Source organism: Apteryx mantelli, chromosome 6, assembly GCF_036417845.1.
Source record: "Apteryx mantelli isolate bAptMan1 chromosome 6, bAptMan1.hap1, whole genome shotgun sequence".
Classification (NCBI taxonomy): domain Eukaryota; kingdom Metazoa; phylum Chordata; class Aves; order Apterygiformes; family Apterygidae; genus Apteryx; species Apteryx mantelli.
The window spans coordinates 24,819,739-24,963,917 of NC_089983.1; the positions used below are offsets into that span (position 1 = coordinate 24,819,739).

At 37.3% G+C, this 144,179-nt stretch overlaps 2 protein-coding genes and 1 long non-coding RNA gene across 18 annotated transcripts; 2 read left to right on the forward strand and 1 right to left on the reverse strand.

Moving 5' to 3' along the window:
- Positions 1-14,551: 14,551 nt before the first annotated feature.
- On the forward strand, positions 14,552-42,335 carry NFE2L2 (NFE2 like bZIP transcription factor 2). 5 transcript variants are annotated; one of them, XM_067299001.1, is made up of 6 exons: positions 14,666-14,683; positions 24,392-24,502; positions 36,547-36,816; positions 36,983-37,078; positions 37,692-37,871; positions 39,944-42,335. In XM_067299001.1, exons 3-6 carry the CDS (start codon positions 36,550-36,552, stop codon positions 41,150-41,152), a joined length of 1,752 nt encoding a protein of 583 aa, XP_067155102.1. In that variant the 5' UTR covers positions 14,666-14,683; positions 24,392-24,502; positions 36,547-36,549; the 3' UTR covers positions 41,153-42,335. The 5 variants fall into 5 exon arrangements, with proteins under 5 accessions (XP_067155099.1, XP_067155102.1, XP_013816170.1 ...); XM_013960716.2 differs by lacking the exon at positions 14,666-14,683 and adding an exon at positions 23,987-24,085; XM_067298998.1 differs by lacking the exon at positions 24,392-24,502 and having other exon boundaries at positions 14,552-14,683.
- Positions 42,336-47,606: 5,271 nt separating this feature from the next.
- On the reverse strand, positions 47,607-65,981 carry HNRNPA3 (heterogeneous nuclear ribonucleoprotein A3). Of its 11 annotated transcripts, XR_010884557.1 has the most exons (14): positions 65,882-65,971; positions 63,868-64,039; positions 61,763-61,874; positions 57,451-57,573; positions 57,218-57,364; positions 56,925-57,135; positions 56,595-56,684; positions 56,426-56,518; positions 56,235-56,315; positions 55,000-55,146; positions 53,143-53,268; positions 52,992-53,062; positions 49,821-49,893; positions 47,607-47,905 (listed from the first exon to the last, which is right to left on the reverse strand). XR_010884557.1 is itself a non-coding variant. In XM_067299004.1 (13 exons), exons 2-12 carry the CDS (start codon positions 63,873-63,875, stop codon positions 53,010-53,012), a joined length of 1,191 nt encoding a protein of 396 aa, XP_067155105.1. In that variant the 5' UTR covers positions 63,876-63,960; positions 65,882-65,970; the 3' UTR covers positions 50,447-52,905; positions 52,992-53,009. The 11 variants fall into 11 exon arrangements, 10 of the variants coding, with proteins under 10 accessions (XP_067155105.1, XP_013816057.1, XP_067155103.1 ...); XM_067299004.1 differs by lacking the exons at positions 47,607-47,905; positions 49,821-49,893 and adding an exon at positions 50,447-52,905 and having other exon boundaries at positions 63,868-63,960; positions 65,882-65,970; XM_013960603.2 differs by lacking the exons at positions 47,607-47,905; positions 49,821-49,893 and adding an exon at positions 50,447-52,905 and having other exon boundaries at positions 65,882-65,970.
- A 727-nt stretch (positions 65,982-66,708) lies between these two features.
- On the forward strand, positions 66,709-103,933 carry LOC106499156 (uncharacterized). 2 transcript variants are annotated; one of them, XR_010884558.1, is made up of 3 exons: positions 66,709-66,982; positions 70,493-70,542; positions 103,035-103,933. It is a non-coding gene; the product is annotated as an uncharacterized lncRNA (long non-coding RNA). The 2 variants fall into 2 exon arrangements; XR_001295104.1 differs by lacking the exon at positions 103,035-103,933 and adding an exon at positions 72,138-72,166.
- The last annotated feature ends 40,246 nt before the right edge of the window (positions 103,934-144,179 follow it).

Below are 144,179 nucleotides of genomic sequence, written 5' to 3' on the forward strand. Positions count from 1 at the left end.
CAAGATGGCAGTGTACATTGTACTGAATTCAGGCTTCTAGCCTCCTCTTACTCAAACACAGCATATAACATTTTATTCTGTTATATATTAATCTGGTCATGTAATTGTGGTATTAGAAATAAACCTAAAAGTATTTGTCAACAGCAGAAACAAGTGCAATTTGCCAGTGAATGAATATTGCATGAACAAGTGTTAGGTAAAGCTTAATTCAAGATTTTATCATACGTAACAACACTCAGGAGACATTAAAAGGCTCTTATGGAACTCCTCAATTGCAATAACAAGAGGGTATCCCTTTATGAAGGAACAGAAGTTGGCTCAGTCATAAGATTTTAGAACAAAATTGGCTGCTGGGGAAAAGAACATAAGAGAGCTGGCAGCCTAAAATGTGTCAAAAGCTCAGGGCTCTCAGAGGAGTAGTGCAGACCACTGAAGTGGAACAGACTAAGCAGTATCTAAAATAGAACAGGTGCCTTTTTATGAAAAAAATAACAAAGTGGACAACTGTTTGGCATGACAATTTAGAGAACAAAAGTCCCACTGAGAAGCCTCAGATTAGAGGATAGGTCTCTGGCTGAGGACAAAATTGCTTAAACAGAAACAAGGAATCGGACCTTTATGTGCATAACTTCAGAAAATGCTCATTCAAAGTCTTTCTGGGTACAAGTAGCCTAATAGAACTGCAATTACAAACTTTCTATATAACTACTCCCCAATCTCTTTTTTTCTGAGTTGAGTTGAATGTTGGCATAAGTAGGTACAGCTAAAAAAGATGTCTTGCCTGTCTTTCTGAACTGAACTGCTAGCATGTGGTTATACAAATATAACCTGCTTACAAAGGTTTGTGACCTAGTAAAGAATGCCTAAGAAAAATAGTAATATTTCAGAGTATAAAATCATCCTGGAAAACATAATCCCCATGGGATATGTAATGCTGACAAAACTCTAGGAAGTCCTGCTTTCTCTCTAGGTGATGTTCAGGTTGCATTACTTCCCTGAATTTGAAATCAAGACACTAACAGACAAATCAAACTGAGCCAAAAGACCAGAACTCAACACCAAGGTTCATTATTTCAGGATAAAGCTCTTAATGTAGCATAGTTATTTTGAAAGAGATTATGATAATGTATAATTATAATGTATAATGTATAAATGCAACATCATTATTTTCTATTCTTCTCTCCAGAATGGGAAATTTTGTCTTCTTCTACTGTACTGGACAATAAAGAATCTCAAAGCACTGTGAGTGAGCATGGCACAGAGAACATAAAGGTGGAAGTGAGAATGCTGGTCTCCAGGACTTCTTTTCTTGTAGTCATTAACCATGTATCAAAATATCGCCCCTGTTCCCAATCCCACAACCACAGTAGCTCCAATGAAAAGCTGTTGGATTTTTCATGGTGGTCCATTCTTGTCATTACTTTGATTGCTGCTTGTTATTGCCTTATGTTCCCACACATAAATCACTGGTTTTATTCCAAGATTTTCTTTTCTCTCTCTTTCTGAGTTTGCATAGGATTGAATTTGGCATTGATTCAAATCAAATAATTCAAATGTCATTTTTGCCTGGTATTTAAACTAAGTCTGGGTGTGGGCTAAAATAAAGTGTCTTACCTAGCAGTTTCAGTCATTTGGTCTATTTGCCACAGTAGATTACAGAAAGTGCAATATGCACAGAATTATGCATGCACTTTTCACCCATATAAAATGGAGGATGAATTGAACATGTCATGGTTCTAGGCCAGTAATTTATATTCAGTACAAGCTGGGAATGGTCTTGAGCCAAAACCTCAGATCTAAACTAACTTGTGTTCCAGGGAAATTTTAATCTGAATAAAAAATTCATAGCTGCTTATTATATAATTAAGTGAACCAACAAAAGATGATCTCTCAGCATTCCCAAACTGAAGAATTTACATGAAGATTTAAATTTTGTGGCTCGGTTCACAGATACCTTATTTTGACCCTGATCACAGAAGTTCTTTGTGCGTAATTATTGCTTCTTGAATTCTGCTGTCTGAGGAAACCACTCTGAATATCTCTGCTGGCTTTGAATATATCCCCAGTCTGTGTAAATGAACTTCTTTCTTTGGCCTAATAATATTTCCTCACAGAGTGTATGTTCTGAGGAGTCACACATTCAAGGTTTCCCTGACTTCTCCATATGTGGGTTATTGAAGTCAGTCTCATGGCCTCCCTTTCATTACAGGTGCTTAGTCAGGGTTGATTTGCAAGGGTACATCTGCCCTTAGGCAACCCTGGGATCTGCCCACCTTTCAGGTTTCTATGAAAGCAGATACTGTTAATATCCAGTTTGGGGAGGAGACAGGAAATCATTGTCTTGCTGCTTTTGTATGCTCTTCCCTACAGACATCTTCATTTGCTTCCAGTCAAAACCAGTCCACTTTTTTATGTCAGTAAAATGACCACATATACATACATTCAAATTCCTTCCTTAGGTAAAATAATTTTTTCTTACTTTTCTATTCAAAGTCAATCCTAATCCAACCTTATTTTACCAGATATAATCATTTTTAATCATTTTTCCAATATAATCAAAGATAATCTACCCCCCTCAAATAAAATTTAGCTATAATAGCTCCCCCTAAGATTAATTCCTCCCTTCCCAATCAGTCTTTCACAAAACAACCTCTTTAACCCTACACAAATGAAAATTAATTTCTTCTGGGTAGTCCAAAACAATCTCTTCCCCTCTAAAATAAACTCTTCTCTTAACATTAAATTCTAATGACACTCACAAGTTCAGGAAGTTGTGGTGCAGTAGAATGATAATTGTCCTTGAGGCGGTTTAACCTTTTCACTTACTGAAAGCATCATCTCTCTGCCATTCATCAATCCATAATGTAAAAGACTAGGTCTGGCCTATGAGAGGACGGAGCAGAAAATGTCAGTTTGCAGTAGGTTGGTACCTTCCAGGCCAGCAGGGACACCCAGACTCGGACCTGGGAGTTGCTCAGGTCAGGGAATGACTATGGAAAAGGAGGTTGGGGGTTATTGCTGATACACTTACAAATAAATACCGGTCATAATAATAAAAGGAAAAGGCAATGTATTTAAAACTGACAAAAGTAATATGCTTGTGAAACATGCCGACACATGGTATCATTGAGGCCAAGTGCTTAGTGAGATTTAGTAAAAGGTTATGCATACATATTCATACATTTATGTGGGGAATTAGATTGGACCCGATAAAAATTCATAACGGATATAAATGTTCACAGTTCAGGACATAAATCAGCCACCAGCCTGAGGTTAGAAAATAACTTCCCCTATGGTCAGGTTGTTACATAATTATCCATTATACTTGTGGAGGGGTGGAAAAGAGATTGAAGAATTGGGCAATTTCCTCAGAGACATCTGGGAATTACTATTGTCAGACAACTAATTTAGATTTGGTCTGGTATGGAAGTTCTTATTACATCAAATAATGTAATTTAGAATTAAAGAATATGATGTATTTTGTATTTCTTACTCTTTATGTAATCAAGTTTATGCCTGAGGGTAACTACAAGCCCTTCCCTTATAAGCAGGCTAAAGTCAGTGAAATTCAGTCTTCTGTGTTTTCTCACAGAACCTCCTTAAAACAGCTTCAAATTTTCCGAGGAAGTCAGGCAGAGTCCCAGGAATTTAATTCGTTGAAATGCTAGCCAACTATTTGGCTATGCTAGCAGAGCAAAATTTCTGTGCATGAACTGCAATAAAAATCTCATATTCTGAACAGTTCTTATTCTTTTTAATTTTGCATAATAACCTAACTCCTGAACATCAGAAATTATAGTACTTATGCTATGACAAGCCTGCTTTGTTCTGCTCACTTTTGTCAGCTCACCTAAGCAAAACATAAGCCTTCCAATGGACTTGTTTTCCTCAAGCAACCTATCTGCAGCTCTCCTGTTGCATTTACAAACAGTGTGAAAGCTAACATGATACAACACACACCGCACTCCTGTAAAACAGCCTTTGTGACCTTGAAAGCAGATAGCTTGATTGAAAACAGCTTGATTAAGAATCCATAAACAAACACAGGAAACAATTTACATTTTGTGCATCGGTCAAGGGATACTGGCTGCATTCTGGTAGTTTCTAGAATGAATGTGATCCAGTCATAATTATGCTATAAAATAGGACCATAATAAATGTGGGAAACCAAGGAACATTTAGTAACCAAACATCTCACCAATTTTGAGAAGAAAAAGGAATGATACTTGCCATCGGTCTCTTTTAAGCATAATTTTTTCTCCTAGTAAATAATACTACGAACATTGCAAAGCAGTCACTCAACAGCTGGGAGGTTCTAGGACCACAAGCAACAAACACTGTGGATTTATGAAAAATAAATCTTGTTGTACGAACTCGAGTGATCTGTTTGGACAGATTTGTAAAAGGAGTGGCTGAAGTGAAGGCAGCAGATGTAATAGACTAGATTTTTGTAAAGGTTCAAACCATATTCCATAAAAACCTTGCTTGAAAATTTAATTGCAGCTGGCTTTGATAAGTAAGCTGTAACTTCTCGTGCTGTTATGGAACACCTGTCCCTGAATGTGGGCTAACAGATATCTCTTGTCACCTGGGGCTGACCCCAGCTCGGGGCCAAGCGCTGTAGGTGTGCCAAGCACGAGGCTTTGCAAGCTCCAGTTATCAGGGTGTCCTCATTAACACACAGGCTCTGCAGAAGTAATCGGACAACTTTACAGCTTTCTTGGAACAAATAGGGCAACTCCCTTAAGCACAATTATTCTGACAGTGGCAACATAATCAGCCCTGCAGTTGAAACTCAAATGAGGGTTGTGATAGTATGGGGTGGGCCTTGTTGGGACCATTTGACACCAGTCTTCTGCCAATCACATATGCAGTTTTGTTGTGTCTCCTGACTCCTTATGTCCTCCTGCTGCTCCTAATGACACCCTGCCAGCAGCAAGCTATTTCCCTGTGAAGCTCCCATGCTGCTTACAACCCAGCTGCCTCACTTTGCCAGCTACCAAACTGCTGCTCCTGCTCTCATGTAGGCTTTTCCTTCTTGAACATCATTCACAGTATACTGGAAACCCCAATATATACCGGGAACTTCAATATAGTGTCCAAAGGTGTAAACAAAAGGTAGTTCATGTAGTGAACTGTGAGATTTTTTGGGGTGGGATGGATATTTGTGTGAGGTCTGATTTTTTTAACATCTTCATCAGGAAAATAAAGTAATCTTCAGCATGATACTGACATTTACAATTGTACATTACAGAGAGCTGCACATGCCAATGAAGAGAGAATTATAAATGAGATGTAAAGAAATTAGACACCCAGAAAGTAATAGTTTTGATCTAGAATCAGCCAAATTGACAAATATTGTACAGATAATCCAAATAATTTTCAGTTGAAGAAATAGCCAGAAAAGCATGGATTGGAAAAGCAAATGATGGGAAACTCTTCTTCCTCTCCACAGGCAACTAGATATGAGTTTGCAGTAGAATATAGCAAGACAAAAATCAATATAATTTTGGGCTCCATATGAAGAACTGTAACAGCATCAGGTTAAGTCATTTTCTTTATGATTCTGGCCTTAAGTACTCAGTTCCATCCATAATACTATCAAAAAGACAAAGACAAATGAGAAGGAGTTCTGAAAAAAGCCAGAAAATTAATCAGTGGCTGGAGGGCCAGATTTATTTGGAAATAAGTCTTTTATGTTTAACTTGTCCAAACCTCTAAGGGTGATTAAGGGGAACCCATAATGGACTTGTTCTTCTGGAACAAAGTATTTAGAAACAAAAAGCAAAAAAAAGGTCAGCAGGTCATGGACTGACAGAGATCCCAATACTGTTTTGGAGATGGCATTTCTGAGCAGCTGCCAGATTACTCTAGCAGCAAACCCAAAAGAGAGTATAAAAATAAGGGTTGCATTTGCATTCTGAGAATCAAGCTTAGTTTGTGTCTCCTCAGAAACTCACTTTCAGAGACAAACTCCCTGTTTCTACCATATGCTCAAACAATAAAGTAGGCACACAGTCCAGTATGCTGCTGAGGATCACACTGATTGCATGATATTACTTGATATTCAAAACACAGTTCATGCTTAAGCCTGTGTATTACACTTTCCCTATAGCACACAAACAGAGCTATGATTAGGAGTGAGGCCAATGGGTGGGAATGCCATGACATATTTAGGACAGGACAAAGTGATGCAAGTCAGAAGCTGAAGTTAAACTAAAAAAAGGAAAAAAAAAAAAGAACCAGACAAAAAAAAACAACAAAAACTTGACAGCAGACTCCACGGTTTCTGCATTTCTGACTGTTTCCTTCTCACCAAGGCATAGAGGACACATCTACATTGGGAGCAAACCTATGCAACTTGTTCTGGTTATTACCTATGCTGCCCAGTAAGCAGTGAGCCTGTAAGAGCTTTCTCATGCAGAACTGGAGTCTGTCCACCTGGATCTTCACAAATCTGAGCACATTTGGGAGTTAGCACTCCACCAGATACATCAAAGCGGGCTTGCACTGACAGTCGCAGATAGTTTACAGACTGTCTGCGTAATAGCCCTGTGGACAAGAAGCAGAGCATCCTGTGTGTATGGCTGCTCCAAGAGCAGGTCTTTCAGAGCAGCGTGAATAGAGTCAGCAGGCTGTGTATATTTTAAACACAGTAAGAGAGCACTGCTTGCTGGGTTAGCAGAATATATGGGCATGACAGGAGGCTGAAGGAGGAAATAACATATTATACTCCCACATCATATGACTATCAAGAAGAAAATCTCAAAAAAGAAAAAAGGTGGCAATAAAGCAGCCAGATCCTCCTTTCCTCTTTGAAAATCAGAGCAGGAAATAACTCGGTTTTCCCCTAATTAGCAAACTCTTTCATTGTAGCAGAGAACAAACAGAATGTTGAGTTAGAGGATAAAGGTCTTTCCTAGAAAGGGATTATGAATATAATATAGTTTATTAACTATTTGAGTTATTAATTCTATTTCTACAGATACCACTAATATCCTAAAATTCTTTGACAGAGCAGATATTCTACCAGATGCTTGTCTTGTCTTTTGTATCAGAACCTTGACATTGTTCTTGCTTTCACACACTCTATATTTGGGGGTGGGTGCAATAAAAAATCCAAGAACAATTACAGTGTGTGTTCTGGAAATGTCCAAGCTCTCTGAGCTCCTGTGAACACTTGGCAATTTAAAGGGAAAAGCAGGCAGATAGGAGCTTGGTCAGCACACCTATGACACCTACAACATAAATGGATTCCAATACTTAAAGGATAGTGGTGAGTTCAGCAGCATATCAGATATGGAGTTCTGACTACCAAACACATGCTGTACTTTAAACTCTTTGTAATATGTTTATTTATATAATAACATACTTACATACTTCAGCTACATGCTTCAGTAGTTGAAGTCGCACACTAAGTCTTTTAAAACTGTTTCCAATATACTGAGTGGAATTCAGGTTGCAAACTTTTCAATTTATGGAAGTTAAACTGAATTTTAAATTGCAAGAGATACGGGGTCATTAATTCTGGAATAAGCTGCTTGGTCTATTTTAGCTTAATTCAATATGTAATTCTGGAACAGTTATCCCATTTTAGAATTACTCCAGAATTGTTTTGGCTCCAGAAGGTCATAAAAATATCTTTCATCGGACATACCTATATTCTAGTATGCCTGGGTAAAAGAAGAATTAGTATTCTACTCAGGCAAGGAGTCCAGATCACATCATTTATTATCTACAGATTCCAGGACATTAAAACTTTCAATTGTTTTCTCACCAAATGGAATGAGGAAGTTTGTTAATAATTACCTCTGTATGACTGGAATCTAAATGATCTAAATGATGGCTTGGGGTTTGAATATTACTTTAAATAATTTCATTTTTATTAAGCTATTTTGTTGTACATGGTATCACCAAATAGTTTATTCATTTTCCTGCTGACTGTGATTTGAGTTTATTCCTTTCTTTGAGAAAGAAAGAACGCATTTTCAACCATTCTAATTTTCTGGTGTGTACTTTGCATTGCTTTTAATTATTTAGGCTGATAGAAGTTAACACTATATGTCCATAGTCCACAGGGAGTGAAACATGAGAAAACAGCTTGGTGGATTGTAACTGACCCAGAAGGAGGAGTGGGCATCAGAGTTCTTTGGCAAGGTCCTCATAGGAAAACAGGGATTTGAGGTAGGCACAGCAAAGAACTTCAGATTAGTATCGTGAGGGAGCTCTCCTGCTCCTTTTAGAGGTGTGTCTCTAATCACTACCTGTCACTTCTTTTGGAAAGAAGTAGTTTTAGGGTGTTTGGGCAGGTAGTAGTGAGGAACGCCTCAGACTACTTACTCTGCCACACTGGGTCTTGTATGAAAGCCTCACTGGCTTGTTTTCCTTCTCCTACGAGCACATAGTTCCAGACGAAAGGAGCTTGTGGCTCTGCAGATTTTCCAGAATCTGTAAAGGATTTAGATGGCAATGTAACAGAGCTGTTATCACACAGAGCTGAAAATTTTCTAGCCTGAATAGGAATACAAAAGTATTCCTGAAAGTAAATTAAAACAATTGTTTAACCGATACTTCCAAAAAGTCATCATGACTTTTCACTGTGTGGAAGACATAAGCTCAACAACCAAGAAATGTCCTCTATTTTGTTTTTTATAGAGCTTACTTAGTAGGAGGTGAATTCTTATTGTGTAACACTGGTAAAGTGTGCACCCGGAACTGCCTGTGCAAAAGCATTATAAACAACTCTTCAGAAAAGTGTTATAAGTATAGATCAGCCTGCTGTTGCAAATGTAAACAGAGCAGAGTGCTGTAAGCACAGCTTTCACATTCACTGTGAATGAACAGGAGGAGTAATACCGAGTTCCTCCAAAGGCTTCGAAAATACTGCCATGAAGTGGTTAAATTACCCTTACAAGCTCTTTTATTTATTTCAAACACATTGTTCTCAGGAATTTCTCAACTTGAAAGGATTTTAATTTCTAAGTTTAAGTCATAAAATCATAAAAAAACAGAAACTCTGACAGTCATGCATTCAAAATATTTCAATGTCACTTTACTCTATAGGATGAGACAAGTACCAGCAGAAGATAAACCATTCCTGATTCCTCTGAGCCAAATTTAAATTTGAACTTTCCTCAGGAAGAATGAGTAAAGGTCTATACTCTACTTGTTCATACTTATATACAAAGACCTACAACTTCTTTTATTTCCATGGTTCCAGGTAATGAAATCATAACTGGTTTTGGACAAAGCAAAAGGTTATAGGTGTAGGGTTACTCTTCCGCCAGTACTAGAGATAGGGTCTTCTCTGAGAAGTAAAGAAAGAACCAGCTACTGTACTTTAGGCAGCACATTAACTTCACCTAACTTTTAGATGGTAGGGATTAGGGAAGATGATTTCCAACCCTCATACCTGAGGACATACCATCTCATTATGCCAGCAACCAAGCACCTATCCATGGTCTGTCTTATAACTTTGCTATGTAAGAAGGGGATAGAGTTTGTGCCATATATGATGCTGATTCCAGTGTCCTTGGTTTACATCTCATGCAGAGCTTTCCACAAAATAGAGAATATCTCCTCATCACTGAGTTAAAGATAAATTTAGTTTCACTCAGTCTTGTCATCAGTGTTTTTTCTAGTGTCATCACTTAGACTAATTTTAAAGCAAAAGTCCTTATTAAAAATATAACATCAAAAAAAGTTCCAGCACAAAATCACAGATCCTGAGAGTCACTACTCATTAGGGTCCCAGTCAACACAGTCACTGACTCAATGTTCAGAAATTCAGTGTGACTGAAATCCAGTCAGCATATTGAGACTTGTCTCCAACATCTTTCAGTAGTTTGAAATATTTTATTCCAACAGTTATTTTCCTCCATTGCCCTTTCTTTGAAGATATTCAAAAGTAGCAAGGTTTTATAATGTATTTTTTCAGCAATAGGTGGCACCAGTAGTTTCTATCTTTGTATTATTCCAGTATAAAGCAATATAAAATTTTATACAGATATGTCAGACAGAACTTCACCAAAGTGTTGCTAATAGTCCATTAGCTAAAAGTATGGCCAAATCTTTCCTTTGTCCTATCATTTTAAAAAGCATGAAAATATCTTAGAATATATTCTGATAATAAAATACATGCTTTTCTGAATATTAAGATTGATGAAAACTCTAATGCAAGAATAGAAATAATGAAAATGACAAATACAAAAATAGCCAATTGGTAAAATTTAAAATGATATGTGTAATTAAAAATCCTTTATACTCCTTGTTACTCTTCAGTAAAGTATCATCAAGGGTTCCTTTTGAATATATAAGTTAACTCTTGTACTCAGCTACTTCAGATCTCCTGGAAAGTATATCTCTCTTGTTATAAGCTAAAGTATCCAAAGAATGGGTGAACAGCTTTAAGAGTAAGGTCAACATATACAGACTACATATGTAAGTTTTACAAGGCAGATGCACATATATGAACAGAAATATGGCAAATAATAGAAAAGGATTTGAATTTTTCTGTGTTTGAACAAAAGTTCATATTTACAAGTGGAGACTAAAGCATTACATTTGGGCCCAAATTCCTCTACATACACCATACGGAGATGTTACTATATCCCAAAGAAACTGAATGTTCCTCATTGGCTGCCTCCAGGATTAAAAAGATACAATGTTAATTGGAAACATTTTCTTCAAAACTTTATTTTACGAAAAGCTATAAGGCAAGTAAAAAATAAACCCGTGGTTCCAAGTATTTCAAATTGTCTAGTCAAATGAAGATAAGAATATTGCAAAATTATAGTTCACACTGATTCAGAAAGCTCCTAATGCACTTCTTCAAGTGGTGTATGGTGAGAATGTTGTGGTGAGATATAGTATTTTCATTAAGCTGAGCTTTGGATGGCTGGATGGCTGCATTACTCATAAGAAATGAAGCATTGGTCTGCCTGGCATCAAGGTGTGAAGATAAGGAAAAGAGAAAAGAAATTAAGCAAGGAACACGAATGAAATATATAGTCAATGCTCCTTTATCTGCCCTGGCCAGAAAGTGTCCTTCCCTTTTTTTTTTTTTTTTAATCCTTGTCCACATGGTCCAAGCAAGCTGCTAAGCTAAGCTTTGCATAGTACTTCTGCACTCTGATACAATCTATACCAACCCATAAGACTCCCATTTGCTTTTCTTTTGCTTTTTTATTAATGAAGCATATAGAAAAGACACCTTTATAGTGTCAGGGCAATTTTTCATGAAGTGACATTGTATATTACTCATATTCTGCTACTGTGTTGTGTCTTCTGCTTGCTATTTCTTTTTTAGTACTGAAAAAGTCAAAAGATGGTAATTAATAAAACCATCATTTGCAAGGAATCTTGAAATGGGAGCAGCTATAATCAAAAGGTTCTTTAAACTGTGACAGCCCATTTCTGTTTCAGAGCTCTGTTTCTTCACAGTCTCCAACATACAGTCTCATTTTCGTTGAATTCAGTTGGATTCACTTTTAGACTGGTACTATAAAAATGATACACAGGAATCTACCTAAAATTTTGCTGCTGGTTCTCCATCACAACTTATTTATTGTTGCCATGCATTATCCCTCCATGGGATCAAGGACATAGCATCATAAGGGCTACTTCAGTATCCTTAGTTCATTAGTGATGCAGCATGTACTGCTTAGACCTCCATAATGTATTTAGTGGCACTATGGATGCGTTTTAACTAAACTTTCATTGCAGAGCAAGTGCTTCCACTGTACCTAGTACAGTTACCAGACAGGCTTATAATAAATCTACTTAGATTAAAGGTTTTTCCTCCTTCAAATGGATATATCAATTTCATATAGTTACAGGAAGCACCTTCTATATTTTTGGATAGACAGAGATCTGCAACATGATTGTGTAAAGATTTTTTAAAATTATTTCAAATTTATCAAAATTATTCACTTCTGCTATTTTGTAATTTATACAGTTAAACTCTTGTACCTTGTAGGGCAAATGCAAAAACTAGATCTTCATACTAGCCATGTTTTACATGGGTAAGTTGAACTAATATAGCTGAACCATTACGAATACCCAATACAGGCATAATGCACCAATCTGAGAAAAGACCATAGCAACATTCTGGCTTCAAGCCACAGAAGTTAAATCAGAACAAGACTTTTCTGCATGTTGTGGAACCTATGTCAGGATTTTCCATAATAGCAAATACCCATACAGCCCCAGAATATAAAGTCTTAGAACTTTGGAAAATAAAATCACTGAATTTGTTACATATGATTGTTCACATGTGTGTGTCTGTGGATATATATATATGTCAGTGCTATATATCTCAGTGCTAACTGAGAACTGGCCCTTCTGTTAGAATTTATGAGTTTCTTCAATATATTACTCCAGGCACCTGTTTTCTACTTTGTTTTCTCTACATTTGACTTGAAGTGACCAAGTATTTCTTCCATAGAGACTGAATTCCAGTAGGCAAGTGCAATTCCAGTCATGCAACTCAATCCAATTTACTTTAAATTAGGATTTCAAATGTGGAAGAGATTCATTTTCATGTTCAGACTAACTTATGATTGATTTTGATATAATAATCCCAAAACATAGAAAATGTAATGGGCAAAGACCTTACTTTGGGTAGTGATACGTAGTTACCACTCTAGATAACATAGATGAAACTTCTTGTAGTAAAATGGATTGGTTGATCATTACTGTAGACACAAAGCTATGCATAAATACGGTGGTAGGTTACTTTGTTTTCATGATTAGCCTACAATAGAATAGTTTGATTAGTATCTCTTAGGGATAGTAAGAGCATACTAATTCAGTGTTATTTTGTTATAGTAGATCATTGAAAGGAGCCTCAAAAAAGGGCTAAAATGATGACCAAAGGATCATTTGAAAGACATACATTGTCATATATGGACAGCTAGTCTACACAGTGGCAGCAGTCACACCCTTTTCAAAGCCATCTCCAGTGCACTAAATTAAGTACTTGACTGCTACCTGAATTTCCAGGTGGAATCCAGCCTGTTCTCTGATAAATGCCGTTTATCAAATACTGACAAGTGCTTTAAGATGAGACACTCAAATAATTTGGTAATTATGACACAGTAGGGATACAGGTATAAATTCCCAATGATCATTGTGTACTAAAACCCACATTTCCTTATCTCTGTTTTGGATAGTTTGTAAGTTTGGTCATTTGTTTGGTACTCTTCTGCTTTGGGGAAGTTGATATGCAAGCAGGTCTGCAATGCTGTTATGGTGTTGTTCCATCTTTCTTTTATTTCTAATAAAACTCCACATGGTTGTCCATTAGTGCTGTAGGTTATGCTTGCATTCCATGAGGTTTTTGCCACGACTTCCATCTTTCTTCTGCCAGTGCTGAATTCACTGTTTAACTACACGTAACCTAAATTTACCAAGTGCTATGTCAGCATGAAATATTTAGATACGTAAGCAGCTGTGTTAAGACTGAAGAGAGAACTGGCAAATAAAAGACTAAATAAAGAACATGGCGATACAGTTTTCTTTTAATCTGATCCCATGACCCCATAACATCTTTGACTGATAAAGGAAATCCTGAAATTTTAATCTTATGAGCATTTCCATTATATCTGTCTAAAAAATATTATGTGAGATTCAAGTGTACAAGTCAACCCATCCCGATCATGATCAAACAATGTATGTCAATACCTGTAGCATCAACTGGGGCTACAACACAAGTAATAAAATAGATGTAAGGGAATTATGGCAGTTTTGGAGAAAGTATTACCTTGGTATATTGGAAAAGTACATATAGAGGCTTCAGAAGGGATGTATTAGTTCAGCAAAGACTCAGCTAGAAATAGTCTAGAAAATGTATTTTTAGAAGCCTTCTAAATTTAGCAAACTATTTTGATGAGGAGACGTAAATGGAAAGAGGACAGCATATGCCTGCACAAAGCAGCTGGAGGTGAACTAGCTGGCTTATTCTGATGGACTGCTAACGGTCTCATTATGAATTTGTATTTCCTACGCAGAAACATGGAAACGTGGAAAAATCACTGACTTTCTGGAGAGTGTATCATTACTGTACCCCGGTGGCGTACGCCCCAGGCTAGGCTGCAAACCTTGAATCTGAAACTCAACCGCTTGGTGTGCGTCTACCCAGCCCTGCGGTACGCGGAAAATGACAAACCGGCAGAGACTCCTGCCGCGCTTTCACACGCCAAAACGCCCCCAAGGGGCCCGGGGGAGGCGGCGCCGGCAGGGCGCAGCCGCCTCCCGCCCTGCCAGGCCAGGCCAGGCCAGGCCAGGCCGAGGGGCTCCGAGGGCGCCCCCGGCCGCGGCGGGCCGCCAGGGGGCGCGGCGCGGCTCGGCGCTGCGGCGGGGCCGCCCAGCACCAGGCGCGGGCAGGAGCTTCCCGGCACGGCCACGGCCACGGCCGCCGCCGCCGCCGCCGCCGCTGCCGGGAAAGAGCCGCCCGCGCGGCTGCCGCAGCGCCTGAGTGGCTGCGCCGCGGCGGGGCGGGGCGCGGGGGCGGAGCGCGGGGGCGGCCCGCTGGCCCGGCCCGGCCCGGGCCGCCGCCGTCCCCCAAACAGCGCTGGAGCAAGCGCGCAGGCGGTGCCGGGCAAGCCGAGAGCCGCGCCGCAGCGGCGTCCCCGTCGCCGCCGGGCCCGGGACGATGGCGATCGAGGTGCCCCCCGCCGCGCAGGTGAGAGCGGCCGGCCCCAGGGCGGCGGCGGATGGGGGGCTGCCGCCGCCCCCGCCCTCCCCCCGCCGCGCCGCGCCTCGCCTCGCCTCGCCTCGCCGCGCCGCGCAGGGCCGGGGGCGGGGCGGCGCGCAGTCACGAGGCCGGCGGGGAGCACGTGGCGTGACTCCGCCCCTGCGTCCGCGCTGAGTCACGGGGGCGGAGCGGCGTTGCCGGGGCAGCGGGCGGGGCGGTTGGAGCCGTTGGGCGCGCGGGGGCGGCCCGCCTTCTCCCCCCGAGGGCGGGCCGTGCTTGAGGCCGGGAGCCCTGGCAACGGCGCGGCGCGGCGGAGTAGCCGGGCCTCGGCAGCCGGACGGGCCGCCGCCTGCTTCGCTGCCGAGTACTGTCCGCCTTGCGCATCCCTCATTTCCCTCCCTCCGCCCCAGGGTTAGGGAGAAAGCGAGGAGGGAACGTAATGGCTTTCGGTCGAGGTGGTTTCAGCCCCGTCGCCGCAGGCGAGGAGGCCGGTGCCTAGCGCGGGAGGGCCGGCCGGCCCCCCGGCAGCCCTCCCTCTCCCCAGGAGCTCTCCCGCCTGCTGGGCAGCTTCGGGCGAGGGCGCTCAGCGGCGCGGAGGCTCCGAGCCGGGCAGGTAACGTCGTACCTGAGCACGGGCAGCTTGGGCGAGGGAAGGGAGAGAGAGTGTTTCGGAGGACCCTGCTGCCGGAGGAGCTTCAGTCCGACCTCCTAACTTGTCTGCGGACGGCCGGCTCAGCTGAGGGACACGTCACCACAGACTCATAAATCTGTTTTGGTTTAGCTTTGGGGTATTATTTTAACTGTATCCCTTCCTCCCCGTTTTTTGAGGTAGACATTAATGTCTGACAGCTCTCCCAGCGAGTTTTTCTCTGTCCTTTCAATTTGTGAGAGGTTTAGGAGAGCTTGCTCATGTAGGAAGGAATGCCTGGCTGATCGTGGGCAGTGGTGTAGGAAACCCTAGGAATCCATACAAAATTAAATCCATGTAAAACAGCCCTTGTGTCACTGCACGTAAGAGTTCATATGACCTTGTGCCTCCTAGTCCTTATTTGGGTGAATTATCTTGGGTTTCCTTTTATTTTAGCAAAGCTTGACAGTTGATTGTCACAGTTTCCCTAAAAGGGCCTTTTCTGTTCTGTAGCATGCAACCTTTAGTGGTCTGAGCCAGGAACCAGTTGGAGCTGTTGCACAATCATTTTTTTTCCCTAGGGTGGTTTTGTTTTTTGATTTAGTCTTTCAAATGCAATGTAAAAAACCAGGATAACCTTGGCAACAGTATACAGTACAGTATAAATGAGAGGTTAGAGGTTATAATCTATGGTGTTATCCTCATGTATAAATAATCCCCAAATTCTAAAAAGGCTTAAAGAAGTATTACTTGAAACTTAATGTGGAGTTGTTTTATTTTTTTTAATTTTAGTAGTACAAATTTAAAACTGAAGAGTTTTGATGCTTTTTCAGGGTTTGTCTGTACAGTATATATACTACATAAGAGAGTTTTGTAACACAAAAGAAACACTTTTAAAAATATCCTTTGTCTTTCCTTTAGGATATGTAAGTGGATGCTTTCTACAAGTAATGTCTTAACAGTATTGCATAACTCTTCTGCTCCCTGACATCTCTCAGTTCATTGAAGACTGTTCCTTTTCTGTCTGTTTAGACTGCTAATAGTTCCACTAATTCTCAGTAGTGCGGCCTTGACCTCTACCTTCCCTCCTCAGTTTCTTGGAATATGCTGCAAAAAAATCAGACTCCTGGCCTGCTCTGTGTAAATTCCCTTTGAATTTCTTCTTGCCCATGGTATCTAACTACAGCATTTTCATTCTTATTTCTGAGAGAATCTTGACAACACTGACTTCTGGGCACCTGGTTTTGTACTTTTTTGCCCAGTCCACCATGACTAGTCTGCTAGCAAACCTAGATTTTGTTATTTGTTTGCCCACTTCTGTCAAACCCTTTCTACCAAGTCACCTGTTACAATTTTCCTAGCTGGGCTTCAGAGCTGCCATTTTCTTCTCCTGCAGATATATCCTGAAAAGGTGCTGTATTTTTGAGGTAGCCAAATGGATTATGTATTATCTTCTTTTAAATATGATTTTAAATGTATTTACTAAGTGGAAAATTCAGATATCCTTTCCTAAAATGTTCACGCATGATGAGAGACAGGGAATACAGTCTTCGTTTCTCCCCTTGGATTTTGCAAACCAGTGGATGGGAAGGGTGTGCACTAGTACAAATACTGTACAAGCCGTTGGTCTTGTATGTGCCTGGCAGCAGTTGTCTTAGCAGTAAAGGTGAATATGAAGAAGTGGATTTGATCCAGCTCCTTAACCAGAATGTAAAATCACTACTTTCTGCTACATGCCTCAGTGGGAGTAGCAGTGTGCACTGTGTGCACCACTGTGTGCAATAGTCTTGAAAAAAATATTCTGTTGTTGTAGCTCTCTTCCTAGGAATAGGGTGCAGTTCCATCTATGTCTGCAGAGGTGAAATGGGATGTTTTTGCCTATGATACACTAATAATATAGGAGTCAAAACACCTAAGAATGCAGTTAAATAAGTGTCAAGATGTTTGAAATCAGGTTTGCAAAAGCAAGATATTCCTATAGTAGCTATTCTCTTCAGTAACTCTGAAATTATTAAAATGATTGCGTCTGTTGTGTGTAACTTGGTAAGAAAACTCAACAAATTTAACAGTTACCATTAAGTTTAAAGCCTCGTGACAAGAAGAGAGCGAAAAGAATTTGCTTTTCAACACAAAGAATGAAGCTGTGAGTTGCACTTAAAAGAGCTTAGACTGAAATAAGACCAACTGTAACAACTGGCAAAAACAAATGAGGAAATAATCAGGTGTTTGCTTAAGTGTATCTGTTGGTATTTTTCTACCCAGAAAACTGTCCCGAAGAGTCTGTAGTTCAATTAGCATGCTCTCTTTAGTCTAAAAGGTTTTAAGAAGGGTCTATACCAACTTTTTGTGACACTCGGTATTAAATTGCCAAGTGAATGGGTTTATCTTTGATTCCCTCATGGCTGATCTTTTCCACATGACATAAAGACTGCAGGCAAAGACAAACAAATATAGCACTCAGGCCTGACAAATGACTCCCTAGGTTTTTTGTTTCTTGATATTTAGGTTCAATAACTGGTCAACAGGAAACACTGTTGATAGATAAATAGATATCTCTATAGATATCTTGATTTATATGTGTATGTAGGTAAATTTCAATATAAGAAACTTCCACATTTCTGAGCATAATGATAACATCATCATGTATCTCTTAAAATTGCAGACAAAAGTGGAGGAAGTACATGAAAGAATGTCACTATCTGTATCTTAAGTAGGAGTCCATTTATTTAAAGACTCACAATTCTTATGTGCTCACTTTGATGTCAAGCTGCACTGAAAAAGTTTTTTTTCCTTCAAAATACACAAATGAAAATATTTCAGTTAAACTGGTGGTACATACAGTGCAATGTAATATGTTTAGCTGAAATGAATGTAGATTAATAGGAACTGACAATGCTAGTCCTTTCAGGAGAGCAACTATTTGGACATTTTTGTTGTAATAAATACGACAATGTCCTGTATTTTGTCTTTAGAATGTGCTAAGAATTTACAATTACATTGGAATCTGGTGGAAGTACAAGGGGTTAGTTTCCTCTGAAAATCACACTTGCAGAAACTCATAGTTAGAACCTGCAGTTGGAGAAGACTTTGGCTATAAAAGTTTGTTTGAAAAATATTTGAAAGAGACCAAACTGGAACAAAAAAGAACGTTCAGTATAAGCAAAGAGCAGCTGGATGGTCTTGTGTGCATTAAAGAACTTGAGACATTTTTATAGCACTGTGTGGGTGGTTAGGAAGGTTTGTGTACATTTCCCAGCAATGTTCACGGACAAGCATAAACTTTGGCTCTCTGACCCTCACTTTTTTACTTTCTTAATTGGAAAAATGGAAAAGGTATAACTTTTTCCTAAATAAGAATGCAGCAGGTTGTCTATAACCCTGAAGACCCAAGGGTATTGTTAAAAGTGCATAGGACTAATATATGTCTATTGTTGCTCCCAAATACTCTCTTGATTTCTTTTAGATTCTTTTCATCAAGTTGTTTGTTTAAACTTGCAAAACAGAATAATATCTGTTTGATAGGTAGTGTTATTTTCATGATCCCAGCTGAAATAAAGGTAGCGATAGTATGATAAGAGTATTTATTTCCTTAAAGTTTTGGTGTGTCTGTCTTTGTGGAGTACAAAGGGCCTTGTGAGATGATGAGGGACACTGGAAGTGGAAGGAACTAAATGAAATATTTGTTCATTAATTTTCTCAGTAAAATTAATTCACACTATTTAAAAAAATTTACGTTTTTCCTATACATAGGTGTCAAATATTGTTAGCTATGTTCCTTCAAAAAACAAACACAAACCAAAACCAAGAAGCCTCCACCCCAAAACAGTAACACCTGTCAGAGTTTTTCTGAGTCACTGAAAGGTTATTGGAATGCATTCATTTTTTATGAAAAAGAGGCAATTGCAGGTCCAGAAATGGGTAGACTTGCATAGGGTTGAAGAAAAGAATTCCAAATGATGGGTAAATGACATTCAGTATGCACATGCTTGTCAACACTGGACATGTTGTTCACTGAAGGAAGGAATTTTTTTTTTTTTATCTAGAATATTATTTCTTTCCTTTTTTTCCTTGAAATTAAGAAAGACAAGCTTTAAAATGACTAAACCATTCAGTAAAATTAGGTCAATTTGTGAAAGTGTGATATATTTACAGTAATTGTGTTGGCTGAGGTTAATGCAGTACAAGTCTAGGCAGTAACCTGTCAGCATGAATTAAATATTAATCCCCTGCTGCAGTGTCTGAATTGCAGCCAGCAAAAAGTCCTCTAAAGTCTCCAGGTTAATCACCTAGTTAAAGTTTGTTTTGGCCTCCATCTTATTACAACCCTAAGTAACCTATTATTTTAATATAGCACATTCTTAGAGAACTTGAAACATTTTGAAGTCTGTTCCATTTTCTGATACAGTGTATTATATCAAAATGGACTTTGTGCTACAGAGTACAGGCTTAGGTAAAGGGAAGGTAATTCAATACATTGTTCAGATTAGTTCTTTCTCTGTAATAGCCTAGTTTAACTGGTTTTGGAAACACTTTTTTTGCCACTTATGCAAGTTTTTATTATTTATTTATTTATTTATTTTTTACATAGACCAATGAAAAGCCAGGTAAGAGTAGTTGAAACTCATGACTTTAAAGATGTGTTATCCAAAGATGACTGATTTACAGTGACCTGCAATCCTGTTCAGGATTGCTCAACTGTAATAGCTTTATGGCATATTTGTTTTATTAAGGTAAACAATTAAACCAGTGAGTAAGAAGTGAAGCCAACAAAACTATCTGTAGTGTATAAAATTGCATTAAAACATGAAAGGCATATCTGAAACAAACATAGGCAAATAAATTTCGAGTAAAGGTAGTCATTGTGTACTTTAATCTTTCTACTCTGTCTGCTTTCTGTACAGGAAAAGCAATACTAGTGACAGTCACATCTTAATTGGCAGTAGCAAGAAGCTAATTAATTGTGTTGTGCTGAAGCTTTTCTAAAGTTTGAAAACAGTATTATTACTCTGTGCAGCTACAGTACTGAAGTAAGCACAGGGACAGTTTTATCTCAGGATTTCTTTGTTTCAATGATTTGTGTATATATATATAATTATTATTTTTCTTTACCACCTTTTAAAAGAAAGAACAAAATAAAAAGAAAAAATACATTCCTCAGCAGAGTACATTGTTTTACATAAACTTGTTTTTTACCTTGACATATGTAGTCCAGCAGTGCCTGAGATAAAGTCTCTCAAAACCAAAATTGGCATGATATATTTGAATTAAATAATAAATTGGTTAACCAAGAAATCTGTAACATCATCAAGTAGGAATAAAAATGCTCAGTTATTTGACTCCTTTGGAGAATTAGGTTTGTCTTCATGTTATGAAGCATGTTCTGTTTTCTGTCTTCAGCCATTTTGAATTCTTGCTAAAATGTTTGCTCAGATTTCTTTAACTGACACTTGATTGTGGCTTTTGCATAGATGTATTATGTGTTTATATGTGGGCTTCATGTTTGACTCCTAAGTTCTACTTTAATATTGATTTTAAAAGAATTAATTAAAATATTATGGTACATTCATCATTGGAGATGCCAGAAAGCTAATAGGAGTTAATAAGGGTGTTACTAACTCATAAAGTTAAGTTAGCATTTTTTTAGCAGCAGGATGTAAGAGCTGCTCAGCACAAATACTAACTGGTGAGTCTTTAATAGAATGAGTAAAACTTAGAAATAATACTTATGTGGGTGTAATTTATATACTACAGATCTGGCTGAGAGTTTTCATATCACTTTAGATTTCTAATTTTGGTCTGATTAGCTGCAGTTTTAATACTGTGAAAAAGGAATATACTATACTGTTGATTTTTAGGTAAGTTATTGTGAAAATCCTGTAAATGACTTCTAATGTTTCCTGTCTTTACAGTTAAACTAAACAATTTCCAGAATTATGTTTTCGTTTGTTTATTGTTGATGCTATTGCAGTACTGAGAAAGTTGAGACCACCCAACTATGCTGTCTTGCAGATATATTGTCTTATGACTTTTAGACCAGCTTGTACAGTATTATTATGAGCAAGGAAATTAAAAATGAGGAGAAAGGAAAATAAATTTCCTTTAAGTTTAACATTGCAGCAACAAGTTATGCAAGATCTGCTTGAAAACAATTTTCAAACCTTTTAAGGAAGTATCTTCTGTATGACTATGAAACTTAAAGACATTGAATTCTCCTCCTCTCTCCCTACATCTCTGTCCTGCACTTTTAAAGTTTTATTGCTGTTTACTGTATTGGTATTACATGCTGTCTCTTGTAAGTAAGAAAAAATCTGCTCATGGAGATTGCTTGCAAAACAAAGTTTGCATACTTGAGAAATTGACTCAGAGGAGCTTGGTTGATAGCATGCTTTTAAGAGATTTGTTTTGTGATTAAGGGTGTGCCTATTTGCTGTGTTTGAAATTAATGCCTGTTATATGTTGAAGCAGTGACTTTTCTGCAGCTGAGTTATGTGAGAAGTTGCTATGACTTTGCTTCCAGCTCTGATTATTACTACTGTTTGGCCATAAAGAGCTAAGATAGAAAAATCTTGGGATTTTTTGTTTGTATGAACTCTTGTGGTAAAATTAACACCTCCCTACTTATTGCTATAATTAGAGTGGAACAATTCCTGTATTGCTTGGACTGTTTGAAGATCCTTATTCAGAATTCACAAGCAGCATGCAGTTGATGCAGGTCTGTCATCCTGAATGCTGTCAGAACCCCTGCAGGCCAGTCTTTCTGTCTGCTCTGTAGCTGGCATTTGCAATTTGTGTTCCCTGGACTTGGACACTTGATCATTTTTCCTTTCTGTCTTCAGGAACTGTTTCCGTGAGTTATGTTCTGCAGGGTAAGAAGGTTGAATTCTATCCAAACAGGGTATTTCCAGTTAGATTTGTCTGAAGTTGTTATATAACCAGATACATGTTCCAAAGTCAGCTTGGTAATAAAATGATGGCCAAACAGGTGACAAAAGAGAGAGTATATGTAAGGGCCTCTGAAGGTTGATGCAGCTCAATTTTAGACAGATAACAATTTTTCAGAAGCCTTATCCCTGTGATGAGAACACAAAGTTTAGCCGCAGAGGTCACCCAGGATTTGTCAGTGAGAGTGTTCCATCATAGCTTATTGCACTAATGGCTGCCTTCACCGATGTTGCAGAAGTAGTGACTGAGGCACTTATACAAATGAAGATATTGTAGTCTTTAGATGTCCTTGGAGCAAGTGTATTGTAGAAGCTGGTGTGATCTTCTGTGAACTATATGACCTGAGGTGTGTGGATATATTTCTTAAAACTATTTTGTAACATTGAGTTATATTTGCACTTATTATTTTTTCTAGTGTAGAGAGGCATTAAGCAGGACCATGTGTCAGCTGAGGAACTTTTGGAAGATTATCCCACTGATATTTGTAAAATAAATAAAATAAAAACCCAACTTTTGAAATGAATAGGATTAAGAAATTAAGGATGAAAACAGAAGTATTTTAATAGCAAAACCTGTACTATTAAAATAGTATAATATATAAAACAGAGCTTACATCTGAAACTAAGTCATACCAACTTCTGTCAGCTGGTTTTTCAAATTATTTAAGCTGAATTCTTTGGCTATAGAAATACATACCATGTTTAGGTGTCTTATACTTGTATAGGCCCTAGCTCCAGTACAGTGGCTTTTGATATTGTGATTTGTAATTCAGTTTGGGTATATGAACTAGAGTGTTATAGGATTATTGTGTCAATTTTTCAGCTAGTATAAATTGTTGTGACTTGGTGGAATTTTGTAGTTCTGCTGAACATTCTCCAGCTAGAGCTGTGATCCTTTATCATCTGCCACTTTAGGAATCTAGTCTGTGCAAACCACTCTTTGGAGTCCTTGCTCATCTGATAACCAGTGCGGACATCTCTCATCATGTCTCAAAGTTTCTTTTGCTGGCAAAATGAAGAATGGCAGCCATTTAAATAATGAAACTGTAATGGAGCTATAACAAATCACTGAAGTACTTTAGATTGTTCTGAAAATTTCTGTGTTACTAAGGTCAGAGCCATAGAATTATTTTAAATGCAAAATGGAGTGAACCTTGGGATGAGTGTTTTTAATAAATCGTGTGTGTGTATGTGGCAGACATGATGAACAAGGTATTATAAAATGCAAATAGTAATGACAGATGAACACTTAATATCTGACTGAGTAATGATTTACCTAACAAGATATCAGTGTCTCATTATGTGGCTTAACTGCTATAGAAAAGTTTTGGAGTTTTGTGATTTTTACTGACAACTTGCTTTAATCTGATTTTCCAAGTATTTACTGAGGCATAAGGAAATAAAGTGGTCAGAGATGGAAAACTGTTCAGCCAGGATCCAAACCTGAAATTCTGTTTGCATTCTGCATTAACTGTAGTTTTTAAGTGGTCTTCTACCGATTATTTTTATTCCTTTTGCTCAACAAATTGATTCTAATTCCATCTGGAAAGCAATTAAATCTTCTGTTTTGTCTTCTACCGGAAAAATCAGCAGTAAATGCTAATATTAGAAACAGTCTGCTGAATAAATTTATTTTGTCGAATTCGGGGATTCAGCACACAAACTTTAATTTGGCAGCAGATATTCAGGACAGTTACACTTACTTTCTATTTCATACATCAGCAAATTGCTGTCCTTCAGCTGCTGATAGATACGCCTGCAGTGTGCTGGGATGTTTCATCCTGCCTTTAGAGATTAGACACTTTCTTCAGAGGCAGCAAGGTAAGTCTGTTTCTTCTCAACCCTTTCTGCTCTTGAAACGGGATCTTTGTAAAGGATTTCCTTTTCACTTTGTCATGCCATTTAGGGTAACTTTTAAAGAAAACACCCATGTCTTCCTCAAATGGCAGTTAATATAGCTCTCCTCAAAGCCCAGCTGTAAAAGTTGGCATGCAGAAACTTAGAGGAAAAAGGGTAAGATACCTCCTTCAATCCCCAGATATAAGGAAGAATGTGCTTTTTTCGCAAAGGAAGCAAAAAAAGAAGGGACAAACTGAATGAATTAAAAACTTTGACCATTGTTGCTAGGGTTATTCTACCATTGGAAAGATTCTGCCTTGACTCAACTCCACCACCTCTTTCCTTACTGAACTGGGAATATCGTGATGGCAGAGAAGAGGAACAGAGAACAGAGAAAAGGTATCTTTGGCTCACATGACAAGCAGCATTGAAGAATTCACAAGAGCAATTAATCAAATGTTCTTCAACAAAATTTATTGTGATGATATAGGCACAGGAGAAAGCTTGCTTCTTACTCCAAACTATGTTCTAAGCTGAGAAGATAAAAACAATTCCTGTTTTCAAATATTATTTGCTTTTACTCCAGGGTGAATGATGATTTGCTGTGCTGTTTCACTGAATACAGAATAATTAAATGTCCAGTACTTTCTGAAGGAAGAAGGAAGTTCTTTGCTTAATTCTCTTGGCAACCTGTATTCTTTATCACAGTCCAACATTCTCCTTTCAGAAGCTACAGCGGAATGCCTTATCAAACTGCAGCTGGTGGTCATGGGAGATAAAATTTGCAGCTCTAGAAAATATCTAAAATGCTCTGAATTGCCCTCTTAAACTGTTTGTATGGAGCACTCAACCAGCATGTGTCTAAGGTTTTAACTTAACTAAGTTAACATTTATTGTGTAAATACATTGCTTTATAAATGTCCAAGAGATCAGTTCATTTTTCAGATAACAGACCCAGTTATTAACTAAAAATAAATGTTTAACAGACTGCACTGAGTTGCTTTGGACTCAGTTTCTTGATTTTCTGTAATACATTTTCAAACTGGATAGGCTTCTCTTCTTCCCCTCCTCCCCCACCCCCAAATATTGAATGTTTGTTAAGCATCTTGACATGCATGCAACATTTTTACTGTTTGTAGATGGAAGAGGTGTATTGACATGTTTATTATTCATGAAAAACAGTCTTATTTTGGTTATCATAGCTGCTAGTAAAGTGTGTGAGGGGACAAACATCAGGAATTGGCTTCTACCTTGATTTCCTAGGTACATCTGTCCATTTAATCAGAAGGCTGAAAGAGGCAGCTTTGTCATAACCAACTGTTTTATGGTAGCAGAAAAGCCAGATAGCTGGTCCAGGAAGATCCAGGAGGTAGTGAGACTCCTGTCTACTCAAGACAGACGTGGAAGCCCCAAGCAAAGTGGTAGGAAGTAGAAGCTGTTGATTTGTGTGGAAGGAGCAAATTATTGATGGTTGAGTTTGGGAGAGTGTGTTGTTCTTTTGAGGGTATCAGAATTATTGCATTTACCTAATTTGGTAAGAAGTATAAAACAGTTTACTTACTCTCAATTAGCTCCTTTTGTTTTCAATTTATAAATTGAATAATGCACAGGGCTTTAAAAAGTAAGGGTTGGATTGCACAACACAGAAACAAAGCTTTATTTTCTAATACAGTGTTACTCAGTTCCTAGGTAGGTTTGCCTTTTCTTTATGCAAATGTTGTCATTGTGTACAAAAATGATAAATTGGTACTTGGACACCTGACATGTTGACCTTTCTTGACCTTTCTGGTTTAATTGTTTTAACCATTCCGGGCCTCTAAGTGTAAAAGCTTTCTAAAAATCTAGTGGAAGGGGTTGATAATTTTTTACAGAATTGTTCTTTACTGAGAGATATGTGAACTTCAGTGTTTAAGAAAATGAGCAAAGAAAATCTGACCTTTCCTTATTATAGAGAAAAACAGCTCCCATCATGTATTTTGGTATGGCTGAAGAAAGCAGGGAGGGTGGGCAAACTCATTTCATACAAATTTAGTAAGGATTTCTATGCTGTTCTTGTAAATTTAGGAAGATTATTTTTGGTTATTTCAGTAGTGCACAGTTGAACAATGTAGTTATTTAATAATGCTTATCTCAAACTGAAGCATGTCACTAATGAAGGCTGTGCATAGTGTCAAATAAACCATTTAATCATGAATTATTTGTTTGAAAGATGAACTGTCACCATAGCAAAAATTTGCCACACAGGGAACTCCATTTCTCAAATCTCTTAAGGTCCTGTAGTATCTGATGGTGAGCAGTTGAATAGCAGTGTATTTTTGGCTTTTTTTTCTGTTTTTTATTCCTCCACAGAAATGGAACAACCTGTCTAACTTGTATTTGAAGTTAAACACTCAAAAAAAGGGAAAAGGAGCTGTGCTGAACTTTTCCCTTCATCATATGCTTAAGGGCAATCAGAAATACGTAGCTGCCATTATTTTCTCTAATATGGTTTTACATTGGACGCTATTTCTGTATGCAAAATTGTGCACTGGCACTAAATTCTCAGCATTCTATATCTATAAAAATCATGTATGTGAAAAGTGTGCATTAATTGCAAGATTCTGATCCACAAAGGTATTTAAACACCTGTGCCCCACAGATTGTAGCAGCGGGTAGGCACAAATTACCCTGCCAGATCTGGGCTGAAGTGTATGGAACATGTCACAGCTGACCACCTCTGGAGCAAACTGTATTCCATGCAAAGTTACTATGTAGTTACTGTGTGTGTTAGTTTGTGCTGTGTGTGGTAACTATGTGCATTACTGATTGGCCCATTTCCTGGGATTGTACCTTAAAAGTAGAGGCAGAAGAAAGAGGAGGAGAATGTAGAGCTTTTGGCTGAGAAGATAATGCAGAGTGGATGTAATCAGACATGAGTGTCATTGGCAAATTCTATTGTCCAAATTGAATTTGGGATCATAGAAAACATTACAGTGCTGCATTTAGAAATAGCATAACTTCTAAAGCAGTGAATTTAGTTCAAAGTTACTAATCTCAAGAGAATGGCAACAGTTGTCACTTGTGTCCATGTCCATGTATTGCAGGCTGTTCTGAGGACCAGGATGACGGTCCGGTTTTGTCTCAGAAATAAAGAGGGTACTGGTGCTTATGACTTATGGCAGTTTTCTTTCGGTCCACTTTTTCTATTGCCCAGTTAGAGTGCTTAAAAGTGTGCATACTTTATTAATGTTCTCTTAGTGGAGTATTTTTAATATAAAACAATGACTCTGCTCTTTTTTCCCCTTTAAACTCCTTTCAATTATTAATCTTTTGATTCTTAAGCTTTTATTCTTAAGATAGTACTTCTAGGCTGGTGAAGTGTTTGTGTGATGAGTTCTCTTAGTTTAAAAGCATGCTTTTCTTTCTTTGTCAGCTCAGTTTGGAAGTATGGAAGAATTTCCTTGGTTCAGCCTTATGGAGTAAAAATCTGTGTTGCTGAATGAGGGCTGAGGGATGTGTGCTGGCACTACAGTTAGTGAACCTCAATGCTTTTCTAATGCACACTGATATTCCAGTTGCTTGCCATTCTTGTTTGGCCCATGAACAAGAACAATAGAAGTAAGGTGCTTGTGAGATCAGTGAAGTGAAGCTTGGTGGGACATGCTTCTTGTAACACTGGAACACACTGTTTCCCCACCCAGGCTGTAGTTTAGTTGTAATAACCCATCTGGTGCCTGTCCCCATAACCTGCCCAGCCAGCAGCAAAATGACAGCTAAAAATAGGGGCTTTATAGTAAGAAGTCCTGGAGCAGTGGAAATGTGTAGTTCAACTAAGATTCTAAATAATCCTAGAAAATATTTTGACCTAAGAACAGATGCACACTGTTCTCATGTTTGGCCTGAAATATCCTTTTCCAAAAAGTGGATAATCCTAGTGAAATGAAAATAGTGGCAATGAGGTTATAACCTGAGGTTAATATAACCTAATAAATAGGTTATATGCAGTTTTATTAGATTCCTTTCTCTGTTTCTGTGTTCATCTTTTTTTACTTCCTGATGTTTCACTGGCTGTAAGAGCACGCTGTTGTTTGACTGGATCATGTTTCCCAGATGACTGAGCCATTATTATAAACACATCCTCTCCTAGATAAACTAATGAATAGCCTGTGGCAATGTCTGCACACAGTACATGCCTGGCAGGGTACAGCAGGATAGCTTGAAGATAATCATTTAACAGGTAATTGTTTTCCAGGTACCATGGGTTCAATATATAAAATGGATTGGGATGCAAAGGCTTATGTGTTCCTGTGGTTAAAAGGTCAGCAGTATTTTTAGATGCTGGTTAAATTCAAGCATATATATTTTTTTATATCGTTTGTTTACATGTAGGGCCAGGGTTTTTTACTGTAAACATAACTGGCATTTATTGATTTTGGTTTTGTTATGGTGCAGTTTTGAGTTTAACTTGGGAGGGGGAAAAAAAAACGAATAAATCAAAGCTATTAAGAGCAACTTTTCCTGAAATGAAGTAGATTTCTATCTGAGATGGCTGCTATTTGAATACCTTTCAAAATGGAGTTACCTGGTCCAATACATGATGATTGTACAGCAGCTTTCTAGTAAGCCACAATAGAATCAGTTTACTTGCTGGGGCAGTAGGGTAGATTTTGTTGATGCATCAAGCATGTAAAAACAATATGCAGGCTAACCCACTCTTTTCTAAAACAATCCCATCTTTTTGCCAGAGCATCCCAATTTCATTATGCAACTTGTGTAATGGATTGTAATATACATATTAACTTTGTGTGCATAAGTGCAACTTAATCATTTTGTAATCCTGCTGATGACAGTAAAGAAGTAGCAACTAAATGTCTCTATTAAGCTGAAAGAGGGATTCAGAATGTGAGTAGAAGCTTTTATCTAAACCTAAAATTGTTTAAAAGACATTTAACTAAGGACATATCTAACTAAGAGGACTGGACTCAGTACATTGATGTGTTCAGTTTTAATAAAGTGATAGTGTTACTTCACTAATCTATTTCATCATGAAAGTTGAGACTAGATAAGGTCACAACCAGAACTGGGATTGGAACCACACACTTTTATACTAGCCAAATAAACTGTGGAAAAGTAAAATTTAAATTAGACTTTTCAAACAACGCATTTTTTTAAGATATTGAGGGAGGATCAATCTTGGAACCATTCAGCCCCTGGAAGGCGCATACTCTGTATTAAAATTGTGTTATTTTAAAGCTGTCTGCTAAAATACACATTGATTAAACAATTTAGGACAACATGGCTACTTTTGGAGTGTATGAGATAGAATGCCAAACAATCTTCTGCAAAGAGAGCTGCAATACTGAGCAAGAGTGCCCTGATCTAGCTGTTGCATCAGAAGTGGTCAGTCAGCTAAAGGCAGACCAAATGTGATGGGAAAAGGAAATACGTATGTATTTCTGGCTCTAGAGATTAATGAGCCAGAGAGGAGAATGTCACTCCTGCTGCTGCACCCCAGGCTAAACGAGAGTGCTGTGAGACTCCAGCATGCTTTCAGTATTTTAAGGAGTGGCACAGAGGTGGAGACTGATTTTGCAGAGAAAGAGAAAACTATTGTGAAAGTGGAGAAATGAGCCACCCTTTTGTGTCCCTTCTTTTTCTTCTCTTTGCTGTCTTTGTGATGAGGGTGTTTTCCTTTACTTGCTGTGGTCTTGTTCTGTTGTTGACATTAGGATTTTGCAGCTTTTGGAGTAGGAATGAGTTTAAACCCATACGTTTATGACTATAAACATCCTAAAACAACTTTTCTTTATTGCAGTTACATTCTCACTCATTTTACACTCTTCAGGCTTAAAGAAACCTGTTTTTTCACTATTACTGGAGAATATATGAAGTATATCTTGTTCCTTGCAGTTTGGTCAGCTTGCTCACCATAGGTTGTATGATATGGGAAGAGCTATAAGCAGAACCAGACCTTACAGTTGTAGCCTTTGTTGATACCATTCCTGGAAGATGACACTTCAGATGAAATATATAAATCATTTACTTCTCAGAGAAGTTATTTCTGGAGTGAGGGTTGTGGGGGGATGGTTTCCAGAATAGCACCTGTAGGGGAAGACTGTCCTTCCAGCCAGTCAGAGCCTCTCGCTTTCATTGTTAGCACAATCCAAAGATAACACTCTAGGTGAACCTCTCCTAAGAATGCTAGGCAATGTAGCCAAGTAGTTTTTCAACTAATTTCATTTATAAGAGAAGATCCTGGCAATTTGGCATTTATTAGTAGAGCATGCCGGAATACAAAGAGAGCTTCAGTCTGTGGAATGTGAGGTGTATGTTTGGAAAAAACAGAGGCTAAACATTTTTAGCTAACTGATATATCAGGACATCTTCTGCTCCTGGCCTGGAAAAGCGTTCAAGAAGTTTCTTCAGTAAGAAAATGAAATGTGCTTATAAACATTTACATTTCAGGGAGTAAGCCTGTCTCATATGTTTCTACTGGGGCAGAAGAATGTCCCAAGACACATGGCCAGCATTTTTCAACAGGCTTATTCACATAGCCAAAGAGTGGAAATTCTCTTACAATGTCTGTTCTTTAAAGCTGTGGTGTTCAACCCTTTTAGGGTCCTTTTTCAGGTAAATCAGTCTTGCAGGGCTTAAAAAGAGGTTGCTGAGCAAGAAATCAGGCATCCAAAGTCTAATTAGGGCCAGGCGGGGTAAATGGGCATGAAGAAGCCAAAGCAGGTATTGGGTTAGTGTCAGTCTCACCAGCAGTGATACTGGCACAGGTATGAAAGACAGAAAAAAGTTTACTTGCAACCCAAGCACACTGTTTTCCCCTGGATCGTCTGGAAGGTGGTCTTGGTTAAAAATGTGGGACAGCAGGCAGCTCCACAGGGTAGTCAGGGATTTGACCTTGTGATTCACAAATCACAGGTTGCTGTTGTGTGGCTTTGTTTGACAGCTGTCTGTTCTGTCACATTTCCAAATCCTAAGTCCAGACATCTAAAATTGCCGTTGTGCCCCTCTGTCCTCCAGCATAAATAGCTTCTGCTATTCCTTGTTCCCCATTCTTCCCCAAAATGCTGTTCTTCTGTCAAATTTTTGTGTCTTCGCCATCCCCTCCAAATTCTTGAATTAACTCCTGTCATCGTGTTTCTAACTGTAAGGGATTGAAAATTATGGGTCAGTTTTCAAAGCTCATTGTTTGTTTTTAAAAAGTATTAGTGTTGGGTTAACCTTACCTACTTTCTCTACTTTCTTTTTCTTTTTTTTTCCTGAAGCATGAGGGTTATGTTTCCAGGATTTTTTTCTGTAACCAAGAATGGTGGTAGCTCACCTTGATAAAGAATCACCAGATTGCAAGATCTGGAATATTAAAAAAAAACCCACCACCAACAAAAACTAAATATAGTAACTTCCAGAGATCATATGAAAACATTAAATGATTTATAAATAATTCATAAAACCTGCTGTAAAAAAAAAAAATCAATTCCTCCTGAAGATAATGATGGGAAAGCATTCAGCTGTTGCTCCTACTATCTGTGCTTTTCTTAAATGTTAAAAATGCTTCCAATGCCTTCTGTTACACTTCCTTTCTTTATTACTCATTCCCCTCACTTTCATTCTTGTCTTGGAGTAGCTCAGGGCCCTAATTCTCACTTCCCACACTCTGTTTTGAATACTGCGAGGATTTAAGATGCTTTTTGTTCATTCCTTTCATTTTCTGGAAAACAAATAGAAATTTTGGGATATTTTGCCAGTTCTCTTCCTAGTAAGCTGTAGGAGTGTTTTGCTGCTTCTTGTGGGGTCCCCTTCTGAGCTTCCTGAGGATGCAATATCCATTGATTCTATTGCTCCCTCATTTTTTCATACTGGTATGTGAAATTTTCCCTTTTCTTTAAGTTAGGTTCTAATAGATCATGGGAAAGGAAGGAAAGTCTTTGTCTGGTGAGGTAGATGGTTAATATTGTCCCAGTTTATGTTGCAAAAGGCATGACATTAAAAAGCATATGAGCAAAAAAATTATGGATGTGCTCTGGAATTAGTTAATAACAGTTTGAAAGCTCTGTCTGAGATACCAGATTGTTTCCCTACTGATGTTTCTGCTTTGCTGACTCTAACCTGTAAGTGGCTTATATTTCAAACAAAAACAAAACCAGTTAGATAAACCAAACAGGGATGAAACAGAAAGATGAGCATTTTGTTTAAAGCACAAAAGTCAGTCTATGAGAATAACATGAAAATAGGGTCCCTTTCCTTTGTTTACCCTACTGCAAATATGTTTGCTTAGGAGCAATAAGAGTTAATAGTCAAACTTTACAATATAGTCAGAGATTTTCTCATAAAATGTATAACAGACTCTGCCCAGATGGCAAATGCTGATATGTAAATCTAAAACATGAAAATTTCCATTGGGGGCCAGATGGTAGCTTAATGTGAATTGTTTAACATTTAGGTTTATCTTATTAAAACTGCCTTTATAAGTCCAAACTAAGCTATCAATGTAGTTGGGAGAGCATATAACTAAATGAACAAAAAAGCAAACCATGAGTAAGAGGCACCTTTTGCTTATATGGATCATGGGAAAGCAGAGCAAGTCCTTGTCTGCTGAGAGAAGTTCTTTCTCTGTTTACAAAATTGTCAACAAAATAAATAAAATCGCTACTGGTTTGCCAGGGGAAAAGTGCTCAAAACATATGACTGTCCCAGAAGTTAGACACTTGGACAATGGTAATACATACATTAAATAGATCTGAGTTCTAAATTAGGGGAAAACATTGCATCTGAAATCCCTCTCAGCTAACAGGCTTACTTCCTCATGCCGAGGAGAACTAGCTTGTCCTGCGTCTCCTTTTAGCTCCTCTGATCCAATTCAAAAAATTGCACAACAGAGGAAAGAACAAACGGGCACTTGTGGACTCCGTCACATGATGGACCGCTGGTGCCTTTACAGTAAATACTCCTGATATTAAGGGAAGTGGTTAGCATGGCTCTGAAATACCGTCACAAGCCTTTGTTTAGACAAATCTTTCATAGAATTCTTAGTGCATATATTCTAGTTTGGATATTAATCTGTGCTTGCTCTCCCCTGCAGCCTGCTGTTCCCCTTTAAATGAATCTTTTTGATTTGAGCACATGTCGAGCCATCTAAAAATTAGCACAGCAATACTTAAAATACTTTTTAGTAGCTTTAGTTAAACACTTCAGACATCAAACAGACAGTCACTTTTGTGATTCTTTCACAATGGAAAGATAAAAAATGTTTTGGTGTTAAACGTAAAATGGAGTGCCTATATTTGTATGTGTACGTCTGCGTGTGTGTGTGTGCTAGTGTTCAATAAGGCTAAGAAATAAAGTGGAAGGCTGTGGGGAGGCTGAAGGAACAAAATTGCAGTATATTTGCTTTAGACTGCAATTTATTTATTTGTTTATTTGTAGTTTTTTGCCACCCCCTTATGCTGGGGGTTATGACTCATTCGTCAGTGATTCACTGGTCAGTGTTGTCTCCATTAATTTTGACCTGAGGCTTTGTATTAATGCCCCAAATTTTGTACTCTCTTGAAAACAACAATATTATTAAAATCATTGGCTGAAATTATAGATAAGTGCTAAATGGCAGGTTAGATTTAAATCAGCACACTATTTGAGTATTTCATGTAATAGCTTACTCAGTAGAAGAATACTTCCTCCATGCAACTGATTCACATGAAGAGTAATTATTTGAACTGTTATTAGAATTTAAGGATAATATGACTATATTTATATAGAACTTTTCACGGTAAAAATAGCAGGGCTCTTTTCCCAATTCTATAGTGATAATTAAAAAAAGAAAACTTTTTGGTTTTCAGTGCCACACATACAACAAACAAATTAAAAAAAGGGCTTCTGACAGACAGCTCTCTCCAGGGTAAAACACAACACTAACGAAGCTCTGACCATTTGCCAGAGACAAGATACTGGGCTAAATGTTGCCCCTTGAAAAATGGTGACATGAGGTAATCAATACTGTGGTTTTTCTCAGACAACAGTCCAAGATCCTTAATACCAGGCAAGCATATTAATTTCATTCTGATTTGAAAAATAATACTGCTTGCTGAATTGATTGGTGTGCAAATACAGAGGTCGTGTACACCTGCACCATTTCTTCGGCCAGCTGATGTGTCTCATCCCACAAATAAGGCAGCACCTAAAGCTACTTATTTTGGTAACGAATATATCCAATAGATTTAGGAGCTGCACCTTAAGGTTTTGCATTAAGACTGCATATTTTTCTTCTTAAGGAAAATGTGTTATGCCTTTTCCATTTTGATCTCTTTTGTTTTTTGTGATTTAAACTGAAACTGAACATCAGTTCTATTTTTATGCCATAGTCTGTTGCAACCCAGGGAGACAAACAGCTCTATTAATTCACAACCTCATGCATTACATGCACAAAAAAATCTTTTGAGTCACGTTTGTAAGGGTGCCTTGTAAATGAATAATTCAGAAGTGAGCCCTAAAATCCAGATCCTGCAGTTTTATCCAGAACATATTGCAAATGCTCCAAAACTAGGAAACGGTTCTGAGTCTGCTGCAGAAGGAGACAATGAGCAGCTGGTAAACTACTGGCCCTTAATGAAGCTATACCATATTGCAATATCTTCAATTGCTGCAGAACCTAATTAGTTCATTTTACCCTGCCAATCTGGAAAGACCAAACATTGTCTTGGGCAGCCACTGTAATTATTTCAGCTTCTTCACTGCTGGCCGTTAAAGCTGGCTTTGATCTCTCCCAGCAAAGTATATTATATATGCCTTAGATTTGTTAATGCCTGCATTGTATAAACACGCAGATATTTTATGTAACTGCCTGATTTAAAAAAAAGTTTTTTTAGTAACTAGTAATAGTTCTTGCAATATGTAAATATGAATGTTAATAGTATAGAATTTTTAATGAAGAAATGAGAATACTGAATTGGTTTGTTCAAACACAGACTCACACTAAAGCCTTTTGCCATAAATGTTGTAGAGAAGTTATCTTTTTGAATGGCAGAGTGACTTGGTGTTTAGGTTACTGTGCTTCTCTGTTTGAAAATAGTCTTTAGAGATAAGGGAATGTTTTGATTTTATTATGGTGGATCATTATGGTTATACTAAATTTATCTCAGGTCTAGAACCACTAACTGAATCATTAAAGATCTGCTGAAATGAAATGCTGATATATTATTTGTGGTGTGCTAACTTGATGAGTAAGTTCAACATTAAACAATATTTCTGTACACTGCTGCTAAAAAGGTAATTTTAAGAATAATGAAATATGCCATAAACTCATAACTCTCAGGCACCAGCTAGAATTTGTTCGACTTTTACCCATCTGACAAGTGTGGCCACCAAGTATTAAAGTTCTCCATCAGCTAACATCCTGATTGATGATTTTGTTGAGTGTTAGATTTTCTTCACAGAAGAAAATAGTCCATATTTTGGCCCTTAGAAACACTGAATGGTTGGACAATTAAAAAGCAAAACAAAATAAAAAACCCTGTGCAATTAATTAAAAGTAATTGTAGACAGATAAAATATATCAACTGGATGGATTTCGCTAGATTGCAAAGGTTATTTTGTCTTCTGAAACATTATAGCTGCATTTAAGTATACAGGGGATAGCTGATTTCCAAGAAATTTAGCTCATTGTTAGCAGTCTGATAAATGACCAACTCTGTGATGAGCCAGAGCCTAACTAACAAAATTTGACACCTATTAATTTATACTCAACTGTTCCAAACCAACCACATGTAGAATGACAACCTGGACTAAGATTTAAATTACAAATTTTTAGTGATTGGTCTTAATAACTGCGTTTAGTGCTACAGTGATGTTATGTCATTTGATGACTTTGAAACAAGGTTATCTTCCAGCTCTGTAGCACTGTTCTGCTGATCTTTAAGATTAATACTGAATATTGTAATGGAACATAAATATGTTAAAATGCATTTTGCAATATAGCTATTGCAGTTACATCAGCCAGCCCCCTGCCATGTTTTTAGTCAGCTTTTACGATTTTATGAGATCATGCTGAAAGAATTTACATGAGCAGCCTCTTTAATTTCTATTTTTTTCTCTTAAAAAAAAAAAAGACTTTCTAATGAAGTCACATAATTCCTTCTATAGCTTTATGTTTTCTATTAGCTAATTTAGGAAAGAAAAATACATTTATCCTCTGGCTAGTTCATATGTTACCTTAACTAATTATAACAAATTGCTTAGTTCCTGTCAGCCTGTCTGTGGGCCAGGGCAAGTAAACCATCAATTTATGCACGTCAGAAGGGGCATATAGAGCCACATTTTATTTGGATAATTTGGTAGGATTAAGAGACTAAACCTCAGTTACATGAATCTACCTGTTTAATACAGAATTAAAAAGATTTGTTATTGTTCTAAACCACTTTGCTGGGAAGGAAGCTTGCTTTAAAAATGTATTTCTATTACAGGACATGAACTTGATTGACATTCTTTGGAGGCAAGATATAGACCTTGGGGCAAGGCGTGAAGTTTTTGATTTTAGTCAACGGCAGAAGGAGTATGAACTCGAGAAACAGAAGAAACTTGAAAAGGAAAGACAAGAGCAGCTCCAAAAAGAGCAGGAGAAAGCCTTCCTGGCTCAGCTGCAGTTAGATGAAGAGACAGGTGAATTTGTTCCGATTCAGCCAGCTCAGCGTGTTGAGTCCGAAAATACCGAGCCACCAGTCAGTTTTTCACAGGTAAACTCTTGTATGTATTTGTGAGTGTTTTCAAACCACTTTCCATTCACAGGAGGACATAATGCTAGTGGTTACCTACAATTAATTTGCATTCATTGCTGTAATGGAAGATTCTTCAGTTATTCAAAGATGCAGTAATATTTTTTCCCATAACTCTCCTATTTAGAACACACATACTTCAAAACCAGAAACAGAAGCCTTGTCCTTTGATGACTGCATGCAGCTCTTGGCAGAAGCGTTCCCATTTATAGACAGCAATGAGGTAAATGCTCAGTTTCATGGTTTCGTGGGTGCTCTTTTAGGGGATCGGTCTTATTTCTCATTAAGATTTGTCGCGACTGTGCTATTAACTTGTGATGTGGCTTCAGCTTTGTCCCCATGCCAACTCCCAACTGGAATAAAGCATTGTAGGAGTCTTAAACTAGGGCTGTATCAGGTGCGGGTGGTGTGGTGCCCTTGTGTTCCTTGTGCTTAACCTAGTAATGCAGTCAGGATTCAGCTTATGACCACAACTGATGGCAATCATTCCAGTTACTACAAATAACAGTAGTGGAGTTTTGCAGTTTGGTCATTTGCATAGCTCAGCTATGTGCAGTTGGTATATTTGAGTTGCTTTACTTCAGCATACTGACCCAGACTATTTCATGTGGTAAAGATAAGCCCTTCACCAGTCAATTAGTAGCTTTTTTTCCTATTTTTTTTCCTTAATATGAAAACTGCTTTCATGGGAATATTTCTATATTATCCAATTATTTACAAGAAATGCTTTTGTTAAGAAACACCTGTCTACTTGTTCTGCAGAAATGGTAGAACATCAAGAACAGGTTTTTGCTTTAGACAGTTCTAAGCTGTTTGTACTTTTTTAAATATTCCAGGTTTCTTCTGCTGCATTTCAGTCACTGGTTCCTGCTCAGATGGATAATAACCCAATCTTCATGTCTTCTAATCAAACTCAGCCACCTGAATCACCTGTTTTAGTTTCACTTACTGATACAGAGAATATGCAGAACATAGAACAAGTTTGGGAAGAATTATTGTCCCTTCCAGAGTTACAGGTAAAAGGTTAATATGATAAACACCTGAAAATAGTAGCATGATGTTCTGGGAAAGTATGGTATTCCAGAGAATGTAGTGCAACAGCATTTTAACAGATGGTGATTATGACCCCCACATTGGGGTACTACCTGTAGGATGTTTGTAAATCAGTGTTGGCTTTAATTTTTAAAAAATACTAAATTAAAGAATACATAGGAGAAAGGAAATTGATTCTCTATCAGAATGCCGTAGTAAAACAGTCTGTCTTCCCAACCAGAACTTCCCCATGTTTATTAAATTATTATTTGCCTCTGTTTGCAACCTGTTACATACAGTATTACAGCACTATCATGCTTGAAGTTCCAGTTGAATAAAAGAATGGGTACTTCTGAATTATGGATCCTATAACAACAGGAATTGTTTCCACAAGCATTATTGTAAATGTATTTTTGACAGTGTTTAAACATATTGTGTAAATCATTTATGGTTACTTTCATTTAGATTTTGTCTTCAACTTTTATCTGGAGAAAAAGGTTTTGTAAAGAAAACAGCACATATATATAGGCTTATAACTATACCTGCCTCTTCTGTGTAACTATTGTTTATATATGTTCAGGAAGAACTAATTGTGTAACATACATGAAGTGGATATTTCCAAGAAACAATAGCAGACTAAAAAAATCACTTTCCTATATTCCTAAATTGTGCATTACAAAGGACATCTACTTTGATTTTTTTTTCCTGTCTTTATTATGGTTTTATTTATATTTTACTTAAGTTGACTATAAAATTGAGCAGATTTATTTTTTCATATATCTTTGTAAAACATTATGGTGCTGCAGCATGATGTTGCTTTACTTTATGCTGTTAACACAAGAGATGAATAGTTGGTGGAACCCCTGTCAATCTAAATCATATTTAAAAAAAAAGAAAGCAAGTGTGGGGACTGCATCTTTCCTGTCATTGTCACTTTTTTCCTTAATCTTTGTATTTTTTTAATTTTCCTACTTTTCTAATCTTTACTGTTGTGATAGGGTTCAAAGCCTCACGTAAGGACAATTTGACTATGAAGAGGCAGCAGTGAAGCTGTAAATATAAAAGCAAAAGAAAATCATCTGTTGCAGTAATTCTGAATCATATTTGAATAATCTTCTGAAAAGAAGTGAGATAATTAAATTGAGGCTATCTTCTTTCTATGAATTATATTTGATGAAAGAGAAAACTCTTACTTTCAAAACCTTATCTTAAGCCTTGTGTGATCTCCATTTAAATAATCAGTGTGTGGTCCCTTCTTAAGAGAAAGAGATTCATTTTGGTAATTGCCTAATTCTGTGGGGACAGCAGGCACACTTATTTCAGATTCAGTTAAGATACTGCCACCCTGTTGGAAAGAACATTGGTCTTGTAGCCAGTGAAAGCCCATCAATGTAATGGTTCTAGGCACTTATGCTGATGTTAGCCAGCTTAACTAAAAGTAGGTGGGGTGAGTTAATGTTTGTAAGGCTTAATGTTAGTACTCTTTACTTCACAGAGAATTACATTTCTCTACACCAAACAAACAGCTGTTTCATTCAATAGTTTCTAAAAGAATCTTATATTTGAAGAAATATATCTCATGATATGAAATTAAAGATTGCTGAGAATAATTGTTTGCTAGTGGTGTCAGTAAATCACATTCAATAATGTTACATTTACTGTACTGATACCTTTATTAGCAGTGGTGCTTGTGAGAGCTCCATGATTCCCAGTAGCAATTTAGCAGAACAGGAGAGCTCCATGAAATTTCCATATAGCACAGTGTGTTGGAATGGGTCTTCAGCATCTTGTTATGACTGACAGGCTCTGCTGGCTTAATCTAAGTAGCTTTGTCCAGAGTAAGTTGCCTTATACTCTGCTTAGGTGCCTAGTCTTCTCCCTAGTTTGCCTCTCCATAGTAAAATTGTGTTGTAGTAATCTAGGTCACAGCAATATTATAATACCCATTTTACATGCATGTTGATTTGCTAAAATATTTAATGTTTGTGGATTATATAAAAAGATTTTGTTATCAATTAGTGAGGTGTTGCTGAATTTCTCTACTTTTCTCATGCAGTGTCTTAACATTGAAAATGATAACCTGGCTGAGGTAAGCACAATCGCAAGCCCTGAAACGAAGCCAACAGAGATGCACAACAGCTATAATTACTACAACTCATTATCCATGATGAGGAAAGATGTTAACTGCAGTCCAGATTTCCTGAACAGTATTGAGGGTCCTTTTTCCAGCATTTTGCCACCAGAAGACACCAGCCAGCTGAGTGGGAACTCTTTAAATAGCACATCCACTTTGAGCTCTGATTTCTGTGAGGATTTCTATGCCACCTTTATTCATACAAAGGCGAACAGTGACACTGCCCCGACAAACACTATCAGTCAGTCACTTGCAGATATTCTAAGTGAACCTATTGATCTTTCCAGTTTCTCTCTGTGTAAAGCTTTTAATGGTGACCACTCAGGAACTGTACCAGAATGTAATGATTCTGACTCTGGTATTTCATTGAATGCAAGTTCTAGTGTAGCATCACCTGAACACTCTGTTGAATCATCTGTCTATGGAGATAAGACTTTTGGTTGTAGTGATTCTGAAATGGAAGACATGGATAGTGCTCCTGGAAGTGTGCCACAGAGCAATGCAAACATGTATTCATTGCAATTCCATGATCATGTGCTTTCTTCCTTGGGGCCAAGCACTCAAACCCCTACTTTGCAATGTGCAAACACACCAAAGAAAGAACCACCTGCCAGTCCAGGCCACCCCAAAGCTCCATTCACAAAAGATAAACCTTCAAGCCGTCTTGAAGCTCATCTCACAAGAGATGAGCAAAGAGCAAAAGCTCTGCAGATCCCTTTTCCTGTAGAAAAAATCATCAATCTTCCTGTTGATGACTTCAATGAAATGATGTCTAAGGAGCAGTTCAGCGAAGCCCAGCTTGCACTTATTCGAGATATACGCAGGAGAGGAAAGAATAAAGTGGCTGCTCAAAACTGCCGTAAAAGAAAACTGGAAAATATAGTGGAACTGGAGCAAGATTTGAGTAACCTAAAAGATGAGAAAGAGAAATTGCTTAAAGAAAAAGGAGAGAATGACAAAAGCCTTCGTCAAATGAAAAAGCAACTTACCACCTTATACCTTGAGGTCTTCAGCATGCTACGTGATGAAGATGGAAAGTCTTACTCCCCTAGTGAATATTCACTGCAGCAAACTAGAGATGGCAATGTCTTTCTTGTTCCTAAAAGCAAGAAGTCAGAGACTAAATTCTGAAGGGCAGCACAGCTGGTTAGCGTTCTTCAAGTTGTTATTTTTGTATCATTATCCAGATAGATTTTACTGTGAGGTGGAATGCAGAATTAGGTAACATAAATGATTCTATGCAACAGTAATTCTAAGGTTAATAACTAGTTTATGGAAGATGCAGGTTTAAAACTAATAGTGTAATGCAGGTGTATGTATGCAAAATTTGTAATCTCACTTTTATAACAAACATTTCCTTCTTATAGTACCACTTTGACTAGTTTCCGTATACATGTAAATATTTAAAGATACCGTATTTATATATACTGTTCTTATCTCTTGTTATATTCATAGATTTGAGATATATATATATATAAAATGATTTTAGCCTTCTAAATATAACTTCTTGCAAGACAAACAGTATGGCTTCTGATACCTTTTTTTATAAATATGCAATAATGTTTGTTTCCCATTTTTCTTATACATTTGTACTTGCTTTATATTTAATATATAATTTAGGATAAAAGTTGACAAAGTATGATTTTGATTTGTTTTGAAGTTCATTAAATTTTTTTTTTTACTGTACTTCATACACATTTATTTCCCTAAAGTAGGTAATTTGCTGATTCAAACATCCTCACTAATTTTCCAAGGACAAGTCTTTACACAACAAATATGATAGTAATCGGAGATGTATCAGACAGCATTGTCAGCTTTACTGCTCCTTAGTTCATCATCATTTTAACTGCCTTTGGAAGGATAGTGTAACATAAATTTAAGTTTCAAGTCTATGTTAAGTTTACGTAACAATCCTTGTTTTACTCTCTGAACTCTACTTAACTCACGATGGGATCTTTTCTCCAAAGGCGTTTAAAATCTGTTAATTAAAACATCATCAGCACCATGCATTTTTCCAACTAAAAATTCTGTGTATTTCTCACTAATTCTTCTAGAAATGCGCTATGCATCTCCGAGTAGGGACAAATGATGCTTGTTGATATTACTTCTGAGGTTATAGATGACATACTGCCAACCAACTGCACTGTCTGGGACCTGTGCTTAATTAAAGTGTTGCAGAATTTGAAATTGTGAGTTGTAAGAGAATAAAAATTGGGGCAAACAAATAGAATTGCTTTGTTTACTCTTCAAAAGACTCATTGTACTTGATTATAGTGGATTTTATGAAATATAGAAAATAGTTTGTAATTCGAAACACTTTTGCAGTATTTCTTTACAGCGACACATTGATCTGAACAAGTAAAAAACATCTCATCTTCCTTTATCTTCCCTGTGAAACTTCTAACTAACAACTGGCACATTTAATCTTAAGTCTGATTTTTTCTGCCACTGGTACTCTAAATCATTTCAGGAATATTTCCTATCTTAGAGTATTATACATAATTTGGCATAATAAATGCCCAGTTATTCTGCAAGTTTTCAAAACCTATTGTACAATTTTTTCCAAAAAATAAAATTTAGCCTGGTTTTTCTCAGGAAAGGATTAATGAAATCCATCAGCCCTGTCTTTTTCACTGGACCTCAGTGTTCAACTGAGTGCACTGCAGGGTTCAAGTTCTCAGAGACATTACATTTCTATGACTTTTTTGGAAACTGGGGGTGGAAGCAGATGGAAAAAAAACAAAACTAGGGCTCTCCTTAAAGGCAAAGCAGACAGGGCTTTGCCGTTCTCCATTCAGTAAACTTGGGGGCTGGTGCCCAACCAGCCTGTGTGTATCAGTCAGCCAGTCTGCGCATGCACAGTACAAACAAGGTGATAAACACGCCATCCTCCACCCAGCAAAACTTGTCAGGGAGATGGTGGGGAGATAAGATAAAAGAAGGGGCTGGACATACTTAAGAAGGGTAGAGAAGGACCCAAAAGGTTGTGGTAATAATGTAGGGAAAAGGGTTTAAAGGAGGGGTCCCAGATTAGGAAACCAGACTTCCTGTAGTTTACTGTTCACAAGACAAGTCTGAGTAGCGCTAAACAAAATGGTTGTTGGTGAATTTACAATCCTGAAGTTTGTCCCAAACTTTTTAGCCATGCTGCAGCTGAATATCTAGCAGATGGCTGTCCATGAAATGCAGAACAATAATTTTAATGACCATAATCCTAATTCCATATTAGATCAGTTTTTATGAATCTTGTAATTGTTCTGAGTGTCTTCATAGATTTAAAAAAAAAAAAGTGAAGAGGACGCATATGGAGTTAGTACAGAGCACCATAATTTTGATTAATGTTATTCCATCAGTGGCTGCCATGGAAATGCTCAAGACAAGGAGCAAAGAATTCATATATTCAGAACAAACTTGTAATTGTTGAAATGGGTTTTAATATTTTAATTCACTGGCCAAGAACCTGATAAATTCTTTGTAAGCCCTTAACTGATTCCTTAAATTTCTGTTATAACAGAGGTTGAGCCTTCTGTGCTGTACCTCTAAGGCACAGCAAGGCATGTCGATCCCACATTCCTGACCCCTGGCTGTAGACTTGGTAAAATTTAGTTCAGAGTATATCTGCATAGTTCAATACAACACAGTAACACATAAGCTGCTCCAAATGCACCAAAGCTTGTTCAGACTAATTTACCCTGCTAAGAATAGCAGAAAAATATATGTATCTAGATAGCTGACCTTTCCATTGTGCACCCACTAGTTTCCAACAGCATGCAGCTGAGGAGCTTCTCAAGCACAGCTATACCCATATTTTTGAGATTTCTGATAAATTTGCCTAACCATTTGTGAACACATTTATACTGCGGGGCTCACTTCCTGTAGTAATGCAGTCTACAGCTTAGTTACTTAGGCCATGAAAAAAGCAGCTCCCTTTGAAACCTACAGACTCTTCTTTCATGGGTTAAGTTCTGCTTACATCTCCACTGCCTTCATGTTTGCCCAGACCACTGGCAGGTCCTTGCTCTATCCTATTTTTTCCTCAACTGAACAGTCCTCGTGCAGTGAATTGTTCCTCATTAGAAAACCTGATTTTAGTACCTTCCTAATTCTAAATTACTTCTTTAGAATGTATGCTGGGAACTGCATGCTATAGCCAAGATGTAGACGCTCAGGGGACTTTAAACTGCATATTGTTTTCTTCTTATTTTTTCTAATAACTCTTAACATTGTATCTACGTTTTTGACAGTTCCTGAGCATTGAGCTACTATTTTCATACAACTCTCCCCACTAATTCCAAGACCTCTTTCCTGAATGGTATTAACTAAACTGGAACCTATTATAACAGAAATATGCTTTGTTTTTCCCTGTATGCTCTGAATTTCACATTTCACAGGTTGGTCACAGTAGTATCAGTGCAACTTTTCACAATCAGCTTTTGTTTTTAGTGTGCTGAATAATTCTACAGCATTTCCAGTCTTCGTCACTTTGTCATTCATCCTCCTGTTCTGACTCATTTTACACAGGTTCTGAATAGCAGAGGCCTCCATAGCATCTCACGCACACACTGTCTCTATTGCTTTTCATCAGCCTTAGCTAACCAGAGAAGAGTAGGGTAAAGAGAATAGTAATAACAGCTTTACCAGAAAGGTAGTTCTGCCCAAGGCTGTGTAGTGCTGTAGGAACCGCAGTCTTATGTGGTTATATCCTCTTTAAAAGGCAAACTGATGGCTAAGCGCTGGTACCAGGAGAAAGCCTTTGTAACCTAGAACTGGGGCTTTCAGATGCTCCATCCCTGCCACCCAGAAGAGAGCCAGAGCATAAGTAATAGTTTCACAGAATGTTATCTTCCAGGTAACTTTTCATATTGTGTTACTTACCACAAACTTTCAAAAGTGAAGTCCTTCCCCACAAAATGTTTATATCTGAGCCAGCAGATACAGGAAGTTGTGAAGGGGTGAATAAGTACAAGGAAAAAAAAAAATCAGGTAAAACTGAGTTTCTCACATATCAGTGCACAAATCTTCTAAAAAAATCTGGAGATTCATTGCAACACTATGAAAACTGGCAGTACCATTCATGTGATTAACCTAAGTTCAGTTTTGCCATTGTATTAGGATCATTCAAATCCATGTACTGCTGCTGCTGTCAGAAACACATCAAATGCACTTTGATCTAGTATGTTAGCTAAGTCAGTCCAAAACTTCTTTTAAGGAACAATGATTTCACACTTGTGGTATCTACAATCTTTGCAATCAAAACTGCAGGCAATGGGAAGAGTAGCCCTTGGGCAAAAGCAGTGGTAGTTTCCACTCTTTCAATTATTCTCTCCCTTTTCATAAATAATGCATTCTCAAAAGCACCTGTGAATAGTTCAAAACTTAAGGCTAAAAGAACACCACCATATCATAAGTTTCAATCTCCTCTACAACACAGTGGAAGAATAGCATAGCATCTCCCCCCCCAAAAAAAAAAAAAAAAAAGAGATTTTTATTCTTTAATTTTACAGAAATGAAAGCTATTAAGCCCTGGGTAATTGTACTTACATGCCATTACTGCATCTACAGTCTCCTGCGGGCAGGATGCTCTCCTTTAATCTGCAAGGCCACAAAGCAACCTGATCCTGGAAAGGCCTTGGTGTGTTCCGATTAGACTTTCCAACCTCTCTAACAGTGAATATTTGATGTATCGTGTAACAAGTGAACCATTTGCAAAACACTTCTTCAGGATGCAATTCCATGAGATGACTTGAGTGGATTTAACAGCTCACCACTACCAAAAGGAGAAGAACTGGCTTCTCTCACTCGCCTCTTCACTGTCACCTCTTGGCTGCATGTTCTCAACCTTGCACTAATCATAGTTGGTTAAGACACTTCTGTAAGCTGATTCAGCTTACTAACTCTGCAGAAAACTACCCTGGAAGAAGCAAGCAGTCGGTCCTTTTGCATAAGCACTGCAACAAATGCAAGCTCATGCAAAAAAGCAGGGAAAGGGAAGAAGGGAAGAGAGACTTCTCCCATTTTGTAATGGGTGGACATTAGTCAGATCAGTTGCTTGCAAAACTGTATCCTCAGATTCCCAACATACCTACAAATACTGGGAACCCTGCTACTTGACCCTGCAACTTTAAATAGTCACATTTATGTTCTCGCAGAAAATATTTATTGGAAAATGGAAATCCAGGTGATGCAACTTGCACTCTCAGGCTACTTACCTTGTTCATGCCAACCTCCTTCCTTATTAACATGTCAGTCCATTCCACTGTACACTTCTTGAGATTATAAAATACAGAACTGCCACGTTCTGAATGCAAGAGGACTACTCTTTTTGGAGCAAATAGCCAATAACAGTGATTAGAGTGCTAGGGGCTGGATTTGACCGATGAAGCAGGTTTATTCGCTCTATGAAGGAGGCCAGGCACCAGGTCAGCTAAATCAAAGATACTGCCACACTGTGAGAGATGCTTTTCTTGCTGTTGTACAAATATGCCTCAAATGACTTTGCCTTCAATACTGCCTAGGAATGGGAACACTCCTAAGGACAGTAAACCCTCATTGAAACAGTAGAGGAATGTGAGATTTTGGCACATTCTTAAGCAAGAAGATCCAAGCCATTCTTAAGGATGGCAATTTTAGGGCATAAGCATTAAGGAGGAGGAACACTGAGCTACAGTCCTGAACTGTCTTTCAAGGCTGATAAAGTAGCTCTAATACACAGACTGGTTTGATGATCTATTACAGAAAACCTAAAAAGGCAAAGCTCCTGACTTTGTTTCCTCTTAATTAGGCTATCAAATGTCTCTGGTTTGTGAGGAAAATGGTCTGTCTAGATGCAAGATAAATATTTTAATCACAGATCGGCTACAGAACAGAGACCTCAGAGTCCCCCTTTTTAATTTGGTCCTTTTTTTAAACCCTGAAGCAAAAGCCCTAGGCGAAGCCCTTACAACCTTTGCGGGGGGGGGGGGGGGGTTGCTGTACTGCACAACCTACATTTCTAAAACCAAATATAGGGAAAACTGATTCTGTTACCAGGATAAGAAAAGCAGCTAAAAAACAAATAGATACCAACAACAAAAAAAATAGTTAACGCAGCAAACAAGCCGTTTGGATTCCATCAAAGAATCATTCTGAAGTAACTCACACCATAACAACCTGCATTCGCAGTTTAAAACCAGTATTTTTCATGTCATGAACAGAATGATGGTTGTACTTGCATTGAAATACCCAACAGAATAAAGGGAAAAAAAAATATTCCACAATAGATGATTTTGGTACGCATGAAAATATTCAACCTGGGAACGACAGTGACAGTGCCAAGTTCTCCTGTAAATTCTCATGCATCACAATCCTGACCTCGTACACTGACAAGGCTCCATAGGGAGACAATTCATATTTTGACCAAAACCTTCAGTTGCAAAGATGTTAAAACCAAAAAGTTCAGGCACTGGGCTGAACCAAGATAACTTCTGACTTACAGTCCTGAGTGGGAAAGATGACCCTATTACTCAATTTGTTGTAATAAGTTAAGACTTCTTTGTGCTCCTCGCAGCACTAACAAAGGTGATGACAACACATTTCAGATTGTAAGTCATTTGACAATATACACTTTATTCTGATACAAAAATGAAATATTAACAAATTTCAATCCATTATGGACTATACTGAAGTTATTAATATCCATGCTATTTTTAAACTTGTTTAACCACAAGTATTAAAATTTCACCACACTAGCACCATTGCTCTTGAAGTCTTTGCCAGTTATTTTAATACATTATTCTGTTTCCAATCTTGCGATATTATCTTCTACATGAAGGCCATTTTTCTTCTATGGAGATACTTGGATTACTTTAGTTCAGGAAAAAGCTAATCTTAGATAGAGATGTCAACCTGTAGCACCCACAGTAGAAAAAGAATCATCCATCAGATATCTGAAGTTTAGTGATACTCAAGATCTTTCATGCTCCACACAAGTTAAGATACAAGTATTTGTCAGAGATCAGACTGATATGAGAGTGAATATTCCAGCACAGTGTTGATGGTAGTATATGAATACATGTTAATCTCCCAAATACAAGAACCAAAGACAGCAAGTCAATACATCACACAATCAAGACTCAAAAGGCTAGGAGCATCCCCCTTTCCACCTTACAATATTTAAAGGCTATCCAAGTTAAGACAATGTGTTTAATTTCAGTGTTTTCTAATGACAAAGCATTTATCACATCTGCATCATCTGCGCCCCTTTTGGAGAAAGATGTATTTACTACTGGAAATACCACTTGCTTTCAAGTTAACAAACACCTTTAGGTATTGAACAAATTTCTGTAGAACTGCAGCTTAGGGACCAATGCTTTGTTTTTAAAAGCAGCTACTGTAGAAAAACCTCAGTTGTATTTTATATGCCATGGTTTATGCTCTCAATAGCCCTATTTAAAAAGCAACTAGTTAGAACCTGTTAGAAAATGGACTCTATGTACAAGAATAACAGCCATAGAGCATGCATTAAACGAGTTCCATATCTAAATCTGAATTTGATTTGGAGAAATGAAACTGCTGGCCATGAAACTATCTGCATTGCAGAAGAAAAGCAAAGGTACAGAAACAAGCTAGTCACCTAAACAACAAGGTATCTAGTATAATGCATTTAAGACAAGATCGTGACCTCCCTGCAGCATTTTTAATTTTGGCTCACCCTTGGCTAAGAAAAGTTTGTCACTTAAAAAAAAATATATATATATATATATTCAGCCTGTGAGATTTCCATTTCATAAGAACATCCTAATTATAGGAAAATCTCTGCATTACCACTGTAAATTACATCAAGCTTTTAATTGTACATGTTGCAGTGTCAAGAGTTTACTTTCCAGATGTTTAGAGACAGCAGGTAACAAGTTTAAATGCTGGAATCACTCTGAACATACCTAAGCCTTAAGCTAAACAGAAATGCAAAAGCATATGCCATTTGACTTTATTTTCAGAGTAACTTAAGCATAATCAACACGAAAAAAGAAACTGACTTCACAAAAATACTACAAAGACTCAAAAACATATTGTTAACAGTTTAAGTACTAGACTACTAGACAGAAAGAGTTAAGAACAGAAATATTGCATACCTATGACAACCTGTGAGATACAGAAGAACAGGAAAGTACGTTCCCAGAGTTAAGAACCCATATGCATAAAAGCAGATTCCATGAAAAGTTATTTTACTGTTAGTCATCCAATTAAAAGCAGTTCTGCTTTCAGCTGGGTATCACTTTACAATACTAACCTCTACTAAACTACCCTGAAAGCACTAGAAATCTGAAAGGGAATCACTTGGTAAGCCAAGATTCATTTATTATGGGACAAATCACTGTTCTAATCAATGCAAAATGTTTTTATTGAATTATTGCAGAATGACTACATTACATACTACTGTCAATTGTGATGAAGAACTGAAGAGTCTTAACCTTTTTACGTCACACTTTAAGAGTTCCATTTTTATTACAAGTTAATGGACAATTTCTCAAAAACCGATTGTACGCTCCTCAGCATAACGAGAGCATTTTTTTCAAAGCACTTATTTCTATTTTGTTGATCTCAGACACACAGCAATTTTGTACCTGTCAGGAATGCAAGATTCTTGAACACAGATTATGTCAACAAACAAGCCTGATCCAGACCAAGAATTACTGGGTGACATATGCTTCCATACTTGCCTAATACTTAAGGCTTTCCTTCATGTTAAAAGGCTGGTAAAGGAAAGCCTAGAAGGAAATAAAGGTTAAACAAGTGTTTTACTAAGCACTACAAATCTTACCCAGTCAGAAACCTCCAATTGAAGAGGATGTGCAAGACATTCCCCATTTTGTCAATCAGCAGCTTCATTCAACCTGAAAATTAAAGAAATTACTCTTACCTTGTTAAAAAATCTCCCGCTACTCTTTTTAATTCATGAAAAATTTTAAAGGCAAACCTTACCTATGCTCATTGCCCTTCCTTTCAGGTCTAAATGCTAGACCTATTGATTTTGAGTCAACTCAAGTAGCTATCACTCAAGGAGGTTCCAAGAGGTGAAGAACTCTTGCTAGACTTTCTTCGATATTTCAGCTGTGATAAGCAGATTTAACTAGCTTTGGAAAGCTGCTTACTATCAGCACAGTATCTTATGCCTTCACTTTTCTGGAGTTGAAGCTGTTGCTCCTGCTGCCTTGTCATTCTTTAATTATGCTGACTTCTCCATACTCAATAGGCTGCTGAAGTCCTGTCTTATGAGTCTCCTTAGCAAAGTATGGATCAAAGAAGTACATCCTAGGTTCTTTAAAGCTGGTTAATCACTGTCCTTACAGCTTACACTTTTCCACATCACAAACAACAGCTAAGCTATCCCACCCACCTACAAAGTGGTCACTTACAGACTCCATCTCTTAAAAGGTTGCATACAGATCTTGTTCATAAAGTTTATTATGACACTATTTTTCAAAGTTAACAGTTGTCACAGTACAGCTACAAGAGGCCCTGTTAAAAAGAACACTGTCAATACATTCTAAGAAATTTAGAAATATCAGATCAATTTTCAGAAGGGACATCAACCCCATCCTCCAGTTGTCCCTGCAATCAGATGCAGGCCCCAGTTGCAAGTCTACACTTCTCCTAAGTGTAGTAATGTACAAAGCAAGTCAGTAATTAGGTGGCTCACTCCCTAGTGAGATGTGTTTTAAAGTTCTGAACGTGTTTTCAAACTCCAAAGGGGTTGTTTAAAAAATGCCTTTATTGAAATACAACCTCCCCCCCCAAGCCCAACTTAATAAATATGTACAATAACAAAAGTGTTCACTAAATCACCAATTCTTGCTTTTAAGTTAGATATTTTTAAAACTCCACAGAAAAGAATAATCAGACTTTGAAATCCAGTTTGGAGTCTACCAATCTTGACAGCGGTTCCTTGTTTTAGTATACTGCAGTCTAAATACACTCCAATAACAGTGTTTAAATAACATTGTTTAATTTTTTTCAACAACACACTCATTTTTCTACTACTTAAAATTATAATTCATTATTAATATGACTGATTATGACTTTAGCCATTTCATACATCTTTGCAGATTCATTCCTACACTGGAATTGCATTTACCTTATACTGCACATTGACCCAGAAGTGAAACAGGTGAAAATAATTCCAATAGCACATACTGTCAAGTGTCTGAGCGTTTCTTCTATTGACTGTGTCCCTACTTCTGAGTCTAAATTGACAGAAAGCACTGTCCTGGCAATAGCTGAGAGAAAAGCCAGATCAGCTGAGAAAAGGACCGATGGTAGCGCCTAAATTTGGAAGTCAGAAGTGAGAATTGAGTACAATTTCTAGCCATATGTGCTGATAAGATTTGCTACTCCAGTGTATCAGATCAAATTGTAACACACTATCATTTTACCTATGGAAACTTAAGACTGTACCATGTTTTGTTCTACATCGTGGGAAGTGCTTCTCATCAGTAAAATACAAACTAGGTTGTGTTTTCTTCTGATCTTCAAGCTCTTATCTGAGCTTAGATACTCACAAGGGAAAAAGCTTGGAAACTATACTACTTAGCCCATCATGAATGGGCTTTTGGAACGCATTACCTGGGACTGTCAGTGATTACACCTGTGCTACCCTTGGCTCCCAGTCAGAAGAATGTGTCCAGAAAATTGCCTAGGGTGCATGCAAGAAAGTATATAGCCATTAAGTTATTTTGGAACATACCTAGTACTCTCACTATGACACCTCTTTTAATTGAAACAGTGCAGTCTGGTGTGAGGGAGAGGGAAATGGGGAGAAACGAAGGGGAAGGAGATTGAAATTGCAAGCCACCCTCCCCACAGTGTAGTTTTATTCAACAGAATCATTGTATATCCCAAGGAAACAGGCACTTGATTCTCCCCCACCCACCCCCCCCCACACCTTTAACTTCTCGGGAATTACAATAAATAAAAAGATAAAAAACAAGTTTCTTTTTTTCTTCACCCAAAACTTGAGCGACTGCAGTTATCCCTTATACATCTCAAATGAGACTGGAGACAGCTTGAATGTGGCTAAAGTTGGTCTTGTTAAAATATTTATCATGCCTTATTTTCTTGAAGCGCTAGTACTAATACAGAACTACAAATTAAAAAAATATGCACAAACCAAAAGTAATTTGAAATTTTCATTTGAAGGTAAAGCTTAGTTCTATAATTCACAAACACTAATTTGAGTAACTCAATCCTAGTTATACATCTAAACAAACTATAATGCAACATACAGATGTTTTCCCTCTGTATGCCTATGTAACTCATGTCAATGACAGTTACATATATACACTGAGACTAGACCCCTTAAGACTGCAAATCAATAGGTGTTTCTATTGTTAACTTTAAATTAATACAAAATAGTAATTGAGAAATGCATTAATCCTCTCTATTAACTAACAAGGAAACACCCTAAACTACATTTTATTTCTGTTATAGAATTCTCTGTACTAAATGTGGAAAAACTAAACTACACAAATATTGAAAAGTTAAAAATTCCTTAATTTGTTTATTCCTGGTACCACTACCACAATTTACAGGGCAATATACCTGATGTAATGGGAAAATAAAAAGAAAAAAGAAAGACAAAGCTACAACAGATAAAGACCTCAGGAATGTACATCTAATCGACACTACATTGCATTAATCAATAGCTGCACTTTTTGCAAACTGTGGCTATGACAGTCCTGAACAAGAAGGGTTTCCTGTTTAAGCTGCAGTAACTTTTCTGACTATGGATCATCGTTCCTTCTGTGGCAGATTTTACAGTTCCTCTAATGCATTTGGGACGACTGTCTCAAAGTAACCTGCAGCTTTCCTGACAACTCCTCGCTCTCTCTCCTGCTAAGAACTGTAGCCTGTTGAATACAGGATAAGAAAATTATTACTCTCAGTGAACAGTTGTACATTATTCATCATCATTATAAATATGTATTACACCTACCCTTTTTCGGTAGCATTTTTAGAATCTTCTACCACCATAGCCCCCACTTCCACTTCCAGATCCATAACCACCTACAAAAAAAAGTGTATATATTGAAATATAGGAATAAGAAAGTTTAAAGAAGAATATTTTTAATATAAGATGTATTTACCACCATAGGGACTGCCTGAACTTCTGCCACCAAAGCTGCCACCACCTTTCATGGGACCATAGTTAGATTGTTGCTGTCCACTGTAATTGCCAAAATCATTGTAGTTTCCACTGCCACCATAATTACCTGAAACAAATGCAGATTTATAAACCCACTTGTGTTCAATACTTAGGTCATGAAGCTTGTCAACTTAAGGATTCAACATAAATTTTAATAGCTGTTTAAAACAGCCTAAAACAGAATTGCAAACATTTCACATACTACCTCTACTCACAATGCACCAACGAGGGAAAATCCTTAGCATTTTCAAGATTAGAAACACGTATTTCATTGAAGGTGAAAAATACCAGACTATATTAGAAAACTTAAACTGATCTGAATAGGCAATTTGAAGCTAACACAGTAGGCCAAATTTAATGATTGCCTCTAAACTCAAAGCACATGAGTTTCACCGTCATTCTTCCACTGCCTAGTGCTTTGCATGTACAACAACAACGTAAACCACAAACCAAGCACACGATTTATTTGCTCTCAAAAGCAACAGAACCGTAAGGGGCATACTGAATAAATACCTCAGAGGGTATAAATTAGCACTCAGCAAATTTTGCACCAGATTAACTCCCCAAACCTGCACTAGTCCTTGCAAATTCTTACTACTCCTGCCCCAACCATTGTAGTAAAGACTCTAAGCTGGTTTTGTAGTTGTGGGATATCCTAATCAGAAACATCATGTCAGTCGTAACAGACATCCACAGAAGTTGCTCCAAATTTAAGAATTAACAACACAGTTCAGAACACCCTTCAGGGAAATGTAGCATTCACAAAGAATAGGAACACTGCTGAACTGATTACTCAACAGGACACAGCTAGCTTATTTTGGTTAGATATTAAAATGGAAGATGTTAATCACTTACCAAGGATTTACTCTAGTTAATGCTGTAGAACAGTAATACCATAATGCGGTGTTCTATTAGTCTAAGTAACCAGTGTTCAAGAATTGAGGGTTGAGCCATTCCACTGCTCTACAATAAGGGATTTTTACCAGCACAGTTATGTTGGGGAGTGAAATTATCATCATCCATGACTGACATCTTTAGTAGTGAAATTCTGTAACTTAGTCTTGGCCTTTATTTCAATACATTATGTAACATTGCATCAACCAGAGTTGGACATGTGGACTATGGTCACTAGCATTCTAAATTACCTCCTTTTTATCTGTAAATCCTACATACAAGCCTTGTACAGCAAATAATAGCTGTCTTAAAAATATGCAAAGGTTACCTAATTCTTTATACAGTAAGTGTTAAAAGTTTAATGTGGGGTTAGTCAGGTATAGTCTGGTCACAGCAAAAAACCCTGCTTTTACAAATATAATTTGAGTCACTCATTTCACAAGAAAACAGTAAAAAAAAAAAAAGCTTGCACAAACTTAAAATCGCCAAGGCAAACACGATCCAGACAGCATAAACTGATAACTGGCAGCAATAGAGCCCTTCAAATGGGGAAAAGTTAAAATAGAAATCTACATGATAACTTCACATACAAGTCTGAGCTGGGCTGGGTAGTCGGGGTAAACTTTCCTCTTGCTATTAGTGAAGTTTATCCCTTTTCTCCTACTACACCTCCAAACTCAAGATTTACAACTGCTTCTTCTTGAAATATAAGTTTCAGGCAAAACAATGCTGTATAGTTTAATCAAAGCTTATCCAGATGGGAGAGAACTTTCCTTACACTACATAATCTTTTCTGTTAAGACCTAACTATACAAGTACTCTTATGTATTATCATACTTCATGTTGCACAACTGAGGCCTGATTTAAAAAAAAAAGGGATGGCTAACTAGAGTTGGCATCTTACCACCACCAAAATTTCCTCCTTCATTGTAGCCATCATATCCTCCTCCTCCACCTCCATATCCACCACCTGGGTTTCCATATCCTGGTCCTCCACCACCACCATAACCTCCTCTGCTGCCATAGCCAGGACCACCTCCATAGTTGCCACCTTCAAAAAAAAAAAAAAAAAAAAAAGCATCAAATCAAGCATATCAAAATTAAATACTGGTAAGTTAAAGCTCATATTTAAAAACAACAAAAACAATTATAATGTACCCGAATTATCTAGTCCAAATAGAAAACATTTGTCTATGTTAGAAATATAATACTAAATTTCATTCTTGCTCATGCAAACTGCATAGACATACCACCACCACCACCCGTTAACTGTGTTAACTGCCTCTTTACACAAGTGGCTGTCAGTACTATACACCATCCTCTTTATACCTCTAAATTGAAAGTAATTAGTAGGCAAAGTCCTCAAAAGAATTCTGGTTTACAGTTTTGATCTAGACATACAGCTTTACTTACACTTGTGCCAAAACTACTAGATGATCTTTTTTCCAGTCACCAAAAGTGTATCTAAAAGACTTAATATTCCAGGTGCTGACCTGGTCTCAGACATATTTATGAAGTAGTTCTGAACCAGGAAATAGTCCCAGAGAACTCAACATCACTAAGCATGACTGCTTGTAGAATCAGGACATATGTAACTACAGGTTATCTCGCCATTTGTTTCAATGAAAATGCCACTTCCACAGCTCACACTGTGGCAACTTCCACAGCCTTCTTCAGATCCTTTCTGGACACTCACCCCAATTTCATCTTTCAAAAGATAATACCAATGCATGAGAAGTCTTACAGTTGATTTAAAGACAGTTCTAGTATCATTTAAAGAGACAGCTGGTCACTGCTTTACCTCACAGATTTAATCATCTCAAATGATATCTGAATCTTCATTCCACTCTATAATAATATATAGCTGCTTCATGACATGAAGCACGACCTCATGACACGAGCTTATTTAAAGGCTGAATGCAGGGGAAATTTTTTTTCCCACCACTTTTGGGGGAGGGGGGAAAGAAGGGAAAACAAAGTAAAACCAAGAACCTCCAACTCTTGATACTCAACAAGGTAAAAAAAAAAAAAAAAACAACTATCACCAAAGTAGACTTGGTTTCCAAGATGGAAATAAGACTTAAAGCTAGTTATAAAATTAAGAAAAAAGAGGGGGGGGGGAGGGGGGAATACACTTACCATCACCAAATCCATTGTATCCGTCACCACCCCCAAAGCTTCCTCTGCTCCCACCACCGCCACCACCACCCCCATAGCCTCCTGGAACACAAAACAGATGAGATTTTTTTCCTGCACACACATTAAGTATTAAAGCCAACAGACACAGCAAATGAAAAGTCACGTTTTGGAGAAACATTCCAGTCATCTACCTCTTCCGCCAAAGTTTCCTCCTCGGCCAAAGTTTCCACCACCACCTCCAAAGTTTCCACGACCCATGAAGTTGCCTGAGCCACCCCCACGACCTAAAAAATATTTTACTTAAATTACATTAATTGAAAACCAGTGCTACAAAATTATCATACATAATTCTAAATTTACCTCTCTGAGAACTAGCAGTCTGCATCTCTTGTTTTGAGAGTGCTTTTTTCACTTCACAGTTATGTCCATTTATAGTATGATATTTCTGAACTAGAGATAATTGTGAAATTGGAAAGTTAGAAAATCAAATCAGTACACCATAAAAACAGTACACCATAAAACACTAACAAAATGCCACTGTAAGGCATGAGCATAGTTTAAGTATTAGATCTACCCCATTTCTTGCAATATTGTCAAGCAGCTGATTTATGATAATATTACGTTCCATGCACTGCTTTTCTGAGAACTAAAGTTCATCCCCATGCCACTTCTCATTAAAGAATTACATACCAACAATTTTATCAACGGTATCATGATCATCAAAAGTTACAAAAGCAAAGCCTCTTTTCTTTCCGCTTTGCCTGTCTTCCATGACTTCTATAGTTTCAATCTTGCCATATTTTTCAAAGTATTCCCTTAAATTATACTCTTCTGTATCTTCTTTAATTCCACCAACAAATATTTTCTTTACTGTGAGATGTGCCCCAGGCTTTACAGAATCCTGCAATACCAAAAATGACATTCAGTGTTTTACATAACTTTGTTTCTTAATGCGTGCCTAGTTAACTGAAACACTAACTTACCTCCCTTGAAACTGCTCTCTTTGGTTCAACCACACGTCCATCAACCTTATGTGGTCGAGCACTCATTGCAGCATCTACCTCTTCCACACAAGAGTAAGTCACAAAGCCGAAGCCTCTGGAACGTTTTGTTTGTGGGTCTCTCATCACCTACAAAAATGTAGAAGAGACACTTCATTCCTATACTATATTAAGTACCTGTATCTTTCCAAAAGCACAAATATTTGACACCTTACCACACAATCCGTGAGCGTGCCCCATTTTTCAAAGTGCTCTCTCAAGCTATCATCTGTTGTTTCAAAGCTCAGACCCCCAATGAATAGCTTTCTCAGCTGCTCTGGCTCTTTAGGCTCATGGCCCTACAAAAGGAAAAAAGAAATACATTTCTGAATACAAACCACAGAGTTAAAATTCCACAGAATTACTAAAAATGATCTGTGCACATTCTAACTAAAAGTGGAACATATTTGCACGAAAACAATGACTTCTAATGGTTGTAGACAGCAGCAGAGTGAGCTTAACACTTAATGAGGTGTGGTTTTAATTAAAACAGTAACTAGTTAACAACTTAAGAATGCTCAAATGCAAACAACAGTAAGAAGAAACTTCAAGGTACTAAATTGTTCTGTTCTCCCCCCCCCACCCCCAGCAAAGCGCTTCCATTTTATGTCTATCTTAATTTCAAGTTGCAAATTGCTCTGTAGGGATTTGCAAAGAACCACTGCAAGATAAAAGGAAGCTTTAACACTTTATAAAACATAATCATGAGAAACTATCAAAAGCTTAAGAAAAGTGTTCAACATAAAATGTCCAAAACAAGGGTCTAGCCTTTTGTACCATCCAGTTTAAAACATTTAAAAAAATTCTTATTTCCATGCCTGTGTGAGAAAATTAATTCTTAGTTCCTTAAAAGTGCAAATTTTGTACTGAGATAACTTTGTTAGTTGAGAGACTACACAAACAAGAAAGTAGAAGTACTTATCTGGCTTTCAGTGTTGTGGGAAATACCTCCTAAATGTGAATCAGTTTGGACTTATCTTTATTAAGAAAATGAAACTGTAACAGGTGGTTAGGAATTTGATCATGAATGGGGACTAACTACTGGAGCAAGACTGGTATCTTAACAAGCATAGTTGAAACAAACTTCAGTGTAATTGAAGCTATTGACAGTATTACCTACACCTGATCAGCCACATTTTAAAGTGTGCTAAAGTTTTCTATAGCACCCTTAAATGCAGGCTTAATAGTGCCTAAGTGCTTCTGCTTTCTTTCAGTGTTAGTTATTTTAGCGGGGCAGGAAATATCCCTGTACTTTTGACAGAAGTTTGGCAAGTCATTTTAACTTTTTTCCCCACAAGACAAAGGCGACTTATAAATAAGACTTTAATGTAGTTGCTTGTTAACAATCAGATATTTCTGTGCATTCAAACCACTCCACAGCAAAGGTGCTGGCCAGAGCTGCTGCATGACTTCAATTCTGCAGCAGGAATGTGCAATAGGATCCACTGTTTCTGCTGCAATGAGTTAGTTTGGACTAGAAGCAGCACAAACTTGAGAGCTGAACTAGACAGATCAGATCACAGCCTTTTACATACACATCTTTGTATCTGTATTATACTTTTACATGCATCTTGCTTCAAATGTACACATGAAGTGCTTTAGCCCCTGTTGCTGTTTAAATAAAGGGGGGTGGGGGATCAGTCAGAAAAGTGTCTTGCACTACATTTGCCCTAGAGAGCAATGAAATTTGTGAAGCAATACATGGCAAAACGGTTTCTCAATTATACACTGCTTTGGATTCTTTTACTGCTTTTAGGATCCTTTTATAATCCAATGGTTTATAATGTTCAGATTGTACTACAAGAAACAATGCCTAAGATTATGGAGAGCTGGCTGGCAAGAGACCGCAGCTCTTATTTACACCCTCAAAACCAAGCAAGAGAGCCCCGATATTCTGGGTAACAACTTTCAATTTAAGGCACTGATTTTTTACAGTTCTCTGACTACTTATGGTTATGGGGTTGTCTATTAGCAATTCAGATCACTTCTACCTTGAAAAAATGACAACAGAACTCTTCAGGTCACTCCTGGCAGAAAAGGGCTTTGCTTTTCCTTCACATTTTTATTACATATGCAGGAACTGCAGTTCTCATTATGGAGGAAAAAGATTTGCTGTTACAGCTTCCCAAAGCCAACAGAAATTGTGTCGCACGCTGTGGCCACAGTCTTCCATCATAGGGAGACACTATTACCCTCAGAGCTTCTCTATGTTATAGCTTTCCACAGAAATGGAAGAAAACATTTTCTTAGGGAACAGGTATTTTTTTCAGGCATTTTGCTCTTACTGGGGATAAGAGTGCCCAAGGTTTTCAGAGTGCTGCTCTCTATCATGCAGGATGCTACTTTTTAGTCCTTCAGCAATGGGCTAGTTGTAACAGCATTCTTCTGGGCAGCAAGCCCTGCACAACACAGTTCCTTTCCTCCTCCCTGTTGTAACTACTACATGGGCTGCAATAGGATTAGCAAGCTCCCTCCCACTCAGTCGATACCGCGAGCCAGCACGCCATTTCACAGTACTCAGTTTTCACCACGCGTTGGGGGGGGGAGGGGAAAGCTCAGCCTTCTTGCAGCCAGCAAATCACTTCGTTTCTTTCCATAAGCAGTTTACGGGAGTTCCCAAATATCTTTGCACATTCTGAGGAGGTGGGGACTTTTTCTCCTTCAGCCTTGCCTGGCAATTTCCCTCCCTCAAGCCAACGCTTTCCACAGCACCAACCGCCTCCATTTTGTGAGCAATCTCCTCTCCTCCACCCTCAATATGGAGTCGGAGAGGGGCGGGGCCACGGCGGAGCGGTACCGCGCGTGCGCAGTAGCGGCAGCTCCCCCCCTCCCCCGCCACGTCCCGGAGCCGCAGCGGCGCCGCGGGAGCGCCCCGCCCCGCCCGGCAGCGCGCAGCCGCCGCCAGCGCGGCCCGCGAGCCCGGAGGCCGCCGCCAGCGGCCGGCATGTCAGGAAGGCATTTCGTTCCCTCCGCAACATCCTTTCTCGAAGTAACTGTTCGAACTACAGCCTCCCACGCCCTGTCTAAACCCAAAACACGCAGTTCAGTCTACCTGTACCTCCTTTTCAGCAGGGGAGGGGAAAAAAAAAACCCACGATAGCACCGCCTTTCCCCTCCCAGCCAAGCGACTCCTGTAAAAGTTCTTTTCTGTCGAAAAGGTCTCACAATTTTGGCACAATGCTGCCGGTACACTGTATCACTTTTATCCCGTGTTAGCCAGAAACTTAATTTTCATATGACAGGGGCTTTGAATAATCAACATTTTGAAGTTGCAGTACTTCCGTCAGAAGGCACTGTCCTCACACCACTCCCATGTGCTATATCTTTATGAAAAAGCTAACACCAACAACTTTCCACAGAATGCCTCTCACCATACCGAAGTTTATCTGCAGCGAAACCTGTAAAGTTAAACTGCCCAATCCCCCAGGCAGTCCAATCTTGGACTATCTCCTGAAACTCAAAAACTTACAGACAACCAGGGCCTAATAAACGTTCTCTGTGAAACATTTTCTCTATTAACTTAATAGCTTTTAAGTACCTTCCAGGCAAAGTTACTTTTGTTAACTACAAAAGCTTGTTTTGCAGGCAGCTGAGTAACCAAAGTTATATTGTATCCAAAACCCAAACCTAACCTGATAATTGATGCATTCTTTTCAGAAGGACTTTACACACAATACTTTGATACAAAAAAAACTTAGGCTACAGGATACATGTAACTCAATAAGGTTTGTTCAAAACTATGTACCTGCCCTCTCAGATTACACTAGTGTATCATCTCCAGAAAAAGATGGTTTAAATAGCTAAAAATATCCAGCCCTGCTGGAAAACAGGCATTGGAAAGGAAACAAATCAATATAAAGAGTCAGAAAATGGCTCAGTTAGAGGCTATATAAACATATTTAACATCCTCTTTGTTGGGCTTAAAATTATTTTTTCTGAACAGTACCAAGGCTTTCTTTTCCCCTCCCATTCCTGCACCCTGCCCCATCCTTCCAGAACAGTCCCAATCTTCACCACACACCTCATTCAGTCTACATTTCTGCTAGAAACAAGAGAAAACAATTATTTTTACTTAGTACAACATCATTTTCATCTGCAGTATCAGGCAACCATTTGTATTAAAAATTATTCCCATTAAAAACAGAATTTTGAAGATCAGAAGAAAAATCAAGTTCCTGCTGATGTTCTAAGTGCAAAAAACTCTTAAAAAATTGCTACACCCTGTTCCAATCACGAACAATAAAGACATATTTGATCACTTTTGTTATAACAGAAAACTAGGAAAGTAAAATTTCCCCATTATGTTTAACACTCAACTCCTTAAAATTTTATTTATTTTTTTGTATTTTAAGGAGTTATTTTGCTAATACGGGGATGAAGACAGCAGAAAAAAGCTCAGAACTAATCCATCAGATGGAAATAGTCAAGTTTTGTTACTCTTTTCTCCTCAAAACTACATTTTTTAATGGAAAAAGGCAATAGTCTCACCTGTGAGGACCTTCTTCCTTTCCTCTTGTAGTCTTCAACCTCTCTTTCTTCCTTAAGAGTAGCCATTTTGGAAGGGTACTCTGAATCAGCCTTTCTTTTAAATCTAGGAAACCTAGAAAACAGGTTGGATAAGTCAACACTTACCCCAAATCCTAGAAAACAGGGCCTTCTCTGGCTGGAACAAATGGCTTTACAGGAGAAAATGGGGGAGGGGTAAAATTAAAAATATAAATATTTAAAAGGGTAGAGTAAAAATCCTCAGTCTATTTTGCTCACAGTTATGAAGAGCTGCAGAAGGAACATCTGCTATCCTACTAAAGGTCTGTTTATAACTGTCAGAATAACTAGGAATAATCTAAAACATAAATCTGTAGGAAAAAACTATGTTAAATGTTGTTTTACGTAACTATCATGAATACAACTGGTACAGGGCAAGCAAATTCCACTTTTGCTATCCAAATCAAATTCTACTTCTCTAGAGTTCATGCCTGAAATATTTAATGTTTTACAAACAAGGCTTATTAGCAGTAATCATATGCATGGTCTACTGTTATCAGTGACCCAACAGCCTACAAAACTGGAACACCAGAGGATGCATTAAAAATGCTTTCTGCACTGAAAAATATTTTCCTTAAAATATCAGCACAAAAATTTTGTATTGATTTGATTCTTGCAAGGTTAGAAACTTTAATAGTTGACCACTAGTAATCTGTATTATAGTACTGGTCAATTGGCATAGTCCTTTGCTTCCAAATTACGTATTTAATTACTACCCAATGTTCTATTTACATGTCTAACTGCTCACAGTAAAGATGTTAACATATTTATGTAACATGTCATTGCAAAAAGAAGCAAGTATTTCACAAATAAGGTTAGTTAATGAATCCATATGTAAGCATTCAAACAAAAAAGCATGTTCCCTTTAATCTTTATTATATCAAGTTTACTCAGATCATTAAGTTACTTAATTTGTCTTACTATACTGTATTAGTATCTCTGGGAACAATTCATGGTTAATTTGGATGTTGCTTAAAATTTATTACAGTAGCCAAAGTAGAACACTCTAATGAATAATGTGCTACTGTAAAATTCCATTTGTGCTACATGAAAATCACTGATATTTACAAGATTAGGTGTATTTTTAAAGTTTTATTCCTTGCAAACACTATATTGGGAAAGACAGGCAGGTTTCTTAATGACCAGTATGTACTGTTCTACAGAGTGAAAATTATTACTTAAAATAATTCCATGTTGAAATACAGCTTCAAATTAAGATCTTCAAATTAAATCTGGTTGCAAAATCACAAGCATCATGATTAACAATTTTTAAAGTTTTTATGAAGTAACATTAAGACTTTTGTATACCTCTCTACAGAAGTGTTAAGCCTGCTCTTGAAATCCTTCAAGCCAAACATTAGCAAAAGGAGAGCAGATAGGGCAGTTTTGTAACACCTCCTGAGCTGTTAAATTCCTTAAAGCATGCTGGGGAGGTATGAAACAGAATACTGACAAGTCAAAAGCTTTTGAAAAAGTAGCTGTATGGCAACATTAATCTTTGGGAATTGTTAGGGAGAGAAGGGATAAGCCTATTTAGGTATCTACCGAAGACATGAAAAGTATGCAGTCCCTCTCTCATACTGTCACCTGCTGCTTTCCCCAGTGGGACTCCATGTTGGCCAGCTCATAGGCGTAATCTCTGCTATGATGGCCTCCGAAGACCAGATGGGCAAAAGAATTGTCTCATTGCTAATACATACTATCCACTAAAGAGGAACACAGCCCTATTCCTACTTTTAATCACAGAAACTTAAGACATTTTTATACTGTTTTTTATACTTGCTACCAACAAAATACTGTATTCAACTTTAATTTAAGATATTCAAAACATTTTTATCAACTGAGTTAAACTAGCATTGAAACAGTTGTATACTACAACTTAACCACAGAACTGAAAGTAATCTCAGAACAAATTTGCTAGCTATAGTGAACAGAAAGCCACTAGGGGATGCCTCATTACTCAAAGGAATTTATACTACTACATCTCTTACAGAGGCAATAAGCAAGATAGTAGAGGGGAAACAGACATTCCCAAGATGAAAGTTTACCTGTCCATTCAGAGAATACTATGGAGATGTATTGGTCTTTTTTGTATATAGCTAAAGTTGGACCTAATGTGCATACAGTATATCGTGCCAAACCTAAGAGTTAAAGCAGCAAAACAATAGATTTTCAGCTTTAAGTGTGTTGGCAGTTTATTCCCAACGCCAACAGGAACGTCTGCTGGGAAAAAAACAAGAAGATATTAGCTTAATAACTTATGTGATGGGTTTCCAAACTTTATTGAAGCATGTTCAAATGCTCTGAAGTCATCATCCCTCCCATTTGTCAAACTATGCAACAACCCTGAAGCAACTAAAACAATTGCTTACATGGAAAGTGGAGTTATTTTTAGCTGTTTTGCTAAGGGATCCAGTTTCTTCTCTACTTTTAAGGCAGGAACAGAAGCTAGTGTGAGCTGTTGGTTTCTCTGTTCTCAATTCTACGAGGCTTCAGCTTGCAATAAAGGAAGGGGCCAAGATGCCCAAGAAATATACTGCAACAATTTTGCTCACCATGCATTACTTACAAACAACTGAGCAAAAATCTTAGGTTTTGAGGGAAAAGGGAAGAAAAGCAAAGGGGCTACTGTTACAGTATCTTCCCTCTGGGTAGGATGTGGATGACTGCCCTAGTACAAATTTAATCGCAATTTCATTCAAGTCAAGGAAACTTTGAACCAAGCTCTGCGCGGGACTGTTTCTTTGTGTTGTCTAACAGGATCATGGCGGGAGGCCACTGAATGTCGTGGCTCTTGTACATGTACAGTTGGGGGGGGGGGGCTTGGAAAGGAGAAAGGGAAACGAGAAAGCATCTGAGAGAGCTTTGCGGTAAGCTTTCCCCCCTTCCCGGTCAGCAAAAGCTTGCTACACGTGTTAATTCCCCTCGGGAAGAGGGGGCCTAGGGAGGTGCTGCTACGTGTACTAGGCCTTTTTTCCAGCGAGGAGCAAGGGACGGCCCTGTACAACCGTATTGCTTTAAAAGTCTCTTCCCAAAAAAACGGGTTGGAGAAGAATATCCCTGGCGCAGTACTGCGGGTAGCTTTTACCGGGGCCGTACAGGGAGAACGGGAACAATGACATCTCTCTGTCTGGGACTCATCCCCCTCCACCATCACCCTCGCCCGAACACGCGCCGAAGCATTTCGGTCTCCCCCAAGGATGGCAAAAGGGAGCTCTGATGCCCACAGCCCTGTCGCAAGTCGAGGGCCAGCCCCGCGCCACCCACCCACGCGCTGGAGCGCAGCGAAATGGCGGCCGCAGCCACCGTGCCCCAGGGGCCGTACGGAGGAAGCGCAGCCACCCCGCGCCCTCCCCCTTCCTCCCAGCGACCGCCATTGCAGGCTAATGCGCCATTCCGCAGCGAGAAGGGAAGTGAGCCCGGAGCGCGGGGGAAGCCCAGCAAAAAGGCAACGGCGGTCGCCGCTCAGCGAAGGCGGCGGGAAGCGCAAAGAGCACCACTGTGGCCCCTTCCCCCCAAGCCCCCTCCTTCAGCCCGGCGCGCCCAGCACCTCCTTCCCGCCCAGGACCACTAGCGGAGAGCTTAAGCATCTCTACTAGTGTGGGGGGCAGGGAAGGCCGCTTCATCTCCCCTTCCTCCCTTGCCTCAGCTTAGCTTAACGGGTCCCGCTCCCTCCACGCGGTAGGCAATTACCTCCATTTTGTGACCGGACTCGCCTCCTTCGGTATCAATATGGAGCCGAGAGGAAGAGGAGGGGGAGGGCGGAGGAGGGGTCACGTGACGGGAAGGCGGGTTCCGGGCGCCGCGCGCGCTCGGGCTCGCGGCGGGCGGACGGGACGGTAATCGCAGCCGCGCGCGGCGGCTGTTCCCTCTTTCTTCTCCCCCTCCCCTCCCCCCGCCGCTCGCCGCCCCTCCCCCCGCCCCGCAGTGCCGCCAGCCCTGGGCCGCGCTCGGCGGCGCAGACCCTTCCCCACCCAGAGAGGGAAAAAGGAAGGGAGCGGGAACAGCCGAAGAGGGAAGGTGGGAAAGGGGGAGTAGAGGTGAGATAAGATAAGATATAACCGTGCCAGCGTTCAGTTAAGCTTCTTCCCGCCCTCGTCGGTCACACGCCTGCCGCTGGCCTAGCGCGCTAACCGCCGCCCGCTGTGGGGGTGGCGGCCCCGCCGACGCGCAGCCGTTAGTGGTGGCGCACTGGCGGGCACCGCCTCTCGCCTTCAGCACGTCAGGCCGCCGCCCGCCCCTACTGCCTTCATCACGCGGGCCGGGAGCCCAGACCGCCGGGTCTCCCGCACGGGCGGCTGGCTGCGGCCCTAGGCGCCGTTGTGGAAGGGGAGCCACCGAGACGTTGACCTTGACGAAAATTATTAATCGGACGGGTTAGAATACTTTTATAGGAGAGGGAAAAAAAAGGGGGGGGGAAGGTTGTGATACAGAGTTCTGCAGGAGAACCACAGTATGCCCGAGTGGGGCCCAAGACCTTCAAAATGAAGTTATTTGCCTCCGTGCATTGGTTTAATCCTAGAGGTCCTGCGAAGAGGCAATGAAAAGATTGCTTTCTAGAGAATGTTCAGCACGTAGCCTTTGAAAGTGAGAGAGGTTAAAGTATTTCGGTTTGGATATCAGAGCAAGTAAAGGCAGTCAGTTTGACAAACCTCTATAGTTTTTTAAGCAGAAGCATCACTTGTATCTTGTTTTACTGGTGTTTGTGATCAAAAACTAGCATAAAGAGTTGAAAAAAAGGTTATGTAGAATAAACATATAGAATAAAACAGGTTGAATAGTTAAGCACATACATAACTAACTTTTCCTTATTGAAAAATGACACCAGAAAAAAAGCATTATAAAAACCTACCTGTAAAAGTCATCTTTGCTCCACAGTCTTAGTTATCTCTATCCTCACTGTACCAGTAGCCATTTCAGTAGGATCACCTAACTTAGGCAGGAGTTGGCATTTATCCCTTTTTAAAATACCTTTATGGCCAGTGGATATTGTTTCACTGAAAGGTTTTTAGATGGGTGCCCCCCATTTAAAATGTTTGACTGAAAGGGTTATCAGTCAGTGGGAAGAAGCTTAGTATGAGCCACCCATTTCCTTTCTTTGCTTGTGTCTGTAACCTGCAGTTCCTACAAAAAAATTGAGAAGAGATAATCTCTGAGTTTCAGGTGAGCATCTTTAGTTTACTCCAGTTTGTGCAAAAGTGTCAAAACCTGTTTGATTTCTCTAGCCGAAGAGAATTTTCCTAACATGTATGTAAATTTTGAATAAGTTTAGAAATGTTCCCACAGCCATTGTGTAATGAAAGTGGGAGCAGAAGTGTTTATGTAGATCATTACTATATTTTGATTGTTCTCTGCGAGAAGATAGGTGACTTCCTAGGAAGTGGAACTCACTGGAAATCTCAGCAGCCTCTAGATAGTCTTTGCATTGAGGCTAAAACCAACAATTTCTTATCTTCCTTTCTTCTCCACCAAAGTCTACTACCCAGCTTTAACTTTTATTTCAAATAAAAGTCTTCATGTATGTGTCTTTTTTGTTGCCTGTACTCATGATTTTGTCACCGACAGGATGAGAATACTGTGAGAGAGACAACAGTACTGGCTAAATATATGTCTTAAAATACTCGTTGGTTGCAAAGATTTTTGTTAGTTTTTATGAGAAGTGCCTCATAGAATTTGAAGAATTTGAGGCCTTCATTACTTTGATTTTCATTTTAAATTCACAGTTAAGCATCACTCATGGAGACTGATTGGCTTGTGGTCTGTTTGCATAGCCATAGGCAGATCAGGTTTGAATTCTATAGTTCTGTCATCCAGCACTTCAGGTAAGCCATTGCTTACACATAAGCAATGAATGAATGTAATCATTTTATAATACTGTGCTCTCTACACTGATATAAAAGACAAACCAGTAAAAGAGGGAGAGGCCTATTTTACAAAGATTTACAGTTGCTTGTGAAAATTATCCACAAGTCAGATCCTAGATAAAAAATTGTAATTTTGATTTCAAGCAAACAGTCTTCTGCTAGTAAAGTGTTTTCAAGTTTGTTGGTATCCGGTAGACTATTGCTTTCCATTTTGGATCACACATTTGCTTAAAAGAAAATACAGTGTTTAATACACTTGTGTCTATTTTGGCTGATGCAGTTTCACGTTATGCAGCAAATGCAGCAGTAGGTGACCTATGCAGGTGGCTAGCATGCTATTTTTTTTTCCTAGCAGTGTTTGCAAACATATACTCTCTTCTTTGTAAGCCAAAGGAAAGGTAAATTGTACCAGCTTCAATAAAAGTGGGAAAGACTTTTAACTTTTGTATATTTCTGTGGCTGAAATTTGTTTTCATTGCCCTTTTTTCTTTTTCGTTTAACTCTTACATAATACTAGTTTGTGAAATGAATCTTTGGGTACAAAAGTACTATTATTGGTGAAGTTATCCAACTTTTTTTTTTTTTTGGTGTTACATGGAGGTTAGGATGTGACCACCAAACCAGTCTTTAATTCTGGTCTCTGGAGTAGTAATGTTAACGAACCAATTCACTGAAACAAGTGCATTTTTTGTAAGCCTCTTAGACTGCAGAAACAAAAGGACTCGTTATTGATTAAATGGTAGTATTGTGATGATAGTTTTACAAGTGTAGTTTGTTTAAATGTACTGAAATTTCATACTTTGAAAAGCACACAAACTATAATCTTGGCAAGGAGGCCTGAGTACTGTATAGTAAAAAACTAAAGTGAGCTGCAGGACAAAAGATTGTCTAACATTCAATTCTTCTTTTTTTCTGTATTGTAGATATATGGTCTACTTAAATATGGATAAATGTTACTGCAGACACTTGACTATTGTGCAAGCATCTGTAGATTCTGCTATCTTCTTTATATAGAAGCCATTGTTTTCATCTCTGCGTTTGATTTAAACGGCCAAGCTTCACTGAACAAAGACAGGATAATATATTAGTGTAAAGTCTGATAACATTTTGGCAATTGTAGTTGTACTTGTAGGCAATCCAGGCTGCAAGAATACCTTTCACTTCATTAATTTAAAAATACCTAGAACCAACAGTCTGGTTATTGATATCAGAATGAGCAGTGTGATTATGTTACAGTATTTGCTTTATTTCAGAAATTGGAAATAATGGTTTCTGTCTCTGTCTCTGCATATATATGTACATACACATGTGCATACATACTGAGAAACAACAAATCCTAAAGGCCCTTTCCACTTCAGATGATGCCAGTCCAAGTGTCTAATGTCTCAGAACTCTGGCAGTCTCTACAGGACGTAGTTACAGTGGTTTTGCGATGGTATTTCCACTTTCTGCTTTTTTCTGCAGAAGTTACAGAATGTACATAGACACATCAGTTGCTTCAATTTAGAGTCTCCCATATTAACTTTAATAATTGATAAAGGTGAGTGTGAGTTAATATGCCAGTCTGTCAGCTAGTATCTCTGAAGCAAAGGCACATGTCCTTGTCTGTCGCCGTAATACTGGAGTAATTTCTAGCAAACAGAGAATAACACCAAACTCTTGCAACTAAGTTCATTAAACTCCATTTGTCTGACTTTAGATCAGTTTTGCATGACTTACATTCCTCAAGAGCTCCGTCTCAGAGCTGTGACCCAGGAAATGAGAGATATCAAACAATTAGCAACTAGTTCAATTAAAAATACTTTTAGACTGCTTTCCCTTTGTATATTTTGTTTTCATTCAGGGACAGGGGATGAATTCTTTTTACAGTTGTATCCCCATATAAAATGCTTATTCTTTAGAATAATTTATATGTGCACCAGATGTGTAAGCCTATACTTACTAGATGGAAAATAATCCTGCATTTTGGATTACTGTAAAATGAATACTGTTTCCTAAACAATTCTTTCCAGCTGCTTTGCCTTTCTTTGAATGCTAGTCAAATCTGAACATAGTTAGACTCTATTTTATTCCACAACCTGCTTTCACTGTGTTTTCTCTGAATTTTCATCTTAAAATATTATTTACTTGAACCCTGCTGACAGAAATTAAAAGAAAAGCCACTCATTGGGAATGATTTTCCAGGCCTTATTAGGACTACCAAAACAATAAGACCTCCAGCAATGAAAAAAAGACAGCCTGCTGAGATGCCATTATAGCATAGTTGGCTGTATAACTTTGTGCCCAAGAAACTCACATTTATTGCCTGGATCTTAGGGTAGGGGGAATTCTACTGTTACTAACAAAGTTGTACTCTAGACAAAGTGTAAAGCTGTCATGTTAAAGTGTCAACCACTGTATTTAAGGAGCTTACTTTATATAAAATAATGTAAGCCTAGCATATGCTATGCTGCTTGATTTACCCTAGGCTCTAGGGTAAATTCAGGGCTTTGTTAAAAGCAGCATGCTTTCTTTATGCTAGACTGTTTTTGTTAGAAAACATGTATATTTTCTTTAAATCTAGATCAAATAGGGGCATATTTATTGTCAGGGGAAGAAAAAATGTGATTTTTCAACAGCTTCAGTCCTGTTGAGATAGCCACCTATACTTGAAAACTCCAGGTAAAATGAAAATTAATATTTTGTGTTTGAGGTGCCAATGCATGAGGAGTCAACTGTGCTAAAATCTATTTAATAAAATCATTGCAATGTGGAAAAAGGTAAGAAATTCTGGAATGATATTTAATCAGGGTTCATTTTGTCTACACAGGAAGAAAAAAGCTTAAGATGTATAGGAAAGAAGAATGGAGGACATAGCAGGTAATATCTGCTCTTCAAATCAAAACTTTTAAAAGCAATATAAGATTATACTTGATCTTAATATTCATTCCTTGTTACTAAGATTTGGAAAACACTAGTAAGCAGTAATTGTACTACTAGGTAAAGAATAAATATTATTAATATACATATTAATAATATTATTAAATATGGTACAGTTTAGGGGAGGAACTGCAGGTGGATTTCCTGCTTGCCAAACTATCTGTGCAAGAGAGTAGGGCAGAGGAAATCTTGTTCTTTCCTTGACTGCAATGCAGATCTAGCTCTGGGAGGGGTTTTCAGATCTGCACAGCTCAAACACATGGTCAGTATTCAACCAATAGTTAGTCTTACATCTGGCACTGGATTTGCATGGCTCGAAATGCCTTTTCTGACTGCTAAACATGAAATCCTCTCACTTTTTTTCTAAACTGAATTTGCACACGTTCTTCAGACTGTGCCTAAAGTTATATCAAGCATATTTTTAACTGTTTGTCTGGTATGCACAGTAGCTACCCTAAAAGCTGCTTTGCCAACAGCTGTCACAAAAAGGTTATTAAAAAGCTTAGCTACACAAATGATTCCTTCCCTGTATTTACTCCCCCAGCTATGCTTAATACTTATATGTCTAGGATTATGCTTTTTGATGGCATGCTATGTTTTATTCTGTTTGCAAGTTGTAGCCCATTTTTAAGTATTACACTCCTCTGGGAAGTCTGATATTTCAAAAGACATTGAATTGATTTTTTACATAATCATTTTTTGGTCTGTTGTTGCTGAGAAGCATTTTTTTTATTTGAGATTTTTAGATTACTATGTTGCAGGATGTGTACTGCTCTCTGTATATAGAAAGCATGAAACATATGTGAATAAGGTTGTCTTTCATAAGCTGCCAAAATAAATTTAAATTCCAGGGCATAATACCACATGTGCTAATGTTTGCACTTGGAACTTTAACGCATATCTATTTAAAAAAAATCCTAAAATCTTCATAATGATTTCCATATACAAGCTATATATCATTCTTTTTTCTCTAACATAGAATTTTTGTATTTAGTTAGAAGTAAGTATTGCTAAATACAAAATATTATCCCCTAAAATATGAGTGGTCATAATTTAAATGAGTATCGTGAGCATTGTAATTGTTTCTGCTAAGTATATTGTCATTCTCTCTTACGACATTTAAAATTATTGTACTGACCAATACCAAGAGCCCAATGGAGATGCTGGGCAAGTAGAATAAAACTTTAGAGAAGGTCAGGAGCCTACCTACTCATTGCGGCAGATTATATCATTTAATTAAGAGAAATATATTGAAACTACTGAGAGAATATAGCCTCAGGTGAGGCAAGTGCAGCTAGTAGTCATTTGTACATTCAGAGACTTCAAATGTATGAATTCATGTATTCCATGGAAAAGAAAATTGTGTTATGAATTTAAAAAAATGCCCTGTAATTCTAGAATGTTCACCGCAGAAATGGCTGCACACACTTGTTTACCAAATACTGTAGATCATGTGCAATAAACACAGTTGGAAAATGCTGAATAGTAGCAATATTTACTGCAATATATAACCTGATGACATTTCCTGCCTTCAGGACACAGACAGTTTGAGTTCTCCTGATTTCATTGGCCAGGTAATTAATCATTTTCCATGTGTTAATAAGAGGATGGTAATATAAGCAGATTATGCAAGAGAAAGCTAACATAAGGTCAGCTAGCTAATACATAAAAATGAATTAATATTTAAGACTGTAACTTTCAAACAAGTGAACTCATGTAAATGGGAACAATGTGGATTTAAAATGTTGCTATTTTGCTTTTGTTTTTTGTGAAATGACAGACAAGCTTTTTTTTTTTTGTGGAGTATCATTTGACCTTCCCCGAAACCTGATCACTCCTGTTCAAATATAATATAAAGACTAGCAGTACATTTTTAATGTTTGCAACCATAACCCTATTATAGATGGGTATCAATCTACATTAACCAGATATCAGAAGACTTGGTTACACTATCTTATACCAGATATAGGTAAAACATAGTTTGATTTTGGGGTGTTTGAACAATTTAATAATTCTCTAATAATGTTCCCACCATAAAAAAAAAAAAAAGTGGATAAAAGATTTAGAGTCATGGAATCAGATTCTTACCTGATGTGCATTCCTTACACATTAATTTATGTTGTTTGAGGATGAGGCCTACAATGCAAGTAGGCCTAAGAAATTTGCAGATGTTACTCATTTTCGTATTTTTTCTGGGTGCTGTTTCAGAGTCTTGTTATTCAAAGCATGCAGGTAAATGGATCTGTTTGCTTCACTTCAGTGGGGTCAGCTTGAAGAAGTATCACCTCAACCCTGTGACTTAGGAGTTTCTTTTTAAGTTTAGTCAACCAAGAGGGCTATACCATTTGAAATATTAGCTGTAGTTACACCACAGAATTTACAATGAGAAAAATAATTTCTTTTTTTTTTATCTATCATTATACAATATTTAATTTAAAATTCAAGAAATATGCTTGTAATGTGTAATTATAGAAACACACAACTGGTTATTTATGTAAATATATCTTAAAGTTACTGTTTAAGAAAAAATTAACTACTTTCTGTGTCCTTCTCAAATGGACATATGCTAACCCTCCAGTCCACCTGTTCCTTTTATTCCCTCCTCATCATGAAGTTGGCTATGGGGCTATCTGAATTGGAGTTACTTTTTCTTCTGCTCTGTAAGTTCTGTGCCCAAACACAGCCTCCTGTCTCGCCTGTCTCTGTTTATTTTTTAGCTTAACGCCCTCCCAAGAGTTTAAGATGGCAGACTGATGCAATTAGATAGCACATCCCAATGGGAAACCAGAACTACTATGTCAGGCCTGGTGCAGTGCAGCAGTATTCCAAACTGACTGCTGGAAACCACAAATCTTGACCATTATTGCAAGACTTGTGATAGGAACATAGAGAAGAGTGTTATTAGCCAGTCATGGAGTATTAAATTATACATGACTGCAGCACTGCTGAAACACCAGGCTAAAGCTCTTCTTTTTCCTGTTTTGTTCACTTCAATGAGATGAGGCAGATTGGGCAGTTTTGACCTTTGGGTTAAGTCTGTCAATATTGACTCTAAAATCTGCCTACAATTCATCTTCGGAACCTAAATCTTTTTTGTGAGTATGTACCTCAGATCCCATTTATGCTAAAACATAAGCATGTATGTTTCCTAGTGATTTACATGCATGCTGGTCTTAGGATATTGAGGGAATTGGATAGTATGTAAGCTGAAAAAGTCTACATGTTTCACCCCATTATTAGGGTTGTACTTTAGTGGTGTTCCACTAGGAATAGAGTATAAACCTCAATCTGTACTAGCATGACCTCTTTATGTATGCAGTAGCAATCTTCTTTACTCTCATGGAAGCAAGTTGTTGGACCAAAACAGCTGCTGCTGAATTACTTCTCCTTGAAGAGTAACGAGGAGAAGAGAATATTTTGTTATTAAATACAGTTTGTCTTGGAATGAGCATGTCCCTACTATATGCTGCTAGGTATTATTCTTAGCTTCATAATTATCCCACAAACTGTTAGTTCCTCACAGCAGGCACCATGTTCCTTTGTCGTCTGCTTTACATAGATGACATCAGTATGCCAGAACACACGTTATTAACCACTGTATGAATACCGCCAGTGCAGAAGGTCTCCTCAGACCTTGCCAAAACTGCCTCAGGCCTTCCTGAGACTGTACTGCTCACAGCTGCTGTTCCTAGATCTCTGTGAATGTTCCTGCTTCCGCTGAGGACTGTGTTTGACCAATGCATTTGCATTCCCATAGGACACTCTAGGACTGCCACCTCGTTACTTTTTCTAAATTAAGATTTGATCCTCTAAGGCCACAGTCTAGGTAGGATGATTTGGGAAGAAGAGTAGACTGGGGTTCTGTCTTTGCTGTGAAGATCAGCTGTGCTTTAACCATTCTGAGAGGAAGTGGATCATAAATAGACACAGAATTTTGAGTATTTTGAAAAAAATGAAAACATATTTGCTCACTGTTGCTTCCTGGAAAAAAAAATTCTACCTGTTTCTAATAAAATTTGGCAAAACACTGCTTTTGCAGTACTGAATTTGAATACTTTTTTTTTTTTTTTTTTTTTACTATTGGCAGATTAGTTGTGACTTTAGCTATGGTAATTGAGGGTGTTTTCCTCCCTCCAACAATTTAATGTGTTAGACATGTTGAACATGTGAACTGAAGTGGCTGAAGTGTAGGCCCACATTCCCCTCTGCTTACTGTTTTCTGAAAATGGTAACTTCCAGCAGGGGAGGTACAAACAACAGGCAGTGTACAAATGACTTAAACCGCTGCAGCTGTTGTCTCATTTCTACTCTGTTCCACATATTGTTATCAGTAATTTGTGACATTCATCAAAAGCAGAAAGTAATGTTATTTCACTTGAAAAAAGTGTGTGTGTGTATTTTCTTTTTTTTGTAACGTGTATGTTACTGTCACAATTAAGCTGAATGTTAAAGCATTAACGCAGCTTGTTTTATTGCTTTGGCAATACTGCCCTGGCAATTACAGCTCAACAAATAGACTTTGTTCAGAAAAGAAAGTCAAGGTGAGGGACAGCAAAGAAAAAAATCATTAGCTCTTAGCTAATCAGAAAGAATACTTTACCTTGTTATTGAAATTCTTCTGCTTTTGTTAAGAATTACATATAGCAGAGAAAAATGATACAAGAAAGAAGGGGCTTGAAGAATCTAGTGGAGGGAGGTTAGAGAAAGAAACAAACCCTTTGTTTTCTTTTCATATAAATGCTCGCTGAATTTCAGACCCTGGGCTTTTCTCTGATTGCATTTACAGATAAGGTAATTGATAGTAGTTCAACTGGAATTAGTATCAAATTAGAGCACATGACATCAAGAGTAAAGCCTCTGAGTCCATTTCTAGTTTGTTGATCTTTACATAAGAGTCCAGAACTTTCCTACCAAAGCTTACTAGTGATACATCCTAGCTCACAAAAATTAGATTCAGAGCTGAGTTTTTCTAAAATCTGGAGGTGTTTGGTTTCTAAGCTTGCTTTCTGATCTCTCAACAGATACTGTCTATTACTTTGTTTTTACTTGTGAATGAACTTCAGTCTTGTTCTTTTTGTAGCTTCCCTTTATTTGCATTTTTTGATCATATCTCCTATTTGTATTACTATCCTCTTTATCCTGTTTTAAAAAAATCTGTTTTCAAAAATTTTCTTAATAGGTTAATCATAATTTTCTTTTAGTATTTATCCCTTGTATTTTTCTCCATTGTCTACCTTTTATTTTAAAATAAGGTAGCCAACATAGTACAAAGTAAATTCAATTAAATGTTCAAATAAAAAATAATGCTTATAATAAATACATTTTACTTGTAATGGCAAGTTAGTGTTTTGCTCTGAGGTCTGAATCTGGTACTCTTACCATTGTATGCAGATTGTAATTCTTGCACAGCATTCCACTGCAGTTGGTACAGGAATCCATCTGCACAAAACTGGTTGGATGACCAGGATCCAGATTATTCCTGAATGATGGTTCTAACCTAAATTTTTCAGTTTCATAATCATGATGATACTGATTTAATGTATCGGTTCTGATATGAAGTGAAATATCTTGAGCCATAAGCTCGCTCCTATTTGTTGAAATAATCTATTCATTCAAAATATGAATAAAAATCAAAGTTTACCTTATGTGTTTCTTTCAATATTACATTCCTAATCCCTGTGATATTGTTTTGACAGTGATCTAGTGGTGATAAACAGCACTGGCAAACTTAAATGCTAATTGTAAGACTACAATTTGCCTTTTACTAATTTGTAATAAAGAAAATAGCACTAGTCTGTGAGTTTATGGGTGGCATAATATTTGAAAGCATTTTCTCATACTTGAATTTGAATGTCAAATTTAAACTCTCGTATGTTCTGGCAAATACCACAAGTATGCTAGAATTATGCTATATTACACCATTTCTTTATTCCTTTGGGAAGAATCACAATTGGGAATATCAAATCTGAGACCCATTGGCAAAGCAAAAGGAAGAAATTAAACACTTTGATCCCACTACAAAATTATTATCTGAAAGAATATTAGTATCTTGGGTATGAACTGTTTGGTTTGCAGTAAGGATCTCATCCAACAAACTTTGGGGTTGTTTAGATGTGAAATTGCAATATAGGTCTCTTACCAGACTTTATTAGCATTGAAGAAAGGGTTGCTAAATTCCTAAAAGGAGGACAAACCTATCTTGAATGTATGAAGTAGAAAACAGTGCGTTTGTCAAATAAGTCTGGGCTGGTGACACCTACCTTTCTGTTATTCCCAAACCAGCTTTGTATACAAAATAAAGCAGTAAAAATTACTGGTATTATGAAGCCTGGTCTAGCTTTGTGAGTGAATGACTTTTTTTTTTTTCTTTTTCACCATTCTACATATAAATACTGAGAAGCTTGGCATAAAGAACGCAGCCTGGGGCATAGCCCATAAAACTTACAATGCAATTAAATGAGCAATTTCTACTGGAAATAAAATAGGTATGTTGAGTAGAATATGAATTAAACTGAGCAAGAACCGAGTCAGACAACCCTTCATAGTACTCCAGGCTCTTCAAAAGAACCCCCAGGGTCAGCAGTACCAAAGGCAGCTGACAGGTCAAGGCCAATCAGTAAAGAAAGATAACTGCAGTTTGCAATGAAAAGCAGGTCATTCCAAATTTTGATTAATGTAGTCTCAATGCTGTGGTGTCCACTTGAGTGGGTTAGCAAAATAAAGACAGATAGCAGTGGATTAACTCTAACACTTCTTTGTTTTACTGCGGCCGTTACAAGCTTCTCTGCTGCATTCACTAAGACTAGGTTTTCTCCAATTTATGATGCTTCATCTTACATTGCCATCTGTCCTGAATTCTGTGGAATTGACTCAGTTACAAGGGGCTGCCCTGTTGACTATTTGCAGGATTATCGAAATGACCTCAGGATAACTTTGGGACAGGGCAAAATAAGGGTGGTATTCTTTTATATTATGATGAGTTGATGTTGGCAATGTGTTTATCCTATTGAGCATATGGCAAAGAGGTGTCAACTCCCACGACTTTGTTAAAGCACTAGGGGCAGCTAATTTGTTGTATGTTGACAGTTTTTGTTAGACAAAACAAAGATTCAAAAACTTTGGCTACAGAATGAACTCTACAAGTGTAACTTGCAAGTGGCAGAAATCTGAGAATTCCAGATACAATGTCAAAATGTAGCTATGTAAACTTTCATCTTGTGAAAGGACAAATGTGATCCCAATCTGTGTTCCTTATATGGTATTTTTTCAAACAGAAAATAAACCAGTATGCCCTCTTCATTCTTTCCTGTCCTAAGATAGGAAAGAAGTGTTTGTATTCAGGCTGACCAGTGCAGGATAGAATTATTTACGAAACACAAAATACCTATATTGGTGAAGGGTAAAATTCCCCAGCAATTATGAAGCTACTCAAGACATTTAAAACACCAAAAGAATTTGATCTAGTAGTAGATTCCTTTCATTACTTTCCAGTCTTTTTTTTTTTTTTTCTCTTTGAAGGTAAGAATTTGTGCCGTGCCACTTTGAATATCTATTATGATTTTATTTGTTAACCCTAGTCCTGCCATACTTAGTCTTCCAAATCAATCCGTTAGTAAGAAATGGTTGTGTCATTTTAGACAACAGCTTTTTCATGATGTCAGTGATCATCCTGGAAGCATAGGTACAGTCTGTATGCATAATCTCCTCAGTACTCATGTGTGGGAGCTGCTTTTTGCTCTTCTGTCTCACTAGCCTGGCACCTTTACTGTAACATGTAAATGGCAGAATCTAACCTATCTAGAGAACAGTGAACACGTAGATTAGGTTCACTGTTTCCCCATTAGCACAGAAATGTCTCTATAAAATTACACAGGAGGTGACCTTTTTCTACATAGCCTCCAGTATATGTTATTCTGTGTTTTTTTTCCTATGGAGAAAGAGAATATATATTGAACAGTAATGGGTAGAAAGCTATTGGCTAGAGATTGTAATGACTCAACTCCAGAATTTGTACCACTGCTCTTCAAGGTATGTATTATCTTCCCTCTGGTCCTGTGGAAGATTGTAAAAACAAATATGTGTAAATTTACGTTTATAAGCTATACTGTTTAAGGGTAGCAGGGCCAGAAAGGCAGAATTCTCTTGAAGTGACTGCTATTACAGATACAGAAGTCTTGTCCGTATGTTCCAGGTTTCAGAGTGACTTTGGTTGGACAGCTGCAGAGAACCTGCCCTCTGAGAGGAGAAAGCTTAATTTATTTTTAGGGAGCATTTTCTTACACTATAGAAGTATTTCAGTGTGTATTCATACCACTGCTGACAGATCAGCCACAAATATGATGTATTTGTACATTAACAAATTATGTGTATGGTATTATGTGAACATTGATGTTTTTATACCCTAACCTTTGAATAAATATAAAATCCATAGACAGTTGGCAACAGTTGTCTGAATTTTCTTTTGATCTCTTTTAAGGTTGAGCAGTAGATGACTAGCCTGCTAACTCCCGTACTTTGAACTTTGTATATGTCTGGATGTGTGGGTCCATGTGCCAATGTGTATGTGTCAGATCAGTCCTCAGTGACTAGTCTGAACGAATCAGAGCAGAACATAGCAATGAAGTTTGTTGCAGTGTCAGGACCACTGTAGTCAGAGAATGAAAACCTAATCCTAGCCTCGCAGGGCATCCGTGCCCAGCCACCAGGCAATGAAAGCAGCAGGCTGTTTTTAGAAAAGGGAAGCCAATGCAGGAGACAGACTGTGTGAAATTTATTAGCTGGTGCAATAAAGCAGTTTCCTTGGGAATAAACGTGAAGTGGCCTCTGAGTTGATTTGGGATAGAAAAGCCCAAAAAGAGGGGCAGTTTATTGGGGTTCATCCTCCTCATAATCCAACATGTTGACCCCTACAATCTCCCATTCAGTAGCACAAATACCAGACTCTCCCATGTGTGCACAGAACTGTTTATTTTCATTTAATAAAAACAAGCCCCGAGTCCATTAACTATTATCCATTTCCCTTTACAGGGTATATCTTACCAGCCATCACTGAGAATATTGCTTTCAGACTCATTTCAGTTTATAGCCCAAAATATTTCTCATTTGCTTTGAATAATTGTTTTCTGTTGAAAATTATGTAGCTGGCTTGTTAATTAGTAAAATATAAATGGGACATATCACTGCATTTTTAAAGCTGTGGTGCCAGCTAGTGGTGAGAGATGATAGACAGCATTTCAAGCTTGACATTTATGTAAGTGTACAGTATATTTTTATTTGCATAATGATAATGTGACATTAAGTTTTATCGTCAGTTATCACTACTTTGTGACTAAAAAAAAAAAAGGTAAAATCAGCAGCTACTATCAATTTCCGGTCAGATTTTAATTGGGTATTGTTTATTTGAAACCTTCCTACCATTACTGATGGAAAGACTGCGTCATTCAGCAGACCATTTGCCAGTGAAGTCTTTTAGTCTTTAGTTTCTTATTTGCGGACATCAGTTCTTATGTATTACAGGCCTACAGGCACTGTTCTACTTTGCTAAAAAAACTAAATTTCTTAAAAAATGCAGTAGGGTTTAGTTGTAAGCATCTGAAAGATGCTTGGACTGTCTCTGCAATTGCTTCACTTGTGAATACTGAGGAGGAGAGATCTAGAGCAACCAAATACAGCGTAAAATTCTCCATTGATTATACTTATTTGCAGCCGATGCACCACATTAAGATGAAAATCCTGTTTTTTATTAACATATAAGGAAAATTAAGACAATTCATTATTATTTTCTGCATTCAAATCAACTCAAAAAAGGAAAACAAGCAAACCATAAGAAGGTCTGTAGAGAAATAGAAAAAATAATTATTTTTTTAATGTTTTTTGAACAAAGAGTCATTGACAGGCCATCTTTTCTAGTTTAATTAAGCAATAACTGATCTCAGTAAGGTTGTGGAAGGCTCTTGAATACTAATAAATAAAACTAGAAGCTGAAGCATTTCTTTCATTAAATAGTGGGAGCTGTTTATAACTCTATTACTTACTGCTAAAATCAATTATTATTACTAATACTCTACAAGTAATTTATAACTGAAAGCACACTGAAGGTTGTAAAGCAGAACTTTTCTTTCTAAATGTCAGGCATAGCCATGAAGGTCAGCCATCGTGAATAAGGACACCTCAGATGTAATAATATTTGTGAAGATAGATCTAGCGTTAGTGACAGCTGCAAGCAGTAAGCAGAGCTGTCACAGTCTTACTTCCAGTCTAATGCATATGACTACACTGGTGTAAAAACACAGGGATGTTTCTAATGCCAGGGAATGAAGAAAATGATATTTGTAGAAGATTTAATCTACTGATACAAACACACAGGCAATTTATTTAAAAAGATGCTTGAAATATTAACATATGGAACAAATAACTTTCTGTTATTAAAACATTCTATTCTAATAGGTGTGAAAAAATTTCAGGGAGCCAGTGTTCATGTTTTTTTCTTTGTATATAACTACTTGAACTATACTGGTCGTATTTCCACTGTACACTTCCTATTGGTCCACTTTCCATAGACATTGTATTTGTGACAGATGTTCACTCTCTGCTTTTTTTATGTATAAAACATAGTTGTTTTAATTCAACACTAGAGGAAATATTTAAATAAAAAATCCTATATCTCTTAATATGTTAAAACGCAAGCATGAATCTTAACTGCAGGTTGATTTCTTTTAACCTTAGCTTTTATAATACATCTTTCATGTGCTTCCCTAATGTATTATTTAAACATGAGCCCTGTATTTGGGATATTCTTTAAGTTGGCACTATCTCTTGAAATTTATGTAACTTGAATCAATAAGGTTTAATATTTCAAAGAATGTAGCATGTGTTATCCAGTTGCGATAGTCATAGAAAGTTAGGTGCAAGCTTTGACGCTTCGGTGAATTTGAGACCAACAAGTGGCATTCTCTTGGTTCGGTTTCTGGTTTTGGTGCTTTAAATTAAATAACTGTCCATAAATGTTGTATTGGTATGTAACTAGAACACCATATGTATGCTGTAATTTCTTTTGGTTTAAGGGAATTCTTCTGCCTATTAAAAAAAAAAGTCTCTTATTCATCTTCAGGACTAATTACTATGTGTAATGCTGTCAGCACTGAATCTAAATTGCCATAGTTTTGAAGTTAAAAGAAATTCTGTATTTAGAAGGCTCTCTGGCAAAAAAAAAAAGAAAAAAAAGACAAGAAAGAAAGAAAGAAAGAAAAGCTTTATTATTTACAAAGAAGAATAACCACGTTTGAATACCTGATGGCTGAGTTTTCTATCCTTTACTCAGAATGCTGTCACTAGAGCCTGCCACAGATCTCTGCATTAGAAGATGTAGTGGCCCAGTATGGGAGTTAGCCGCATCTGTTAGAAAACTGTTACAGATGGTTCAGCTCATTAGCTGAGAGAACTCCTAGCGAACATCATCAAAGAGTACTGGGACCTCACTTGGACTAAATGTTAAGCTTGCCTCCTGTTCAGTGCCATTACATTTTCTCCAAAAAAAGATCCTTAATCAGTTCTATTAGACCCTGGATACACTTTTGAATGTAACCGGTCTGCAACCCTGTTTATACAATTTGCAAGTGTGACATATTTAATTTAGTACTGGTTGTCATAGTACAGTTCTGCCCAAGCCCAGTGTCTCCAACATAGCTCACAGTATCTTTTAAATGCTGACTGTATCCGATATTAGTATGTTTCCATAATAATATCAAAACTGTGATGCAATGAATTCCACTACATTTCTAATGTATTTTAGATTTGTAAAACCTTCACTTCAGTATCATTTTCATATTGTTATGTTTGGTTGTCACTCATGCAGTATTTCTCTTCTTACTTTTCTTCATGCTACCCTGTGTTTCTAGCAAAGTTGTTACATGTTTATATGTCAGTGTCATTAGTAGCAGAGCACTAGGTGTGTTTCATAGCTGACTTCTGCAGCAGAGCCAGCAGAGGGAGCATACACTTTGCTATTTTATGATAATTATAGATCTGGGCCAATTTTTTCCTGTTTTTGCAGATACACGTATTTTCATATATGTAGTTGTTATATATGACAACATAGGTGTTTGTACTCTGCAATTGCAGTAACTGCAGAAAAAAGCTGAGCTGTCTGTTGGTTTGTGATTACAAAATTAGCCTTGATTTTGCAAAGACTTGCATATATATTGCCCTTTGTTTACTGGGAGTAATTCTTATGGATGAGTCTTTTGGACCCTGGAGGGAAGAGATTTCCTTCAGAAAAACCTCCACCATTATACCACAGAATACACTGTTTATTTATTTATTTTTTTAAAACAACAACATAAATTTAAGGACAGGTTACAATGACTTCACACACTTACAAGGTCAAGCCCTTAATAAATCACTATACACATTGTGTGCAGATCACCTGTGGGGTGAAATAGCTTTGAAGAGACTTTTCTGGGTTTAGTTGATATTTGGAGACATATTTTGGATGTATGTGAAATACACTCTGCAAAAACCTCTTTTTTGGTTATGGGTAAATCCATAGACTCTAGAATGCAGAATTGCTTGGAAGTCATTCTTACATTTAGTTATCCATGTTTTGGGCCTGATTCCAAAGTTAACAGGAATTTTGAATGAACAAGTGTCAGGCCAGAAAGATGCTTTTTGTACAAACTTATGTGTGTTTGAAAAATACAGTGAATTAAGCATTACTTCGGATATTATGTTGTTTATATCATGATTTAAACTTTATTTAAATACTTTTTTGTGTTTAGCATTATTACACTATGTGCGTGGTTAAGCCAGGCGGGGTTGATTATCATTAAAGTGTTATTTATTTCTATTTTATTAAGCCCCTTTTTACATTCATGTTACAGGTTAATTTATACTTTTATTTCATGCACTACTTGGCTTTACTGATTAATATGCCCCATGGCATTCAATAAAGCCAGGCAGTGGAGGAAATAAGAGTGGTATTAATTTCTAACATTGCTATAAATTTGCCTTAATAAAACTAGCTCAATAACGTTGCAGTAGTAATACAATGGATGCTTTCGAATTGTTAGCAAAGACACAACTGAAAGAACAACACATTTTTTCCTGAATTTAACAATGCTGTGCTGCCTTTTTACTGGTGTTCAAATTAGACTACCTGTTATAATATTCACTGCTCTTACATTGTGTTCTAAATGCAGTATGTATTTTAAAGAAAGAATTATTATTTTACTTAGTCAATCAATTCTACAGATGTGGATAAATCCTTTGGATCATGCGATCCTTTCAAATGCACTGCAGATTTTCATGGCCACTGTTACTTTAATAGACCATCTAAAACCGGGTTTTAAAGTATCAAAGAGAAATAGAAAATTCTAGAGTTTGAGGGCAAACAGCATACAAGAAAAAATAGAACAATAGATTTTCTTTTTAACAGTAAAATAACTACTATTGATTTACATTTTCCAATATTTTCCATTGATTTACGTGTGTTTCAGGAGAGCAAAATTCTCAAGAAAGAAACACAGGATTACTGAATGCTAGTTTTAGGCCTAAGAACTATCCATTACAGTGGAAATGCTTTTTTTGCTGTGTTTTATTTGTGTCCTGTTAACTATGGTAGCTATAATTTTTTCAGGCCTACATTGTGAAATTTTTGTGGTGTGAAATTCTTAAGTAATCTTCACTGTGTAACAGCTAGCTGTGACAAACATTTTACTCGCGCCCACCTTCCTTTCTTGCACAAACTTATTGACGTAATAGAAAATTTTGCTCAAGAAGAGAGTTTTAGACACAGCTTTTATCTGACCTCAGTGCAAAGTGAAAGCATGATTAAGAAAGTTAACGTACAAAAACCTGAACAAAAGTATAGTCCAGAAGGACTGCAGAATCCTTAGAACTTGATCCTGGAAGGTGGCTGGAGAAGCCCTTAATTAGCCCTTAAGCTCCTGAAGCCGGTGGGATATGAGCCTTCTCTGCACTTTGCTGGGTCAAACCTTAATAAATCATTCTACACATTTTGCAGGGATCACCTATGGGGTGAAAGGCAGCAAATGTTTAAAAGGATTAATATAAACATTATATATCAAATGGAACTTATTTTTATATTCAAGCAGCTATGAAAATAATACTGTCATTTTGATAAGTGTATTTGCTAGTTAAAATCAGATGCTCAGCAGACTATATTCTGTCACTTGATTTTGCTAAATAAATGCACTTATATGCACTGGCATAGTGCATAGGCTGGAGGATCTACCTGTGTAGATCCAAATTCAAGTTTTAGGCTTTATGTAATAATCTTTGCTTAATATATTTTTCTGAATAGTAACTAAAACTAAAAGTAAATTTCATTGCCTTATTTAGGTATAACTCGTGTATGTCTGGACATAACATTTAAATTGTTTATACAGTGCTGGTATAGTTTAATTATGTCAAATAGCTTCATGCAAGTGTTCTATAACCTTTTAATCATAGTCATTGAAGTTAGAAATCAAAATGATCTTGTCTGGTCCATCTCTCTGCCAATTCAGGTCTGTGCCCTACGCTTGCTGTGTATGATACTTTGTCCAGGCTAGTCTTCTCTCTGAGTTCCATTTTACCAATTATTTTCTCAGAATAATATTCAGTTTCTAATCCAAAACTAAATGTCTTTCTGGATCAAGCTTTAAACAAGATATTAGCCAACAGTAGGAGTAATGACTTTCACAGTCACATTAGATTCAGTATTTTAAATGGAGATGTAATCCTTCTTAGTTTGGGGGAATTCTGCCAACTGCTGTGTAAAGCTGGATAGCTTATTTGGGATCGTACTTCATGGGAAGCTCCTCTGTATGCCACTGTAGCGATGGAAAATTAGGTTAGATAAATAGACCATTGATGAGATTATTTGGCAATTATTTAGTTTGCCAGAAGTGCTGAAAATCTGTACCACCTATTAATATCAGTGACATACACAGACAGTTAATGCTTTCCATCTCTCATTGATAGCAATGAAAGTTTGGTCTGCTCGGTAGCTCTCTGGATAAGGCTGTCATTTGCATTTGGTGTGCATGTAAAAGATATTCAGAGCATTTTATTTCTAGCTACACATGTAAGTAGCAGATAGGGTTATAAAGGAAAATTCACATTAGTAATTTTTACAGTGTTTAACACCCCAATACAAAACTATATATCTGTTTTCTTCTTGCATTGTCACAACTGAGCAGAATAAGCTGCAGTGCTTGCAAAACAGAAAAATGTATGTTGGGCTGTGAGGCATAACACTTACAATTAAATATGAAAAGATCTCTTTAGTTAACAGTACGAGGGCCGGGTGCGGAATGTGCAGAATGCCGCATCGCCTGGGTGCTGCAAGTAAAACCTGCGGGGGTAAGGCAGTAAATGTCCTTTCCTTTGAGGGATTTCTAAAAAGCAGGCCATTTTAAAGGGAAGTCTGTAAATTAACAGATTACATGGAGGGATGGTGAATTACCCCCTGTCTCTATTACTTACCTTAATGCTGATGTTGAAGCAAGAATATTAATTTCTGTTTCAACTTTTCTCCTAGTGTCTTTCATCAGTTGGGACAGGATTGGTATTTTTGTTTCTTTTCCTGTTTTGGTTTTGTTTTGTTTTGTTCTTACACCCACATAAGGCACCTTTACTTTTATAGAATGCAGAAAGTTCTCTATTTTTTGCAGAAGGAAATAGTTATCTTTTTCTATTCTGTCCCTCCACAAAGTATTTTTCCCTATTGAATGTATTTTTATGGAATTAAAAGGTGTTGCCCCTATTTATTGGTTGGCATTAAATTATATTTATTTGTATACCTCTTTCTTTACAGTGCAGTCCTGGAAGAGGAACTGTGGTCTAAACGTTGTTTTTAAGTTTTATATTTTCAACCATGCATTTAGGTAACTTTTGTTTCTGAAAGAATAGATCACTTTTAAGGTGACATTTTCTGGGAACTAGAACATAAAATTCAAAAACAATGTAGCCAAATCCCTGCCTATATCTACAAGAAGAGCATACAGTGAACACAATAAGCAGCCAAACATGATTGTAATTAGGATCATTAAAATATTTTCTGGACTTCTGAGGCAAAACGAGATAATAATATATAATTATAAATGCATGTAATATGTCTGAAGTGGTTGAAAGACGGTATTACAACAATTGCTATGCTACTGTTCCTTAGAAACTCAAATAATATCTTTATTTGGGCCTTTTAGCAAGCAGCAAATTACACACTGAAACTGTGCTGTCTGGCTCTGCTAGTTTTAGAGCTGTCGCTTGTGAAAAACACCATTTCTCAGCATCTGTCTTGCACTGAGTCGTCCTGACTGAGCGTCTGAAGGACATGGAGAGCGGGCTGGTGTGTCACGTAGTGCTGGGCGAGGGGCGTCCCTTAGCCACCCCGAGCAGAAGGGGGGGTCCCACAGCCACCCCGAGCGGAAGGGGGGTCCCACAGCCGCCCCGAGCAGAGGGGGGGTCCCTTGGTCGCTCCGAGCGGAGGGGGTCCCTCAGCCACCCCGGCTGTGCTGCGCCGCCGCGCGGTGGCGCCGCCGCCCGCCCCCACCGCCTCTCTCGGGGGAGCTGCTGGCTGCTGCACGAATCGCTGTACAAAGCGGTATGATTGATGTGTAATATTCACGGTAAGACAAAATATGCAGTAAACTTCACATTACTCGATACAATTCTTATAATATCATCATTTGCTAAGGATCATGATGAGATCATTGTACTGAAAACCACATTGCTGTCCATTCAATTCCGCACAGCAGAGCTGCGCCCTGCACTCAGATCAATGGCAGCATGCTAGACATGTTAGATCCTTGCACTGTGTCCCTACCTTGCAGCCTTTGCAACAAAAAGTATGTGCAAATAGTCGCAATCTTAGTATGGTGATAGACAGAAAAATAAAGGTGGCATTGGGGAGGGGGTGGGAGGATATTGATTTGCACATAGCTATAATTTCTTTCTGTATCTGCTTTCACATATTTGCTTAAAGTCCAGTTTGAAAGGCAGGAGTGGAGAAAGGTCCTGCCCTATAAACTGTTGAAAATTAACCTCAGTTGATGGCTTCAGTAGGGATGGTAGTTTAAATGCAATCCTGAACATGCTGGATAGAGGAATGAATTTAGGAACATTTGCCTTTCTGTCTGGAGTTTTTGGAAACTCATTCCTCATGCTTGGGATGGAGAGGCAGATAAGGAAAAATGAGCTTCACTTTGGTGCCCATCACATCACCGTTGCTCCTTACATGATGATGATGATATGATGATGATGATGATGATGATATCAGGGTGAGGAGCAGAGCAGACAGAAGGACTTCACTGCTAGGGAAAATCATCAGACACATTCTGGACACCTCCCCCAAACCAATTAACCCATAGAAATAAACTTTATCTTTAAAACCTGAGCAAGACACCCATCTCTCTCTCTCCTCTTTTGGGCAGATGTTTGCCAAAAGCCCTGCTCTATTCTGGTCCCTTAAGTGAAAGGTTATTTGGAGGATCCTTGGAAAGCAATGATGTGGTTTGCTGCAGTTCAACCCAGGTACAGAGTCCCGCTCTAACTGTACAGAGCAGGCACTCATTACTAATTGCAAAAGTATGGCCTTTTAAATTAAAAATCAATGTGTCTCTTTTTACTGGGCCTTCCTGAGATTGATGCTGGGTAACCACACCATTTCTTTGTATTTAATTAAACTTCTTGTGAAATAAATAACTGGCATGCATATATATACAGTATGTATTGGCCAAAGAGCCTGAGGAGGTTAGCAGAGAAGGCTGGTGCTCTCAGCCTGATACTTTTAGTACAGTGATCCAATAGCTCTCACTAAGCTCCTGAAGGCAAGATATGTAATGTGGACAGTTTGTGTCACCTACAGTTCTTTTTGTACTACCATCCCAAGCCTCTTCCTGAAATCCACGAACTTTTGAGTTTGTATCTTTAAGTTCCTGTTATAATCCAGCACAATAAATTCAGCTGGTGAATTGAGGGAGAATACAGGGCTTTGTGGTCTCAGCATTCCATCTGAGGAGATGTATCTGAAAATTTTCTCTTTTTCGTGGTTATTTTTATCCTGTTCTTTGTTAGAGAAAATATGTAGGAAAAAATGTGTTTCTACCCAACTGTTAATAGACAGTTGTTACAAAGTAGGGGCTTTCTTTTTTAAACTCTGCAGTATGTTCTTCCAAATTGCAACAATTTTTTTCTGGCATCTGTTACTTGGAAAAGAAACATGGGAGTGACAGAAAAAAAAGCTGAGAAATAGATTACAGCAACTGGAATAACTCTTTAGGAACAGTACACTTTTCACCTCTGGGTGCCACTGTTCAACTGTTTCTTGTTCAGTGACCATCTGCTTAGAAGTCCAGCTATTACTGTAGAAATACTCCCTGAAAGAAACTATTAAAGAGATATTACCTATATCTCTGTATAATCAAGAAACAAGTTTCCAACATATGGATATTAGTTATGCACTGTTCTGGTATGTCTATTTACATACGGAACAATGAAACAGTAAGTGAAGTACTCGGATGGTTTATTTAAAACCCCCCTTTCCTGTTCAGTCAGAAGTTAAAATGTAATCTCCTGTTCTCGTATATAAATAAGTACTAGTACATATTTATTAAGTATGCAGATTGATTATAACCATTTAGTTGATTTAAACAAGTTTTACAATATCAACAATAATTTACTTTATTGCCCACAGCCTACTTAATTCAAAAATCTATTGACTGATACCATTTCTTTTCAACTACTGTGGAACTGTTAATATTCAGAGCAAAATTAATTGCAGTCTGTGTATCCAGCTGTTCCACCAGATTAATTATGCTGTGACTATTTCTTCTAGAAATTCAGCCAGGGCAACTCATTGCGGGTTGACACTGGACCTCAGCTCTGAACTGTACTATGACTTTAATTCTAGTCAAGCAGAAATCTCCTATAAGTGAAATCAAGTATATTATTTAACTCCTTCATTGCTATTAAGCTGTTTTTTGGGCAACATTTTCAAAATAGTAATAATTGCATTTAGGTCTTAATGAAGCGTACCTTATCTCACCCAGAGAGGGACCCTGCTGCTGTTTTTGCCCCAGCCTCAATCCAGAAGTGTTCTTCCTGCACCCCACTGTGTAGGGCAGTTTGTCAATGAAAAGCAACAAGCCTGTTCATATCTGCACAGAGACATTTGAAAGTTCCACAGTAGCCTTATAAACAAGCATAAGCTGTATTTGTTCGTGTTTAATAGTTGTCTTTTGTTGGGGGAATTAAATTTGGTGTTTGTATCAGATAGAATTGATAATCTATTATGTCCTTCGTTCCTAACCATTAAGCTCTCCTACTTATGCTCTATATGTATATTTTTTCAAAATGTTAGAGGAAAAATTCAGACTAAAACATCCGTTAGAAATTAATTTCAACTTTGTCCCAGATTTGTACATTTTTCTATCCAGTTTCATTGGAAAATCCCAAATAAATAGAGCACTTCAAAATAAAAGAATTTAACTTTATCCTGGGAACATGCAGTTCAGGTTTTGGAAGGGGAAATGTGTAATAAAATGCTATTCAAATGAAACTGGTTAGGCTGTAAAATACGTAAGTGGAAACTTTGAGGAAACTGGCAATGAGAAACTGGAAATCGAGCAGTAATTTAAGTTTCACACAACCACCCTTTGCATGTGTGAGTACAAAGGAGAGACTGGGCACAAATATGAGTCAGAGCCCTCCTCTCAGGAACTGAGGGGACAGAGATTCCCAGCATCTGTTTCCTTAACTATCACCCAGAGGATACTGGTGGTAAATCACAGTGAGTAAAAATAGAATCAGAAAACTAGCTCAAAACAAATGAAGCACTGTATTTTGCAGTACTTCAGCAGTAGATCTGTATCCAGCTCAGCTTTTATCTGTGTTCAAACTGAATGTGTCATATCACATTCATCTTTAAACAAATGGTTATTAAAATCACAGGCATGGAGTTAGGATGTCCCACAGAATAGCCAGCCAAATTTGCTGCGTGAAGAGGAGATTGATCCTGCTTAAATTTTTTAATGAACACACCAATGTCATTGTAGTAGATCGAGATGACCAGACCGTTTGGTAGTGTTAATCACTGCCCTTCTTTTGTAGTGAATGGGTCTATGTTGAGTTGAATGAACTTTGGGTCTGGCCCACAGACTCCAGCTAGAAGAGTTTGTACATATGACTTATTTTAGATTCCCGATTGAGCTGTCTACATAATTCCCATGTTATCAGTGCAAGCCATAAAAAGAGATAATGATACTTCGCCTTGAAGGGCTCTAGTGAAATTTAATTAAAGTGCTGTGAGTTCCTCATCTGGAAGACACTGGAAGGAAGGAATTTCTATCAACCTTAAGAGTTCTGAGTTTATACTTGAACAGCAAACATTTTAAATAATATTTTACCTGTTTATTGAAATTCTGATGTTTTACAAAAATGTCAAAGGTCAATATGGAATTGGCATGTCTTTGGGATATCCCATTTGCCTTGTCATTAGAATCGTAAATATAATGTGACTGGGACTTTTGAAGAAAAACTCAACCTTTTATTTTAGAAATAAATTCATTTATTACTTATTTATGAATTTGTTTATTTCGTAATCTTCACCTCATAAGATCCACATTCTAAATTATATAAATACCAAGAAAGAAAACTGCCTTAACAAGGTTACTGTGGTAAACTGAAGAAGAACAAGGAGACTAAATGCACGGTATAACAAAGATGTAAAGAATTATCAATGACCAAAGCTTATGGTTAATTGAAAGTCACACTGTTCAGTTTGCCGGTTTCAGAACCACACACAAAAAAGGCATTTTTTTCAGAATCTTGAAATCTTTGTAATTACAGATTTAGATTCCTATCTGAAACTCAAATAATTTTAAAATTGTCCCAAAGATTGAGACAATTTAAATACTCTTAAACACCACTGTTGCTATTTTGCTATTGTGTTGTTTGTGATACTGTTTTAAATCAAATTCTCTCTATAGTAACAGTAATAAGAGAATGAGTGCCTGTGACCCTAATTGTAAAACTTCTTCTTTTCAACTTGAGAGCTTTTAACCAGCAGTGGTTCATTCTTAGAATTTATTGCATATCTGATTGTTCCCTTTTTTGTCAGCTTTTTATTGTTTTAGCAAATATTCTTCAACCACAAGAATTTTAGAACTACTACTTCTAAAATTATGAACTTCTCTAGAAGAAAAGGCTTTTATAAAAACATCTTGTGTTGGAAATAAAATTAAATGATCTTTTATGATGAATAAAACAAGACTAAAAATGTATATTCTCAAAATATAAAGAGGCAAAATACTAAAAGCAGGTATAAAAATTTTATTCTCTCTTGACAATTGTATATATTTAAATGGTAGTCACTACCTGTTTTCAATGTTAAGTTACTGGATCAATTTTATTAAATATTGTTAATCTCCCTCAACAGGAAATCTAATTTATTAAACCTGCTGTATTTCTTAAAATCTGTCCTTATCATTTACTAAAATGTTATAGGGTCATGTCATCTTTAAACAAATACAATATTTGAGTTTCAGATAGGAATCTAAATCTGTAATTACAAGGATTTCAAGATTCTGAAAAAAATGCCTTTTTTGTGTGTGGTTCTGAAACCGGCAAACTGAACAGTGTGACTTTCAATTAACCATAAGCTTTGGTCATTGATAATTCTTTACATCTTTGTTATACCGTGCATTTAGTCTCCTTGTTCTTCTTCAGTTTGCCACAGTAACCTTGTTAAGGCAGTTTTCTTTCTTGGTATTTATATAATTTAGAATGTGGATCTTATGAGGTGAAGAAATATTTCTTACATTTTTATCCAGATTAACATACTTCGATTAATTTTAATTTGGTGCTTTGATTAACTGGAATCAGGGTTCCACAGCACTATGTTCTTATGCTACATGCTGTTATACAAACATTAACACTGACACAGAGGACTCTCTCCTGAAGAATTTATGAATAGACTTTCAAAATGACTAGGTGCTGTTGCATCAGTACTGTTATAGCCATTACATTCCCTTATGGCATTAAAATGTATCACATTGTGTAATCAGCGTACTTAAAGATAGGAAAACATCACTGAAGAATATTCAAAAGCCCCCTTGAAACAATGACGCTCTAGCGCCATTCATTCCTTTGTGCCTGCTTTTGTTTGTGACATTATTATTTCTAGTGATTTTTTTTTCTTGTAGTGTTTGAGACGTACAGTGTGGTGAATGCACCACCTGCCTCAAGTGCAGAGGGAGTTTTCATTGTATGCATCTCTATGCCGTTTTGTATTTGTTTTCCATTTTGTATTTTCTCATTCACTTGGGAGCTTTAGCAACTGAAATACACCTAATTTGTTCATTGAACAACGTGTTTTTTCTTGTATCTACTGCTGAAAAAAGGTGTGAACTACCTTGAGAGAAAAACATGAGGCAAACAAGGCACCAGGTAAATTAAGTGGTCAGGATTATTCCGCTATCTGTGCCTGCTTTTTTTGATAAAAAAGAAAACGTAGTACTTTGCATTCATTACATATTTTTTAGTATAGTTAGCATGTATTAAGTATCCAAAGCAAGCAGCCCTCCCCTATGCCACTCAACGATAGCAGCACTTCTTTCTAGCCATGTGGAAAAAACTCTAAGAATTTAGGGCCAATAGGAATTTGCAATGTGCAGTTTCCAGTGTTTTTAAAGGACTAATATTAAGCTAAATTAAGCAGCACCACATATTTGTATTTATGCTGCCTGTTTTACTGTTCTAGCTCTTTTACTAGAATACAGAAATTTGCTAATTCATTCAATAATGTTTTGCAACATCCATTTTCACACTGCACTTGGTTAACGAAACCACGTGGCTCTACATGACTGGGAAGCTCTGCTCACAGCTCCAGAGTCACAAGCTGTGAAAGGACTAGAGTCGTCCTCTGATTGTTTAGTCACTGAGGGCAAGATTTAATGAAATCGTTGTCTGTTGCAGTACAGGAGCCTACGCAAGCAATGCTTCTCATTATTTCTTGTGCTAAGTTAGTGTCTAGACTGTAGGAATACTTTTAAGTATTTGTTGAATTAGGTTTGTGTATATATATGTGTGTGTGTGTGTAAAAACAATTTTGATAGTTTTTGAAAGCAGTGTAGGCTAATGGAAGTTAGATGCAATCTTAGAATAAAATAGAATGAGTTCTATGAACTCAAATACCCAAAGAAGCTAAATAACTATTGACATGCTGTCTTAAAGAGAACACTTTTAATGAGATGAGATCTTGTTCATATGCTTGTAGAAAGAGGGTTAATATTTATGTTAAAGGAGATTTTTTTTTCTGCTTTCTTACTGGATCCTCTGCTATAGATAAACAGGAAGTGCATTGACCTAAAGTTGTGGGGTTTCCCTTTCCTGTACCAAGCTACTAGGTTGTCTCATATAAAACCTTAGCTTCACTGTTACATAAGAAGTTCTACAACACTTATTTTTTTAGCGAGTTTATGTGGATGATACTTGAAACAACTACAGCTATGCATGAGAAAACCCTTAGTTGCCTAACACCAAATCCTACAGCCTGTATTCAGTTCTGAAGTAAATTTTCCCTTGGCTTCAGTTTTTCTGGCAGGTTTTCAAGAATAAGTAGAAATCTTATCCAAGTGTCAGATTTGGTCAATAGCCAATATTTTATAGAAATACAGATGTAGAAAGTAAGGGAAAGAGACTAGGTTGAAAAAGGTGCAGCTAGTAGTTGCATCTCTATGAAGTTCCTCTCTCTAGTAGAAGACCGAGTGGTCTTGTATGTGGAGCTTGCTTGTTTGAAAATATGAATGCTCTGCACATGTATACATTTAAATGAGGTTTCTTTCAGTTTTTACCTGAGATGTTTTAAGTGTCTGCCTTTGAAAAAAAGAGCAGAAAGGCTGCAGTCTGTGATTCTTACATTCCCAAGGCATGTCCTTACCTCTTCACAGGGAGGTTTTGCGTCATCATGCCAGCTCCTGGATCTTTTCTTGCTCTTTTGACAGCCTTCTCTAAGTTACAATTCATTTGCACAATGTTCCTGCCTCTAATCTAATGAGCAATTTTAATTTCTTATTGTTGTTCAATATCCACACTTATTTGCTGCACATTACTGACGTTGTTATGAACATCAGTTCCTTCCTTGGCTTTATATAGACCTTGCTATCTCACCAGTGTTTTTCATAATTAATTTTAACAATACCTTTAGGAGATAAAATGCCATTATTATTTCCATTTTACAGATGCAGAACTGAGGCACATAAAAACAAAAATAAGAAGAATCTACTAATTCTGGGAGCACAACCTGACACTATTCTGTCTTGGTTTTTCAGAGTATCTAGTATTGTAGTGGCACTGTATGCGTTCAAAGCACAGTTTCCATTGATTTCAATTACTCCTATCATGCATGAGGAACACATGCTTAGTGATTACTTATGAAAAATTTGCTTTGAGTGACCTGCCCAGTGTATATGGACTCTGTAAGTCAGAGCTAGCATCTAATTCTTTAGGGCAGCTTCCAAGTGCATTAGTCAAGAAGTCATCCATTCTGTTTCAACTACCTTTTAATTACATAACTTAGCCCACATAATGTAACAAGTATAGCTGGTAGTGACAAAGAAGGTAAAAATATCTGAAGCAGGAGATGCCAAGCATTATAGGCAAGCTTTAGGAAAAAACATCCTAGGCATCATTAAAGCAGTTACTGTTTCCTGGATGACTGCAAGCATGTTAAGCAGGGAATCTGATCCATGGAGACTTATAAGATCCTGAAGGTATTTCTGGAAATATCATACTAAATTATGTCACGTGTAACAAACCTCCTAAAAAGAAGGACAGTGACAATCATGGAGGTGGCTGGATGCCTAAGTGCCAATACTGTACTTCATTCTAACGTTGTAACCCTACATTAAGAATACACCTGCACCCTTCCAGCTTCTGCAACAAGTGAAGCAGTGGAGTCTGAAAAAGTCTTCTGTAATAATTCTAGCATAGGGCATCTCCAAAGTGTGTAATCATACAGGAGTCCTGTGGAGCAAGTTACCTGGAGTTCTTTTCCTTTCAGTTCTCATCCTCCTCCCCCATTCCCATCCACAGTTCTGGCTCTCTCTGCTTTCATCTCAGGATGCCTTTGGGTCTAACACTGACTTTTACTTTAGTTAAGCTTATGGAGAACTTGCAAGTTCAAAGTCTTGTTTGCAGTTGAAGAATGATATTTTTCAGTGAATAAAAATCAGCTGGAGCTGTGCCTTGTGTACCAAGTTTTATCATTTTGGATGCTACCTGTAGACTTTCTCATGAGAACAGTTCATTCTTGATGAAACCAATGGTGGTGGTTTGGAACAGCCTGTAGATTTTATTTCTATTTGGCTTCTGTTTAATTGGTTTTCTGCATGCATACACAAACTGTAAAAATCTATTTGTTTCAAGCAATCACAAACAGAATGGGAGGAAATGTTTTTATCCAGAATTTAATTCACAAAGGGCACTTGGGTCAAACGGTTATTTTCATCTGGCTATTTATAGTGACTAAATGTTATATAAATGTGTCTTGCAGGAGTTGTTTATAAACTAATGGTTGAATCCAGTTCTGATGGAAATATGTGGAACTATGCTGGCCTCATTCACTTATATCAAGTCTGGAACTGGGCCATTCAATTCAGTAAGTTAGTGCAGGATGTAGATTCGTGTTGAATTTGGTTCACTGTCATTATTAGGTCTGTGAATATGAAGAAAATACTCTTGTGAGAAAATATTAATGGCAAAAAATTAAAAGGAATATTTCCGTTAGGCATTTCTCCAGTAGGTGTTCTATGAAGTGTTAATAATATGCAATTAATTCTCTGAATGCAGCATGTGCACCCTTTTTGATCAGGGTTTTGAATGTTTGTGACAACAGGATGCTTTCAGCTCTTTACAAGATGCTGAAAATTCTGTCTGCATTTTAAGGCTTATGCTTGTCTATTGCTGGGAATTTGAAGGAGGGTGGACTTCTGAGTTTGCTGCATATACACATGACTTGGACCAGCTCTGTCTCTTACGTACACTGTGAATCGGGATTATACTATTTTCAACATCTTATTATAACATAGAACATTTTTGTCAGGCACAAAGTGTATGTGCAGCAAATGTATTTATATGTACATGTGTTTCTTAAGACCCAAAACGCCATTCTGTGATTCTGTTTAAATTGCTGAACAGTCTTTCTTCTCTTTTGTCTACAAGCTCATGCATCTATAGTAAATTGGATTAGGCTAAGATGAAATATTTTGTGGGAGATGATAGAAATATTGGGAGCAAACGACTGCACAGCTATTGAATGCATTTATTTGAGCAAGAATAAAATAATATGGCTAGTATGTAATAATTAAGTGTATGCCTATACTGTAACCAGGCGCAGAATCTGTCCAATGATATCCAAGAATGTGTTTCAATAATGACTACACCACTTTTAATGAAAGAACATAGAACATCTTTACAGATAAGTAATAATGGATTTTCTTTTGCTGTTTTTTTAAAGCAAATTGTCAACAGCTGTAATGTAAAGTTAGTTATTTCCTGGCAGTTAACACTCAAGTTTCCAATAATAATATTTGTTTTCCATAGCAAATCGATGCCTTGGTACACTAGAATTAAAATTCTAAATCATCTCAATGAAATGCCTATGTTTCCATTTTTAATTGTTGATGTCAGAAGGGGGGTAAAAACTGCATAATTGTAAGTGGGTTTGGATTTCAATTTAAAGAGAAAGCTGTCCTCTTAAATAACTCCAATAACTCCTGGGAGCCAAAATCATTTTCAAAAGATAATAACTTTGAACAAAAAAAACCCCAACCTCAAGTGATGTATATTTATAAACAGGAAAATCATTTTCCATTGAAGAGCAGTCCCTTGAGATCACTATACTTCCACAGAAAAACAATTCTCAGGTTGAATCTAATCCAGTTTCATAGCTTTCTACTGTCCTAGCATTGTACCCTTATCAGTTAAGATGCTAATTATTTCCCCTTTGACTGTATCATCTAATTCTGATGATATCAAAGCAAACTTAAGTGATTAAACATACAATTATTGGACAATTGACGTCATCCAGTGGCAAGGTTCACTTTTTCCTCCTATACACTTATAACGCTATTGTTAAAGTACAGTAAAAGTCCTTTTGTATCGTGACTAGAAGTGGTATCTTTTCTAGAAATGCTGTGCACACTTGTTCCTTTCAGGAAGCAAAGGAGAAAAAACCACTATGTTACAAATGCGGCTTTTTACACTCTGATTTAACCTTTAACAAATGAAAAATACAAGGTCAAAATGTAATTATATTAGAAAATATTCACCTGCATTGCTATATGGATTTTTTTAAAGGGAAAGCCAATAGCATATACTTACAAAATGCACTCATTAGCCCAGATGGCATGTTTCAAACACCAGTGCTGTAGTAGTTTTTTCCTTTTTTTTTTCTTTTTTAACAGTTACTGTAGGATATTTACTAAAAAAGTAAACTGCTCCTTTTTCTGTAACATAAATGATAAATTTGATGTTACATGAAAAGGTAGTATTTATCTTACATTTCTATTGCTCTTCTGAGAAAAAAATAACAAAGAATCAGAACCTTTAATTAACTGTTCTTGAACTGTCAATAGATTCATGTATTTGTGAAAAAAGGAGGACCTCTGGGAAACCGACATAGTAGGACAGAGTCTCATTTTATATTTATAAGCATTTAAATAGTGCTGGACAGTACAAAGAAAACTTGGTCAGAGAACAATTTATATTTATATTCATCTTTGAACTATTTAGATTTACAGAATAGTGTAGAGAAGTCCATAGGTACATTCAGTATCTTTCCTGTATTGACACATTTGGGCAAAAGTAAAACCATAAATATACAGAACAATAAATAATTTCTGTTGCAGTATGGATACTTAGATCTTATCAAAATGGAAATTATTTTGGAACCAGATGCAAAGCCCTTGAAATAAATAGTTTCTTTTCTTTGATTTTGGAGGGCTTCAGACCAGTATGAACTTAAATTTTCTGTCTCATTCAAATCATGGTATCATCAGCAGCAAAACACTTTCCTAGCATTGCTGAAACATTATTTAAACACTGATTTGCAGGAGAAAGAAACCACTTACTGAATCCCCAAGACCACTTCCTGAACACTTTAATTTTACGGGAAAAAGAAAATAGTCATAGGATATTGAAAACAATGGGCCTAGCAGCTTTTGCTTGGGGAAGTCTGGCAATAATGGGTTTTGATTTAAATACTGTTATGCAAAAGTAATTTATCTTTCTTTAGGAAATCTGAGAAAACTAGGAAAACTTTACTGAAGTTTCATTTGTCTTTTTTTCCCATTGCGCTCTTTAAAGTCAGATTTATGAAGTTATTGGTCATGTCAGCTATGTAACTAAGAATCTGAAATGTGCTGTTCCTGACTATTGGCTTAAAATTTTCAATATTCCAATCTTTCTGAAAAATACCCCAACAACCAGAAACAAGTATATTTCCATTTTTTTTTAACTGCGTTTGTATTCTCTAGAAAATTTTAAATAAATTCAATGGAACAAAGACCAGCACTAGATTAGGTCCATATCAATTTATTTAAAAATACTTGTCTAATCTCAGATCAGATGTGGACTATGTAAGTGATCCTCTGCGATTGATTAAATATTTTGATGATTTCATTAGAAATTGGCTATAAATATTTAAAATTGTGAATTATTTTAACACTGAGTGTTATTTGTTATGTGCTCCCGAGGAAAAGAGAATTTGGGAACTATGCCTGTATCTGAATCTGGTTTCTGCTCATATAAATCAATTAGTGTATGTAAAGGCTTATGTTAGGTAGTGCTGATCAGCTAAAACAGGCACTGACTGAAGCATTTTCCTTGGCTGTCAGGAAAATCAATAAACAATAAAAGAAAGGGCTTAGTCTTGAGAAGTACGATCAAGGTCTTCTAAGAATAATCTGAGATTCCAGTGTTGGTGTACTCAAATCTTGATATCTATATCTAACTTAGAATTGATTATTCATTTTCATATGCTTGATCTAAGAACATGACAGTTCTTTAGGTAATGCCTCTGCTTAACTGTAGTGCTATGTATAACTAAATTGGCTCTTTACATTAAGAATTTTCTATTGAAATAGGAGGTATGTGCAAGGATTTTAAAATGCTCAGAGCATCTGTTCTGTGCTTGCTCAATATTTGATTTTGCCTAAATTTCTTTATAACACTTAGCTGTTTTTTATAACTAAGCCTATTTCCCAGGTCATCCTGTCTCATTCTCTTATGATCTATTTTTCTTTAATTTTCCTTCGACATCTCGTGTAGCAAAAGACATCTGTCCACAGTTCTGTGCTTCTTTCACCACCTGACTTCCTCTTTATACACAGTTTAATATCTTTTCCATTAAAGATCCCATGCTGGAGAATTAAGCAGTTCATATTTGGTTTTAACTGGGTGAAGACTTTCAGTTACGTGGGAAGGCTGAAGTTCCCAGGAGTTGATTTTAATACCTTGGATATTAAAGGTAAAAGCCTCAGCCTTATAGGTTAGGGGAAAACAATTATAATTTCTGGTAATTATAATAACAAAAGTCTGTCTAGGACTTAAGCTGTTCAATTTTTTCACAAGTGATCTGGAAAATGGCATGAATTGTGATCTGAAAAAGTTCCCTATTCATACTTATAAAAATTAAGTCTGATAGCAAAAGATGACATGATATTGGAAGGCTGGGCTATAAAATGGCAGATGAAATTAAATGCTGACAAAAGTAAAGCAGTGTACATGGGAAAAAGCATTTCTATCTTTACACATGCAAGGATGATCTTTCAATTGATTATTATTTTTCAAGAAAGATCTGGAGTTATGAAAGCTAGGTCTATTAGAACATCTGTGGAGTTCTGGGTAATAGTAAAAATCAAATAAAATATTAAGAATTATTAGGAATAAGAAACAGATTGGAAAAAGTCATTATGCCATTGTTAAACCCATCATGAAGTTACATCTTGAATACAATTTGTATTTCTGACCCCTCCATTTAAAATTCATGTATTAGAACTAGAAAAGGTACAGAATGGGACAACAAAGACAATAAAAGGAATAATTAAATAGATCAGGATTCTTCAGCTAGGAAAATAGGTAACTGAAGGGAAATATAAAGGTTCGTAAAATCTTGAGAGGCACAGAAAGTGAATATGGAATGATTGCTCATTCTTTCTTCTAATAAAAAATGAGGGGCCAAATTATACTACAAGGTGGCAGACTTAAAACGGAGGCAGTACTTTTTCATACAGCTTAGTTTGGCTGGGAAAACTCTTGCTACTGGACGTTGTGAATGCTAAAAGTTTACACTGGTTAAAACAGCATTTAGATAAATATGTGGAAGAAAAAATCCATCAAGGGCTATTAAACACAGATATTACTTCTGGCTCAGGAAGTCTCTCCCACAAATTGCTAGGGGCTGGAAGAGTATACAGGGAAACTATTGCTATGTAATTGGTATGTTTTTATACTCTTCCCTAGGCATTTACTATTGGCTTTTGCTGGAGACAGGATGCCGGGCTACCTTTGTTTTGACCAGCTATGGCTATTCTTATGATCTTCTCTGAAAATAGCAAGCATTCCCATCGAGTATTTTCTATTGAAACTCAAAAGTCAACATCTTTATAAAGGGAATAACACTTAGTTCACAGAGAAATCATGGTTCTAAAAAACCTTTCTGCCAAGTGTTTTTATGTCCTGTAATTAGAAGTGTGTGTGTGTATACATACATACATACATATATATATATATATATAAAAAAGTGTATACAAACAAACACACCAACTTATATAACATTACTGCTATTGATTTTTTCTGTGGTGGTATGATCTTAAAGGTTTGTGCTCCTCTTAACATTCATAAAGATGTGCTTAAAATCAAACATTTGAGTAGTTTAATTGACTTCAAATAACCTTTCGTGTTTTGCTGAAACAGGGTATGTGTAAGGCATTGGGCATTATTGCTAAAGATAAACTATCCTCACTATTAATCATCCTTTCTATATCTTATCCAAATCCATTTCAGCTGGTATTTTTCTAGCGTTTGTAAATAATCATGATTTTTGGTCTGTGTTGTTTGAGCAGTTTTCTTTAGCCTTATTCAGTTTTATAATCTGACCCAGTAAACCTTTACTCCTGTAATGTTGCTGATTGATTGACTTAGCTGCTCATATCAGTGAAAGCTTGGAGAACAAGAACTTGAGTGTTCCTGTGTCACAGCTGTCTAATGATTTCTTCAAAAAATATCCAGTCATTCTTTTTCAAGCATAGACAGCACCTCCTGCTGCTGTGAGATCATATACAGTGAGGATTTCTGATAACACTGGTCCTGATCTTGAAGAAAAACTATCAAGAAGTATTCAGAGGAATGTTCTACCATGACTAAAGTCTATTTGCAAGGATCATTTCAAAATATAGGCTCAGGATTTTAAAATTCAGTTTAATTATATGCCTTCTCTGGGGGCAAAATGGAAGTATGAAAACAAAGAGGAGAAACAGGCAAAACTAGTGCCTTTTTCTCTCTTGGTATTTTTTGTTCCTTCTATTTTTTGAAGATTACATACTACATCTCAAAATAATCTCCTGAATTTACAGAAATCAGTTTCATTGCAACATGCAACAGAAAAAAAGATAAGAAATATCTGGTGTCAGGAATGTATTTTAAGAAATTTTATTAAAAAAAAATCTTAGAATACAAAGCTTTAAGAAACATGTCTTCCATTAAATACTGCTAAGTTCTTCTACGTGTCAGTAGAAGTTTATGGTCCCAGAAAATTTTTATTATATTAATAATAGATCTGCATTTCTTTAGTTAATGACCAAAAGAGAAGATCTCCTTTTCTGGGCAGCAAGGCCGAGATTTGTAGTGTCTCACTTCAGGAACCTTTGTATAAGTAAGATATTTGAACTATGGCTTCAGACAAACGGGAAGAGGCAAGCACTTCCACAGGCTGATAACTGAATGAACCTAAGCTTTAGACTTAAAGTTGTCTGGAAGGAGCAAGTCACTTTAAAATTTGTTGCTTTTATATTTCTTATATTATTTTTTACAATACAAGAGAACCAGATAATAAAGGGATGTGATGCACGGATGTGTGTGTAGGCAGCTCAACGTTTGCTGATAAAATGACTGTGTTAGTGCATAAGATACTCTTATCGAATGGTGAATGATACAGTAGGAGGATTTCAAAAGAAATCACCAGTCCTGAAAGCCCTTATTTGCATGCCTACTTTATACTTGTACAAGGAAAGACCATCATATTCTTCCTGTGTAAGACATGCAACTTTTATTCCACATATCATTGAAAACTATAATTTCAGCGTAAAGCCCATAACTTCTGTTTAGAGAATATGGTCACATAATAGACTAAAATACTAATGCATTTTATACAGAGAGACACAAAAGAAGATACTAAGCCTTTTTTGGAGTGGTGGAACAGATGTTGCCTGGATCCAACACAAGAATCCCCAGGGAAAGAAGTAATCTCCTCTGAAGTTGGTGTGCGTCTTGCCTGCTGCTTCTCCTGCTATGATGGATAGTTACAGGAAATAAACTGACTCAGCAACGACACTTGGAATCTCTCTCCCTGCTACCTCCTCCTATTTAGGATTAGTAGATAGATACTCCGATTAAAACCTACTGTCTAGATATAAACTATAACACTGATTAAATGGATCGTTTTGCCAAGGGAGATGTAGCTGAATTGCCCATTTTTCATTCAAATGTTCAAGCTTAGAGAAGTAGCTTCCAGCTCTAAATATATTGAATCACCATTAACCCAATGAAGAGGGTAGGAACACAGATACACACTTTTTATTAGATGAACAGAATTGCTTGTCTGATAATCTGAAGAATTAAATGGTGCTGTTTATTTAGATTCTTTTAAAATGATTTTGGTATAATTCTACATGACAAGGTGTTGATTAAACTAGCAACAACAAGAAATCAGAGTACCCGTATTAAAGTATTTGTACAAGTCTGGTAAGGACCCATTACACAAGGGGAGGGAGAGTGAATAAATAATTGAATGAAAAAGAAAAGGCAGAGAGGCTCACCAGGAAAGAGTTACTACTTGTCCACAGTCAAATAGAAGTCACATCCCATAGGAATCAGTAATCGAACCCTGTTCTTTCAACTCTGTAAAATGATTATGACATAAACATAAGAGCAAAAAACTTTAAGAATAGAAGAAAATGCACATGCAGTTTAAAAGCACTGAGTTCTGCTATGTCAATTACATTTTATGTAGGAAGAAACTGCTTTAAAACATAATAAAATATCTAATTTTGTAAAAGCTCTATTAATTTTAGTTAGCATTCGTTTTGAATTTCTTTAATACATAATAATTCATAATGTATCAAAAGAGAATTAAACTGATTTTTTTGTTTATTAGTCATGTGTTTTTAATGTAAAACTCTCCATATTTATAACAGCTTTAAAAGGGATTAATAGATTTTTAAGGCCAGAAGGGACCATTATGATTATCTAGCTGGATTTCCCTTTGTGATTCCTTATTGACTCTGATGACTTGTGACTGAACTACAATAAATTTTATAGAAGGATGGTAGTAACAGAATATGAATAATTTGCACATTTTATACCATATTTCATATGATAATCTCAAAGCACCTTGTATGTTGTAGACATGGCTGGATATTTCCATTGTGCCTACCACTGAATATTTAAATTCACATGAAGGCTCAAGGCTTACTTCTTTAGTTGTTTTACCTGTTTATAGATGTTGCAGTTCTCAGCACGGAGTAGTAAATTACTTCTCTGAATAGAAAGAAATCAATGACAAAATTAGTAACAAGACCCCTCAATGTTTGCTGATTCTGGTCCCTCCCATTCCCTCTCTTCAAAGTACTGCTTCCATTAAAGTATCTAAAATGGTTGGTGCATTCTCCAATAGTTTTTTTTAGGTTTGAATGAAGGGGTGAACTATCTGAAAGGAAATCTAACTTAAAATATGAAAAAATAAACATACCTTCCTTGTATTAAAGAGGATGTGGTATAGATACCTAAAGGCTTTTGGGGATAACAGGGAAAGCAATGAACATAATAGCCAAACTGATCTTGCTTACTCGCGTTGATAGTACCAGTATATCCACCAATGTTTGAAACCAAGTAGGCAGTCTTATAGTTCTATATAGGTTTTGTGCTGAGAATATCAAATAAGAGATCTTAAAAATGAATGCTATTTTCATTATCAAGGATACAGGAAATGAAAGAAATGGAATTTAATTTGACAAGATTTTGGTAGCAAAACACATATAAAAATTCACAAAACTCAAATTAATGAAGTATTACTTCTAGTGAAGAGAAGATACAACAACTATTAAAAGTAGTATTCTCATCAGGGTCGGAGTTTGTTTTAGAACACATATTTGAGTCATATAGTCCTCTAGTGGCTGCTTTAAAAAAGATAAGGAACCTACCTCTACCTGTGACTGAATGAAAGTTGTCTTTCCTAAGTTCAGGCCTATATTCCTTGACCTGAAAGATGAAGGTTGCCATCTCAAATCTTTTCAGGTGTGTGTCCATGTGCTTGTAGGTAAGAGATTCACAAAACAATACATCTGTGCAAAATAGTTTCATTAATATATTAGGGGAAAGCACTGTACAAAATGACTATTACTAGTTAAACAGTAAGCCACAACACTGAGGGAACATTACCTGCATCTGCCTGTTGAAATTAATGCATTTATTCTGTAGCTAAAATAGACAATAAATTTGCCATTTCTGCTTCACTAAGAAATCATTAAGTGTTGTGATGCAAAAGAAGTAATTATTTTTCCCACACACACAACCAGTGAAAAGAGAAATTTCACAAAGTAATGTTTTTTGTGCAACCTCCTTATTTTAGCTCTGTAGTTATATACTGAGCTATCAGATGTTTCTTTTATTTGTTGCTTGAAGCAGAACCTATTGCAAAGTTGTATTTTCTTCTGTAGTCATTTTAAGCAAATAAATAGCCATCCTGGCACATTTTCCACTGGTATGAAAGGGAAGGAGATGCATGGTTTAATTGTTTATCACTGTATTTCTGGGGTTTTAGCTGCTCATATTGATTGTCATTTGTTTTCTTTTGACCAGGCAGCTAATTAACTAAACTTTCCATAAATATTTATTGGCATTTGAGCTATACCTGAAATTCAACTCAATCTAAAGGTAAATCTTCAAACTGTGAATGTGTCAGATCTTAACTGTAAACTCAGCAATAGAGCTTAGCACACAGTATGTGCTAATCCCGCTCTGATTGGAAGCTGTAAATTTTCATTTCAGCACCACTGGGTCAGGCTGAGTTCAGTTACATTGCAGAATGAAGCCATTTACATGTTGCATTCCCACTGCATGCTAACTCATTCTTTTAGTACTGAAGAACTGATTACCAGGTATCATTTGTGGAGGTAGAATCTCATTGAATATGAGTCCTGTTCTCCTGACATGATAGAAATACCATTTGGGGGGATATTTAAGAAACTCAATTGAGATGCCTTAGACAGTAGGAGACTCACTTTAAGTATCTGTGGCTGTTTCCTCCTAGTAAATGGCAGACATCTTATTACAAGCCTTGGTAATATTTCAGCTGTTGGAAATGAGGAATGAAGAGCTTCCAGTCAATCCCTGCAGTGTCCTGCAGGATTTGAACATGTACAGCAAACAGCTGTAAGGGCTATAAAATTAAAGCATGTTTTGTGCTATTAGTACAAATCGGCCTGTGGCAGTCAAGAACCTGCTGGACTTCCTCAATTATTTTTGACCACAAAGATTTAAGGCTAAATTCAGATTTCAATTAAACCATTGTTAATCTCAGATTACTTTACTCAAATCAGTTGGGTGGGAGAACAATGTAAACAGAATTGAGAAAAATGTGATAGCAACATCTTCATTTTCTGCTGAATGAGAGATGGAAAACAGATGTACAGAAAACCCCCTTAACAGTCTTGGAGCAGCAAGGGCCAGCTGCTTCCTGAGGAATGAGGAGCTGTGAACTGAACACAGGAACCCAGATGGCAGGGCTGAGCCCTGTCTCTACCCAAGCAAGGCAAGCAGGAACATGGTGGCTGGGCTCAAGCAAGAATCCACATCACCAGGCAAGTTTGTGGTGATGAGGCAGATCAAAGGTCAGGCCAGGATAACCTGCAGATTAGAATCAGGTGCAGGCAGAGTAACCAGGGTCAGACTCAGTCCAGCAATCACCAGGCAGATCCATGGTGCTGGTGCAGAGCCAGAGCCAACAGGTTGAGGTCTGGATCCACAGGGTCCGTGGCCGGGCATTGGTACAGCTGTGGCTGAGCTGGAGACTAAGACTGCTACAGCATCACTGCAGCAGGGACTGAGCTTAAACAGAGGCCCTGGGCAGGGGTGTGGGTGGGGGTCCCAGGTGAGGCCGGTCAGGGCCATTCAGGTCTATTAGTGCCCACAGGGCCCTGAGATATTAGCCCAGTTTTTCTCTGTTTGAAGCCTGCAGCCAAATTTGATCATTGGTTACATTCCTGCACTTCTGAAATCATTAGAGCTATAGGGAATAAGTGAGACTAATACTAGCTGTTGCAATTTAATGAAAAATGATAAACAGAAGGCTTCCATTCTGGATTTGCATATTTATTTTTGTCCTGTAGAAATTCTGTACAAGTGGATGGATGTGTAAACTTCTGTCTGAAGAATATTCACATTATTTTTTTATTGTACATAGACATCCTCAATTTGTATGTGGTTGCTGAGACTTTGGTATGGGCAGGAACATACCTGCTCTGCCCCCCTTGCTCTGGTTTGATTGTGCAAATGTTACATGAATTTTTAACTGCAAAAAAGTCAGTATCTGTACACAGTCTGTCTCTCTAAAGGGTATTTTATTTTTGCTTGTTGTTTAGCTTTGGAGAACAGGTGCCGTTTGGAGAAGAAAGGGTAGTGCCAGGGGTATGCAGGCAGCGATAGCTGGAGCGTGCAGCATGTCAATTATTTGCAGTGCTGTGCAAAGTAGCTACAGTGACTTTGTTGATTCAGGACTGGCTTTAGTAATATCAGAGAATATATATTCTGTCTTTTAAGTTCTTAATTGATTGCACCCATAATCAGTATGCACATTTTACCCTCTATCCTGCTGTTCCCTCTTCCTCACTTGAATTGCTTGAAATATTGAAAATTCTTGGGTCTACCTATGGCATTCTTTGAGGTGTGTAATAACATACAGTCCATAGTGAACCTCTTGAATTTACACGAGTATTAAATGATTATTTTGATATGGGTCTGCTAATATTTTCTAATTCCTTTGGAAATTGCCTGAAATGGTCACTAACTATGACAGGGGATTTTTTTAGAACATTTGAGAGTTGGACCTTCATGGAGAGATTTTATCTTGCAGTTGGGAATTTTCTGCTGCTCTCTGAAAGCTGTGAACTTTTCAATAAAACTGACTGCTACTAGCAAATTTTCCAAGCCAACTGCTTGCTTTTCTTTTGTGCCCAGGATATTGCTGAGCAGGACCTAACTATTGCACTTGGTCTGCATGGTCTTTTTTATCCCATGTTGTTGAAACAATCATCACAAAGGAACAACGTGAGCAAGAAGTAAACTTAATAAGGTTTTTAGATTTTTGTTGTTGTTAATGTGATCCAGTTTTGAGTCAACAACTCATTTAGCTTTATTTCTCTGGACAAGTAGTAATACAATATAAGAGGTACTGAAAAGAGAACGATTAGGTATTAGATATGGGAACATGTTAAAGTTTATGAAAAGAAAAAGGTTATGACTCAAGGTTTATAACGTAAAGGCTTAATTTTGCAAATTCTCGCTACCAGCCTCAGTAGTGATATGACATTCATTACCAAAGTCCTATCCATTCTGAAGGTCTACCTTTGTGACTTACAATTTGCAGGATTTATGCTTTTAATCAATTTTTAAGAAGCAGTGTGTGGAATGAGAATAAAGTTCTTATCCTATATAGCCTATATCCTATATTTTTAATGAGAGAAAATTCAAGGAAATTTAATATCAGTAATGGATGAATAATACTTGTAAATATTTCTGTAAACAAATGTAAACATCTGATGAACTGTTTGCTCTGTTAATAAACATCTTACTAGTTTGGTTTCTTTCCTTTTGGTTTGGTCATTTCTACCAACCAGAAAAATATGGCACTTTGCAATATCTCATTTCATTCAAAAAAGGGTGTTGATGATACTAGCATAAAGAGCTCAAGAAATGGAAATGCAAAAGAAGCATTGAGAGAGCAGAATTAGCAACACCACTGGGACTGTAATGAGGGCATAAAGAACTATGATTTGTAGACCAGCATGAATGGGCTTTTCTTACATATGCTCTTAAGAATTCTTATTACCTAAAAAGCGTTGAGGAGAATGAAAAAAAAGCTATTACCATCTATTACCAGCTATTACAAGAACTACTTGCAACAGCTTGTTTATGTGAGTGTGAAACTAAATTGGGATGTACAGGCGTACCGCACGTTTACCTCAAACAAGGTAAGTGGAGGAGCTGGCTTGCTCCTGTACCAGGGGTGTATTCATTTTTCTTTTTCTGTTTGGAATTGCTTGACCTTTTTGACCTGAATTGCTGATCTCTTTGCTAGGCCTCCACTGCTGCACTTTCTTTTGTCCATCCAGTGAATAAAGAAATATAGGGCTAGGACCTCTTGGATTTGTAAACGGGGCATATACCAGCCTCTGAAGCAAGTTATTGTGACTTGTTTATCGGAACAGAGATAAAAGCTGGGCCTTGTTAAACTGAGCTGCAGTATGACAGAACTAATAGAGTAAGTAATTCATACTGGAGTCAAGCCAAACCCATCAGTACTGAGTCTGATGTAGGATCAAAGCCCAGTCGTCTCCAACTCTGGGCTCAGAACAAGCTTGAAACATTCAGTGCAGATTTGTTCAGCAAGCTGTAAGCCTCTGAACACAAAGCAAGTGAATGAGAAAGAAATTTTATGAAACACAAGTACCAAAGAGGTCTCTGACCAATGTGAATGGGAAATAATGAGTTATTACCTAAGTATGCTTACAAATTCATCATTCCAATAGAAATCACATTAAGACACCATTTAAACAATGGGATAAAAAACAATCTGTGTATTTTCATACTTTGCTTTAAACAATTTTTTTTGGTTCAGAAATGAAAATTGTAATTTTTTGGCCAAGTTTTAAAGCGAAAATGGGATTTGAATGTGTTTTTGGAAAACAAGAAGGCTGAATTTCAATCTTTTCTGTTTACAAGCCTTTTATGTACTGGAATGCTGCAATAGGAAAGGTGAGAAGAAAGTATCCATAAATGATGGTATTTGACCTCTAACTCATGTTAGTGTTGTTGTGGAGTCCTGCTCCACCTAGAATAATGGGATGCATTTTTCTCCAGCAAGGCGGTTTAGTCATTGAGTTTCCTTGCTGCCCTGAGGACGGGCTAATTTGTCACACTCGCTTAAGAGGCACCTAGTATTTCCAGACTCAATAGATTTTGTGGTCATCTGGACCAGGGGGAAGGTGGGAGGAAACATGAGGGACACTCTGCCATTTATAACAATCTGATTCTGAGTTGAAAAGAAACCTGAAAATACTGCCCTTTTTCCTGGATTGACCAAGGAAGGAACAAAATCTCATTTTAAAAGGACTGTTTTAGGACTTGATTGAGTAACAAACTACAAGTAAACTATCTGTTTTGGTCTCTATTATATTTAGGTCTTTACTTCACCATGTAGCCTCTGTGGCATAATTTCAAGATGCTTTGTAAGTAAGTGTTCATTCAAAATTCAAAAGTCCCCCAGGTTACTTGCATGCAACTGACAGTAGATTTTAACCAGTGTTTATTGTTTATGAGGAGCGGTGATTAGATTTGTTCTGAAAATGATATTTGCATTTTAGTGAAATGATCTGTAGCAAATTTAAAAATCACACAAGGAAGATGAATCACTTTCTCAGACTAATAATGCATCACTGGTGGTGCATTGTTGTCTTCTACACCTTCGTCATCATATCTACAATAATGCACAAGTTTGTGTACTACACGGAGTATTTAGTAGAGTTTATTTTTCGGTGATTTATGACTTGCTCTTTTTTGCATGATTCTGCCAAAGAAAGATCCTGCCTGCATCCAGTGTTATTTAGAACATGTCTTTAGTAATAGGAGCTAGATCATATATCAGTAAATACTTCTTAAAGTTAAAATTATTCAATCAAAACAGCTAAATAAATAAAACCGTCACTGCCAATAACAGGGTGTAACTTGACAAATAATGGTTGTGATGCTTCACCAAGTTTTTTGGCAGAATGGAGGGGAATGAAAGGGATACTTGCTGACTTAATTTCTCACTTTGTTATGGCTGCTTTTTACTGGCATGGCACTGCCTAATAGCAGTGGGAAACTCAGCAGAGGAATTACAGACAGCAGAGCTAGAAATTACACCTCACTTGGTAGAATTTCAGTAGTGTGATAGCAGTCTACCTCAGTTGGGAATTTGGCTCTGAGAGGAATGTTTCTTCATCAGGAAACATTTTTGGCAAGATAAATATTTACAGAGCAATCTCCATTACTGCAAGCTACAAACAATGCCAGCCTAAACCTATGTGTATAAACCTATGTGTACCCGTGGTCTGAAACCTGACTCTGGTTACACTTTCTCCTGCATTTGTGTGAACTGTTTGAAGGCAGCCAGCCACACCCATTCTGGTAAGAAAGAAATGCAGTGAAGAAAAATATTTCCAATTTTTCTTCAAATATTTCTTCTGTCATATTTGGAAGCTGGCAGAGAAAATCTCACATATACAGAAGAAGTTATATTTATATGCAGAGAACTTCATAAATATTACAGTCTCCTTATATTAATTCTGCCTGCCTGGTTATTGGTTTAGTGAACCTGGAGGCCAGATGCTGAAGGGAGGATAGACTTCCTGGCAATAGCCCAACTTTGTGAAAAAGAGAAATGCTCTGCAGAGAATGATGAAGAGCTGGCTTTCCAAAGTTTGGAATAATTTCATCAATTTACAACCAAAGCATGACCAGTGATAATTATCATATACATGCATTATTGCAAATGAAATAGGTTACAGTAGGCAGCTGCAATATTCTAAACAGTGAATAACTGAAAGAATAACAAGTCTGAAGAAGGAACATGTGGGGAAATAGGTGCTGCTAGATATTAGCTGACTCATTGATATGAAGGCCACTAAGAGGTCCCCTTTAATAACTTGTCTTGCTTTATAGTTGTGAAGATCTATCATTTCATTAGAGTGAGTCATACTTCTGAGGACAAGAGGTCACTGTAGAACTGGAACCACACTGCTGTGAGGTGATGGAAGCAGAAATGTGCTGGTTGTGATAGTTAGATGTGACTAAATGTCTCCATTTTTGTGAATATTACCTTAGCCTTCAGGAAAAAAAAAGCAGGCTTAACTAGCACATGAAATCATCTGAAGTACTTTTAGATTAAACTGAAATTTACAGAGACAGGATCCTCAATTTATAGAAACACAAAAAATACATGAAACAGCTATGAACAGTCTCTTTACTTTAAGATAAATATCTGCCATTTGTATTAAGATGATAATTGTATTAGGATTATATGAATTTATAACCATTGCGAGTTCTTCTCAGATATCTTTTCTTTCAAATTTATGGGTTCAGATAAAAATTTGAAAGAAAAATCTAGGTCAATACACTTTTTAATGGTTGTTATTAAAATAATAATAGGCGAGCAAGTAAATATATTATAATGAATAATTCAGTAATCAAACTGATCTCGTAACTGGCTGTGAATGAATGTGTTAACTTTCAAATCGGTAGAGAAAGATGTCAAAACAAATGATGAAGAAAGAGTTGTTTTCTTTTTTTAGTCTTGTTTCATTGCTTTGAAGGAGCAACTTATTTCTTTTAATCTAAGACCCTAAAAATCTAGCTACTGTTATAGCTATAATAGTGGCCTTTATCTAAGTGGTGAAGGACACAACTATCAGTTCTGCTCTGAAATCATTTAAGAAGATAGATCACTCAGTATATGTGGTAAAATCAATTTAGTTAGTTTCTGGGGAGTAAGAGGCTAGAGAAGTTTCTTTATGACCCACACCTTGAGTTTCTCCAAATCTCAGTGCTGTTGCATTAGCTATTCTTATTTTATTTGCTCTCGTTTTACACACTCTTGCACAGAACTCATAAAGGCTTAGGTAGAGCACACTGCTTAACAGCTCCAATTTGCACAGCTCAAAGCAGCATTGTTTAAATTTGTCAGAAGGTACAGATCTGGGAGTCATAATGTTGTCTTCCCACAGGTATGTGTGCATACACAAGCTGTCTGTGTATTCACATGCTGATAGGAGAAGAATGCTTCTCTCCCACAAAACAAACAATGATTACTATTTTAAAATGTGCTCCCATTTCTCCTGCATTGTTTTCTTCAGGAACTGTTCTATCATATGTTTGTTGTTCCTAAAACTCAGCCAAAGAATAGCTTTGTTAAGATGTTGATGGCAGTAGGAGTTGCACAGGAGTGGTTAGCTGGCTTAGCCAGTGACTGAAATCTTTCACATTTTACTCCTTTAGAGGCTCTAGAGGGCTTTCTATGGAATAGGGATGCCCTTGTTTGAAGTGTAGTGGGTAAGCTGAGAGACCACAGATTTCTTTTATGTGTTCTTGACTTCCTGGGTTGAGGGAAGCATTCTGCTTCTTTTGCTGTAGAGACAGTTAGTCCACAAGTGTAAGAAAAGTTAATGTGGCCCAATCTTCCCATAGTAGGTAGACTTCAGATGTCATGTGATTATAGAGAGTCCTACTCAGAACTTCTTGCCAGTCTTGCAAATTCTACTGATGTGCTTACCTATGTGGTACTTTCAAAAATACATAAACAGGATCAGCTTGACCCACACCAGGAGAAACAGCTCTTTGATATGTTGGTCATAGGGAACAATTCTTAAAAAATAGTCTATGACCTCATTAGCATCTACATTTCATTTACAGCCTTTTAAATCCATGACAATTACTTCCTGGCAAGAAATGAGGGAAGTAAAATAGGGTCTAAATCAGAACAAGATTTATTAACTACTTCAGTGGCTTTTAACCTAGGGATGCAGAACTGCTTTACCTTTCTATCAAAATTAATTCCACTAAAACAATTCCTTTTTTTTTTCATCTTTTATGTTCTTTTGCTCCTTATTGACTTAGTAGTATTTGGTTATTATCCTATTAATTCGAATAGTAATTAATCAATCTTTAGCATCCTCTTTTGTGACTGATTGTTGGCAGATTTCAGATACCATGTGCAGCTCATGCTTCAAAGAGAGTAATCACAAAATGAGAACAAATTCAAGGAGGATTTGGCCTTCCAATCAGCCAGTTCTAGATGAAAATTTAGCATACATACTGACTAATCAAATTCTTCCTTCCCCCTAGGCACTTGTCTAGGAAAATAACTTTGAGTACTTGTAAAATTTTATATCTATCACATACATTGATTTAGAGCATTAGGCCAAGAGCTTTATTTCTGTAACTGCTTCACAGAAGTAATGGGCAGAATGTCTTACAGAGCTTGGAAGAAACCCAACAATTTTAAATACCAAAGTATTTTATAATAATCCTCTTGGGACTTTTTTATCGTGTGTTATACTCTGTGATCTGGATTGTTATCTTTCTTCCTACCTTTACGCTCAGAATGGAATATAATCAATAGTGAAACTTAATTCCAAGCTCATTTCTTCCCAGTGTCAGTAAACAGCTCGGCTGTAATTCATTGTCATATCCATCTAATTTTACGTGCTATACTTGCAAAAGTTTAGCAAATACTCTTCTCTTACAACACTTAGAAGTAAAACTAAGAGACTACTGGAAGTTAATATAAGCTAATGAATTTGCAAGTTTTCAAATATTCCAGATCATGACTCTTCAGGTAAAAAAAAACCAGTTATTTACACAGTCCATCCAAAAAAGCATTTCTTCCTTATTAAGTAGAAGGACTGCATACAAGCACCTATGCAATTCAGTGACCACTAAGATTGCCTGAAGAAAAGCTGCAGTTGGAATTCTGTTGGTGTAGACATTAAAATAATAATAAAAGCCAGGCTGTTACAAGAAATAGTTTTCATTAGCACGTCAAAGAACTACACTATTCTTTCCTTGCTTCGAGTTTGATAAACAAGTAAAATGCTAGGAGATCTGCTTTCTGCTTGGTTTATGTGGGTTGTTTAGTATCATCGTCCTTCGTTCCTGTCTATAACAATTGCCTCATAAGGTTTAACTAATTTTTATAGAAAGATGTGAGCTCTTTGGGTGGAATTCATCATAGAAATGAAAATGATCACTACTACTCTTTGGAATCTTGAAAATAAAATCTTCCTGTATAGATTTTATATTTATTCTTTGCAGACAAAATGTTTTCTCCTAGGTAATTTGGTGAGCTTCAGAGTATTTGAAACAGATCATGCACAATTATTTGGAATAGGCAAAAGAAGCTATTAGGTTAAATTTCAGACTTAGGAATCTTAGTTATATCACTGATAATGTTGATCTACACTTACCTCTTTAAATGAAAAGACTTGTTTTTGTCTTTTGTTACTAAGTGATAAAGAATGATAGGGGAAGATAATGTATGGAAACTTTAGTACGACTGAGTGCAGTAAAGACATATAAAATGTCTGTAGTGTAATAAAGAAGTGTTAGGGTTAATCCATTGCCATACATCTTTCTTTTCTATTCCACTCCATTGCAACCACAAATATGAACTTGACAGATGTTAGTAAAAGGCTGGATGTAATCCAGGCTACAATGGTTGCTGTGGATAGAAAGTTTAAAAGTTTTGGCTCAAGGCTGCGAGAAGCTGAGAGAAAAAAAAAGAGAGATTTTGGACTCAGTAACTGATGGACAAAACACAAATTAAATTGATGAACTGTAAAACAATTTCAGGTTGAGAAATACAAGGTTGATATAGCTTCATGAAAATATGGGAATTGGATAGCTTGAGATCTGTTGGTTTTTGCTATGGCTTATAATGGTATTGAGAGATGAGTAATTTATCACTCATTTTACATTGTGTGGTGGGACTTTCTACATTGGGATTGGTCAGTTGAACAACACAAGTATAGTATTAGTGTAACGGGCAAGCCTTAGCATTAAGGGATAGAATGTCATAATTCCCATGTAAATATGAGTCAAGAGTTCAAGTTTCAAAAATCATATTTTAAAATCTGTGCTATGGTCCAATATTTGAGCTTAAGTAAGTGTTTGTGATTGTCAGGATGAGAATGAAAAAATGAGCTTGGAACACAACTTACCCTCTGTTGCCAAGGTAAGGATAAGCATATTTCTTTCTTCCACTTCCCCAGTGCCACTGATATTTTTGGCTGAGGGCATGGAAAATATATCTACCTTAAGAATATAGAAATGTCTTTATAACAGTTGATTTGTTCAGCAGTCTTTAATAATGCTGTCTTTATTCACCACATGTTGTGATGCTGAGTTCAATGAAATCTATATGCTATTATAAGTGTTACTACCTCACAGAGCTACTATCTGCAACTTAAAAAGCTGTTTCTAGCAAAATAATAATAATAGTTTTCTCTTGCTAACGTTGTATACATGTTTGGTTCAGGAAAGCATGAAAACCTTGGACTTTGGCCAGAAAATGTTCCTATTGTTGTTGCTAAAGTGAAGAGTTGGCAGAAGGCAGCTTTTTATTTTAACTCGATCTTCACTGCTCTGCAGCAAGATGTAATCTAGGCCTCTTTACAGATAATATTCTAGAAGTGAAAAACACAAACAGTGGAGACATATATTGTGGTGAGCTCCTATTTCTTGGCTCCTTCCCATTTGTTCTTGGCTGTTTTTTCCAGTAGTAATGTATCATTTTGTTATCTGCTCTCATATATCTGTTGCTTTACTTAAAGTTCCTCAATTTTTAGCGTCAATAGAGCCGAAATCCAGAACTTCATTTTTGGTGGCAATGCCTCAATTTTGGTTAAGGCGTTTCTTCCATTATTGGTTTGAAAGCAGCTGAAGCAGTCCTACAGACTGGTTCGTTATTCAGGAGGGTAACATCTTTTATGACCAACAGGTATTTTTAGAAGAAAGACAAAATGTTCCTTCAATAGAGCTTGCAGAATTTTTTCCAACAGAACGATGCCTGTTTGATGGAACAAAGATGTTCCACAGGAATGTTCATTCTGTCACAGCTGTCAATGGAAAACAGGCAGGGAGGTGAGCTTTTATTTTCTTGCCAGGTTTTGTACCAGTCAACCAGCTCGTCAACAACTGTGTGACCTGTCTTCTAGGATCTCTAGGCTTTTGACCTGGCAAGCTCTCAAACTCTTCAGCATCACAGTTCATCACTTGATGGGCAGCCAGCTCTTTCTCTGGCTGCTTCCTATGGATTCCAGAGAGTTTGCTCCTGGCTTGCCTAAGCTTCCAAGTGTCTTGCTAACTGGCCTTTTTCCATGCTTCTGCTTAGCTCCTCAAACAGCATTTCCACAGACTGCTAGTTCCTTGGCTGCTTGGCTTTTGAGGTGTGGTTACAGTGACTGGCCTGTGTCTGCCTAGCTGGCTCCCTGGTGGATAAGCTTCAGCAATCTAGCTGGCTGGCTGTCCAGGGTCCCCTTCCTGGCTGGTTTTCTATTTAGCTGTTGTGTGAGTTCTCTTTTAGGCTTGCCATCTCAGGCAGTTGGTTTGTGGTGAGGGTTTGTTGCCTGATCTTGTATGGATTTTTGCTGGATTCTCCTACCACAAAAAGTACACATTTTTTACTTTCAATTATGATTAAAGATGGTAAGCTTTTTAAATCAACACTCGCACAGTTTTCCCAGAAAATAATCTTAAGACTTGGGCTACTTTTGTTCTTTGGTGAGCAGGAAGTTTTTTAAAGGAACATTGTAAAGCTGAAATCCTAAAAAGATAAGATATTGCACCTGTCCTTTTGCTAACTGCCATGTTTTATTCTTTTATTAAAATCTCTCTCTTTCCTGAGTTTCCAGAAAGACTCAACTCTTCAGGGATAGCACACTATCAAATAAAAAAATGTTTACCTAGAGAAAATACTGTCCTCTTGTTTGTAAGTTTTATCACTATATGTGCTAAAAGTAAAAATATGAGATAATGCAAAGTGATGTTTAAGATAATGGAATTTCATTTAAAGTATCTTACAACTAGGAATACCATTTAGCAACATTTAACAAAAACGTTGTCTGCTGTTTCTGGCCTGTAGAGGGAGAGGCAAAGCTATTATATAGGAGTGTGATTGTAAGGCCACTTATGACGTGACTATTCAGAAAGTTTTGATTCTGAATTTCCCCTATTTTCTATTCTTTGAACACCTTTCTGGTAGAGATGCTGTTCTTTATTTTGTTTCTGACTTTTTGTTATATTTTGCTAGCTCTTACTTCTCTTATACTACTTGCTGGTACTGGCAAGCTTGAGCATCCTAGTCACAAGTCAACCACCAAAAATTATGGGAGGAATTAAACTTCCATTTTTTCTTTTCTGATTGGGTTAATTGAAATGTATTTTTACATTTTCAAGCTGTCCTCTGCAACCTTAGTAATTTTCTTAAAAAGAAAACAAAAAGAGAAACTGAGATTCTTTTCCAATTTCTTGCTTTCGACACCCTACTCTTCAAAATTAAGACCACTGATAATCTCCTAATAGTTGCTTTTGTTGCCAGGGAATGGTAGGTGGCACTTTGTTCTAGCCATACCTGGGCATTCTGATGACCTCTTCTGCTGATAAATGGTGCTTTATTCTTTTTGTAATCTGAAGTTGCGGTAAACTGCAGAAACTGGACACACATAAAAGATTTTATGAAAAAGCTAACCCTGCACAACTGGTAAGAATCTTAAGGAACAGATTACTTTTTTTCTCAGATTCTCTCAACAGTTTGAAACATGAGGTAGTATTCTTTATTGGTCAGAGGTAGGGGAGATAAAAGATATGCCAGTGATATTCAGTACTACTGCAATATTCATGTTAATGATGATGAAGATGAGGAGACTTGGCTGAAAAAATTAAATGCTAGGTTAGCAGAATCAAGACATACAGACGAACCAAACTCTTCACTCTTCAACACTGAGCCAAAGAAGCTTAATGAAAAAATATCTGGGGTTCATTAGAAGCAAACTGACAGGTTGCAAACACTGGAAAGGTCATCAAGTCCTGGACTAAAAATGTGGTGAACCAGAGAAAAAGTGCTCCATGCTTCAAGACAGCACTTAGGAAAACAAAACAAAAAAACTTACAAAATGGCAGAAATAAATAGTGTCTATGGTTTTCACTGAATGTTTAAATACTTGTTGCACCTGAGGTTAACAAAACACTTCCAGGCTTCAGGATTTCTGATCAACAGAAATCACTGAATGAATGATGCATAGCTGAATACTACTAATTATGAAAACCAAAAGCGTGGCATGCATAATTCCTGTTAGCAGCCAATCATGTCTCCTCACCATGTGGAAGCTGTTAATATTTATCGTAGCAGATCTATGACCACCTAATTGGAAGTGTATATTTTACATGCAAATGGAAATGATGTGAGGCAAGCAAATATAAAATTATGATTGACAAACCTAATCAAATATGTCATTGTGTTAGCTGACAAACTCTTTCCAGAAGAATAAATGAGAAATTTAGAGATGAACCCAGATATTAAGTGGTAAGTATAAAAGCAGAAGTGTGAAATGAAGGCTGTGTAAAGATAAAGTGATTAGAGAGAATGTAGCATAGAGGGTAATGATGGAAGTACGGCCATTGCCAGCACAGCAATTGGGACATACTGTAGTTCAGATTCTGTTAACTTAATTTCTTTTATGTTTACATTAGATTCATGCATCTTTCGAAGAAATCCCTAGGCAATTTTTTTTATTCCTTAATTTTCTTAAAATCTTGTTAGACACAGAAGTCACAGCTTACCTAAGGATTTTCTCTCCTTCTGTGGCCGTGACTTCCAAGATCTGTTACACCTGTTAGACCCGTTACACTGTTGACCAATGTGAGAGAGTCTGAGGATGTGAATTCACAGGAGCTGGACCTTGACCAATGGTACTAATTTTCACAAGAAAAATAATGGTCATGGATCTCACATTTTCAGAATTAAGGGCCTGATCTAAGTCCATTTGAAATCAATGCAAGTCTTCCCATGAGCTTTCAGTGAGCTTCTGGTGGCTCCCTGCATGCGTTGCTCAGGTTTTATTTTATTTTCTCCTCAGTGAGATTCTCTCACAGATATGTGCACACATATTGTCCTGAATATTTTGAAGTCTACTCTAGAATTTTAGCTTTTTTCAATATGAGTGCTTTGCCAGTTATCATTTTAGGAAAGACTGGGATAGTTAATTGTATTTTCTAAGTGTTTTCAAGAGGCTCTGGTTTTATATGGAGCTATGCAAATTTTCGTTTATTGCCCATATGCTTAATGTAATTTGTGAATTCAAGTGACACTTTAAAGATTTCAAAAGTGTTATAAGACAGGAAAAGGATCTGCATGTTTGTAGGCCCATGAACAAATGCCCACTAAGGTTTTTAAAAATTGTCTAAAATTTCCAGCTGTTGTAAATTCATCAAATAACTGCCTGTCTCTAGCACTAGTTCAGTTTGATCAAAACAGGTTTACTGCTTGTAGATAAATACATGGAAACAGAAGTAGATATTTTAAGAACAAAGATGACCAAGAGGAGAAAACATGGATTGTTACTTAGTTTCTAAAGAAGGTGATGATGTTTCAGAATGTTGTTTTAATTACACAATATGCAGCTGATTTTGCTTGACTTCCTATTTAATTTCAAGATACCTGCCCCTTATAATCCCATTCCCCCCTCTGGAACCCTTATTAGGTGATAATTTCTCTTCCCTTTGAAGTAGGGAACCAGAGTCATATGCATTTCACCTAGATATAGTGCTATGATTGCTGTGAGTTTCTGAGCTGCTAGAGGATTACTGCACTGTGGAGCTACTCCCGAGAATATGGGATTTTCCTGCCTTAGTTAGCTCAGTGTTGTATGTGTAATGGGACATCCCAGGGCATTTGCAGTGAGTATACATGTTCAGTCAAGCAGAAATAACACTTTTTGTCTTAAAAACTAACTGCTGTGGAGGTAGCCATGATACGTTCAGTGGCTTCCCAATTTCAAGCCATGTCTTTGTAGAACTCGGTTTCCTGCTCAGCCTAAGACACTGATTCCTTTCCGTTAGCCTTGAGATTCATCTCAGGAACACAGATGCTCTTCCTGTACAACAATGCTCCTCTGAGCACGTGCAAGATCCCAGGTGGCACACAGAGCCCTTCAGAGGGTGCATGTAAGGAGTTATGGATCTTTCGACTCCAGCAACAGTATCACGAGCTTAGTATCCTGATAACCACATACACAAAGAATACTTTTAGACCCCATAAAGAGCCAAAGAGTGCCTTGGATCCAGTCTCTTGGTCAGAATCTGGGTGCCTTGCGTGCATTGGAGTAGTCATGAGTTGCTTGGGTGCAGTGTGAGTGGGGAACGCTCTTTTGTGTGCTGGCCAGTACTCTTTTGCTGGGTGCTTTCTCTGGCTGATTTCAGCTACTCCTGAAATCCGCAGAAGCACCACCTGCACAGCCTTCAGCATATGTGGTCCTGCTTCTATACACTGAAGCAATTAAGTGGCTACAACCATTCCTAAGTCAATGCCTAAGTACGTCTTTCAAGCCAGCTCCATCTCATTCCATCTCCGAATGAGTGGAAGGCTGTTTTGTTCACACTGCTGTCATAAATACACAGAGTGAAGTCTCTCCGTACCAATTAGGAGTATGGAATGGAGCAGAGGAAATTAACAGAGAAAGATCCACCTCTGGTTTGTTAGGGGATGCAGTATGAGGGGATGGGAGACAAGTCCTTTCTAAAGTTGTTTTGAACATTTATTTAAATAAGGTGGAAATCTTTATTGAGTGATTGCTCTTCAAAGGCAGTACTCACTCATAGCTTCAGGACCTAATACAAGTACAGATTCATACTCTCACTCCTTTTCCAACACTTCAAGCTATTCAGTATGTTCCTCATTGGCACATGTTAGAAAATGATAAAAATTGTTACAAATTTCATATCTGTACTTGAAGCTTGAAGAACCATAATGCACTCTTGGTATTTAAAAGCTATTTCCTGTAGGCAGTCAGGCCAAAGGAAGGTATCAAGAGTATATTGCAGAGATTTAAAATGGTCTCTTTGGCTAAGAGAAAACCTAAGTCAAGCCAAAGTAACGTTTGTGTATCTTGAAATTAATGTGAACGTTTTGTATTATGTGACTAGAAACTCTTCACCTGGCATTTGGCATTATTTAGATAGTAAAAATGTGAAAACAAAGCAAATGGTTAGGCATAATTCATAAAAACAAAACAATTAGATCAGCTTTGCTGAAAATACTGGATCTGATTGTGAACAAGTAGTTTGTCTGAACATCTCTGTGAACTGTGAAGCTTGTAGCAACATACTTGAAACAGATATGTTTTTATATATATATAACACAGAAAGAGAGAAGAGGTTATTATTTGCAATAATAGGGGGAAATAGTTCTTGTTTTTATTAAATGACACTTCTAGAGTAGGAATCCTATGCATTTACCCTACAGGAGCAGTTGTTATGCTTGGAACTGGAAGTTCTCAGCTGAGTGGTCCTTGCTAATTTAGCTAGTAGTACTTATCACTATACAAATATTCACTATTCATAAGGTTTATTATTCGTTAATAAATCTTCAGATTTTTATGGTACTAGGCATGTATTGTTGTATACTATACCTAGCAATGAAGTGACAAACCCTGAAAAAAGATTTATCTAATTAAAATATAACAGTTGGTCTGGCTAGTAGCACTGTCAACACTTTGCCCAGTTATTCTGTGTTTTGACTCCCTATGGATTAGAGCTCAGTTCCGATATTCAAGCTGTATCTAGGACTGACCATAGCAGCCTGAAAAAGTTATGTGTTCACCACCACAAGCTTGTCCATGGCCATCTGTAAACCCAAAGAAAGTGTCAGGCAGTGTGCGATGACTTATAAATATGCTAGTGTGAGAAAAGAATTTCACAAAAACTGAGTATGGATTTTGTAACACAGTTCTATTTGAGGCAGAATTATCCCAGGCTTTATTATATCAGAGTTCAATAAAAAACTCAAACTTGCTATTTAGTTTTTCCTCTTAGTAATTTTTTCTCTTCCTCTCATCTATATACACACACACAAACACAAGCATAAACCAAAAAATGAATCAATTTACTTTGTCAGATTAGGAAAACAAAGATGACTTTTTATTGTTATTTTTTCTCTGAACCCTTTGGGAGTTGTTATGTAAAGTGCTATGTAATATTAACTAAGAGAATTTTAGAATTGGTTACAGTAAGTTTACGTAGCAATTTGGATGCCTGCCAATGTTAGTGTTTTGGCAAAAGTTTCTTCCTTTCCACACCCTTTAAACATCCTTAAAATATTTCCAAGAAAAGAAACAAGTGTAAAGGTAATACAGTATGTTTGGCATTTCTGATAGAGAAAGGCCTGATTTATGTACCTTTTGCACACCACTCATATTAGTTCACAAATCATAAACTTACTCTTCTTTTTCCCTTGCACTTGCAACTTCCTTCTGGCTCATGAAGGACGAGCTGGCTTGCGCAACCTGTATAGTGTGGTACCATGGCAAAAATGCAGCACGTTTGTTTTCCTTACAAGTTCATGGTATGATGATTGCAAAAATAACTGGCTTGTGTTCAGTGCACACACAAATACATAAGCACAGAGGAGGTACGCTGATTACCTCTAGCGAAAGCCAGTGCGTCCTTTTGTGCAGAGGATACCAGAGTTTGCTTCCTCTGAACGGATCCTGGAGGCAGTGAGGAGCTGCAGCTGGGGTCCCCGGGCTCCCAGTTAGCAGAATCGGTCGGAAGCACAGCGGGACACGTGGGACATCCCAGAGAGCTCTTTGCAGTTGCAGGTAAACGTATGTTTCTGCAGTCCATCAGAGGGTACCGTTGCACAGCCATTTCATAAGGGCTACAACTAAATTTCAGAGCCTAACTTTCAGATTTTGTTGTATATAAATCACACAATAGGGTTTTACAGCTATTTACAGCTCAGTGTTGATTTTGATATTTAATTAATACAGCCAAATACATAGGAAGCTCTTAGCCTCTCCAAAGAAAGATTAGCTCCTACTTGCTTGTTAGCACATCATATTTATTTAATTTTAGACCAAACACTTCAAAAATATATTAACATTTTGTATATAAATGCTCTGCATGCATTCAGTCAGGATCTGAACCAACTCCTAAAAGGAGACATATTCTTTGCTATTATAAAGACTATACAGTGAAATGAAGCCATCTGCATGATGGATGTGCTGCATAATATAAAATTGTCTCATTAACCTTAACCACAGCAGCATTAGACTGGTCAAAAAACAAAACTATGTAACATTTGGGCATACGGCTTTAATTTATTTACTGATCTTTATTTAACTAGAAACAACATCTCTCTGAGCTGTAATCTCTTACTGAAGACACTTGTTGGCCAAGGGAACAGTTACACTATCTTGCAACTTCTGGCTCACTGAGATATTGCCTAAATGAAGAATATCAAAAATATACCTGCTGCACTCATAATACACTTTTTTACACTTCTTTTTTTTCTTTTTCTCAGGCACCTGTATGGCCATACACATAGTGGCTGCGCTTCAAAATAAATCTGTCAGACTGATTGTCTGTATCTGATATGGCGTGTAGTTGTTGGTTTGTGATATGTCTCTGACCAGACCCTGTCACTCTTTCCTTTGCTGCGTGCCAAGAATCCAGGCTCCTCCTTGGTCTCCATGACTCGTTGCCAAATCACTCATTAGCTTTCACCTGGATTGCGAAATGCACCACTTGTGTTCACTTCCATTCTGCCCTAAAAACTCCGCCATAATTATCTTTATTGACAATTCACTTCACCTTGTCACTTCTTCCTCTGAATGTAGGATACCATGTCAGTTTTAGCCTTGTTCAGAATTTCTGTTAATCTTAATCCAGTTAATAATTCTGCATTTACAGGATTTTGTGTCCTTCCATGTCCTCTTAATCACTTGGGTGCACAGATGTAATGCACATGTAAAATGTGGAGGCTGAGTTTCAGATGATCATAGATCATTTTAGATCATTCTATTCCAAGTAAGTGAAACTGAAGAAAATTAGAAAACTAATATTTAATGTAAATGCACAATACAGCAGTAGCAGTGATATGATATCCAAATGTATCATAGTCTTAACTTTGATTTGTATTGACTACAGAAATTATTTTAAATATTGGTTTTTATACTTAATGTTTTAGGTATCATTTTTCCTTTAAAGGAAAAAAAGACCTCAAATACAGTTCTGGGTTTTTTTGGCTAAAATGTCTATTGTGCCTTGTAGATAGAAAAATCCCAAGTGTTTACAAAGTAAATATAGGTAGCATGTCTTAAAGTGTTAGGCAGGGAGTTGATTTGATTGTGTTTTGTAAGGAAAATAAACTTTTATATATATTTTTAATGTGTATTTTTTATATAATGCAGAAAGACACAGTTGAGCAGTGTTGTGAGTGGTGCTATATGTGTCTGGACTATTGGAATATGATAAATTTTCAAAGCAGTGGATGATCTGAAACAAATGCCAGTCCATTTTTAGTATCCCAAAGTATATCTTGAGAGGCTGCAACAAATCTACAGGAGCTTTTATGAGGTTTAGTGTCAAGAATCTGTGTACTAAAGAGAGACTAAGTAGACCTTGACACAACTGACCATTGTGGTCTACCCTGTCAATAATATGCATACCGAAGAGAAGTCATAGGTTTGCAGATTGGCATCTCCTGCACTGCTTCATGATGCATCCAACTCTACCTTCTCTATTGTTACTATATGTTGATAGTATACATGAAATAATTCTTGTATAGGCACTTCGCAGTGAAAAGACATTATGGATCACTGAGTCTCAGAAGTATTCTCTTGGATCTTTCTTTTCATTTGACAATGAAACTTCATACTGCAGTAAAACTTTCATACTCTTGATTTTAGATTAATGCAAGAAATATACATTGAGTTTTTAATATTCTACTGTGGGATTGTTTAAAACTGTATTCAAGCAAAATAATAAAATGTCTTCTGAAAGAAATAAACACCTTTTTAGAAAAGATAGATTATAGTAATGGATTAGTATATATCCACAAGTGCAAAGACAGAATTAATGTTGAAAATTCATCATTAACAAGCATAAGTATTACTGGATTGTCAGGTCTGGTGTACCATACAGTAATATGTTGCAGTCCCCCCTTACTACTTTAAAAGGCTGGCATTTACTATTAACTTCGAACTCTCTAGTTCAGTGGGTTTGTCCGAACCTTGAATTTATGGATTATTTATCAATTTAATTAAGGTATTATGTAAATTGTACATGAATTTTTCTGGAAATTACTTCTTATCCTTTAAAGATAACAGTAAATAAAAAATACTTATTAGTAATGTGTGAACTCCCGAGGGTGGGAATTCAAGGGAATACAGATGCATATTCAAAACGTATCAAAGAAACAAGACTGCAGTTTGTTTTAGTTTAATGTTTAGTTTAGTTTAATGCCTGCAATAGAAATTTTATGACTTTTCTGTTCAGAAAAACAGAAATGAGCTGAAAAAATGTATGAAAACAACTTTGTTTGCAATACTTCCATTGTTTGCTTTTCACCTTTGATAAAAACAGTGTCTATTAAACACAGTCCTCATTCTTTCTACGTCTCATTCCCATTTTTTACATTTTTTTATCTCTATGTGAATAAAAATGTACAGCAGGTCTTTTTTCATAGCAATAAGCAGAAAATCCACAACTGAAAGATCTTTTTCGGAACTTGCTATGCGCTCTTCATTGAGAATATCTGAGTGTTGGGTGCAAAACTGTAGATCAGTTTTTATTTTATTTTCTGAGCAGGGCCAAGGTGATAAGGAGGGTAGCTTTTTATATTGAAACCACAGAAAAACAAGAATGGTGCTAGGAAAACAGAAGCTGCTATTTCTTGAAACCATAGAAATTAGTCTTTTAGATTAGCAGGTTCTGTATTGGCTCCAATTCTGAACATATGCTAGCAGGCAACAGTGTACTCAACAAGTCCATATTGCATAGGGCTAATCGCACACAAGTTTAAAAACTTGTAAAACTGTTTTGGGGTTAAGGTCCTCCATTCCCATTACACCTTAATTAAATCTGCAATCTCTGATGTGTGTGTTTATGTTTGTGTACTGATTAGGATGGGGATGGGAGTTAGTATAACTCTTGGCTTATAAAAATAGACTTGGATGTGCTCTCCTTGTCTTTTGAAGGCTTCTTTAGGGTTCCAGTTTCAGGCCTCTTATGTTTGTGCTCAGCCAAGACGATGCCTCAGTGGTGGAGCATTAAGTGGGCAGGCACATCAGTAAAACGGTGCCCCATGCCACAGGCCATGTGATGCAGCAAGGTGAATCAAGCAGGGGACCACATTTCCCTGCAGCCTGCTCCGTGTCAGTGGATCCTTTCACGCAGGTGTGGCTATATTCATGGTAATGGCGCTCCATGTTTGTTAGCCCTTCTGCCCAGTGACCTCAATGGGAGGTCTGGTAGGAGTCAGGAAATTTGTCCTGTTTGGATTATAAAACGAGAGCCTTTACATTCAGATATCATTATGGTTATGTTATACATATTGTAAATTATTTGTTGTTAGTGAAAATATATTAAAATAAAAAAAACCCCAGTGACTTGCTTTGATTTCTTCTGACTGTTTGGAATTCTGAGCTTTTTTTATCCTTACATGCAAGCTGCATGTAGCTTATGCTCAGCAGAATACAGCTTACATTCAGAAAAAGCTCAATTTTGATCTTTTTTTCTGGGCCATCTGCAAAGTAAGCATAGCAATCAGCAAACTTACTTACAAAGCCAGTTGTTTGTCCTAGCCCAGGTCAGAATATTGAAAGTTTGCCTGTGAACATTCCCTGAAATCCAAATGACTTACTATCAGGCTTCCTTTGCTTTTGATCCTGTTGTAGGATGATGTGTTTTCCTAATGATGCAGAATCTCTCATTAAGTTCAGGAAACAGGATATAAGGATAAGTCAATTGACTCAATTTATGGGCATAATAAAGCAGGCCCTATTACCTTCAGCAATCAAGGCAAGACAAGGTGAACACGAAGTTGTAAAGTTATTGTGACAAATAGTTTAGTATTTACCTGCAAATACAGAGTTAATATACTGTGTTTATTTTTGAAGCAGAATTTGAGGCATTCTGAAAATAATAGAGTCTATTGTTTAATCTGTCATCTAAGAATATTTCAGAATTAATTCAAAGCCAGAAATATCTGCTATTAAATCATGACAAACTACAAGAATTTTTTAAAGTATTTCCTAATGTCTGCTCTACATCTCCTTTTGGCCTTACTCAGTCAGTGTTAACAGCTGGGGCATTTTTTTTTCTTACTCGTAATATAATTAAAAACAAATTTAGCAGCAGAATAGATGTTTTGTCCATTGGAGGCCTGTTAGTTTTAGGAAGGTGATTGGCAATGTACACAGCTGTTCCTGACAATTATGAAGTTAGAACAGGAAAACAGGGGAAAGAAACTGAATTTACCTAATATGGTTTCCTTTGTATGTCAGTGAAAACAAATCATTGGACTGGCTTGAGTTCGTCATGCAGCACGCATAAATCTAACTCTTTTATACATGCCACATTACAGAAATTGCAGATGAAGCTTTGTATCTTCCCAGAGAAAGCAATGCGATAAATGCTTCCAAACTGCATGGCACACAGTAGCAGGTAAAGAAAACATTGGCACTTAGGGATTTAGGCTATATTTTTTTGCCTTAGCATGAGAAGAAATGGTTTTAATTTCTGATAGAATATAGTCCAGAACTGGCACAGAGAGATGTTGCTTACTCATGTAATTAAAAGTTGCCTTGAACTTCATCTACCTATATCCAACTAAGTTCAGAATTATGAAAAAAGGTCTTGTGCATGACTTTGGTCTGTCATAGTACAAATATTGCCAGAGGAGGAAAATGGGGCAGTAATGAAGGAAGTGTGTGAAGCTAGTTGTCAGTCATCAGCACTATTAGTACAGAGCTGTGGTGCTCGGGGACAAGGGTAGAGTGAGGTGCTCTGTCTTTGTATGTATTATCATTCTGGGGAGTATTTAAGGTAGGGCTCTGACCACCTGCAACACTTTCTGTAAGGAAAGATTTATTCATCTGGGTATCTATGGCCAAATCCCATTCAGACACTTGCAGTTCACTTATCTAAGCTTCAGTTCAATATTTAGTTGCAGATACTATTTTTGACTTGTTTGAAACAGCTGCTGTGGTGTGACAGAGGAAGCAGATATTCTCCTAAGGCCAATGATGTGAGTGACCCTTACATATTATTTGTATGTTAGTTTGCAAAGTGCTTTTGAATCTTAAGGAATTGTAAGTGCTAAGTGCAAAGCATCATGAATTTTATATAAATGCATGATCATTAGCATTAAAAATTCAGAAACAAATTATTTCCATTGCCAGAGCTCCTTAGTATGTTCACTTACTCAACAGGCAAAATTAAAGTAGAATACCAGCAAAACCATTCCTGTGCCAAGAAAGACACTGCATTTCAAAACGAGCAAGGAAACTGAGTTAATACCGCAAACATTTTCACCGTCCACTTCATGCAACTGATAAGACAAAATTATGTTGCCATGTCTCACTTCCTTCTTCTCCCTTGATATCACCTATACCTCTGAATAACTATGGTGCGTATTGGTTAGCAAAGTGGTTAAAAATAAAATATAACAGCAGGGACAGTGCAGCTGCTGTGTAAGGTAAATGTAATAATGATATTGATGATTTTACTAATTTACTTAGTGGACCAGAATTTACTTGGGAATGAGGATTAGTTTGTTGTCCATCATCATTATTTCACCCATCAGCTAGATGTTGCTCTGGGCAACTGGTATGCTATTTGCCTCTCCCTATTTTTAGCTTGTTTTTTGGCCAGGAAGATTTGCATTTCTTTTGTTTCCTTCATGCACTTGTGGTGAGCAGTAGTGGAAAGGAGACTGCTGCTCTGTGAGGAATCAGAAACTGGCCCCTTACAACACCTGAAGAGCCAGCAAGGCCTATGGGTCAGTGTCCTGGGATCCGGAGTTGTTTGAGAGGGGCCCAGCCTTTTGTTTTGACTGATTTGTAATGTTTAACAACTTCCATTGCCCGTAGTAGCAGAACCTGATTTTGCAAGAGCATGTATGCTATCGCATTTATGGTGTCTCTGTAACAATCAGCTTGTTGTTGTCGCTGTAGGAGAACTTGAATAATTTTTAAATGTTGTCTGTGATCAGATAATATCAAGAGGAGAAACAGAAATACACATTTTTCCTCCTTGTTTATGTTCTTAGCTGAGTCTTCTCTGCTATGGATATGTATGTGTAACTCCCATTTCTCTGCTTCACTGATTTTCCCTTTCTTTTCAGACCTCCTTTGAAACATATTTTCTCTCTCCTGTTGTTTGTTACTTAACTTCATTACTTTTTGTTACTAAGCTTATATATGTTTACAAACATAGAGTAATACCAAAGAGCTTGTGAATAAGTGCATTTTTTTCTGCTTTGACCTCTTGGTTAAGGCTGAAAAAGAAAGAAGAAAATGCTTGTTTATTAAGATTTAATATTCTGATATGCCTGGAAATTAAATATATGAAGTTTCATGAACCTTATCAAAATTTAGTAATCTTTTTCAGATTGAAATATTTTGCCAACATATTCTGCTTCATCTTCCAGGTTTTGAAACCAAAGCACTAACTTACTGACTTTTCCCTACTATTGGAAGATTAGAATCAAAGCTAAAGGCCTAATAAAAAAATCAAACTTTCTAAGTTTCAAGTGAGTTCAATGAGCTTGGGGTTGACTCAGCAATAGGATGAACAAGTAGGCAAAATTTGGTTTTGCTGTGGCATAGTATTTTGGGGGAGCAACAGAAGGAAGGCTGGGAATTGAGCAGACTGATGAAGACAGAGGAAGGGAAGGTTCAGAGGCTGCGGATCTGAAAGGGGAGATTGCTCAGCTTCAGATGGCCACAGGCTGGGACGGAGGCTTACAGAATCAGTAGAGCTCTGGAGGATTTTGAGTTGGGGAGGAATGCCATGGAAAAGCTCCACAGCATGCGGGTGAGCTCTGGGGGAGGGCTTAGTCAGATAAGACAAGTCAGTGAGTGTTGTGGGGGGGTCCAGTTAGCAGAAAGCGATTAAAAATACTCAGTAGGTTTCAGGGTGTGCATCTTCATGGAGTCTGTGGTTAGTGCCTGGGCAGGTGTTGGGTTCTGTTTGTTCTTTTGGTCCTTCTGGCGACCCTTATTTGCATCCAAGCAGAAGTTCCTGTTCAACCTTTTGAATCTCCTGGAAGAGGGAAGAAGGGAATGAGGGAGAAGGAAAAGTCAGAACTTCTTGCAGTGTGTGGGAGGTTAGGACCAGAGCCAGGGCAGGGAAAGAATGGGCTAACATCTGGGAAATGAACTGTACTCAGTAGAGCAGGGCTTTCTTCTTCTGCCCTTGGCAACGTCTGCTGGTGCGGAGAGGAGCAGGCAGCAATAGATGCCAGGCCATACACTCTCATGAGAAGTAGTAGCAGAAGCAGTTGGTTGTGAAAGCATAAGCAGTTCAGACAAGGTCCCTGTCTCTTCAGACGTGAGCAAGATAAGCAGTACGTCACCGTGGACTGTTGACTGCTTTGTTGCTTGAGCCTTCTGGTCATGTGTAAGCAACACAGGAAATCTTGGAAACCTTTCTTACGGGGTATGTAGATCTCATTTAAGCTAACAGTTGCTCAGTGTATATTATTGATAAAACAATCTGGAGAGAGCTGAAAATGTATCCAGCAAATGTTGACATACAGACAGTTATATTTCTTTTTAAAGTTGTATATCAGAAAAAAGTCTATAGCCTCTTTATGAACTAGCAAATGCAGATCCAAGCAGTGATGGTGGAAGCTGTAGGTGTTTGCTGAATAGCCAACATTTATTCTTCAGAAAGTCAATGCACATTTGAAAAAGTTCACTGCACATTCGTGTGTCACCGCATGTTTTTATGGCCCTGCTGTGTATGCAGAATTGTTTGTTTTCTTCTTCAAAAACAAAATAGTGTGAACCTGACCAGCACTACATAATAGCATGGCCTGCTCTTCTTACATCTGCTTCCTTTCATACTGTAATAGGCAAACTGCTAAACATTCAGTGGCTTTTTTTTTTTTTTTTTTTTTGGTGTGTAAATCTGAGGCATTCAGATGCTTATCAGATCCTGATGGGCTTGCTGTTTTCACTTAGGCAAAATCATCACTGACTTTGAAGCCCATTTCAGCTTTGTCTAGCTAATGAGTATTGACTTGAGAATCTGGCCCAAATTCCTTTTATAGATAAATCATCTGGAGCTCTCACATAAGCAAGCTGACTACTTATGTTTCCATTACTTTTGGGATTTGCTAGCATCAGGTATATCATAGAATTCAATGACCTTTCTTGTAATATTTCTGTTTCAAATTGGAATTGGGAATTTAAAATACAAATTTTTATAAAATGCAATTTTTCTGGCAGGAAAGTAAAGTGAATTCAACAACCTTATGCAGTAACACTCCCACAGAAATGGATAGCCGCAGTAGCAGACACCAGTAGGAGCAGAAATGGCAAAGAATACTAGGAAATAGGACTGTATGACTGGACCTGTGAGGACCTACATCTGCAAAACATCATATAACATGTGGGCAGCTACACAGGTGTTATAAAACTGCTGGTGTTGAGGGACTATTTGATTAGCTAATTACCCTTGTAAAGGGACAACTTAATCTGTGTGAAACTCCCCCAAATGAAAACTCATTCTGTCATTCTGTTTTCAAATTTTCTCTTCACAAATTGCAGTTAAAAATAATTGGAAATTTAAAAGAAAAGAAAAGAAAAAAAGAAAAAAGACAATCTAATTTGTCAATAAAAAAATCAACTTTTAAAATTCTTCCCTGGTGGTCTGGTATTATTAAATATTCTCCTTGATTTTTTTTTTATCTTGGTTTATTGGAGGGAGAAAAACAATTATCTGTAAACGTAATTTTTAATGCATGGTAATAAAAATAAATGGTACAGCTCTGCTGCCGCTCACCTAAATCTTCTTCCCTGGTGGTCTAGTGGTATTAAATAATCTGTTCCACATGTATTCATCATTTGCTGACAGGAAAAGGAAAACTTTTTACATTTTATTGTCCACAAAACAAACACAATGTTAGTTAATCAGGTGGGGAAGATTTTTCGGAGAGTCACTCAAGAAACAAAAGAAACCTTTGCCTTTTCCAGCTGGTGTAATTTTAGCTCTCTTAATTTACATGACAATTAGTATGAAACTTGAAGGGCAGAAATTATTTCCAGGGTGCCCTTTGGGCTCAGTAATATTTTGCCCAGATTATATTTGTATGGTTTTATTCTTCCCTGTAACAAATTAGCTAAAATAATGAGTATTTGCCACAAATTATCTCAATGCTGATGAGTCATTCCTTTGCTTTAGGATATCTATTGTTATTTTACATTTATATAATGCTTTTTTCATGTGTAAATCTCAGTGCTTTACTAAATTAGACAAGCAAACATTATCCTTCCCATTTCACAGACTGATAAACTGAGAGGGGGTGATGTGTGCTGTGGTTAAAAGACTTCCCTGTAGCTGTGTGGCAATTTAATGTGAGAGAGATGATGAGAACCCCAATCTTTTTCTTTTTTTTTCCTCTGTCTTTCAGACCACTGGAATCTTCTGCTTCAAAAACATGTAAGGTTCCAAATGCTCCTAAGAAAATAAGCTTTCAGCAATGGAAACGGTGTCCTGATTAATTCTTATTCATCTCCGTTTTTGATGTCTGTTCTACCATTTGTGCAGTTTTTAAAAACAAAGCTGGACAAATTTTCCCTTGACTAGTTTTAAACCATGTGGTATCAGGACTTTGCCTACTGACCTCTCAGAGGAGGCACACCAGAAAAAATTCATTTGTTGAACAGTGGATTATATGTAGGAGTACTGAATTTTGAAAATACATCATTTCCCCGCTGTTATAATTTTGTTCATGGCACAAAGTTCAGTAACATATTTTAGAGAGTTATCTATGATAACTGATGATTCTTTATATGTTATAAAACAATATATATGATTTACTTATTAAATACAAGCTGATATTATTAACATATAAATCTCAAGTATTATACTGGATGTATACTTCATATGGCACATTGGGGATGTTAACAGGAACAGCTTCATTTCCTTTGGGTTGCTTTACTTTGATACAGTTTGGACATTGAAAACAGCAGTGGGTAGAAAATGCATAGTGGATCATTTTTACAAAAGCGAGTGCAGAGGCTGTTTTGTTATAAAAAGCCTGTAAACAACAAGAGCATAATAGACTGCCATGAGATGTAATTTTGATCTCATTATGCTGTGAAGGCTTGATAGCTCAAGAGAGGTAAACCACAGGAGAGGAATAGATTTCTTATCACAATGACGTTAAAAGAAAAAAATCATTCCAAAGGGTTCACAGTCTATTCTTGAGAAGCACAAATATTTTTGCTTTAAAGAAGGAAGATATGTACTTTTTTTAAAAAACATGAATTGCTTTCATCTCAGTGGTATAAAATAATTAACTTAAACTCTGATAAAATCTGTAGTTTGTAATTGAAAACATGTGCATTGTGGGACTAGTGGAATGTTTCCAGCCAAGCTGTGTGTGGCAGAAAGGAATCTCTACAGAGCTCAAAGCGTTCCTGGTTTTATGGTAAATGTCTCTCTCCCCTCACTGAATTCTTATTAATCAGTTTTATTTACACAACGTTGTAGTGATCTATTGAAGAGTAAAATGCTTTAAAAATATTTTGAAAGAGATGTAAGAGTCCTTGAGGGAGTAGACTTTAATTTAGCAGTAAGCCTGTTATAAACCACATTCAGTGATAAGGCTTTCCAAAAAAAAAAAGAAAGAAAGAAAGAAAAAGAACACTTTCTTATGTATGTATGTATTTATTTTCTACTGATGCTGTTGGAATGACTCTTTGGGAAACTCCTTTATAGTGGGATGGTGAATGATTTGTGTGCCAATGAAAAGGATATATTTTATCAGGGATGTAATATTTGTTCACATTAACTACTGTGAAGATATTATAAAGACTTTTTTATTGCACGTATGTTCTCAGAGGCATGTAGTTCCCATGGATATTAACACAAACTAGAGTACTGTCTTTGGGGCAAATGTCAACCTGTTAAAAGTGAAGATTGAAAAGTAAAACCTAATGTAATCTTTACTTGCGTCTATCTAACAGCTTTTCTTCCCCCAAAACATTACTTTCATTTAATATTTTATTAAAAAAAATTGATTGCTTCTAGAGATTTAAATTCTCATTGAGGGAGTCAAACTCCTGTACCTGGCACAAGGAATGTCACTTCCCTAAAATGCCTCACTGAAAATAATTCATTTGTTTTCTGATCTGGTTATCCTTACTATTGTAAGGTTAATTTAGTTTTAATCCCTGTAGCATTCAGGGGAAGATGATCTTTGTGTAGTTACAAAGCAAAAGGTTTGGTAAAGGTTACAAGACCTTTGCAGGATGTAAGCAAATATGTGTCGGCTTGCCTGTAGTAACCCTTGTGCTGCTGTGACTGTGCTGCTATCGGTATCCTTACTAGATAATTTAAAGCAAGCTCAGAGATATCTATGTGAATTGTAGTCCTACTTTTAAACTGTAATACAGACATATATTCTGATTTGTTTCCAAAATACCATGTACCAAATGTAGTAAGGTGAAGAGTCTATGAAAAAAGGACTTTGTGATTGTATAATTAAATATTTTTCCAGTGTTCATTTACACAACAACACCTAGGCTTTACAGGTACTTGATTACCCAGAGCATTTTTAAAAAGCACAGTGAAAAAATGGAAATTCCATTGCATAGATGACAGTTTTCTCCAGAAAGATTTCTGGTAAGATTGCAACTCTGCAGTACAGATCTCTGTACCTTATGTTGATTGAGAAACGAGGAGTAACCATAATAGGTTACTATTTTCGCAGTCAGCCTGACATAACTTGGGAGGAGAAGAACATTTTTTTAATGAGCTATGTATTGCAGTGAAAGGAATGCAGGGTTTTATTCTCTGTTCTGTAGATGTATGATCCTGCTGCTCCCATTCCTCATAACTGACCTGCCTGTGAAGGAAAAGTTCTGTTCAGCCCCCCTTGCAGAACAGTCGCAGTGAACACAGTAAGATCATGCTCAGGAGGACTGACGCAGAGGCCTGAGAGGGAGGGCCTCTGGAGAATGGATACTTAAAGACCTCAAGCTCATGCAAATGAGAAATTTCTAGGCTTAAAATTTTCCAAATCTTAGTACACTTTTATAAAAGCCTTTCAGATTTGAGATCACTCAACTTTCAAATTTGAAATCCTTACTTCAACGTAATAGCTTTCAGTATTGGAAAAACAATGTATTTTTCCTAACCTCATGTTTGGTGTTAAGATTTAATTTCATCAAAAAGCTCTCAGCTCTGATAAATGCATGGAAATTTCCTAGAATAACAAAGCTTATTAATTTCAGGATAAGAACTTATGACTGGCACTATACAAAGCCAATGCACTGAGCCCCTCCAGCTGCACCCACCAAATCTGTTTGATTGTTTAATTTTTTGTAAAAGCCAAAATAGATATTTCACAACAAATATACCTACTTCATACCATGGTGTTAATATATTCTAAAGTGCCAGGAACTTACACACTAATTAGAATGAAAATAGTGTTATTCCAATAAGAAGGGGAAACCGAAGGAAGCTCATGGGTATTCAGTTTGAAACAAACAGAAGGGATCTTTCACACAGAGGAAAGTAAGCACTGGAATTCCTTACCTCCATGTTTAGGATTAGTATTGGAGTTGCTAAAAATCTATTTTGATTCAAAAAACTATTAGACAAATTGATGAGAGAAAATATTAAATACAAATACACTGCTTTAGCTTAGAAAGTCCCCAGAGTGCAGATTGCTAGAATTTGGAAGAGTAGTCTGGAGAAATATCAGTATATGATATATACTTATAATCCTTTTTAGCCATCCTTATTGGCCACACTAGAAGATAGGATAAGGGGTTAGATAGATGTTAGTATGGCTGTTCTGTTCTTCTGTTGATAGACTGCTGTAATATCGTTACTCTGACAGCACTAGTCCTGTATCACGGAGTAATTTTTCTTATAATTGTTAGTCTCTTTGATATTTGCACAAATATCAAGGACATAAGTCTTCGTAGTTAAAGCTAAGAATCACAAGAGTCAGTATTTATGGGCATTACTCTTATTTCTCTTATTGCCTCTTTATGTGACTTGAGGGAATTCATCAGCTTCTGTGCCTCTGTTTACCTAACTTTAAGAAACTCTTCTTCAGTTTCCATTAGCTGAGTGTTAAGACTCTTGGCTGAAAGGTGAGGTTGAAATAAGAGTCAGATTATACTGAAAAGGCTCTACTTAATTATTTTACTTAGCATCATGCTCCTTAATTTTCATTTTCATATTTATATTTATTTCACAAAATGGAAATGTGCAAAAGCCAAAGACGAATAAGAAACATACACCATCTGGAGGAAAGAAATATATTTTGATGGAAAACTTCAGTTATAAGCTGGAAATCTGAGGAAAGAATAAGCACCTAAATAGCCTTCACATAGGTTCACAATTGGGCCTATCAAAGAGAGTTGTGCCTCATCCAGATATAAATCAACAAAAATAGGGTTCATATATATGCTTTTAAAACTCAGTGCACAAAAGCAAATATCTTGCTCCTTCTGTTGATATTTGCTTTGTTCTGTTCCATCACAACGGCACTGTTGACTCCTCTCTTGGCCTGCTCCACCACAAGATAATAAATGTAGCACCTCTATCACCCAGTCATTCTCAGTCTTTTCTAAAAAGCCAAAATATTCAAGAATACCTCCAAATTTTTTTTGTCTTTAGAATCAGAGAGAATTTCACCTTGAAAGTAATCCTGTATGACACCTCTGATGCTCTTTCTGTAGGAACTGCTGAGATTTCTATTTCTTGCCTTATCTGTGAAACACTACAACAGCCTCAGAGAATTGCACAACCTGTGCTGAAATAATCATGAGGCAGGCTCTTTTCCTCCTAGAAAACCAGAAGAATGTCTTTCTTTTAACACAGAAAATATAATGCGGTCTGAAATAAAGCTGAATGTTTGTAATTATTTTTATTATGAATATTTGAGAGTGAGAAGATTGTCACCTGTTTTCACCTTCTCCATGGTCACAAAAGTACGTGAAGCAAGGAAAACTTAGGACAACGTGGAAATTAATATAACTTAGCGTAAATAGCTAGGACACGCAAATATTTGTGTAGGCATATGTTTTAGTCAACTTTTCTTTCTCAGATTGGTTAAAATATCATTTAGAGCTGTCTAAATCTTTGCAATGTAACAACGTTGTGCAAGGGGAAGTTTAGAACCAGCCACAGATAGGAAGTGTTGCATTTGTTAGGGTCATCCACGTTCATGTGAACATATAAAGAGATTTGATTTTTTTTGTTACTTAACATTAGTAAATTATAAGGCAATGTAGTTCAACATTTTTAATTATGCAAGAGTAACATAAATGAACTACAACTGAAGGTATTGAAAATGAAAGGTGGAAGAAAACAGCTCAGGACTGGGTGGCTAAGTAGGTGCTGAATGTGTACAGTAGCTTTGCATAGGCAAATGGCAGGTCATTTCAGTGATACAGTATCCCAAGATGCATATCAGAAGAGAAGGATTTAAATGATGGATGGAAAAATAAGTGCAGTAGTACAGCTGAGCACAGAGAAGTCTTCCTAGAGAGGACTAGATTGCCGTGTCTTTGTAATCTGCTGGCCTTTGGCTTCTTCCAGTACGGAGAGAGTGGGGAGCAGGTTGGTGGAATCAGCTAGTCTGCTGTTAGCAGGTGTGTGTTTGTCTCAGCAGCTCAAGGCCCTGTGCAACTCCCCCCGCTACGGAGGAGAGTTGCTTTGTCAGTGGCTTCCGTATCCTTACACTAAGCAGATGAGTTGCACTGTGACGCTGAGCAGAGGGACTTGTCCTAAAAGAAGCTGTATTTCTACACAAATAAACAAGGCAGATTGCATGAGTGGAAGAGGAGGTTATGGATACATTTTATATGCAGCTGTACTTGAAATGTATTGGCTAAGCTGAGCAGTGTCAAACAGGGCGTTGATTAGGCAAATGGCAACAACAGAATTAATACTTGGCTTTCTGAATAGTTTAACTCTCTTTGCCTTTCTCCCTATGTCATTCATCTGTGCCTTTATATCTTTAAACTGTATCAAAATCCTAGCTACTCATTAAAGAATGAATTTGCCTGTGGCAGTCTATAAACTAAGGCCACAGTTTCTGAAGCGCAGAGATCATAGCAGTTCTAGCTTCAGCTGATTTCAACAGGAATTGCAGGTGCTCAGCATGTCTGAAAATTCAGGCCTCAGTTCTTCAACAGAGATCTCTTTTAAGTGTGGCTGTATGTGTGTTTGGGGAAGGGTGTTAAAAGTGTCAAAGCACACATGCACTTGCAAATGAAGAACAATAATTCTGTGTTTTCATCTGTACATTTGAGAGAAATCTTTTAGAATGTCTGAGTGAAATCATTTTTATATGATTATTTGCAGGTACTAACAATATGCTGAACACACTGCAGAACTGAGGAGGACAGAGGGCTAGCCATGTAAACCTGCAGCTCGTGCCCTGGGGACAGGCCCTTGCACCTGGGGAAAGCCCCATTACATGCTCAGTCACTGACCACATAGTTCTTGAAAGAATTAAGTTTACAGAGACAGAGAGGGCTGAGCTTTCAGCACTTGGAAAGAAAGTCAAAGGGAATTGTGCTTTGAATGTAAAAAGCAATATAGTGCTATGGATGGTGATCTGAGAGTCAGGTCATAGCAAATTTTTATGAGCGTCCAAAATTACTAGTGATATTTTGGTAATTGATAGCTGTCTCCTTCATCTTTATTCTCCTTTCAGAAGAATGAGAAAATAATACCGCAAAAAATAATACTGCGTAATGCCATAGATTTTGACTCTGTTCTTTCTTCATAATTAAATGTATTCATGCTGTACTGAGGAACTCTAGAGAGAGGCCTGCATAGAACTAAAAAAACCCCCTGTATTTGAGGCCACACATTGAGCGGTGAATATACAGAAAAGACTGTATAAGTATCCATTTGCTGAACGAGGCAGGGATCTGTGGAAAACTACTGCATGCAGTCATCTCATTAAAAGCTTCATCACAGACTATGTGGAGCTTTCTACTAAACTTAGAGTGTCTGGTTTGCTAATTTAGCATCAATTTTATGTAGCTGTGTAAATGTGTAACTACATTAACCATCACAGGATCATCAGGGAGCTTAGTGGGACTGTCCTTGCAGGAAGACTGTAACAGCATGGATATGACAGGGCTGTGGTATTACAGAGAAACTTGCTTAATGTAGTAGCTGCCCTTTCTTTGCCTTCTAAACCTGTATACATAATATACATAAGTGCTAAGTTCACTCAATTTAAAAATCAAAAGCCCCCAAAACTAAACAGAATTTGCAGTGATTTTGCTTTCGGTCAATATATTTATTTATGAAAGAAGTAAGTCTGTTACTTAAGCCAGCCCCTGGGTGCATTTACAAATACCAAACAACACGATTAATCATTTCACTGCTAGCCGTTGGCTGTGTAAAGGATATGCCCTGCATTTTTCAAATACTATAAGAGAAATGCTAACATCAGAGTCAAAATCTCTAGCGAACAAAACCCACAACCCGCTGCCTACAAAAACAAAGCCTATCTTCATAATTGTGCACATAAAACAACCTTTAACTGTGATGATTTGGAAAAAGCCCTTGACCTATGAAAGATCTGTTATAGAGTTTTCTGAATTGTCCTCTGAGCTTGTGCTGTTGGCCAGGGTTGGAGACAAAATAGGGGCCTTGAGAGATGCCGGGTCTGGCAGGCGTTCTGTCCCTTTAAGAGCCTCAGCTTGATTGTCGTGACGAGTCTGCATGCTTCAGACTGACACTAATAGAAATCCTATTTTCAAAAATTGACTGAAAAAATAGGACTTCCTTTAACAGCAGGCTTTCTAGACACTGAAATGGAATCTATATTCCCGATCTCCTGATCTGCATCAGTGTTCAAAGAAATTCTCAGTTTCTTAAGTATTTTTCAAATGCTGTAGTTAGATGCCACTATGCTGCAATTTTTCTTAAAGGTAAATTGGACGGAACTGTAGGTAAAATGGTTCTAAAGAAAGAAAAATAAACAAAAGCATGAATGGTAAAAGGTGAAGGAATACCGAACGGATAATAAAATATTTAGTACTTTTCAATTAACTGTTCTGATGATTAGTATACTAGTATATTATATCATAAAAATCATGTCTATTAATTTTTTGCAGCCATTATCTTGACTGTGATTTACTCCCCTCAAATCATTAACAATGCTATTAAAAAGGCGGATGTAGATGAATGTTCTGGATAGAGTGCAGGAAAATAATAGGATTATAGCTGAGGGTCAAGAATGAAGCAGAAAACCAATAGATTTTAGGGGACAGAGGTGGGGGACTGAAAGGGAACAGAGACCTGAAAGGCGATGAAATGAAGAGGAAGGAATACAGCAAAACCCACGATCTGACTCTTATCCAGTTCCTTACGGTAGCTGAAGTGCTTTCTGATAAGATTCCTCCTCTCTTCCCCCAAATGCTGCCGTTTAATCTTAATCCTGAACAAACCTTCGTGGCCTGAAAGACACAGCCTTTTGGATTCACACAGCTTTTCTTCACAATGGAAATCTGTGTGTACATCATGAAGAAGATAAATATGTGTATGAATAAGAGTCCCCGGGGTCTTTTCTGAAGCAATGAAGCATCCTTGTTTCAGGTTACAATGGCAGCTTGAGGGCAGCATTTCCATCCAGAAGAAAATGGCTGTGACTTCATAAATAGAGGCCTTCTTGGAAAATGAGATAAACTGCATAACCAGGAATGTGTTAACCAAAGAGAGAAGAGAAACATCAGCAAAACGAAAATGAACGGCTGACACAGAGCTGGAAGAAGGTTACCAGCGGGGAGTTCTTTGTCTGAATGGACGTTTTGTTGTATAAATAGGTGTGTTTTTATCATGATTATTGTTTGCTAGTATTAATTAAAATTGTAATCAAATTCCTGTGGTGCTTTTCACACCTAAAAATGACAGTCCTTCCCACAGCTGTAGGGAGTCACTGAGTTAGAGTTCTGTGTTAATGTTAAAATCTTACATTCAGGTACCAGCCAATTAGACTGCGCATTTAAAATGGGGTTGTTCTTTCTAAATTTTTACCTTTATGGTTTTGAATAGAAAAGTTGGGTTGCTGCAAAAGAGGTAGTAGCAATGCCTTTTGACTGAAAAAGTGTGTTGTATTACAAGGTCCACAGTATGTTTTGCATGTCCAGCTCCTTCTTATAAATACAGACTCTGAGCAAAAAATCAGCCACAAAGAGGTACTAACCCAGCAGAGGGATCCTAACTGCCTTATCTTTATAAGACAAGATGGCTGAAGGCTGGGTTCTGTAGCACGTCTGCAGGACGAACTCTCCAGTGTTTGCCTCTGCCCTCCCCTGTTGATCAACACCAATAGCGGCAGGGGAGATGTGCACGCTTGCACCTGCGTTCTTACACCCGCTGGCCCAGGCCTAGCCGCTGGGCCTGCCAAGGAGTTTTTTGTCTGGAACTTATTCTTTCCATCCCTTAGATACCTAGGGAAGCTCATGGACTTTTGACTCTAGCAATTATTTTACACCTTTGCAAAGAAGAAAAGAAATAGGATGATAGTTTTAATTAAAAGCCAAGGAGAAGTTGTGAAAATGAGATGCAGCTGGAGGTTGCAAGAGCTCCTATCAGTGGCACAGCTCCCTGTCCTGGACACTAGAGATCTTTCTGTTTTTTGCGAGATAAGGGATCTGCTCTCAGAGTCTAAAGAAGAAATAGAAAGGAGTAGAGGCAGAACAGTTATTCTTCGGCTAACATCACAGGTGCAGCCCGATTTCTGAGCGGAAGTCCAGCAGCACTTTTACCCTAAGCCAGAAAATATTCCTTAGTGGGAGAATGAAATCTGGAGTCCTCAGTAAGGCAGAAGGGAAGCTGGAGAGTGAAGAATAATTGATGATAGTAGGTGGATGAGTAGATGTCTTTTCTTACGGTTTAGTTTGTTTTTGGTTTGCTTTGGTTTGGTTTGGTTTTACCAGGATGTGCAGGTTTCATCTCATTACTTGTTTCACAGGTCAGGCTCATGCCCCCCCTTACACATAGCTGAAAGGATGAAGGTGAAAGGCCTTTAAGCTGAAATCTTAAATAGCTGATTTTCCCACACTTCCGTAGGCTTGGGTATGTGCTTTCAGTAATTTCTATGAGAAATATCGACGTGGCTTATTCCTCTGCATTCTGAGGTACAGGGTGTTTCTATCTTCAGAAGAAAAAAAAAACAGTGACCATATACTTGTGATTCATTTTAGCAACAAGCAATATTATGAAGAAATTATGATATATTATGTATAAACTATTTCACTGGAATTTATATATATTTTATATTTATATATATATGGATAGCAAAACCTGGCATTGTGAAATGGAACTTGAAAAAAATTTTTCACTTCCACTGAGGCAAATCATAGTTTTAACATCAGCACCACGCTCTAATTTCATCTGTCAGCAGCTTCCCAAGATGGTGTAGAAATGCCAGTCACTTCCTTAAAGGTCTTAATAGAGTAGCATTTTAGAGATCTATGGATCTAACTGGTTTATCTGGCCTTTAATGTTCTCAGAGTAAGTCACACCACTAAATGAAGCAATGACCAACTAGATAAAAAGATTTCAAAAGAAGCTTTTTTTGATTTTTAAAATAAATTACACGGATATTAATAAATATGTGCAGTGTAATTTAGAGTTTTCTATCTTTTGACTGTGCTCCTTAATATATTAAAGGCACATTAATCTACAGTTGTTCCTCTCAACTGCTGTAATAATGAAACAGGGTAAAGGGGCAAGTGCAGATATGAAGTATGGGGCAATAAAAGAATTAACAAATGCCGCACTAAAGCCAATCTAACATCCATTTAGCTCTGTCTTCATAATCTGCTCGGAAAGAGCGTCCCTTGCTGTCTTTCTCATTGTCCCATGCTTCACCTGCCATCTTTATTAAAAAAAAATAGTGAAGTGGCAGCTTTTACAAATTCTGTGTTCTCATAAATATGAGTCATAGTTTTAACACCTCCTGCCACAAGACTTCTGCTGATATCTTGTTGCCAACCCACTTGAAATCTCTTCCTGTATCCTAGCATCTTCCTTATCCATCTTCTGGCCTTCTGCTCAGTCCTTCTCTTTGTTATGTCCCTGCTCTTCAGTGTGCTGACAGAAAGTTCAGACTAATAAACTTCAGTTCCTCTAGTACTGTTGTACTGCACTGGAGTTTGCATCTGGTTGTTTATTAGCCAGCAGTGTAACTATCCTCCATGAATTCA

What these genes read in the sequence shown, in the direction of transcription:
- NFE2L2 (XM_067298998.1), top strand. Translation starts at nt 14,654, where the DNA reads ATGGCGATCGAGGTGCCCCCCGCCGCGCAG. An exon ending in AGGTGCCCCCCGCCGCGCAG is followed by an intron (nt 14,684 to 36,546) that starts GTGAGAGCGGCC and finishes TTTCTATTACAG; the next exon opens with GACATGAACTTGATTGACAT. An exon ending in CACCAGTCAGTTTTTCACAG is followed by an intron (nt 36,817 to 36,982) that starts GTAAACTCTTGT and finishes TCTCCTATTTAG; the next exon opens with AACACACATACTTCAAAACC.
- HNRNPA3 (XM_067299004.1), bottom strand. An exon ending in TACCGTTGATAAAATTGTTG is followed by an intron (nt 56,685 to 56,924) that starts GTATGTAATTCT and finishes AATTATCTCTAG; the next exon opens with TTCAGAAATATCATACTATA. An exon ending in ATACAATGGATTTGGTGATG is followed by an intron (nt 55,147 to 56,234) that starts GTAAGTGTATTC and finishes TTTTTTTTGAAG; the next exon opens with GTGGCAACTATGGAGGTGGT.